The sequence below is a fragment of the Eublepharis macularius genome, chromosome 3, assembly GCF_028583425.1.
Source record: "Eublepharis macularius isolate TG4126 chromosome 3, MPM_Emac_v1.0, whole genome shotgun sequence".
Lineage (NCBI taxonomy): Eukaryota > Metazoa > Chordata > Lepidosauria > Squamata > Eublepharidae > Eublepharis > Eublepharis macularius.
In genome coordinates this window covers 128278223-128400710 of record NC_072792.1, presented here as the reverse complement: position 1 = coordinate 128400710, position 122488 = coordinate 128278223, and the positions used below count along the sequence as shown (strand labels likewise).

General features: G+C 43.3%; 1 protein-coding gene across 2 annotated transcripts; it reads left to right on the top strand.

Moving 5' to 3' along the window:
* The first annotated feature begins 1179 nt into the window (after window positions 1-1179).
* Window positions 1180-83800, top strand: ILDR2 (immunoglobulin like domain containing receptor 2). Of its 2 annotated transcripts, XM_054975059.1 has the most exons (10): window positions 1180-1488; window positions 19585-19917; window positions 21777-21896; window positions 50655-50711; window positions 67945-68091; window positions 69899-70075; window positions 73644-73757; window positions 76946-77159; window positions 80691-81366; window positions 82701-83800. In XM_054975059.1, exons 1-10 carry the CDS (start codon window positions 1443-1445, stop codon window positions 82734-82736), a joined length of 1920 nt encoding a protein of 639 aa, XP_054831034.1. In that variant the 5' UTR covers window positions 1180-1442; the 3' UTR covers window positions 82737-83800. The 2 variants fall into 2 exon arrangements, with proteins under 2 accessions (XP_054831034.1, XP_054831035.1); XM_054975060.1 differs by lacking the exons at window positions 50655-50711; window positions 67945-68091.
* The last annotated feature ends 38688 nt before the right edge of the window (window positions 83801-122488 follow it).

Below are 122488 nucleotides of genomic sequence, written 5' to 3'. Positions count from 1 at the left end.
TAGTTTATACTATGGGTGTAGCTTGAGCCTTGTTTTAATAGTCCAATTTAAAATTATATATGCAGCAAATGAAAAGTGCAAACAATCATATCCACATGTGCACTTGTTTTTCTACAATTATGTAAACCTCTGATAGTTATGGAGGCTGGTATCCTACCACTCAGAAAAGTCTGAAGGATTCCTCCAGCCTAAGGGCCTTCCTCCAATTTTAATGATGCTTCTGCTGGAGTAAGAGCCGCTTGATTTGAAAGAATGCCAGTTGTTGAGAGGAGTGGTTATTTCACCGCTCTTGCTGAGTTTTACACCAAGTCAATGGAATTATGTCATTCAGCCTGGGCTATAAAGCAACACTAATGTTAGTTTTAACAACTGATATCTGGTTAGCTTATCAGCATGCGTGCCTGTTGATAGTCAGTGTGGTCCAGTGGTTAGAGTGTTCTAGGACTAGGAGAACCACATTCAAATCCCCACTTGTCAAGAAACTGTGCTGTTGGGCCAGTCATTCCCTCCCAGTGTAGTCTACCTCACAGGGTTGTTGTGAGGATCAAAAAAGGAAAGGAGAACTATGTATGCTGTCTTGACCTTGGAGGATGGGCGGGATACAAATGTACTAAATATAATTGTATTTAGCATGTGTAAGTATTGGGAATATGGTTTCTAAAACTTTCAACTAAAAAAGAGATCTGTGGATTAGCCCCTCTTTACCATTTTGATGCAAATGCAGAATTCTGGAGTTTGGGACAAAATGTTATCAGTCCTGCCTGTAGTAGAGTGGTACACTGTTATTTACATGTATCATTCCATGATTCTTTTAACAGATCTATAACAAACCCTTTTAAGATATATCTACCACCATTCCCTTTACTGTCACCATTCCTCTCTCCTTTTAATTTCTATATACATTCCCCAGCTAAGAATTCGGCTTTCATAATCAAGGCTCCTCGCCCCACTAGCCCTTTGATCTCTCAATGTGGCCCCTGATATTAACCGGTCCTGCGATGAACTCTCTCGAGCTCCTGGACAGCTTCAATGGACAACCATGTGATTTAGAAACTCCCGAAGCCGGGACTGCTAGTGTCAGGGGGAGGAGAGCATTTGAAACGTCGACGCGTTGATCTTGCTTGCCGTTCGGTCTCAGTCTAACGGGCAGAGCTGCCTAAAGACGATCTGTTCTCTTGACCGAAGTCGAAAAGTAAGTCAGAGGGGAAAGAATGTCTTGAAGAGATGCCGGTTTTCTCGTCTCCCCCTCCTCGAAGAATGGTAGCGCCCATTCAGAACTCTCCTGCCTTTCCCCCCGCTGCGTGGTGGAGACCCGGAGATAACGGGGAAGAGGAGGCTATAGGTGCCCGCCGGATCGTAGCAGGGCGCTTTTCTTAAAAGTACTTTTCTGGGTCCGGTCCCCGCTCTCCTTCCCTCCGCCCTTCTGAACAGTCCTTGAGAAGATGGACGGGGTCTTACTGGGATGGACCGCTGTCCTGTGGCTAACAGGTAAGGGCTTCTTTCCTACGTTCCCGACGCCAAATAACTTTCTAGATTCCCAAGGAGGGGCTGCCTGCCTCCCCTTCCGGCCGGTGTGTGTCCCTGTGTGAGTTGCCTCAGTGCTGGGGCTGAAGCTGCGAGTGGGAGAGACGGGAGTACGGCGCGAACGCTCCCCCGCCATGAAGGTGCCTAGGAGAGCTTGGGCCAGTCGCGCAAGCTACCTCACGGGGTCGTCGTGAGAATAAAATGGAAGAGGGGCGAAGGATGGCGAGCGGCACCCGCACAGGACGAAGGGCGGGATGGAAGAGGGCTCCAGGCTTCGGGCCAGGCGCCCGCCCACCGGGAACTTCGTCGTAAACCTCTTCCTTTTGGGATTTCGATGCACAAGCGGACCGCGAGGTGTTAAAATGGAAGGGGGGGGGAGGCGCCGTGGATGGGTGTTTTCTCCCCGGCTTTGGAACTTCGTCGGGGTTGATTGCATGTGGGGGAAAATAATTTGGAACGGGGTGGGAGGTGGGGGAGAGAAGCAAGGCCAGCAAAGGGCTGTTGCTGTAACTTCTTCACGAACATGGTGTTCGCCAACACCTCCCTCACGATGCCGATGAACGCTCCGTCTTCACTCACATACATTTAGTGGGGGTGGGGGAACCCGCCCTTTCCTATGTGGATTGTGAGTGTTTAAAAACATGGTGGAAGGTTAACGATAGAGTTCATCCGCACCATGTGCCTCACAATCTCAGGCCAAGTTATACTACAAGCATACAGTCACACCTGTGCGGTGGTAAATCAGTGTCTTGGGATGCAGGGTGGAGGGGGAGAAGCACCCGACTGCTCTCAGCGGGCTCATCACATTTTGCTGCACACCTTTCTTGTCTTTTTCTTGGGCCCTGTAAAATCAGGAGGTTACCATCAGGATTGGTTGTGGGCACACTATTGGTTTATTTTACTTCATTTCCACTCCACCTTTCTCCCCAATAGAGACTCAAAACGGCTTACAATTCCTCCTTTTTATCCTCACAACATCCCTCTGACCCAGTAGTTTTGGGCTAGGGAGACACTTGTTTGGGCTCTCCCAAGAGCTCGCCGTCCATTCCAGTCTTAAGATCTAGTGGGGCAAGATTTATGTATGTATGTATTCCCCACCTTTCTCCTCATTGTGACCTAAAGTGGTTCACATCATTCCTCCTTTTTGTTCTCACAACAACCCTATGAGATAGATTAGGCTGAAAGTATGTGACTGGCCCAGGTTCATCCAGTGAACTGCTATGGCAAGAGTGGGAATGTGAATCTGGGACTCTCAAATCCTAGTCTGACACTCTAACCACTACACCATGGTGGCTCTCCTTGCTTCCAGGCAGCCATCATGTCCTGCTTTTCTTGGTTTCCACATAGGAGAATTTGCAGTTTCTCCTTTGCCAGCATAGTTGCCTGCTACAGTGAAGACCTTGTCTAGCCCAATCCTCCCCCCTCTAATACTTCAAGTCACCATTTATCCACAGGCTGTTGTTTATGCTGCTGAAAAAGTTGCCCACCAGCCTGTCTGACTCACTGGGCTGACTCACTCACCTTGCCTGCCTACAGCCTCTGCGGCCCAGTGTCCATTCCCCTTATTTCCAGGTTAACAGCTACAGCATATCACCTAGGGACAGGCAGTGCTGCTATTGCTTCTATAGTCTACTTTTTTCAGAGCATAAGGACAGTTTGCCCCCTGGAAGATCAAGGAGAAGGCTGTTAAAATGGGCAGGGAGTAACTGTCCTAGGGATAAAATGCATGTTTTTAATGGCATTCCTCAGCATAGTATACACAGGAGCTGGGCTGGCAAGAACCAATGTGCTGATGTTACTTGTAAAAGGCAGGCAGAGAGCAGGGATGATCATGTTGCTGCCTGGTCTGATGGATTTCCCTCACTTCTGTGATGGTAGCACCCTTGCAGGCCCTTCACTTTTGCTTAGGACAAAATGGAGCTCCCTTTCCTGCAGGCTGCTGATGCCTACCACTTATTTATTTGTTTACCGCATTTTTTCTCCAAGGAGCTCAGGTTCCCTTCTCCTTTATTTTACTCTCACAACAACCCTGTGAAGTAGGTTAGGCTGAGAATGTGTGACAGGCCTAACCTAGCTTCATGGCCGAGTGGAGGTTCCAACCCAGCTCCTAATCCAACACTTTTAAACACTACACCATGCTGGTTCTTTCTGGTAATATACTGGAGAAAGAGAAATCTCTAAAGGGAGCCATAGCATAACCCAAAAGGCTAATCATTGTCCTGGCACTGTCAGGTAATGGCTGGATTGTCGGTTTTGTTGTGGAGAGAACAGCATACACTTCTTGCTATTTCTTCATGGCCAAAGATCCAGAGAAGTTAGCCGTGTTAGTCTGTAGTATCTGACGAAGAGAACTGTGATTCTCGAAAGTTTATGCTGCAGTAAAGTTGGTTAGTCTTAAAGGTGCTACTGGACTCTTTGGACTCTTTTCTTCATGGCCAAGTAATTGCTCCGTGGTTAAGAGTACTTTTTCAAAGAGCAAATGCTAGTTCATGTCACTATTTCTGCATGCTTATTCTTGTCTTACTTCATTTTTAGCTTCATTTCTTACAAATTTCTGCCTCCAGTATTTTATTATGAAAAACAGTGAGTGAATATGCTGTAAAACAGATTCTTGCATGACTTTTACATGTGACATTATATGGAAGTATATAGAACTGTTTTCCTATATCCCTCTACAATCATGTAGTAACAATGCCATATGTACAAATGTTTTTATCAGTGTATGAATGTGGGGAGGGAATTGCAAGGAGTTCCTCTCAGTGGTTGTTGTGGGTTTTCCGGGCTGTATTGCCGTTGTCTTGGCATTGTAGTTCCTGACGTTTCGCCAGCAGCTGTGGCTGGCATCTTCAGAGGTGTAGCACCAAAAGACAGAGATCTCTCAGTGTCACAATGTGGAAAAGATGTTGGCAGGTCATTTATATCTACTCAGGAGGGGTGGGGTTGAGCTGAGTCATCCTGTAAGAGTTTCCCAGGGTGTGGAATGCTAATGGCGGGAGGCTTCACTGTATCCTGAGGAGGTTCTTTTGCATATGGGGTTTTAGAATCATCTCAACAGCATCCACCTGAACATACAATTCACAATGGAGAAAGAAATCGAGGGAAAGCTCCCATTCCTGGATACCTTGGTCATCTGCAAAGCAAACTTTCAGTTAGGTCACAAGGTCTACAGGAAACCAACTCACACTGATCGGTACTTACACAAAAACTCCAATCACCACCCCCGACAGAAAAGAGGCATAATGAAAACATTAGTGGATCGTGCAAGACGGATATGTGAGCCGCACTTTCTCAGTGAGGAAATTAATCATCTAAACCACGCACTTCAGGCAAATGGCTACTCCAGAAATGAAATCTGAAGAGCAATCAAACCCAGGATGAATCAAACAACCAAGGAAAAACAGTCTCCTACAGGAAAAGTGTTTTTGCCATATATCAAAGGAATTACTGATCAGATGGGAAAGCTTATGAAAAAGCATAACCTTCAAGCAGTATTCAGACCCACCCGAAAAATACAACAGATGCTATGATCAGCAAAAGACAGTAGAGACCCCCTCACCTCTGCAGGAGTATACCGTATACCCTGCAGCTGTGGACAAGTGTACATCGGGACCACAAAGCGTAGCATCCAGACAAGAATAAAAGAACATGAAAGACACTGCAGACTTGGACAACCTGAAAAATCAGCAGTGGCTGAACATAGCCTAACTCAAACAGGGCACAGTATCTTATTCCAGGACACCAAAATACTGGACAACACTTCTAACTACTTTGTCAGACTGCACAGGGAAGCCATTGAAATTCACAAGCATAAGCGAAACTTCAACAGGAAAGAAGAAACCTTAAGAATGAACAGAGCATGGTTTCCAGTTCTGAAAAACACCAGGCTAACAAAACACTCTACACCCAACAATAGCCCTGCAGAGAAGATGAGCACATCAAGCACCAATCCATATGCAAAAGAACCTCCTCAGGATACAGTGAAGCCTCCCGCCATTAGCATTCCACACCCTGGGAAACTCTTACAGGATGACTCAGCTCAACCCCACCCCTCCTGAGTAGATATAAATGACCTGCCAACATCTTTTCCACACTGTGACACTGAGAGATCTCTGTCTTTTGGTGCTACACCTCTGAAGATGCCAGCCACAGCTGCTGGCGAAACGTCAGGAACTACAATGCCAAGACCACGGCAATACAGCCCGGAAAACCCACAACAACCATTGTTCTCCGGCCGTGAAAGCCTTCGACAATACAGTTCCTCTCAGATTAGAAGTTCTACAAACAGATTGTCAGTGGCTCAGTCACTTTGACAAAGGTCTGAGGAGGGCTGCCTTTGTATCTGAGCTAGATAATAAAATCTTGGGAATTGTAGCCATTGCAGTGTTTGAAGCTGCATGCATATACTTGTGTAAGGAAATGAGCATGTGTGCATGTATGCCTGTGTGTGTATAAAGTGCTGTCAAGTTCCAGCTGAATTATGGTGACCCTGCAGGGGTATAGGCTGATGGAATCTGCTGGATACTACATTAACGCTAGAGGATCATCCCCCTCCCCTCAGTGTTACTTTGCATATGCAAAGTAGAAGTCTCTGCTTGCTTGCACCCACACACAAATTAGGAATCATTGTAAAACTCATTCTCTGGCTGCATTCTGCCATTACACACTGTTTTCAGGGCAAAGTGGGCTTTCCTCTGGACAAGTGGACAAAACCAGACGTGCTATGTGACATTGTCTGCCTTGCTTTTGTGATTCCTGAACAGAAAAGATCAAGGGGGGCATAATAATAGGAAGCTGGACAGTGTGCTAGGGGGACATGACTAGGAATCAGAGAAAGTAAAGTTGTGCTGGGTGGTAGGTTTTAGAAAGAAGGGAAAAGCTGAAGTGAGCCATAAATTCAAAGACACAACAGATTAGGAGCTGGCCTCCATTAGTTTAAAATCAGAAATGAGTTTTTTAAAGGCTTAAATAATAGTCTTTGGCATGACGTTCATGGGCTAGGAAGCACTTCAACAGATGCATGAAACAGTAACCTAAATGTGTAGCTATATAGACTGTGATCAACACCCTACACTTTAAGAATGAGCTTCCAAACAAAATAACCATTTTTACACATAAGTTTGAATGTGGCAAGATTTTTCGAAAACAAGATGCACCAGCTATAGCCAGCATAAAGTGCTTCTTTACAGAGAAAAAATGGCAAAGAGCTATAAAACCTGCATGTAGAAGCTATACACAACATAATTCCACCATGCAAAAATGGATTGTGACTCCTCATGAATGTTATCCCTGATGATGCCATAGCATAGGGTGCTGCTGAGCTTTGCCCGTATGTCCTTACCCACCATTCTTCCAGATATATGGAAACCTTAGATCAACTTTCCTATTATAGAAACTCATAGTATGCCAGTTTTCTGGTTGATTAGATAACTGCTTCTTTAGCTCCTATCCCTTACTCTATCTATTGAAGTTTTCAGTGTCTAGACCTAAAGAAAGGAAGCATTTGAGAAATTCCACCATTCCATTGAAAAATTTGCAGCCACTGTCAGCTTGAACCAGGAGACACACCATGCAGCAGAGCTGTTTCCATACAGATATTTTGCTCCACCTTGGCCTCCTTAGAATGACACTGTTTTCTGGAGTATCCATATGACATTGCCACAATAGGGTAAAACCATAGAGTTTCTGGCAATTCCTAGAGTGATGTGACATTAACTTCCTGGTTTCCTTTAGAAGTGATGTCATGTGGTGCGTGATGCCAGCATTAAAAACAATCTGTTGCCACTCAGAGCAGTGATGGGCTACAAAGATGGACAGTGGGAGGTCTTCCACTATAGTGGGAGGCCGGGCAACCCTACTGCATGACAGCTCGTTGTGCTGTGGGGTGCTGCACACTCAAAGCTGCCAGTCCGCTGAACATTGGGTATGGCTCTCTCCCTGATGCAAGCGCAATAGACTAGCAGAAGCAGGCCCTGATGCTGTTGTAGTCAATTTTGCCCTCATGGGAACCACCATCAGACCTGGCTCTAGTCCATTTTGGATGACATTTTCAGCCCTCTTCCCCCTCCCGGGCCCAGATAAGTGGGGGCCAAGTGGTATTGGGCTGGGTCTCAGATCTTGTTTCCATATTTTCCTCTTCTTTGCTGCAATCTTTCCCAAACCTGCCTTGATACAGTCTTTATGTAAAGATTACAGTCAAGGCACCTTTGGCTGTTCTGTGAACAGGAAGGTGCTGGGCCTGCCTACATTGGTGTCATTTACCTTACCCATGCTGCAGCCATTCCTCCCCCTCTGGACTTTTTCAGGCTTTACATTTTTAAAAATACTATAACTCTATAGTGTTAAAGCAATTGGAACAAAGTACTAGTTCCTTGCTTTTTTTTAAAGTAAGTGTCTAGCCCTTTTGGTTGTGAAGGTATAAGGAGAAAGGTAAATACAGACTTGCTTTTTAAAAAAAATCAAGCTAGGACCTAGTACATCGCTACAATAGATTACTGTACTGTTATGATACTACAGTGACATTTCCATTACTGCCTTTGTAGAAAAGCCTGAAAAAAGTAGTCTGTGGCAGGTGGTGGGAACAGCAGCCCCCTTTTCTTTGAGTCAAAGAAAATGCTGTGAAAATGTCTGTGGATGCTCTGCAGTCACAGCAGCAACAAACACTACATGGACAATTGTCTCCAAGTAGAAGCCGCTCAGGTCTAAATATGCATGGGGTAAAAAACTCCATTTTTATCCTGGAAACTAATTGATGATTTCATATACCTACATACTTCACTGCCATTCATGTCAGTTTTCTGGAAAAATATGAACTGGAAAACTTTCTATAAAATGATCCATGCATGAGATCTGAATTAGCATATTTATGTTGAGGTACATTTAGTAAACCAAATTTTAAAAGAACCCCATGTTGATTTTATGTTCCGATAGCAACCATATTTGAAGTGAAATATTTGATTAGGAAAAAAGTATGGCTTAAATGTTATATTCAAAGCTTTATGTGAAAAATAATTTTATTGAAATAATGTAAAAATTTAGAGGCAATATAATATGCACATCGATTGCCTTTTTTTAAATGTAAGGAGGAAAATACCAAAGCAGTGAAAACACCTTTGTTTCACATCTAAACTACATTATTCACCTGAGGAAGTGAAGAAGCAGATCAGCTAGGCTAGCTTGGTATCCAGGAATCACCTACAGGACTCACTCAGCAGAAACAGAAACAAAATAACACTTGTCCTCAAAAGTTCTTACCAAAAACTTCTCAAGCACATTATCAGTGATCTGTAGCCCATTTTGGAAGATGAGTTGCCAAGTCCACCTTGGGATCTTTTACAATTTCCTTACTCACTGTAGCCAACATCCTGTGTGGTCCACATGGATCCCACCACAATCCCCAGAATAGTGTTTTTGGTAGTCAAAAGGGGCCTCCTTCTCTTTCTTTCATCAAAAACTGGTAGGCTGCAGTCCAATACCACTCAAACTTTAGCTCTAGTAGCTTGGCCACCTAACTCTCCTGGACTTGGAGACAGTGGTCACTCTCCTCACAGAGAGCCCACCATGAGATCATTGAGTGCTGCAGGAGCGTAAGGCTCCAAGTAAAATAGAGGTTCTTTTAAGAAGACAATCCAAGAAAGGGAGGTTCTGGTATGGGCTTCAAAAGCTGCCCAAGTACATAGGAGCTTTGTCTGGCTCTGACCATTGTTGGAGGAAGTTTACAGCCTTGGATTACACTGAGCTCCTGCTGCCCATGTCCATCTAACTTTCTGACCTGTTTCTGCCAGCTAGCTGTGGACTTTTGGTCCCACAGGAATCAGTGGGCTGCAGTAGGTGTGGGCAGGCAGGAAGTTCTGTTTTGCTGATGGAAATTTTAGTTTGGATCCAACCCTATAACCCCAGGGCAAAATCGGTCACACTGCATTGCTTCCATGATGTATATTTTGTACCGAACAAACCACGTTTGTACTACTATGGCTGGAATAAGAATAAGATGTAAGGTGGCTGGGTGAAAAAGGGTTGACGGATCCTGTATCTTTAATAATTGTATAGAACAATGGAAGTATAGACTGTCATAAGTGGTGGGGATGGTGGAAGGGTGAAGCCCTCTGTCCTGAAATTCTTTCATTTGGAGCTTTCCTTCCTTTGTTGCTGACCTCTTAAAAAAACTGGGAAAAAGCAGACTGTGTAGTGGGCATGAAAAACTGAATTAGCAAATTATCACACTCTGAAGCAATAGGAAAAGTGAGCAAGTACCTGTAGCTGGCCTATTCAACACTTGAGATGGACTTACGGTAAAATCCTAAGCGCAGTTACTCCAGTCTAAGCCCATTTCAGTTGGAGTAGGAGTAACTCTGGAGTTACTGAAGTAACTCTTCTTAGGATTTCACTATTAATTTTTTAAAGATTTCACTGTTAATCTTTTCACTGAATTGCTCATTGGGCTGACATTTATTTTAAAAAGAAAATGGGAAAAATGAGATGAGGAGTCCAAAGATGTCATAGTTTTGTACTATGAAATATGTCTAGGCTACTGTTTCCTCCCCAAAAACTAAAAATTGTTCCCTCTTTCTAATTAAATCCCAAATTCCGAACTCCGCCTTTATTCTGTTTTCATTATTCTGAAACAGACATTGTTGATGTCTGTTTCCCATTCACTGTTGGGCTTTGCAACATCCATCTGCCGCGGAAATGTCTTTTGCTCCAGTTTCTGTAATCTGATGCTCCATATATTAAAAAGTGAGTTTAGAGTAGGCTTGTGATTTGATAATCTCCACCAGTGGCAAGTAGCAGTTGTCCCTAGGTTGCCACTAACATGCCAGCATTATGCAGCACAACTTAGGCTGCATGAGTGGCACATTAACTCCATTCTGACTTCAGAGAACTGGTGGCCCTTCATGGGTGTAAGAGACAGTAACTGAGCTGCACATATGACAGAAGAGAGCAAGAGATGTGACCATCATCTGGTGTGACTGCATGTGTGAATCTGCCTCAAGGGTTTCTGACCTTTGAAGCCAACCTGAAGGTAGTCATGATGATCGCCCTTGCTGCCTCACACTTTAACATACAACAAACCTACTTTTTAAAAGACTTTTGCAACACGACATACGTTTACTCTAAAGTATCCTTTAATTTCATCATCACAGTGACCTGTGTCCTACCACTCCATTAAGTAAAGTTTTAAGTCTTCCTCCAGTTTTAAATGCTGTTCCTCCAATGCAAGAGCCATACCACATAAAATGGTGGAAGGTTCCTTAGGATGGAGAAACTTCCTCCACCTTGACTAGGTAGGAACATTTCTAGCTGTGGACTCAGCTTTCTCAGTTAACTTTTAGTATACTGTTAACAAAGTTTAATAAAAGTCCTCTCTTTTCTGTATTTTGCCAAATTCTTGCTGGGTGAGATTTATGGTGAAAGGTGTCATTGCTGCTGTGAAGCCCTTCTGATCTTGTCCAATGGTGTATTTGATTCCTCTCTAGTAACTGATAATATCAAGTAAAGCACTTAAAAACATTACTTTCAGTAGGATAACAATGACTGAACATGCATATGAACACCAAACTATTATTACTCAGTGGTTGTTATTAAATGACCTTAACATGGGTTCGCGCTCCCCTCCCTTCAGTGAAACAAATTCACAATTTTGGTTCTGTTTCCGTGATGCTTTGATAGCTGAGATGAAGCAAAGGAGAGTGTATCTGTTTGTCCAGACTAATAATAACTGAGACTTTTATTTTCCCAGTGGTCAAAAAAGGAATGAAAAGGATCAAGAGACACCAGTCCAAAATCAACTAACTCTTCTGCAATGGATATGTTATATGCTGTTCTTTCTATTAGTTTCTGTGTTTGTCTTGACCAGTCATATTTTTGTAATATGCTTGCTCAAGATGAAGGTTACTCTTTCAGTTTGAAGCTCTGGGCTGTCTTATTTTCTTTCACTATGAGCAGTGTCTAGATTCCACACCAATTCTGTTGTTGAACATAAGCAGACATTCCTGCTAGACAGTTCCTGCTAAGTGCAAAGCATTGTCTACTAGGCCTTTCTTCTCTCGTCATGATTACTCATTCTCTTGTTCAGTCTGAAATATAACCAAAATATTTCTGATTGGCTCAGACTACTTGACTCATAAGGTAATTGACTAATCCTAGAATCGAGCACTTATAACCATCTTAGTTACTTTTCTCTCATTCTTTTTCCAGTTCAATACTGTTTTTGGTGGGAAAACGAACTGTGGACAGGATCACAAATGTGGTCATAATGCTGGGTGTCATTTTAATGTTACTGTAAGAGATTTTTTATTCAGTTTAAATGCCCTTGTTTATGCAACATATTAAGAGAACAGAGAACTTTTTGGATATACTCAGTGTGGCAAGTTAGGCTGCCGCTGCCAGCATTTTTTAAACTGGCTCTATTGTTGAATATTTGAGCATATTGATCTGCAGACATTAACAGATGGCAATGCCAATCTCATGCTATGAAAAGTATCACCTGCTAATCTCTGCAATCAAGAATTGGCCCAGGGCATTTTTGCTGGTCAGCTGGTAACCCAAATAGCAATATTTTCTCACTTCCCAATTTTCTACAAACATTTGGTTTTCACAGGACTTGATTTCCATAATTCTAACATCTAACAGCACATTTGGAGTGCATAGGATAACTATTGTACAGTAACTATTATATAAAATAGTAGTCATTTTGGCCTTTAAGAGTGACATTCCTTTTATTAGTACCAAAAATATTCAAGGAGCAGGAACCTTTTTGACTTAATGGGCTTCTGTCACTTGAAGACTAGAAATCCATGCTAAAACAGCTGTTGAGTGGCTGGCCATGTGCTTAATCTGTTTGGTGATACCACGGTTGTCTGATTATATCTTTAAGATTTGAAGATTTCTAGTATAAATCTGTTGGGTCACATTAACAAAAGGGCAATGAGTTTGTAAGCAAAATAGAAATGGTTCAAAGACCACATGCAACCTGCAGGCTGGATTTATATTATTAGCTGATTCCAGTTACTTACAGAGCACTGAAACTGATTTCACGAAAATGTGATTCCTCTTCATCTGTTTAGGGTGAATTTGTGCAAGCAGAGTTTTCATGGGATTATTACAATTATCATGTAATAGTCTGATGTTTTGAAGCTTCCATTATATGTTTGTTCATTCCAGGAATTCAAAAACTGCAGGTGGTAACCATCAATAGGTATAAAAGTAGCCTGTGATGAAAATATCATTACATGAATGGACTTCATACGGTCTGTTGAATGGCCACTTAAATTTCCTATTCCCTGTAATCATACCAGTTCTGCAACACTTTATATTAACTTTGACCTTGTATTTCCCCATAATCCTGATAGACTCTGAAAATTTATCTTCTAAATGGTTTGGTTTCCTTATTTAAAATCTGTCCCTACAGTTTCCTCATCCCTTCTCACCATGAGGATTCTCACCTTCTTCTGAACTGTTAACTTGTTCTCTCAGTTACCTTATTTGGACTTGTAAATGTTTCAGGAAGAGAGGGCTCATTTATGTAAGTGATGTCTATGTCAATGGTGCTGGAAATGCTTTTAAAGCGATAGATCCTATGGGTTAGGCTTTGCTTAAGATGCATGTTTGTACAAGAGCTTCTTGCCTTGGTCAGCCTTCTAACCAGCATCTTGTGTGTTATGAAAATTTGCCCTATAAGAAAAGGAGGTACTGCTGATGCTCTTGTTTATGTAATCCAGGGAGGAGTGTAGCCTCCCTGGATTATATAATACACTCCCTGGAGTGTATTCCATCAACTGAACTAATAGTCAGTGATCAGAAGCAGGGCTTTTTTTCAGCAGGAATGCAGTGGAACGGAGTTCCGGAACCTTTTGAAAATGGTCACATGGCTGGTGGCCCCGCCCCCTGATCGCCAGACAGAGGGGAGTTGAGATTGCCCTCTGCGTCGCCAAGCGGCTTGGCGGCATGGAGGGCAATCTCAACTCCCCTCTGTCTGGAGATCAGGGGGTGGGGCCACCAGCCATGTGACCATTTTCTCCAAGGGAAACCCACTGAGTTCCACCACCTCTTTTCCCAGAAAAAAGCCCTGATCAGAAGTGTTTATTTCTTCCCCGTTTCTCAACTGGAGAAATTTTGTCATGTGCACAGCTATTAGCACGATATATGAAATTTAGATCTATAGCACGTATGATGCAATACTCAGCTTCCAATTACATGTGGGTTAAATATGAAATAGCTTAAATTGTTCCACATTTCCTAAGTTAATATCAGACCTATTCACTCAGAATCTGATCCCATAAGTCATTTAAATTGAAGTCCTTGGATAATAGCATTTGATTCTGCTGTGTCAGTGAAAATAGAATTCCTCCAAGCTAACTAGTACTGCTTAAAATGGCTTTCTTTCCTTAAAGAGTCTTGCAGTGGAATCCTAAGAAGAGTTACTCCAGTCTAAGCTGATTAGGATTGCAATGTTTGTCCATAAGAAATTTTAATTATTTCACCTTATTATAGGCTTCTTCCTGACAGCAGCCTTGATTTGTTTTTTCCTTGCTGCCTGTGGGGCACCTTTGATCACAGCACGTTTGAGTGTGATTGTTCCACACTGCAGGTTATGTGGAATTTCCCCATGTGTGTGTCCTGTCTTTTCAAAGTGTTCAGTTTGTAGCATTTTTTGGAAGGGTAGAGGGATAGGGTTAGCAGTCATTCAGTGGACTACGCGGGATCCTTTGCTCCCAGCCTCAGCCCCCTCACCATCTCTTACCTGGCTGGAAATGGGAAAAGGTGTGGGAATGGGCTGAGCACTTCCATAGCGGGCCAGGTATGATGTCATTCTTGGAGCGATGTGGAAGCAATGGGTTGCATGCAAGGCTTGTTTGATAAAAATTGTCCCTCAGTCCTCATTACTGCTATGAAATGCTTTTGTAGCTACATTCTGATTCATGAATCGTTAATCATGAACATTTGAATAGACCTGGTGCTTTTAAAAAGATACCAGTGCTAGTACTCATATATATGGTTGCACTGATTTCCACCAATTCCCCCATCAGGACTTGGGAGTAAGGCTTCCAAGCCCCCAGTAAGGGGCAGGTAGTGAGGGTGGAGTAGGGTTGCCAGTCCCTATACCCTTTCAGCAAGGGAAAGGGACCTGGCACTTAACTCGTGCCTCCCAGGAGTCTTTTCCTCAAGCGTACTCCCAGCTCTTGCGTGATGACATCATTTCCCAGAAGTGACATCACCACACTATCCACTAGTGTGCTTCTGCACTTTGTGCAGGGAAAATTCAGCTCATTCGGGACCAACATTGGCCTCAGCAAAGCGCAAGAAGTCGCTTGTGGCCAGTGTGATGACATCACTTCTGGAAGTGATATCATTGCTCCTCACTGGGAATGCACCACGTGTGAGCTTTTCTGGGTTGCCTGCTGGTGGCAGCCAATCGCCAAGGAGTTTGCAACCTCCCTCCAGTTCCCAGCAACTGGCAAAACCCTGAGAGATTGCAGCCCACTAGCAGGCAACTGGGAAGCCTAAGGTGTCCACTAGATAGGGTTGCTAGCTCCAAGTTGGGAAATTCCTGGAGATCTAGGGGGTGAAACCTGGAGAAAGTGGGTTTTGGGGAGGTAAGGGACCTTGGCATGGCATAATTCCATAGAGTCCACCCCCTGAAGTAGCCATTTTCTCCAGGTGAATTGTTCTCTGTGGCCTGGAAACCAGTTGTAATTCCGGGAGATCTCCAGCCACTACCTGGAGGCTGGCAACCCTACCACTAGAGTTGCCAACCTCCAGGTAGTAGCTGGAGATCTCCCAGATGTATAACTGATCTCCGGGACACAGAGATCAGTTACCGTGGAATGAATAGCCGCTTTAGCATGTGAACTCTATGGCATTGTCCGGGGCAGGCCTCTCCCGCCCCGGACTGGGCCCGCCCAGCCACCCCACCCAGCCCCCTGGGGCCCCGCCACCACCAGCAGCACCCCCCCCAGCAGCCTCCACTCACGGATGGGCCTGCGACGATGCCAGGCCTGGCTGAGGAGCGAGCCGTGAGCAGAGGGCCGGCCGGCGTGCAGCTGAGGAGACGAATAGGCCCGCCGCCGTGGCTGCGGCCGCCGGAACAGAAGCCGAAGGGCCCTCCAGCGGCGGCAAAACGGCCGGGGCCGGAACGAACGCCCGGCGTGCCGGCAGTGGCGGGGCCGTGGGCCGGGAGCAACGCGGTGGGGTCGACGCCGACGCTGCCGTTAGGGCCGCCCCAGGCAGCGGCCCAAGGACGGGCGCGGTCAGACGCTGGCGGGGGAAGGCCCTGGGCGGAGAGGCCGGGAGGTGGGGCAGCGAACAAGCCATCCCAGCCCTGGATTGGCTGGACAGCTCCTGGGAGGGCTCCCCTGTCTGAGACTCAGGTGGAGGCTGGCCTGCCGCAGCCAGGGATTGGCTGGGGACGGGGGAGGGAGGAACAGGGCTCAGGGGGAATGGGAGGCACGGGGGGGTGAGAAGGATGGGCGGCGGGCCCAATGGGGGCAGGGAAGCCAGGTGCACAGGCCGGGGGTGGCGGAATCACAGGTGGGGATTGGTGCAGGGTCCAGGGGTGGAGCAAGGAGGGGCTATAAAGGGGAAGCTCCCAGTGATGCCGAGGGGGAAGTGGCTGACTGGAACGTGGAACAGAGAGACAGCGAGTGGCTTCCAGGACAGCGGGTAGGAGGCAGACCCGGGTGCCTGAACCCTTGCCCCTACCCAGTCTGAGGCAGAGGGAGCTCCCCATCTCCCCCTGGTGTCGACCCGGAGGATGGCAGGATGAGGGGAAGGTGCGGTCGGTGGGGTGGGGCCTCACAGGCATTATACCGTGATGAGGTGCTTCCCCTCCAGAAACCCCACCCTCTCCAGGCTCCACCCTGAAATGCACAGGAATTTTCTAACCTCAATTTGGCAATCCTATTGTCTGCCACTGCTGGAAGCAGCAATGGGAGAAAAATAAAAAATAAAAATACCATAGAGTTCTGGCAATTCATAGTACAACCTAGAAGTAACAGAGGATAGCTCTAGGAAATTCTCTATGGTAAAGCCAGAAGTTCCTACCATATTTTGTGGATAGCTCTAGGTAGGGGTCATTTTGTAGAAAAAGAGCTGGAGGAACTCATTAGCATAACTCATTAGCATATGCCATGCCTCTTGCCATCACTGGAAGTGTGTCATTAGTATAACTGATTTGCATATGTCACATTCCCTGACATCACCTATTCTGGCTGTTTTGGACCCAATCCTGGCCATACAGGGCCAAAATTGGGCCCAAAATGGCAAAAGGGGGCTGAAAGTGGCTGAAAAGGGGCCCAAAATGGTCAGGATCGGGCCGCTGATGAGCGGGAGAGAGATCCACCACCCGTCAGAGGCCCAATCTGGGCCGTTTCGGCCCCAATCCAGGCCAAAACGGGCCCAAAATGGCCGAGAGTCAGGTGGGTGGGGCCACCTGACATGTGACCTCTTTGGGGAACTGCTGGAACTGCGTTCCTGTGTGTTACCCCTCAAAATGAGCCCTGGCTCTAGGAATCAGCAGAAATCTATGATAAAAACTTCCTGTAAGCAGACGAGGCCTTGTTTTTCTTTTTAATTCTCAAACGGAGAATGCCCCTCCCTACAACCCTCCTGCTGGTTGCAGCTCCAAATGGTGCTGGTACTCAGCACTGGTGAGTAATGCCTCCCCCATACACAAATAGAGCCTTGACTAGACCAGGTAGTGTGCTGAGCTGTTGCAGGTGGATGTTTCTATCATTGTTTTTTGTAGTTTCTGCAGAGGGCAAGATGGGCAGAATATAGGGTTGCCAAGTGTCCAGTTTTCAACTGGACAGTCCAGTATTGGGGGGGGGACATTCTCTGAATACCAGACACCTGGCCCCTCCCCCCTGCTCTGTCACCCTTGTCTAGCCCGGCCACCCAGCCTCCTGCAGCTGAGCGATGGCACTGCTGGCCTGGGAAAGTGGCCAGCCGGTCTAGGTGCCCAGCCAACCTGCTGTGGCTGTGCTGCGATGACCGGGACTGGCCAGTCATTCTGGATGCCTGCCCAATCTCCTGCGGCTGTGAAGCACCAGCCAGAATTGGTCAGCCATTCTGGGCACCCAGAAGTGGGTCAGCATGATGATGTCACATGCATTAGTGACATCATCACGCTGAACAGGAACGGTATTATTCTGGACGCCATCTGGCAACCCTAGTAAAATGGGGCGGGGGGTTGCCAGGGATTCCAAAGGGCTAAGTAGGGGGCTGGGGGCAGGGGACAGCAGGGTACTTACCGCTCATGCATGAGCATAACACTTGTGCACATAACACGTTACTTCCCACACTCCACCTTTGCAGAGGAATCCTGGTGCTCGCTTAGTGAAAACCACCCCTTTGGAGGCAGTATTCACTTTTAGTGCATGCACTGCAGCTTCTTCCTTCATTCTGATGGAAAGTGAGTGCGATGGTTGCACATGTTTTCCAGTGAGACGAAAGAAGGAGCAATGGTGCATGCACGATGGAAGTGAAAACTGCCTCCAAAGGGGCAGTTTCACTCAGCGCACACTGGGATTCCTATGCAAAGGGGGGACCGCATGCACATGCTTCTCCCAACCCCCCCCCCCCCCGGCCACCAGCCAGGTGAGTGTGGTCAGGGTGGCCAGAGGGGCAAAGAGATGGTGAGCTTAAGGGTGTGGGTGATGAGAATTACCTTGAAGCTTCTTCTCATCCCAGATCAATAGCAAGACATGGTTTCCCTTTCTTTCAAGTTGATCCCACATACTTGCCTTTCTCTTTAGATTGCATGTTGAAAAGGAACCTACAATGCAGTGCCCACAGGGCTGGAAAATAGTGCACAGGCACAGTGCACAGGTGTGCTCTTAATCCCTTTTCACACAGCCTTTTAAACCATTTTGGCTGCTGGTTGCTAGTTCATTTTTGTGCCGTTTCAGACACAAGTGGTTTGGCTGTCAGTTGCTAACGGATTTTTTTACCCTTTTCAGACACAGCCATTTATGTCCCATTTGTAATGCTGGGTTGAGCCATTTTGTTTTAAAAACTGTTTTTCCCATTCTCAAGTTTTCAATGTGCTTCCCATTCACTGTGGAGTACTGTTTAAAATAGGACAAGCATTACAGACAGGTGAAAAACTGAAACCAATCCCATTTCAGAAAAAAAAATCAGGGGAAAACAAGTTTCAGAAAGATTGGAGAAAAAAAGGGAGAAAATCTGGGACAGCAAGTTATATGAAATGAAGAAAGTAAAATAGTAATGAAGGGAACTGAAACCAGAACATTAAGACATTCTGGAAGATGCCTTAGAAACTTAAGGGAGGAGAGAAAACCTGCCATCTTCTATTGGCCTCCTTGGATCCATTTGTGTTTTACTTTGTGTTAGCCATTAAAAAAGAAAGGATGGATGTAAATAAAATCTTCTTACATCTCAAAACAAGCACTCAAAATTCTGTTTTCTTTGCTCAGTGTAAATCCTGCATCGAGAGGTTAAATTTGCTTATGTTTTACCTGTAGCTTATTTCCTGCTGCTTCATCATTCATCATTCACAATGGAGAAAACGGGAATCAAAGTGGTGTACAAGCACCACTTTATCAAGTGTTCTGTACTGGTCTGTTATTGTTCTGTTGCATTAAAAGAACAACCTTTTTGCTTCTTCGCTGCCAATTTTCCTTCAATGCTATTTTTTCTTAGCATTAAAGATTCTATGATTAGGGGAATAGTTATCGCTTAGTACTCCATCTCAGGGCCAAACTACATGAGGCAGTTTTTAACAAGGGTCCAGGTTCCATTTAGTATATACAGTTGCTAAAAGGGGGAAATAATTCCCCATTGGGGCCTTTTTGGATTGGGAAAATGACACAGGGGGGCTGCAGGAGCCTGTTCTCCCACCACAGGGCAGTTCTGAGCCAACTCAAAACCCCATAGACTTTTAAAGGAAAAGAGGATGTTATTTCCTCTTTTGCAGTTGCATGTGCTGAATTGGGTTTCCCCATTTTAAAATAGAACCTGGACCTGACTTTTTAAAAGAAGCTCTTAGTCATTCAGATGGTCTTTCTTCTGCAACTCTGTAATGTTAATGCTTTTGTTTTGTAGTTGTGATTGAAGGACTGCTGGTCAGGGTGCCTGAAAAGAAAAGGGTAGCGATGCTTTTTCAGCCTGTTGTGCTTCGATGCCATTTTTCAACCTCCTCCACTCAACCAGCTGTAGTGCAATGGAAATTCAAGTCCTATTGCCAAGACCGCATGGGAGAAGCTTTAGGCGTGGTCTCTGCAGGGATACAGGCAGTGAGCAAGAGGAACTTGGAATGGGACCCCTACGTGGACTGCGTTGACAGCAGGAGAACAGTTCGCATTGTGGCTTCCAAGCAGGGTTCTGCAGTCACAATTGGAGAATTCTACAAGGGGCGAGATGTCACCATTGTCCATGGTAACTATACAGCAGTTTAATAATGAACAGAACCTCTCTTTTTATTGATTGACAGTTAGGGAGAATGAGGGGAATATATTAGAATTTTCTTATGGAATAGTTTTAGAACTGCTGACTCATTATTTGGCTCAACTTTATCACTGAATCATTGAGTTAAAAGGTTATCACGTGGTCAGTCTACACTAACCCATACCACAAAGAAGGACCTTTGTTCTGCCACAGTGCACACCACTAATATTGGCTGATTCCACCCATCATCTTATTTCACATTTTTTGTCCCACCTGGCAGATCAGGTTGAGAGGGATGAATTTCCCAAATCAAACTAAAAACTACATCATATGTATTAGTTTAGTATTTTTATGTTTGTATGCTCATTTTCAAAAACATTCCCAAACCTCAAACCATTTGCCATTAGTTGTAGCCAAGACTTCAGGTGTGGACACCCAAAGGAACTACACAACTCATTGTTTTACTGTCGAGCCACAATGCAGCAGAAAGCTTTCTAATGCATCATCAGTTTAAGCAGTTATCCTATGCTCAGTCTGGGTCATTTAGAGTTTACTCCCTCAAGGAGAAAAAGGGACAAGCTCAGTTTTTAAAGCAAATTTAACCTACAGTTTCTCTGTGCATTCCTTCCTTGCTCTGTTATGCATCTCTCCTCTTCTGATTTTTTGGAAGAATTAAAGAGAGATGGAGAATGTAAAAGGCAGACTTCCCTGGGTCTGTCATTGCAGTGTGAGACACTTCTCTGTCTTAATCAGCCAGTTAATTTAGTAAAATACACTGCTGGAGAAGACAGGCTAAAGACAAATGCAATATTAAAAGAAAAATCACAGAGGGTTCTTTGCTCACAACATAATCCTGGCTTCTTCCTAGTTTCACAGTTTACATGACAAGTGTACATATTAGTGAATCAAATGCTTGTTTCCCAGGCTTCTTTTTTTAAAAAAAGTATATTATGTACATTTGTCTATTCATTCTCCTTTTCTTTTAACCCCCCCCCCCCGCAAGTATTTTAAAAATAGATGCAAAACTAGCGATGGCAGGTGGGGGTGGGGGGCGGGCATTGTAGCATCAAAATCACAGCCAATAAGCATACTCCACTGGAGGATTTTTCTCATTCCAACTCAAACCCACAGAACTATTGTTTTAAGAACTTGCATTGAAGCTGACTGAGAAGTGTATGTGTTTACACAAAGCAATAAAACTCCTCTGGCACTTTTGAAATGAGACCTTTTGTATCCCCCAAAGTTACTTAAACGAATCCTTAGGCAAGAAAAGGAACATTTCACCCTTTTCCCTGTTGATCTTCTGTAGGTTTGTTGAGGCACTCTGTGGAATGTTCGTCATTCTAACTTACCATCTCTGCTATGTTATCTATTAGTGCTACAGAGTGATGTTACTATGACTGAATTATTTGTAATGCTATGCACAGGCATAATGATTGTTATCCCTCATATGAAGTATTTAGTTAGATTATGTAGCAGGCTCTTCAATTCAGCTTCCTCTCAAAATACAGGCTTTGGGTGAGGATGGGTATTGCTGAAGGTAACACTTATTCCTGATGTCTGCTTCGCGGCCTCAGCTGTAAAATTGAACTGATCTGCTACTTAATATTCCAGGTAATCAATTTTGTGGTTCATTTTTGCTCATCCTGGAATTTAAACATTGGTCTCCCAATCCAGGGGCTCTCCATGCTAATTTTTTTTTTGAAAAAACTGCTTTATTGAATATGCATTTCATTCAGCCAATCTCAAGAATCTGTCCCTTCCAGAACATGGTGACATAGGTTTGGTTTTTAGCCTCCACCTTTTTGGTGTGCCTCTGCTTATACTTTCAGTCTTATACTGTCTTTCAGATGCAGACCTCCACATAGGAAAATTGATGTGGGGAGACAGCGGTCTGTACTACTGCATCATTATCACACCGGACGATGTGGAGGGTAAGAATGAGGAGTCAGTGGAGCTGCTTGTTCTGGGTGAGTTCAACTTTCTTTTCCAATGTTATCTTGTTTTACATTTCATGGAACTCGAATTTTTATCACACTACAGATGCTAATTTTCTGCACTTCGCACCCATTCTGTATCAAGCTAATTACAACATGTATTATAGTTAGCTTCCTGACATTCTAATTTGCAATACCCCTTCCACCTCTGCCTGGATTTTAAAGACACCTACCTTTTTCCACTTCATGTATCTGACAAAGGGAGCTCTGACTTTCGAAAGCTCATATCCTGGCGAGATCTTGCAATAAAACTCTAATCGTTAACGCATAATTAAAACTACGTCAACATTAGAAGCCATAGATTGCAATATCGGCCCTAATTACCATATCAGCTATAAATTAAAAGCGTATTTACAAAAAAGAATTTTGCATTGGCCTTAAAATTACAGGGAAAATCTCAAGGCAGCTAGCAGAGAAATCTGCAGAACAATTTTAAAAAGCAGTTTAGAAAAATTAGAACTCTGATGTTAGTAGAAAATTGGTTTGCCTAGACTTTTATTATCATTTTTTGCCACCTTAGAACTCCAGACTGCGTAATGGGATTCCCATCCAGGCACTGACCAGATGCACAACAACAGTTTGATCCCATGCTATCAGACTCACTGCCCCTGCATCAGTAATCTGCACTCATATCTTGGGCCTTAATCTGATTTGCCAGAAAGAATGGGCAGTGGCAACTGTGGAAACAGCAGAGGGGGTACAGGAACAAGAGGACTTTCTAACATATGACTCCTAAAATGTGGTACATTCAGGCATCCATTGCCATACATTTTATTTTGTTAAATTTTACTGGCAACATTCAGAGGAGTTAGCCGTGTTAGTCTGCAGTAGCAAAATAGAAAAGAGTCCAGTAGCACCTTTAAGACTAACCAACTTTACTGTAGCATAAGCTTTCGAGAAACACAGTTCATGCATCTGACAAAGAGAACTATGGTTCTCGAAAGCTTATGCTACAGTAATGTTGGTTAGTCTTAAAGGTGCTACTGGACTCTTTTCTAGTTTGCTACTGGCAATATTGGTTCTTCTTCTAAGTGGTGCAACACTGTCATGCTGATCTAACTTCACTGGAAGCTGATCAGTTCCCAAATATTTCCAACTGATACTGGAAGTCAGCTGCAAGAACTATCAGCACCCATAGTGCTGATGTCCAGATCACTAGCTAGAGAATGCTGAAAGTTGAGGAAGTGGTATGTGGTGGCTCAGTGTCCACCCACCCCACCTTATCATGTATTTGCTTAAACCTCCTATACTAAATGGAAATTACAATGTGGGTAGCTAGTGTGTTGAATTTATCACTTTATGTATGTAGGATCAAAGTGTATGTGTATGAAGGGTTTTGAGCCTCAATTTTTCAAAAGAGTGCTCCCTAAGAACCTAAAGAGGTAATATTTAGCAGAAGAATTCTTACATGCAGTTGTCAAGGAGCTCTTTATGAAAATTATGTCAACTTTCCCAAGCATAATTTGTTGTGTTCATTCTTTTCATCCTGGGGGTGGGGGTGGGGGGTTGGGAACAGATAAATCAAAGCAAAGGTAGAAAATGGAGGGCAGGGTAGTTCTCAACTAGGGGAGCTGATAGTCCACACAGCTGCTCAAGTTATTTAAGTAGGGTAGAGTGTGTACAAAAATCTGGAACTGCCCCCTGTGCCTTTGCCAATCTATGGAGGTCTCTCTTCTGTCTCTGTCTCAGTCGTAAATTTTTGTATTCAAACTCATGAAATTTTGTATCTTAAATCATTTTACAATGAACATACATGTATTTCAGAAAATTTCATTTCATTTACCTATAACCATATGGTTTATATGGTTGTGGCATTTACAAATTGAAAAGTATATTACACTGGGACCTCCTGATTAGAGCAGTTTTCTTATACTTCTTTATGCAGTTAGTGATCTTGAGGAAGTAGTATCTTAACATACTTCAATCTTGGATTAGTACATTTTATCAAGGGATAAAGTCAAACAAGTTAAAAACAGGAAAGAGAGTTCTGCATAATCATACGATTTTCTCCTGGCTTCTGGTATGTTCTCAGCTGAATCCCAGATAACACTTGGAAGTAGCTTGAGTTTTTGATTTCCCACTCAAAGTCAGCTACAACAAGATCAGCTACAAATCCAGGATCAGCTCACATCTGAGATTAAAACATTGAATGTTTGGCTGCTGAATGTTGGCTGAGAAATTGGCAGCACCCCTACAAAGCATTGACATTGATTTTGGTGCAGTGAGCTCTGGCTAATGGCTACAAGATCATGGGAATCAATATGATATGCTGTATTCTGGTTCATGCAACATCATCTTATACATATTTATGCTCTCCATTCAGCGGGGTTTACTCCCAAGTAAGTGGGTGTAGGCTTTGCATTTGACTTCTCTCTCAAGTTGTGTTTGTGTTTGTTTAATTACGCCATTACAATGGACTCCTTTCCTGCACACACCCTATATTTTGTTGTTTTTGCCAATTCCTGACTTTTCTCTCTCAGGACACATTATTTGAAACTGAAGACAACACTGTGTCTCAGGACACATTATTTGAAACTGAAAAAACAATCATTTGTTGATGTTCTGGCACTTCCTGGAGCATTTAGACTCTTCCCATTATTGATGAATTGTAGGCAAAAGTTGAATATAAATAGAATATCTGAAGTTTGTTTGCTGATGTTCAGAGAAGAGTCTGATTCCATTTGAGGGAGAAGCAAAACTAGAACAGCAAAGAGATTAGGGACTGCCTATAAATTATGCAACGTTTTGGGGGCTGGGCTGCTCCTTGGATTTATGCTATATATTAGAGTAGCTTTTTTATTGTGAATATAAAGCTCATTAAAACATTAAATGAGTTATTTTCAGTGAAATCCTCTACAATCTGACCCTTCCGAGCCCATTGAAGCATGTGTGCTTAAAAGGTGTAGCCCTGTTTAGGACTGCACTGCTAATAAATAGTGGATATTGGTTGTTGTGGATTTTCCGGGCTGTCCAAGACCATGGCTATACAGCCCGGAAAATCCACAACAACCATCATTCTCCGGCCGTGAAAGCCTTCGACAATACAATAGTGGATATTAATATAACAGAACAAACTCCGTTCCCTCTTACCTTACTAGCATTTGTTGATAACTGCATTTCAGAAATATTCTTTGCTAATTTTAAGCTTGTCATTGTAGATAAAAAGACTTACCTGGATTATATAGAAGAAGAAAATAAATATATGATATTGGGGGAGAGGAGAAAGATTCGGCATATTGGCCTTAAGCAGGAGTGTAAGCAGTTCAAAGAAAATGTCGTTTCACAAGAGGCCTGTGGGAGATATGGCATTTATCACCCTAAAAGTTGCCTATTTGAATTGCTGACAAGGAGATCTACAGCTATATTTAGTTTGATGCTTCAGAGATAAGAGCTCTTTTAAGCTATTACATTTCACCACATGTATGAGAAAACTCTACATGCGATGTTCCCAGTATGTGTGGTCACCATTTTGTCTGAATGGAAAAAATAGTATATTACACAAACAAATGACATACACTGTATGTATAAATTTTAAAAACGAAAGGGACAACATGCAAATTTTCTGTCTCAATTTCCCCTTTCAGACAAAATGGCAATTGTGCATATTAAAGAGCACATGTAGCACATTCTTCTCATATGCATAGTGAAATGCAGTGACTGAAAAGAGCATAAGGGTTGGTGCTTCTGTGTTAGTCTAGTGTAGCAAGGTAAAATAGAAGCCCAGTGGTACCTTTTATGAGTCAGAGATCACTTCTTCAGATGCTATGAAAATCATATTGTATATTTTTATGGGGAAAATTACAGAAGGGAGGGGAGAGAGGAGGAACTGAGGGCAGGGAGAATCTTGGTGTGAATCCCATCACAAATCTTTCAGGTGATTCATCTTCAAAGGGGAGGAGCCTTACGCAGGCACCAGGGAGTGAATGGGTTGGAGCAGCTGAGTTTGAATGGAAGAGGGCTAGCCTACAGTAGCCAGCATCCTTACTGGCCTCTCTCTCTCCCAATAGGTGGGTCATCTCTTAACTTCAAAGGGGAAGAGCCTTGTGTAGTGGCACAAGCCAAAGGGCAAGAGCACAAGGGCTCTTGGCCCATGGCTCCTGGGTTGGGGCACTTAGCTGGGGCCCAGCCTCTGAACTGAATGACTACAACCCCCCCCCCCCAACAACGGATGGAGAACTACACCAGAAAACTGTACCTGGAGATGAGCAGCAGGTGTGGAGCAACACCTTTTGAATAATGTTAACTCAGTGCATCATGCCTGCAGCTCTGGAGTGTTGCATAGTTATCTGTGGATATTAGCTTGTTGATTGTAGGTACCTGAGGCTTACTTTTCTGTTATATGGCTTAATTCAACCTGGAGCAAAATGTGTGAGATAAGCTTTATCCTAGTACAGATGGGAGCTGGTAGATATTGGCACAAGTTTTTGTTAAAGGTGGCCAATGTTGGGAAAGGTTGCTCACTGCCTGCCCAACCTCAGTATCATCTTTCGAGCTGATGATGCAAGGCCCTCCCTCTCCTTCTCTCTAATGCAATCATCCCTGCTCTGAGCCATATGTTATTATCTCCACAACAAAACACCCTGTGAGGTGGGTGGGGCTGAGAGAGCTCCTAGAAGCTGTGACTGACCCAAGGTCACCCAGCTGGCTTCAAGGGGTGGAGTGGGGAATCAAACCCGGCTCTCCAGATTAGAGTCCTGCACTCTTAACCACTACACCAAACTGGCTAAGTGCCCACTCTGCTTCTCCCACCACTGAAATGCAATGCTGCGCACTATAAGTGTACCCAGCAGAGACCTCTGAGACAAAATCCTGTACCACACACCCAGACTACTTGACCAGGGTTTGGTGGTGGGACCACATCGGGGGGGGGGAGCACTTGGCCTATCCCATTGTATGGGTGCCTGTGGGCCACACTGTGTTTTTTGATGGTGTAACTTTCCACCAGTTTGGGGAGGGGTGCTTTCCCAAGCTGGAACAGGAACAGGCTAATGCCTGCCAAGTCCCTAGTTCCACCCTTTCCCCCACAAGTGCAGCAGCTTGCACCAGTGTTGCTCCATGATGTTGCTGTGCTGGTGCTCCACTGGAGCAACTTGGAGTTACACCAGTGAAGTGCCTTGTTGGCTCCTTGTGCATTCTCCCCCCCCTCAATTGTACTGATAATGGATAATGAGAGAAATCAGAGGTTCAGGCCTCTTGCTCATGGGATGCAGATGAACAAAATTGTAATTAAGTAGAATAAGCAACAACTAATTGAGAAAAAAGCAGTCTGAAGCATAAGAAAATCAACTGACATCAGTAAATACATGATACAACAAGTTAAGAAGAGCCAATTCAAGTTTGTAAAAAGTGGGCCTTGTAGAGGTATTAGATATTATAGTGAATAAGGGAATACAAGTCTCTGTTTAAGTCAGGATGAGAGATACTGTTTAGTTTCTTGATCAGTTCTAACTCAGAACTTTCACATTGTATATTTCCTTTGTTGTTGTTGTTTTTTGTAGAACACTGACATTCAGATTTGCAACAGTATGTCCAGATGTCCAGGAAGTTGAACATGGTCCTGTCATTGGGTTCTGAATGGTTTGCTATGTTAGATTTTTGTTCATTCATTCTCCCACATAGGGAGAGCTAGTGTGTTGTAGTGGTTAGAGTGTTGAACTAGGATCTGGGAGACCCAGGTTCAAATCCCAACTCTGCCATGGAAGCTTCCTGGGTGACCAAGCCAGTCACATACTCTCTGCCTAACCTACGTCACAGGATTGGTATGAGGATAAAATGGAGGAGAAGAGAATGATGTAAGCTGCTTTGGGTACCCATTGGGAGAAGGGCAGGATACAAATACAGTAAATAAATAAGTAGATAAATAAAAACAAAGACTAACATGTTTGTCCACTACAGATAGTAAAAAGGCATTGTTGGCCCATGATGGCATATATTAAATTGGACAATGTGTCAGTCCCTGGCAGTTGGGTCCCCAAGTTCTCCACAGTTAACACACAGGTGTTCCAGTTGAAGTAACTTTATTAGAGATCCATTCAGTACAAGGTGCATTGACAGTTGAAATTGGCAGAAGTGACGTATGTGGGGCTAGCAATGTTAGTTATAGGGAATCTTCCCGCCTTAGGACAGAGGACCGTTAAAAGGGGGGGTGGTTGTAGTGAGAGGCAGAACCCATATACATTCATGACAGATATGCAGGGGCCATATATGACATACTGCCCTCCCCAAGAGAGCCCTCCCCTTTTCATAAAGGACCTGGCTTATTTAGGTAAGCCTTATGGAATTTACGTATCAGTTTAGGAGCATTTACATCTGAGGCTTTTACCCACTCCCTTTGTCCTTCATCAAAGTGCTCCCAGCGAATCAAGTAAAACAATCCATCCCATTTTAACTTAGAGTTAAGGATGTCTTTCACTTCATAGTGCAGTTGTCCATTCACTATGAGGGGCGGGGGAGGAGTTCCTCGATCCGGATGCCATCTGTTAGGAGGGGGTGCTCTCTTCAGGAGGCTGAAATGGAATACGGGGTGGACATTTTTTAAGTTCTTGGGTAGATTTACCTCTACAGCGACTTCATTTATTATCCTTTTTACTGGAAAGGGTCCCAGAAATTTCCACCCCAGTTTTTTGCTGGGTTGTTCCCCCCTTAAATTTTTCATAGAAACATACACATAGACCCCTGGTTGTAGTTTCCATGGAGCTGATCATTTTTTTATCAGTCTGTCTTTTGTAATCCTCTTTGGCTTTTTCCAAAGTTTTTAAAATTACTTCCCATTGAGTCGTTAAGGTAGACCACCACTCTCTGAGGTCCCCTGGTGCGTTGTTGCTTGGGTCTTTACAAAGGGCATTGCTTTGCCCTCATAACCATGTACTACCACGAAGGGGGAGGCTCCTGTGGAGCTGTGGATTGTCTTGTTATAACAGTATTAGGCAAAACTCAGGAAATCACTCCAATTGTCTTGTTGGTAATTAATGTAGCACTGTAGAAATTGTTCTAAGACTTGATTAACTCTTTTGGTTTGCCCATCGGTCTCAGGATGATGGGCGGAGCTAAGCCCTTGTTCAATTCCAGCCAGTTTCAATAGCTCCCACCAAAAGTTGGCAACAAACTGGACTCTGCGGTCTGATATCACCTTGTCCGGAAACGAATACAGCCTAACTACCTGCTGCATGAAAAGATTGGCTAATTTCTTGGCAGTTGGGATTTTAGAGCACGGAATGAAATGGGCTTGTTTAGAAAACAAATCAACCACCACCAGAATCACAGTCTTCCCTTTGGAGAGGGGAAGGTCCATTATAAAGTCCATCGAGATCACTGACCATGGCCAGCGGGGGGAGGTTCCAGGGTCCAGAGGAATCCTGGTGGTTTCCTCCCTCTGATTTTCCCCATCAGGTACACTTGGCAAGTAGATACATATTATGATATGTCTTTTCTCATGTTTGGCCACCAAAATTGTCTTTGTACCAAATGCAATGTTTTTAAATAGATGAAGTGGCCAGGTAGCTGGAAATTATGACAGTATTTCAGCATCTCCCTCCTCAAACTAGCTGGCACATATAGTTTGCCGTGATGGCACCATCTGCCCCCCTCTCCCTTTTGCAGATCGTTCTTGGGCAAGGCATCCCCCTCCTTTTCTGCCTCTTGTTTTGCTTTCTCCTCCCAGTCCATGAATGATGGCTTAGGTTTCGCTGGTTTTGCCTGCCCCCCCCCCCAATTGAGCCAGAGAGAACATTGTGTCTACTTCTTCTCTCTGGATTTCATGTTGGGGCATGCGCGAAAGGGCGTCTGCCAGGAAGTTAGATTTGCCAGGGAGGTGCTTCAGCGTTAAATTAAATTTGGAGAAGAACTCCGCCCACCAGAGGTGCTTGGCGCCTAATTTTCGCGGAGTGCACAACACTTCTAAATTTTTATGATCGGTCCAGATTTCAGATGGCACCTTTGCCCCCTCCAGCCAATGTCTCCAAGTACATAACTCCAGCTTAACTGCCGAAACTTCTTTGTCCCACACGGACCAGTGTTGCTCGGCCTCTGAGATTTTTTTTGATACATAGGCACGGGTGCAGCTTTCCTTTCTCATCTGCTTGCAGGATAACTCCCCCCATGGCAACGTTGCTAGCATCTACCTGTACCACGAACTTTTGATTCTCATCAGGATGGCGCAGGACAGGTTCTGAGGTGAATAAAGTCTTTAAATGCTCAAAAGCTTTTTGGCACTCTGCAGTCCAATTTAATTTAGCACTGGGTTTCACCCCTTGTGGTCCCTTACCCTTGGTTTTCAATAAATCAGTTAAGGGTAAGGAGATTTGAGCAAAGTTTTTTTTGAAGGGTCTATAAAAGTTGGTGAACCCCAGGAACAATTGTAACTGGGGTGGGGGGGGGTCCCACCTTCCCACCCTACCACCACTTGGATTTTTGCCGGGTCCATTTTTAACCCTTGCTTTAATATTCTGTATCCCAGGAAATCCTACTCTTCTTTATGGAATTCACATTTATACAGTTTCACTGGCAAGTGGTTGTCCCAGAGAGTTTTTAATACCTGACGTACTAGTTTTACATGGGACTCATAATATTCCGAATAAATCAACATGTCATCTAAATAAACAACCATGCCCTTATACAAATGTTGGTGTAGGACTTCATTAATTAGATTCATAAACACCCCCGGAGTCCCTTGTAATCCAAAAGACGTTACTTTGTATTCATATTGCCCCAAATGGGTATTAAAAGCAGTCTTCTATTCATCCCCCTCTTTTATTCTCACTCGGAAATATGCATCTCATAAATTGAGTTTTGAGAAGATTTTCCCTTGAGACACCACTCCCAGCAAGTCTCTAATCAGGGGAATGGGGTAGGCGTTGGACATCGACATCGCATTGATCCCCCAATAATCCGTACACAGTTTCAACCCTCCCGTCCTCCTTTTTGTGGAACAGCATTGGTGCAGTACAAGGGGAGCTAGCCAGGTGGATGAATCCTCTGGCTAGATTCTTGTCAATGAATTTACGCAATTCCTTCCACTCCCCTGGGCTCATTGAGTAAAGTTTCCCCTTTGGCAGTTTTTTCCCCGCGATTAGCTCTATGGCACAATCAGTAGCCCTATGGTGGGGAAGTTCGTCGGCTTCCTCCTTGTCATACACATGGCTCAAGTCCTGGTATTCTGGGGAGGATTGGCTTAACTTCCTCCTGAGTTAAGAGAGCAGTCTCTAGAGGGGAGGGGGCGTTAAGACCCCACGCTGCGTTCCATGCATGACTTCAACGATCTCCCCCCACCCCCGCAAAGCATAGTTCTCTGGTTTTCCACATACGGGTCATGGTCCCATAGCCATCTTATTCCCAATACAAACGGGAATTTCTTGGTGTTAGTTACTATAAAAGTTCTGGCTTCCTAACGGCTCCCTATTCCCACTGGGACCATTTCAGTTTCTATATTGGCAAGGGCTCCTTTCATTCGAGACCCATCCATCTGTTCAAATATAATGGGGTGGTTCAATTAACACACGTTCAACCCCAATCCTGTGACTAGGTTTGGGACAATCAAATCCTGTGTGCATCCAGAGTCAATTAAGGCCCGCACTTGAATGTTGGTCACTTGCTGGGGGTTAACTATAGCCATTGGCATGTAAAGTAAGGCCCCTTTTGGTCTCACCTCAGGCGGTGGTGGCTCCGGCGGGACCTGTCGTCGGGGCCTCCTCATGACAAGTCACTGGCATTTCCTGCCGGCTGGTCAGGAGTTTCTTCTCATTCCGAAGGTTCTTCACTCGATCCCTCCATAGCGTTGAGGCTGGTTGCCCCTTCGTTTCTCTTTTTTGGAGCTTTTTTCGGCGGCTTGGTGACCTGTGGGGCGGTCGGTTTCACAGCACAGCTCTTCTCCATCTGCCCCTTCATCCTCCCCGGGCATTCGGCGGCGAAATGGCCAACTCCTCCGCACTGTAGACGTAATCCCTTTCTCATGTGGTTAGCCTGCTCCAAATCCAGGGAGCTTGAGTCAAAGGTCTTCTCTTTTCTCCCCGATCCCATGGGAATTTTCTTGCCAGTTGTCCAGTGCTGCATCTTTATGAGCTTCACCACCTGGTCTTAGTTCTCAACCTCACAGGCCAGTTGGATCCATCCCAACAGGGTGGCAGTGTCGTCTTGCACCAAAGCTTTGGCCACCAGGGCTGGGTTCAGGCTGGCCCGGAAAAACTCAATTTTGACTCCTTCAGACCAGTCCCTTGCCTTCGCAGCATACTGCCTGAATTCTGCAGCACATTTGCAGACTGGACAGTTTCCTTGCCTCATCCATTTCAGTTGTGTCCGGGATCGTTCTCCCTCCAGTGGATCCTCAAACTGGGCCCTCAACACTCACATGAAAGCTTTGAGGTTATGAAGCTCCGGGGCCCCGGCTTCGTACAAGGTGACATACCACTTCGCTGCCGAACCATCCAGCTGGGATCCCAAGTGACTAACCCGGCTGGGGTCATTCGGGAAGGTGGGGCCCCACTCTTGGAAAAATTCCATGGCTTGCACGATAAAATATCCCAGCTCTTCTCTAATTTCCGCAGTCTGTGCTGGGGTATTATCGCGGGGGGGGGCCTCCTGGGGTGGGTGGCACCCCCATTGGCAGCAAGAGTGGGAAAGGTTGAGCCAGCGGCACGGGTTGTAGCAGTACTCCCCCAAGGTGGCAGAATTAAGCCCTCAGGTGCCACTGGTATCCCTCGTGGTAGGGGGGGGGCAGAGGTGAGACTGGCAGCCTGGCTTGTAGTGGTGCTCCAATCAGTACACCTCCAAGCAGTGGGATAACTGGGCCTCCGGCTGGCAGTGGGTGCTGCCTGGCCAGTCCTATTGGCAGCGCTGGGGCTGTGGGCTGCAGCGGGGCCAACGGTCCCCCTCTCGGTTGGGGGACAACCATTGTTCTCCCCAGGGGTTCCCCCAGGCCTCTCGGTGATGGCAGGGGGTGAGGAGGGTGCAGAGAACTTAGCGGTTCACCCGCTCTGTCCCCCTTGATTGCAGCTTCATCAGGCACTTTGCCCTGAGGCATTTCCTTCATGGACATCCAGTGCATCATGTCTTGTAGACCTTTCACCGCTTGTGCCAAATCCCTTTTCAGTTTGTTCATCTCCCCCCATACTGCTTGCCACTGTTCAGAGTCAGTCTCTGGGGGATCTGTTATCATTGTGGTAGTTTCGTCCTCGTTGAGGGGTTCTACCAGGGCATCGTAAGGACTCGGCCGCACTTCCTCCTGGGTTACCCCCATCTCTCAGTAGTAGGCATCTGTCTCCAATGTCCCGAGACTGGCGGAACGAAGCCGCTGCCCGAACTCCTCTCTCCGGGTTCATTGAGCCTCTTCCACCCCCACCTTCCCTTGGGGTTCCCCGAGATTACCTAATATCCCTTTATTTCCAGCCGCTATCCACTTAATGTGTTCGCTCAATATGTCCAGGATCTCTTTCTGGGTCTGCTGGCTGGTTGGCGTCTGGGGCACCCTTTCCCTTCGGGTGGTTATTGGCTGGGTTCCATAATCCATTCTCTCTTTCGGGAGCACCCCGAACTCCCAGCTGGTGATGCTCAGGGTGGGTGCTACTCCAATTGGGGTTCCTCTGGTTGCCCCGTTTCCATTGGTGTGTTCCAACTCCAAGTTGATTAACTGTTCCTCTGGGGATTCTGCGGTCTCCTGGTCAGTCTCCTGCCAAAATGTCAGTCCTTGGCAGTTGGGTCCCCAAGTTCTCCACAGTTAACACACAGGTGTTCCAGTTGAAGTAACTTTCAGTACAAGGTGCATTGACAGTTAAAATTGGCAGAAGTGACGTATGTGGGGCTAGCAATGTTAGTTAAAGGGAATCTTCCCGCCTTAGGACAGAGGACCGTTAAAAGGGGGGGAGGTTGTAGTGAGACATTGTTTTAGAACAGACAGTGAGAAAGATGAATTTATCTTAGGTTCTCAGGGGAAGCCATGAGCCAGCTTTGGCTGGCTATCAAGGACACTGGCTGAGCGGAGTGAGAAAGTGAAAGTAACCATTTGTAAGATAACCCTTTGGCATGGAGCAATATAGAACTTTCTACACTCTCAGAAGCCAGAGGCAGAACCCATATACATTCATGGCAGATATGCAGGGGCCATATATGACACAATGTATAAGTAGATGAGCCCAAGAAGGTGTACCTGATGTTATGATGTCCTATTTAGTATTACCTGAATATATGTAGGGACAAAGTTGGCATCTAGATCTGTTGCAGGGTTTCGTCTCTTAGTCTATGTCTATTTTGGCTGTTCCACTCTTGTTGATGAGAAGCTATTTCAAGTTTGGGGGTTGTCTGTTGGTGATGAAAGGCCTACCCCTTAAGGCTTGATCATGATTGTATAACTGCCATTAAATAGCATTTGGTTGAAATATATGCACTTATTGTTTTATGTGAAAAAGAAATCACGATTTCTTAGTTTCTTATAATTGCAGTTTTGAATGCTGGAAATGTAATTTCCCCAGAACAGATGTGCCAGTATGGCGAATGTCTGACATAACAATTCAACAGCCAATATGCTTATATTTTGTTGCTTGGAAAGGTTGAGTTATATTTGCTGCATTCATTCCTGTCTGATCAGCAGAGCTGCTTAAATTATGCAATATCCACAGGATTTCTGTAAGGTGCCATGTGAAATGGAAGGGAGTTGCAAAACTATATAGTGTACAGTTTTGCTCTGCTTCCAATCTATAGTGTACCAAAATATCTAAAAACGCTAATAGAACTTAAACATATTCTATATTGTTGATTGAATGTATGTGTGAGTTGGTGAACTGAAGTGAAGGGTAGGGGTTCTTTTTCCTTTGCAAGAAGGTGGGAGTGGAGATGGTGCAAACTTCACAAAGGGTTTGCTCACAATTCAAAATGAGCTTTTGGAGACTTGACCGTTGCTTTTCATGGCTGCCAAGCTGGGCTGTTTTCGTCAAGCAGGCCCAGGAGGTAATAAATGCCTCTGTGTGGGATGGTGTAGTTCTAACCACTTTGAAAGAGGGAGTCATGAGACCCTGCCCCCCAAAAAGGCATCCTTGAACCCCAATGACCTAAATAGCTACTGACCAGTGACCAATATTCCTTTTGGGGGGTAAGATGCTTAAACAGGTGATGGCTACCCAGCTTCAAGTGATCTTGGAGGAGACAGTATCTAGTCCCATTCCATTCTGTATTCAGAGCTGGGATTGGAACAGAAACAGCCTTGGTCTCCTTGACTGTCACTCGGAGAGTGACAGGAGTCTCTGTTGACTCTCCTGGATCTCTCTGTACTTTTCGGTACCCTCAGCAATGGAATCTTTCTAAAGAGGCTGATTGGGTTGGGAGCTTTCACAGTTCTTTCTTCTCTGGATGATTCCAGAAGGTGGTGTTGGAGGATGTAAGATGCTACAATCACTTAAAAATATCTGAGAGTCTTCTTGGGTAAATAAATGTATCTTTACTTTGAATAAACAAAGATAGGAAAACAAGGCTTAAAGAAGACCTACATAGCAGCTTGTCTAGCCAGCTTGCCAAGAGCCATAAGTAAAACCTGGGCTAGAAATATTCCAGATGCTATAATAAAACATGAAAAGGACTTCTGAATATTACAAGGGACTATTAGTTGGATCCATGGCAGGGCTCAATCTTATCTCCTTGTACTGTAACATCTACATGACACCTCTTGGAGAGATCATCAAAGGATTTGGAGTGAGGTGCCACCAATATCTGGATGACACCCAGCTCCATCTCTTGTTAACAGCTGTCAGGCTTGTCTATAGAAGTCCTGAAAAGTTGCTTGGAGAAGGCAGTGGGAGGGATAAGGGTCAGTCAACGTTAGATAGATTCAGACAAGTCAGAAATGTTGCTGGTCACTGAAGATGTGACTTGAAAAATGAGGAGTCAGCCTATCCTGGAGGGGGTTGGATTTCCCCTGAATCAGGAGATTCGTAGCTTTGAGGTGCTGCTGAATCCTGGATTAATGTCCCCTGCAGTCATATAGTGTCTTGGGGAACATGGTTTTAAAAGTCTGTGGGGGCCTGATTTGTCTTGGGACCATGGCATGGGAAGGGAAGGAGGGGGTTATTTGCTCATTTGAGAGCTTCATATACAGTATTCTGATCTTTATCATGTCATTAGATCTTGATTTTAAATGATTGGGCAGAAATCCCTCTCATGGCTGCCCCATGTCCTGTCAATTAGATGTACACTGGGTATTCTTTGCTGGGAGCTTAATTCTCAGGCACACAGGGGCCTAATCTGGATCAGAAACATGGTACACAGCAAGGGGTGGGGTGTCATCCACCCTGTGCCATTTTCAAGACTTGAAATGGCCCCAGGGAGCCAATGTTTTCCTTATGAGGAAACTTACATTTATTGATGGGCTGCATGTAAGTTTTCATAAGAGGACAATAGTTTCTTTGGGCTGCTTCAGGTCAGGAAAATGATTTAGGATTTCACATTTCATATTGTTTCACTGAAAAACTGTTATTAATATCCTAGCAGCTTCTTGTCATTGTGGTTGAAACTGGTGTTGCTGTATTTGACAGGTATGCAATACTAAAATCTTAGAATTCAGTCCTTTGAAATGCTAAACTACAAATTAACGCTAGTGGCCCGTGAACCAAATGTGAAATGTGACTTTCTAGAGTTGAGTGAAGGAGAGCTTTACAAAGGGACAGTGGCAGACCTTGAACTCTCACCCTTCTCAGAACCAACCTCTAAGGGCTCAAGTAGACCATACACGAGAGATATGTAAATAGATCTTCCAGTGTCTATAATTTAGCATCCCTTTTTTTTGCTGGGGCACAGTTCGAATCAGCTACATGGTGTTACGGAAGAGGAGATGAAGTCTTTCAACTTGCACTGTTTCCTGGATAAAAATACAATAATAATAAATAATCGCTGTTATTAATCCTAGAAGAAATAAAAAGACATTTTTAACCAAACCCCTATGTGCTGAAATGGCATATGTGTTAGATACTTAACTTTCCAGCATGACAGCTCCAGCTAATAGTTGCCTCCTGAAACAGTTTTTAAATAAAATTAAAGATGTTGAGCAATCTGGTCACAGATGTCTTGTATCTCCTCAAATTAAACCACAAGGAAAATTTTTCCTGACCAAGACTTTAAAATTAAAGGCCTGCTGTTCTAGCATGTACTAAACCAGTGGTTGTTGAGGGTGTTGAGATATAGGGAGTGGAGTTGGATGAAGGAAGCCAAGTCTGGTGGCAAAAGAAGCAGTGAGCTCATGCATCTGATATCAGCTCTTTTAACATGAATATTATTAGGGCTAAACTAGAGCCACTTTCTGCATGGTTCCAACAGCTTTGTTTTACTAAAAATAAACGTTGTGGTGGCTGTAGCTCTGATGGGAAGAGTGGCAGTGATTTTGTGGATATAAAAGTAGGAATCCTTTTTAGATTGGAAGGCAAAGGGTGAAGTCAATGTTCCAAGTCTGGCATGGCTGTGATGAACCAGCTTTTTAAAAAAAGTTAAAAAGACTTTTCATCTAGTTTCATCAGTATTTTCATCTAGTTTCTCCTTTGGTAGGCCAGAGCAAATCAAGAAGCTTTGGCTAGTCATTATTTGGCAAGAGGTATAGTATGACCCATAAGGCAGAACCTATCATCAATATTCCATTGCCCTCAGGTTCCCATGTTTGTGTCCAGACACTCACACAGAAGTTGGTAAAGAAACATTATCATGTTGAAAAGGTGGAACAAAATAAAAACAGCACATGTAATTTTCCCTTGGCATCAGACTGTGAGTGCCTGTTTTTGAAGAATGAGTTCTTGTCTGTCCTTTGCAGCTTTTCCATCAATCTCTCTGCTGCCAATCCATATGGCACTGTTGGCAGCCTCTTGAATTTCTGTTCAATTCTACCCCTGACTTCTGTAATACTGTTTATAAATGCTACTTGTTGCCAAAAGATTTCCCCATCATTTCTTCTTACTTTCCAGCTTCAGCCCCACGCTGCTTACAAAGGATACTGGCACCATTCAAAGACTTCAGTGACTAAAGTTTCCATGGCAACAGCCTCCTTGGCGGTCCTTGTTGCCTGTTAAAACTTTGATCTCTGGGAATGGCTGCTGCTGTTTCTCCCCTTTGATTGACAAACTAAAAAAAGAGAGGGATGGGAAAAGTTTATTTCTACAGAGGGAGCAAGAAGAAATTCATTATATGGACATACTCTCTCAATAAATATCCCTGCAGATTCTTGGGTGCCCCTGTGATTTATAGCAGTCACATTTCTTCACCCGCACATTTTCATAGTGTTCCTGGATCAGTTCTGACTGCCAGTTAGTGGCACAGCTTGGCCAAAGAGATATGTACTCCTACTGCTGGAAATGAAATAGTTCCTTTTTACCTTTATGGCCTCTGTTTCTGTTACAGAGTTACAAGATCAGATTACCATAATTCCAAATCTCAAAATGCAATGTTATCATAAATTTTTCTTTCTACTTGCTTTATAGTATTTAAGTGTATACAGCTATTAATTTTTCACTTCTTCCATCCATATTAATTTTATAATATAGTCTATGCTCCTATTTCATACTCTTCTTCCCTGCTTCTATAACTAACCCCTTATATCGTTTACCCATCTTTCTGTGTAGTAATTTTACTCTCTTTCTTACTCCCCCCCCATTTTAGCTCCTTTTTGTCAATGTGTTTTACTTCCCCATTTTTTTAGTCAGCTCTTCTTTCTCTTCATGAAATTCTATATAAATAATTACCCAGTGTCCTTTCACTCGGTTCTGTATGCACCTTTATTCAAAGCCAAATCAATTCCATCTCCTTTTTTGTAGGCCTTGCTTCACTCTGGTTACCACTTGATTATCTGCATTGCTATAACTTCTTCTTTCAACTGAGAGGCAGCAGGTGCATTTTAGGAAAATGGCTGAGAAGCAGCTGCTGGATGTACTCGAATAAAAGGTATAATCAGCAGTGCAGCGGGAATAGAGACAATGACAGTATGTCCTAGTTTTTATTGAAAAAAGGACAAACTTGCCACTTGGATGTAACCATTGGGGACAATCCTAATAAAGTGGGCCATCTAGTTAGCCAAGGAGGAGGATTGCTGTTCCAAGCTATCACCATACAAGTACAGGAAGGATCTTCAATGATAGAGGTGTTTATATGATGCTAAAAACTGCTGCTGTTTCAATCCTTTTATCAAAATACCAACAGTTACTTTTACAGGGAGACAGAGCACTAATAAACAGAAAGTAAAGATGGATGATCTCTTCTCTGGGTATTTTACTTTGCCAGCTTATCCAGACTCTGTGCTCTCTTGCTCTGAATTGAGTTTGACACTTCTGCTAAGTGCAAGACAGAGATCTATTCCCAGTATACAATTACAGGAATAGGTGGGAAGACAGAATAAATGTCCTCACTTACCCTCTGTGCAGGAAAGAAGGATAGTTCAGATTATCATTTAACTTGAGGCAGTTAGCCCTTAACAGAGATAGAAGCAGATTGGGAGAGGGCTTTATCCTTTTTTTGGAGTGAAATACTACATTTCAGTGTTTCCTAAAGAAAAATCTTACTTTATATGAATGTGCCCTCTTAGGACAATAGACCACACTTAGTAGAAGCAAGGGATCTCTGTTAAAATATTGGTACATATTAACCGGGGTGGGGGTGGGGTAGTTGTAATAATGTAACTAAACAGCAATGGAATGCAAATTTTACTCCTGAATGATCCTTATGTGCTTTAACAAAACTAAGAAGACGATGGCTGCCATATCTTTTGCCATCCCTCCCTTGAGCAGCCTTCAAACAGGAGAAGCAGTATGCCTGACATCTCAGCGCCTGTGCCTCTTCTAGGGGAGGAGTTGTGCATTCTAAACACCCCAAATCAATTCATGTAGTTACCATATTTCCACACTTCTCCCCTCCAGGTTGCAGCTGCTTTGTCCTCTCTTTGGCCATCATACCAATGGTAATCCTTTTGTTCGCTCTGTCCCCCCAGCATTAGTAGCAAGTGGGTTGAATGCCCAGCCTCTGATTCTGCATCACAATGGGTGCAAAACAAATTAAATAGTGGGAATGAAATTAGCTGCCTTGATAAGGTTGCTCAAGTCATTTTGCGATTCTTTCACTTCAGTTTCTAATTCCTCCTCCTCCCTCGGGTTTGGATTTAGGTAACCCACTTCTGTCCATGAAAACCATCTTCCCTTCCCAACTAAAGCTCTCCAAGAGGTATTCAGACCTTTTCCTTCCTTCCCCACCCGAGTGTATTCTTTTGTCCTCTCTCATTATATATTTTTGGTTCACTTGTTGCTCATCCCTGTGGGAGGAAAGTTGGCCTTCAATTAGCAAGCGTTCATGACAATCCTATGCGTTGCCTCCCCCTTCCGTTGCTGTGGTAACCACTGGTATGAACAAGAGCGGCTGGGTCAGCTGTAGTGTTTTTCGGCAGCCTACTTAACAGCCGGTATTAAAAACTAGGATCAGGGGGAGGTTCTGTGAAGGGAAAGAATTACGTAGCAATAGGAAGACGGGTTATCATTGAATTAATTCAGCTAGTGGAAAAGAATCAAAATGCTAAAAGCTGTTTGTGGAGCATGGTTATTTTGTAATACTTATTTTCAAGACTAGGTGAAATGAGGAGCTAGCTGGGATACTTGTGTCAAAAGAATCTGATTTAGTCATGGCCTCTGCTCTGCCTTTTTCTAGACTGACCACTAAGAAGAGAGCTTAGTGAATTCCTTTATAGATTGAATTCCTCACAATAGACAGGGAGGTGGAGGGGGTGAACAGAAATCTTTGAAAGTTGAAAAAAATACACAATCTTTGGAAGGGTGTATGGTTTGTTTGCAGTTTTGCTGTGTTCTGAAATCCTATTATTAGCCTCTCTGTGAGATTAGAATGTAACATTCTTTGTAATGATCCAGGCTGATTTGATTTTTAGAACATATGAGAAGAATGGGCAACTAGAACGGCTATCAGATCTATGTTGTTTTGGAAGTCAGCCTACTGGTTTCAATCAGTTAGGGATCCCAGGTTCCCCAGCGGGGATGGGGGATCCCCCGCTCCCACTCTTCGCCCCTCATCACTACTCATCTGGCTGGTGGAGAGGGAGAAAGGGGAGGACCGGCCTCCTGGACACGCTCCCAGGGCAGCACGACATCACTCTCAGGAGTGATGTCATGCCACCCTGAAAGCATTGCTGCGCTTCTCACTGGGCCAATTTGGGACCCAAACAGGCTGAATCAGGCCTGTTAGGGGCCCAAATAGGCTCAGTGTGGAGTCCATGCACACTCACAGGCCTGCATGATGATATCACTTCCCAGAAGTGACATCATCACGCAGACCCAGTAGTGTGTGCACTAAGAGCAAAAAAAGTATGTGCTGGGAGGGTAAGGGGACTTGGCAACCCTATAGTTAGTATTCAAAACTTTCCTTGACAAAAGCTATGCTAGTTTCTCTTTATTAGACTTTGTACTTTGATATGCTTAATATTTTTCTCTTTAATAACAGATTCTACTAATTTACCTCAAACAGATGTTAAGCTAACTGGACTGTAATTTCCTGGATTCCCCTCTGGACCTCATTTAAAAATTGTTTTGCTGTTTTCCAGTCATCCAGTGTGAAGGCCGATTGCTAAAATCAGCCAGTTAGCCTAACATCTGTTCTGGGTAAATCAGCACTTTACTGGTTCAAATCCCACTACTGCCATGAGCTCAGTAGGTGGCCTTGGGTAAGTCATTCCTCTCAGCTCCAGCTCCCTAGCTGTATTGTGGAGATAATAACACTAACTTGTTCACTGCTCTGAATGGAGCACTAATCTGTCTAGAAGAGCGGTATATAAGCATGGCTGTTGTTGTTAAATTAGTAAAAACTGTTATTAAACAGAAAATTATTATGCACATCAAGTAACAAAGTCTGCTGAGAGAAAATCAGCATGACTTTTGCAAAGACAAGTCCTGCTTCACCACCCTCTTGGAGTTACTTGAGCAGGTTAACAAATGTAAATAAAGAGCTTTGACAAGGTTCCTCACCAAAGACTCCAGAATAAGCTTAACAGTTATGAGATAAGAGGATGTGTCCTTTTTATGGATTAATAGTTGGTTAAATGGCAGGAAGCAAAGAGAACGGGTCTGATTACAGGTATGCTAAATACCAGGTGGGTTGAGGGAAACCCAAACTCAACTGGCATTTTACACGTGACTGCACCCACCTTCAAAATGGTGATGTTGGGGGGGAGGAAAAATGGGTTTGCAAGTGCATGGAGTCAGGAGTGGCTTTGTTGGTCCTTGCTTTCCATGCAGCACACTGTTGCAGATAGAAGAGGTCCGTGAGGTGTGGAGTGGGCTGTTTGTCTTACTGTCAGAGACATGTGCCTTCCCACTGTGTGAAAGAGGATGCTGGAATAGGTGGACCACCGCTCTGATCCAGTAGGCTTTTCTTATGTGCTCATGATGTTTGCCTTCATGGTCCATGAGGCAAGTTTTCAATTTGTCTGCTGCTGTCTGGGCATTTACAGTGTGCCTCACTAGAAAACAGAAGAGGGATTGGGGAAACCCTGGTGACCTGATAGTCTCCTCTGTAAACCTGCTGCTGTTGCTGCCATTAAAACTAATGCAGAGTTCTGCCACAGTTCTGTAGGTAATTAAAGACAAGGCTCCAGTACCTTGAAGAGTCCTTGCTGTATATAGAACAGAATTCTGAAGTGCAGCTCCTAATTTTAAAAAAAATCATTCTTTCTGAAATTCTATTTTACTCAACTGTTAAAGACACAAGAACCTTATTTTCCTTTGCAAGAGACATCTCCTCACACTGGTCACCCTGTGAACCTGCACAAGGATATGTAGTCAGGGTTTTTTTGTAGTGGTACTCACTGGCACTGAGTACCAGAATCTTTCAGGGGAATCTCCCAAGTCCTGAGAAGGGAATTGGTAGAAATTAGTGCAGCCAATTATATGACTACCACCTTTTTAAAAAACAAAAAACCACTTGTGGTGGTGGTGGCAGCAGCAGAGGAGCTGATATCTGATTATCAAATACTGGTAAATAGTACATTGAGCATGAGAAAAGGTGGCAATGTGGCAAGGTGTGCATGAACAAGGTCATTTTACCTCCAAACCCATCTCTTACTTGTTCATAGTACCAGCCATCATTTTACACTGGTTGACTGTTGTCATTAAAGTAGATGGTTGTCAGTTGGGTTAGAGTCTACAACTGGGTTGCAGCCTGATATAAGGAGGATGGTACTAATGGCACTGCTATTATACACATGTGCTGTAAAAAAAGTCAGAAAGTGGGTCTCGTATTGCATGTCTGAGCAAAAGATGAGCCCTAAGCCTGAAAAGGTTAAAATCACTGATCTAATTGCTGCACACAAGGTATGTAACACTCAAATGGAACATTTGTACAAAAAAAAATCAGAAATATATTGAGAAAATGGTAGGTCTTTCAAGCGCCATATCTGTTATGTAAATGTATGGGTTGACAAATGCATGTGCATGTGGTCATATGCTCTGTGATTCTATCAAACAGGATTGGTAGTAGAGGCAATTTATTATAGTATTTATTTATTTACTTCATTTCTACCTGCTTTTCTCCCCATTGGGGACTCAAAGTGACTTCTTGCTTCTCTATTTTATTCTCACTATAACACCGTGAGAGTGTATGACTGGCCCAGGGTCACCTGTTGAGGTTCCATAGCAGAATAAAGATTCATACCTGGATCTCCCAGATCCTTCTCTGAGATGCTAGCTGCTACACAATTTATGAGTCGCATGCATATTGTGTAGGGACATAACAAGAGCCCAGTGGCTGTTTCTCTTAGGTAAAAAAGGCTGCTTTTTGTTGGTGCTTCCATCACTTTGTTTGACCCTTTCCCTTCACCGTTTCATATCATCCCCAGCCCACCCACTGAGTTCTAAATACATATTTATTTCTCAAGACGCATATTAGGGGAGTCTTGTGGGCAAATTACTGGTAATGGGGAATGGAATAGAGAAATGGTGGGCATTGGAAGGATTAATAGTGTAGTCCTAAATAGAGGTGGGCACGAACAGCAATATGAACAAAAAAAAGCCACGAACAGCCCAATTAGCTGTTCGCAAGCAAGCTGTTTGTGAGGCCCTGTTCCCGACAAACATGTGTTCGTTCCAAGCCCTGCTCATGGTGTTTATCAGGCGTTCATCAAGCCAGACAGTCTGGCGCCTTTCAATCAATTCCCTTGGCAACAGTAGGTACGGACTTTTTGACCTCTGAACTCCTGTTGCCCTGGAAACCCCAATCTAAGCCCAGGGGCACTTCATTCCCGACTCAGCCGCTTGTCAGGGAAAACCCTGACAAGGGCTGATTGCAACCTGCTGGGGTTTAAATTTCCCTTTCCCTGCTGCTGCGCAGTGCAGGAAGAGGGACATTTAAATCCCCCACTCAGCGGCTGAGTGCAGCCTGCCGGGGTGAAATGCCCTTCTCCCTGCTGCTGCACAGCAGCAGGGAGAGGGGCACTTCACCCCTGACTCAGCTGTTTGTCAGGGGTTTCCTGACAAAGTCTCCCCCTCTCCCTCCAGCCGGCTGGAAGGAGGGAGACTTTGAAGAGAAGGCGGTTCCCCACACCGTTTGCAAATAAGGAACTTTCTTCCCTTCAGAGTCCCCCCTCCCTCAAGCCAGCTGGAAGGAGGGAGACTTCGAAGGGAAGGAGGTTTCCCACGTCGTTTGCAAATGGCATGGAGAACCTTTTTCCCTTCAGGGTCTCCCCCTCTCCCTCTAGCCAGCTGGAAGGAGGGAGACTTTGAAGGGAAGGAGGTTCCCCACGCCGTTTGCAAACGGCATGGGGAACCTTCTTCTCTTCAGAGTCTCCCCTCCCTCCAGCTGGCTGGAAGGAGGGAAACTTCGAAGGGAAGGAGGTTCCCCATATCGTTTGCAAATGGCATGGAGAACCTTCTTCCCTTCAGGGTCTCCCCCTCTCCCTCTAGCCAGCTGGAAGGAGGGAGACTTCGAAGGGAAGGAGGTTCCCCACGTCGTTTGCAAATGGCATGGAGAACCTTCTTCCCTTCAGGGTCTCCCCCTCTCCCTCTAGCCAGCTTGAAGGAGGGAGACTTTGAAGGGAAGGAGGTTCCCCACGCCGTTTGCAAACGGCATGGGGAACCTTCTTCTCTTCAGAGTCTCCCCTCCCTCCAGCTGGCTAGAGGGAGAGGGGGAGACCCTGAAGGGAAGAAGTCCCTCCCTCTTCCGTTCCAAGTCTCCCCCTTCCTCCCACGAACAGCCAACCATGAACATGTTCGTGAACAGGGTCATGTTCGTGGTTGTTCGTGATTCGCTGTTCGTGGATGACAACGAACAACGAACATTCTGTTCGTTTTTTTCCTGCTCGTGCCCACTTCTAGTCCTAAACAGAATTACACCTTCCTAAATCCATTTAAGTCAATGCACTTAGGTGGAATACTGCTTAGGATAGCACTGAAGACACCTTCCCCTCTCTTCACTGCCTGTCCATTTCAAATCTTTCTCCCAAAGGTGTTTTTCTTAGGAATAGCAGCCACTGGTCTTTAAAAAAAGATATATGCTTGTAATGCATAGCTTGGCACTGAGGCATCACTGCTTACATGCTATTGAAAACAATTCTCATTTTAAGCAAACACAAAGACAGTATCGGAAGAATCAGCATTATGCCTTCCAGAACCACGTGGAGCAGTACTCATGAGTGATGGCATTGCAGTGATGATAACAGGGGAGCATTGATGAATTGCAACAAGGTGCAAAGTGCTATTAGAATTTAGAGTGTTATTGTTGCTTCAGTCGCAGAGTCATGTTAAGAGGCAAAGATAGGCTCTTCTTGAAGCAATTATGTTGAGAGGCTGTTTAACTATAGCCCCTTTTTATCAGAAGGAGAAAATGTTATTCCTGTTGATGCTCCTTAGTCAATTTTATTTAACACAAAAGTTGGCAGTTGGCAGGAGGGGAGTTTTCTTCTGTGGCTAGAAGTCTGAATCCATTGTTTGCAACTTCTTGAAGTCATCTAGGTCAAAATGTTGCCCTTTCCAGTGAAGGAAGTATAATTTAAATTGAATTCAGATAAATGAACTTATTTTAAGCATCACCTTTATTCATTTATTAAAAAATATGTACTGTCTTTTCAGCATTCAATGTGATTTGACAAAGTATTATCAGAATACATATCACAGTAAAGCAATAAATTCATAGTTAGGAACACTGGTGGACTTCGTGGAGTAGGACTTTCATGCTTCTCCCTCTTGCTGCATCCCAGTGAGCCCCTGAAATGTTCCAAACCATCAGGAATAACATAGCGTAAATTGCTTCTCCTATCCCTCTCTGGAGACCTAAAGGCAGGTGAGTGGAATTGCATCCAAATGTATGGGAATATCCTATTATATAAAAGGCAAGCCATATTGGCAGTGACTCACTTTTTATCCTTGTGCAGGCGCATTGCCGATTACTCTGGCCTTGAGGCCACTGCGAAGTGCCTGCTTGCCACCGGGAGGGGCCCACTAAATTGATGGCCTAAGCACTTCTCCCCATGCCTCTCCTCAGCATCCTCCCGCTTTGGCCTCCAGGTTGCTGCAACGTGCTTGCTTGCTGCCGACAGGCGGCCCGCTGAATCAGTTTTCTAGAGCCCGTTGTATTTTTTCACACAACGGGCGTTGTTTCTAGTAAACATATAACAAAGATCCTAGCAGACTCATTAGCCAAATGACAAGCTAAATACAGAATTCTTCTGTCCCTCTGGAAAAAAAATAGTGCTTCTCCACACTACTTCAGAAGATGGTTTTGCGGCATAGGAGCTATCACAAAGAAAGTCTGTTACACCTTCATCGTTACTATTCTCATTTGGCATGTCAGTTTGTTCTTACATGAGCCAGTTCCAGCCTAAGATTGTATTCATTCCTTTCCTGTCCTTGTCAGGTTTTAAGGTCCAAACTAGACTAGTCCAAACTAGGTCCCCGGCCCTAAGGAAGCCCGCCTCGCTTCAACCAGGGCCCTTTCAGTCCTGGCCCCAGCCTGGTGGAACGCTCTGTCAATGGAGACCCGGGCCCAGTGGGACATATTATTGCTCCACTGGGCCTGTAAGACAGAGCTGTTCTGCCAGGCATTCAGTAGTTGAAGGGGGTGGTGCCATGTCAGCCTCCCACCTTTGGGGTGGGGAGGGGGTTTCTCCCCACCATTGCACTTTAATGTACTTGGTTAATTTCTTTTATTATTGCTTAGTGTATGTTGATTTTAGAATTATTGTTTTCTTGTTTTTATTTATTTTAACTGTTGTTCACCACCCAGAGCCCCTGAGGATGGGTGGTTTATAAATCGAAATAATAAATAAAATTTTTAAAAGATAGCATAGGGTATGGTAGATGCAAATTTGAAAATTAGCATAAAGCCAAACACGTACATGAAACCTTTCTGAATTAAAGCATATGTAATCAATATAACATCTTTAGCAACTTCCAACTGCCCAATAGGAGTGTATCTACATCAGCAGACAGTACCCAAGAGTACACTCCCTGTCCCTTGCTAAAGTATCTCTTTGAACTATTTCTTATGACACATAAGAAATAGTCTTGCATAGTTTGCAGAATGCCAGGAGAGTGGGAGCTTTCCTGACCTCCTCAGGCAGGCGATTCCGCAAGATGAGGGCTACCACAGAGAAAGCGTGGGTACGGGCAGTTGCTGATTTAGCCCAACTGCAGGGTTTTATCTGCAGAAGGCTCGTTTCAGATAAGTGCAGCTGTCATGTTGGAACATAGGGGGAGAGGTGGTTTTTGCACATATGAGGGGCCTAGGCCTTGAAGGGCTTTGAATGTGATAGTCATGTTCTTGAATTGATCCCTGTACCTAATGGGTAGCCCATGGAGTATCTACAGAATAGGAGTGATAAATCTAAGCTCCTGAAAGTAAACAAGCTGCAGAGTTTTGCACCAGTTGCAGTCTCCAAGTTGACTTTGAGCGGAAGACTTGTGTAGAGTGAATTACAGTAGTCTAATCTCGGTGTTACCATGGTATGGAGCTAGGTGGACAGATCAGCTGTGTTGACGTTGGGGGCCCTCTTCTAGGCTGGTCTAAGATGGGAGAAGGCTAGGGTTGCCAGGCCCGCTCAACCTCCCGGTGGGGGATAGGGGCCTGGCACTTACCTTGGGGGAGAGGGGGGTGCGTGCACCCCCACAAGTGCGATGACGTCACTTCGGGAGTGATGTCATCGCATGGCCCCTGGGAGGGAGCCCAGGCTCCACAGGGGCTCAAAAGGGGCCTGATCCGTGCTGAAACGGGCCCATTTTGAGGTGCTGCAGAGTGCAGGAGTGCTCCTGTGCTTCGCAGCGCCTGAAAATGGGCCTGTTTTGCCACAGATTGGGCCTGTTTCGAGGCGCTGCAGAGCGCAAGAGTGCTCCTGCGGTCCGCGGTGTCTGAAAATGGGCCCGATCCGCTTGAAACAAGCCTGATTTTGGCCAAAACGGGTCAGTTTTGAGGCGCAGTGGAGCGCTCCTGCACTTCGCAGTGGCCCCAATCCGGGCCAAAACAAGACCAATCCCGCCGGTGGCTGCACATGGGAGTGCGCCGCGCTGCGGGGGAGAACTCATGGAAGGTGCGCGCCCCCCACTGGTTAGATAAGTGGGGCCGTGGTCTGGGGAGTGGGGGCAGGGATTCCCTGCCCCCACCGGGGGGGTTGTCATCTCTAGAGAACGCCTTTTTTGCTCTTGTATTTGCTTGCTTCTCTAGCAGCGCTACTGGATCCAATATAACCCTTATGCTTTTCAATGAGTCAGCTAGGGTCAACTAGACTCATCAGAGGTTGAATGCGCAATGTCCTTTAAGATCTCTGCTTTTTCAACCAGCATCACTTTGGTCTTGTCTGGGTTCAGTTTCAATTTGTTTGCTTTCAGCCACTGCTAAGCACTGACTCAGTACTTCTGCAGCATCACCAGGGGATTTGGATAGCAAAATATAGAGCTGGATATCATCTGCATATTGATGACATCCATTTCCATAGCAACAAATGATTTCTTCTAAAGGCTGTATGTAGAGGCTGAATAACATGGGGGATGAGGAGGAAAAGGTGAAATAGTATTCTATTCTATTCTATTCTATTCTATTCTATTCTATTCTATTCTATTCTATTCTATTCTACTTAATATGAGCTCATTCTAAGAAAGCATAGAACTATCTGGCTATCATCAGTCTTTATTATTTTGCTAGTCTCTTCTTTTACTACAGTCAGTATAGAAATGGATACAGTTCCCTTTCTGTGCATCTTTCAGTTACCTATATCATCCTTGTCACTGATGTAAAATAGGCAAAGGGGAGTCATGCTGCCTAGACCTTATTTTGATTTATGTAGCTGATTCTGAGAAGTTAGGTACAGTAACAGCTATAGATACTGTACAGAGCTTACATGGATTGCTTCCAGTTGACATGGGCCGTCATCACACGGGCTTTTATTTAGCGCTAAAATGGCGCTATTTCCTGGCAAACACCCACCTTATTCCAACACTGTAGCGATTTTCTCTCTTCTGCTTTGTGCTTGATAGTCACGCTATTTTGTGCCTCAGTGTGAATGCCTCACATCGATGTATTTCGCCTCGCAACGTCCTATGCCCTCCCTTCAATCCCAGAATCCATTTCTTCCTGCGACTCCCCTTTTTTAAAATTTTATTATGTCCTTATAACGCCATAATGACATAACACAATGCAAAAGTGCTGCTGAAGTAAAAAAGTGCTGCTGAAGTAAAAATGACTCAATCGCCATGGCAGAGTCTTCAGCGATGGGGATCACGTCAGACAGGGAGTTTTCTGCGGGCAAAGGGCTATTTATATAATTTCAAAGTTGGAAAAACAAAAGGGTCGTAATGTTTTGCTCTAACGGAATGTTTATATGCTGTTATTCCGTTATAGCGGAATTAAACGCCAGAATAATAAAAAAAGGGGGGAGGAGCTGCTTCTGCGCGGTTAGAGAGAACAGAACAGAGTGCTTCTGTGTGGACAGCTGGTGGCGCGAAGAGCCATTAGGTGACCCAAAGAAACGTTACTGTGCCGATAACAGGTAGGACGCTATATGCTGTAAATTTAATGGAAGAGATGCCCGTGTGACGACGGCCATGGAAACAGCCTAGATCAGGAGCACTTGACAGAAAATAAGTGACCTGGGTTGTTTCCACACAGATGTTTTGCTCTGTCTTGGCTTCTGCAGCACGGTTATGGTGAGGCAATATCTCTGTATTCCCCTATTAATATGTTGGTGGCAACTTAAGTCAGCCCAAGGAAAGTTACCTCTGGTGTTTCCACAGAGGTAGCAAACAGGATTGGGGGGAAATGGCTGTTCTAGACCTTTTCCTTACTTTTCAAGCACTGATTTTCAATTTAATTAGAAAATGCGGAGACCTGCTACCAGCCGCCGCCTCTTACACAGGGTGGTTTGAATCGTTTGGTCAAATTAGCCTTGTGTTTCATCAAAGCCTTTGGTCATTGAGAGGCATCATAGGACAGCAACATGTAAAATGATTTGGTGCTTGAGTGTGTATAGATAGATCTGTATAACATTTGGAAAACAGTCAGTAAAAACTAGCACAAGTAGATTTCTATATGGAATATATTTTACTGATTTTGCCTTGCAGTTATATAGAAAGACCAGATACATTTTACTAGAGCATAGTTAAGGCCAAGCTAATGAACGTTCTGAAATATATAGGTCCTATCACAGAGCCATCACCCTGTGATAAGAAAACAAAAACAGCTAGATGCTAAGCTGGAGATCTGAAGTGCGCTAACTTCTCTGCTTCTTTCCTTTCTTCTGTCTTTTTCTAGGCAGGACAGGGCTGTTTGCTGATCTCTTGCCCAGTTTTGCTGTGGATATTATGCCAGGTACTATTCCGTCATGTAACACTTTATCCATTCTTCTGTTACCTTCTCTGTCTGTCAGTCCACTACGAGTGGTGCATGTTTGTATTCTTTGTTTGCGCTTGTGCCTTCAATTCCGGACACCTTCATAACTGCCTGCATTGCCAATGTACATTGAACTGGCACGGGGGAGCTGGCTGGTATTTTATCATATGAAAAAGCAAAGAAAGCAGATACTGAAGATAGCATGGCCATACTAAGAGTCATCCTAAGCAGAGTTACAGCCTCTAGGCTCATGGAAGTCATTGTGCTTAGTCATTAGTACTGTTTGGCATATGCCTGCACACCTGTCAAATAAATCATAGTTTGCCACACGGATAGCTAAAACTGTCCTGTGACATGTAGATGTGTATGGGTAAGCAGATGTGAGCTTGGATCCAGCCAAATGTTTCTGTGGGCAGAAGGATTTCCTCTCATGAAACATGACTTTCTCACTTCCCCCTCCCTGCTGTAGCTCAAAACGCCCCTTGAAATTCTGTTCAGTGAACATTTTGAGCTGCAGTGGACAGGCAGAAGTGGGAAAGTCATCATCCGTGGCAGAAATCTTTTGCCTTGCAGAGACATTTGGCTGGTTTCAAATGAAGGATTCCACCCCTCCTTGGAATAATAGATAAAAAAGCTAGTTCATGATTGTGTCTAACCTAATGTTGGAATGGATTTTTATTAACATATTTATATCCCACTTTTCCAAAATAATTTTTTGTCCAAAGCTGAAAAGGATAATATAATATTAATCTTTCCATAAAACATTAGTCTATCTAATTTGAACAAAATTTGTGTTGTAGACCCTTGCCATTCCTGACTTTGTGACTTGCAGTTTCACTTATTTGCAGTACACTATTTGAATATGTGATATGGTCTCCAGCTCATTTTTAGTGGAGAATCGGGTTCGATTCCCCACTCCTCCGCTTGAAGCCAGCTGGGTGACCTTGGGTCAGTCACAGCATCTTGGAGCTCTTTCAGCCCCACCCCCCTCACAGGGTGATTATTGTTGTGAGGATAATAGTAACATACTTTGTAAACCACTTTGAGAGGGCGTTAAGTTGTCCTGAAGGGTGGTATGTAAATCGAATGTTATTTATTGTTATAATGTTATTATTATAAAAAAACCATATCTTTCATCAATTTTTCCATTCACAGTGATCCCAGGAACAGATCCCCTGCATATGGTGACAGTCTACTGTATAGCAACAAAACAACAACAACAAAAAAGCAGACATAATTTAATACTCATCTGTAATTAGAGAAGGGAAAACCCTAGACAATGAAGGTATCAAATGGACCTCTCTGAGGAGAGCATTCCAGATCACAAGAAAGGGCCCTCTTTCTAGTCCAAATATTCATCTCACCTCTGATGGGTAGGGCATAAACAGCCAGACTAGACATTACTTCTTTTACGAGTTCGCCACAGAGCCAACCCATGCTCCATGCAATCATAGAACAGTTCCAGGGATTGGCTTCCGTACAAAAAGGAGATCACAAATGGGCTTGGAAAACTGCTGCTGAGAGAGGGAGGTCTCCTGCCTTCCCCCCAGCTTTAATCCCCGTGCAAAAACACTGTGAGTGGGAGAGAATTTTCCTGTTTCTGCTGCTGCACATACACATAGTACCTCCACATGGAGCATCAGAAATGGGGAAATGTCTCCCCTCCGCACTCCTTTTGCACGGGGAAAAAAGATTGGGGGAAAGGCAGGAATCCTCCCTCCCCTAGCAGCAGTTTTCCAAAACCATTTGTGTTCTCCTTTTTAGAAGCCATTCCTTGGAGCTACTGTGTGACTGCACAGAGCACAGTTTGGCTCTGTGACAAACTTGTAAAAGAAGTAACATGTAGATTGGCTGTCAGGGAAGGGTAGCTTCCTAGTATCACTAGGAAGCTACCAACTAGGTCTGCTGCACCTGGCAACTAGAGGGAGAGTGGGAGGGACGGTCATCTGCAATTGTGTGACATCACTTCCAGGAAAGCCTGAAAATGACATCTCATCTCTAGGAATAGTTGGAAACTCTAAGGTAAAACCACAGATTTCCCAGTAGTTCCTAGAGAGGATTAACATCACTTCTGATGTAAATCTTTGTCTTCACCAGTTTCTGGATGTACACAGTTGCCATATAGTAGTGCTGTACTATAGCACACTATGGTGATATAAATTTCTCAATTTGTGGTCTGTTTATGAATTTCAGAACACTAGCAAAAATTGACGCAGCTGAACTAAAACTACAAAAGCTTTATTAACACCAAGTTCAATGTTATGAAATAATACTTCAAGGAACAGAACAAAATAGCAGTTACTAATATTTAACCTAAACAGCACAGACTCAGGGGTGCTTGTGAGAAGCATTCAGTAGAAGGAAATAAAAACATATTTGCTGATAGGTCAATGAGTTAACAATGTAAGATTTTAATTGACTTTTAATAGTCAACTTTAAAACAATGCTATGCCCCAATATGAAGTAACCAGAGTTTGTACCTTAGTAATTATCCAAAGTGCAAAAATGATTTCTATGTTCTATGAGTGTGCTCTATTGTTTATTTGTTGGGGGAGTGTCAGGGAGGAGATCAGCAAAAATTGCAGAGGAAGCTCGTTCTGGTTCATTTCAGTTTGAAACATGCTTCCAGTTACCAGATGTTATTACAACTAACATGAATAAAGTAAAAAAAAACCAGAATAAAGTAAAATCTTTAGAGACATAATTAGAGACATAATTAGAGATTCAATGTGGTGTAGTGGTTAGAATGTCAGACTGAGATCTGAAAGAATCAGGTTCAGATCCTCACTGTGCCATGGAAACTCACTAGGTGACCTTAGTCCAGTCACACACACTCAGCCTAACCTACCTCACAGGGTTATTGTTAGGATAAGATGGAGGAGAGGAGAATGAGATAAGCCACCTTGGGTCCCCACTGGGGAGAAAGGTGGGATATAAATGAAGTAAATAAATAAACATTATGCATTAAACAACTGTATGGTGGGAACCGTATTTCCTATTTTCTCAAATTCATTTTTCTCCCTGTGACTTGGTTGCTACCATGGACGATGGGTTCCGGAACTTACATTCAGTTTTATCCTTGTAGTACTATTGGTTTACTGTTAGATTTTAGAGGAAAATAAATAATATCAATAAATGTTAGGAGTCAGTCCTTATTTGTTATGAGCAATATGGGAATAATATTACTCTTCTATCTCCCCGGAATGTTCAGGAGTTAATAATATAAGATTGCAGGGTGTGGCTGCCCACCTCCAAATGGGGGCTGGAAATCTCCCAGAATTGTAACTCATTTGCAGATTACAGTTCCTCAGGAGAAAATGGCAGCTTTGGAGGGTGGACTCTGGCATTATACCCCACTGAAGTACATCCCCTCCCTGAACCCTACTATCCATAGTCTCTACCCCCAAATCTCTTAGGAATTTCCCAACCCAGAGTTGGCAATCCTAATGGAGCATTGAAATTATCAACCCCAATCTAGTGCCACCTCCTTACCTTTAACTTCCATTCATCTTCTCTGATCCATGTGAAAAGAAGGAACTTTATTTTTGTTTGCTCCTTTTTATACCCCCTTCAGTCACCACTACCCAATTTCTTTTGCATTCTTTCTTGATAGCCCCTGCTGGGGTAAGACAGTTCTCATTATATTAGGTGATGTTGTGATCTGTTTTATCAAGACCACAAATTTTAAGCAGTGAATTTTGGGGGATTTCCAGTGGAATCCTAGGCAGTTAATTTTGAAGCTCATCCCTTTCAGTGGATTTAGGAGTATGTGAATCTGCTTGGGCTGGCACTCCTAACCAGTATGGGCAGTTCTGTTAAACTACAAATTTCCATGTACGATAAATTACCCCAAATTCAACCATTAACATCTTAAGTTTTTAACTTAAACTTTCTCATAAATGGGCTGTCCACTTTAAATGTTGTTTTTTATTGTAATAAATACATCTGTGTTCATAAGTCCGTTAAAGGAAGATTATTATTTAGGGATGCTTTAAGAAGAGTTATAGGATCTGTCAGATATAGAATACAAATATTTTTGTAGCCAATTATCTTTTTTTTAAATAAATAAGAGTTTCTAAATTTGTTTTGTGTTTTTAAACTTCAGTTGTTTTCATGAGTGTACTTTGGCATTGATTCAGAGCAGCCCCTTGATATTGGTGTGTGTGTGGATAGATGATATAGATAAAGTATTTTATTGTAAGGTGATTCTTGGCTTTACAATAAAAATTCACAGCTTATCTGTATAATTAAAAATGGTTGAGTATAAAAACTGAAATATAAAAGTTGATCGCCATCTTTATATTTCAGATAGAAAATTACACCTTACATCTTTGCATGCATTTCAGATCTATTTATTTATTTAGAAAATATTTATACTGCTTCTCCGGGAACCTGCCCAAGAAGTTGGGTTGCCAACTCTGGCTTGGGTTATTCCAGGACATTTGGGGTTGAAGCCTAGGGAGGGTGGGATTTGAGGAGGGAAGGGATAGAGTTCAGCCTCCAAAGCAGCCATTTTCTCCAGGGGAACTGATCTCTGTTTTCTAGAGATCAGTTGTAATTCCAGGGGATCTCCAGGCCCTTTCTGGAGGTTGACAACCCTACTGAGGAGTGTTATGGATATAGCTAAAACTATAGGGGGAAAACAAGAGTTACACAGTTGTATTAGATTAGAAGAACAATCTAACTCGGACTATGTGCCCCAGAGGATGCTCTGATTGGGAAAGAAACAACTATTGGTGGTCCCTGGCCCCAGGGAGGCCTGCCTGGCCTCAACCAGAGCCAGGGATTTTTTGGTCCTGGCTCCAGCCCGGTGGAACTCTCTGTCCATTGAGACCAGGGCCCGGCAGGATTTGTTATCATTTCACCAGGCCTGCGAGACAGAGATGTTCTGTCAGGCATATGGTTAAGGATGGGCTTGACCTCCACTGGCTGATAAAATGGAGGAAGAATGTAAGATCTGAACCCTCCCTACTAGGGTTTTCCACCATCTTGCTTTTTAAGTAGCATTTACTGACTGCTGCCATCTGGTTATTATACTGTTGTGTGCTTGTGTAAATTATTTTTAATATGTTTTAAATTGTTGTAATCTGCCCTGAGCCCCTTGTGGGGAGGGTGGAATAAAAATCCAAAGTAAATAAAAAATAAAAAAAATACTAATGCATTCAATGTGCCAAGGCCCAGGTGGCCCAGGAGGCCTGTTCCCCCGCCTTTGTCCCTCATTAGCCAGGTGAGTGCTTGGGAGGGGTCAGAAGGTGGAAGCAGGGAATCCCGCCCCCCACCAGGGGAATGGCAACCTTAGTTTCAAATATGGATAATCTTGTTTGGTGTATGAAATCATAAGAGAATAGTTAGCAAGAATCTGAGTCTCTGAAGCAGCTATTGTTAAGAAAAGGTTCTGAAACCCTACAAATATGACAAGCTAAACTAATCACGTTTCCTCTTTGGAGAGGCTCCTTGCTTATGTACATTGTATCTTTAGATAAGCTATTTTTTGAACTCATTTAGTTGCTCTCCTTTAATGATCTATGTAGTTATAATGGATGGTATGTTTTTCTGTTGATTGAATTGATATTCAATCAAGAATACTGAATTATTATTTTGTAATAATAAAATAATAAAAAGGAAGCAGAGATTCCATAATTGTATTACTTGTGTACAATACCAAGTAACAAACCTAAAACGTTAACTGTGGTGTATCTCTTGCCAGGAGTTAAATAATTCGATACAGGGAAGTTAACTAGATGCTCAGGGCTTCTTAAGTGCATGTCTATATCTTAATCAGGTCTGACCAAAGTCATCCAGAACAGAAGACTTACAAAATAAAAACAATTAAAAACCCAAACATTAGAAGATATTAAAACCCAGCCTTAAAAACCCAGCCCTGCATAAAAACATAAACCGTAAAACCAACCACTGACAACTTAAAATAACAGTTTCCAGACTAAAATAGTGTTAAAAGATTAAAAGCTTGAGTAAACAAACATTTTGGCCTGGTGCCTAAAAGAAAGTTGTCACAGCTGCTGGAGCCCAGGGAAGCTGTCTATAGGCTGCCACCACTCTGGTACAGGTTTCCTAAAGGGCCCAGAGCACCCAACTAACACCTTTTGTTGACTCTTTCCCAGTAGGTTTGATTTATTACATGACCAAATGAGGCATGAGGACCCAGGCAGAATAATAAAGAACTTTATTTAAAAGGTTTATTAATAACTGGTTCTTAAACTTGGTATATTAAAGAGAATAGTAAAGGTTGGTGAACAAACAAAACTAAAATACCCTAACATGTCTAACTAGACTGCTCTTAACTGTCTCCTGGTGACTGTCTTCCAACTGTCTCACCCCTTCTGGATGAGGGATTACTCCGTCTGCAGCAGCCTCTCCTCAGCTCTGCTCCCTAGAAGTGAACACCCTCCCACTGTGATGGGGCCTTTTATCTCTTCTCTCGGGCACCATCCCCCTATTTTCCTAATGGTGCAAATTTTCCCTCCAAATCCCCTCTTACCCAATCACAGGGGCCAAAGGGAACCTGGGAAATGTAGGCCTTGCAGTAACTTTAGTGCAGTCTTCCCCAGAGCCACTAGGCCTCACTAGGCCCAGGCTCATAACAAAAGTAACAAAAACAAAACCCGGCAAATATCATGGGGAAGGGCATTCCATAAGCAAGATGCCACTGCTGAAAAAGCCCTGTCTCTAGTTGCCACCACCCTCACCTCTGAGAGTTTGTACTGATGGACTTTTGTCTGAATGGCTAGGAATTTTGCTCAGCATTATCTATTGGAATTATTTATTGTACTATTTATTCACTATTTATTACACTATATGCACTGTTGCACTTTATTATATTTGAGACTTATCAGATTTGTGTGTTTATTGCTTGCATTGGTGAATTGTGATCCGTGGGAAGGTGAAACCCTCATTGTTGGCAGGCTGGTTCCTGAGGAAGCCTCTTTTTGGTTAGACTATTCTTGTGCCACCAAAATGTTAGTAGAGATGAACAAATTATAATAAATGGCTGATACTGTCTTGCTTCTTACTATATTTCTGTTGCTCTTCTGATTATTAACCATTTTAACTAATGTTTTATGGTTTAATGTTCTGTTTGAACTATCTGTATTATTTTATTAGTAGAGATGGGCATGAATCAAGAAAATGCGACGAACCACAATCCGTGGTTCGTCAATTTTCACGAACCAATAATGATGAAGTTCAACGAACTTGCCCCAGTTTGCAAACTGGTTCATGGTTCGTGGGGTAAATATCCCTTTCTGTGCCGCTGCAAAGCTTGCATTGCAAAGTGGCACGGAAAGAGGCATTTCAGCCCTGCGGCTTGGATCAGCTGCTTGGTGGGGATCTCTCCGCCAAGCAGCTAATCTGAGGGTTTAAATGCCCTTTTCTCTGTCGCTTCACAGCGGGCAAAGGGAATGGTGGGGCTGCTGGCTTAAGCCCACAGCCTCACCACCGCTGGGGGCTCCATTCGCCCACTGTGAGAGCAGCCAGAGGATCTCCTGGCCGCTCTCACAATTGGCGAAAGGAATGGTGGGGCTGCAGGCGCAGCCCTGCCACCGCTGGGTGCTCCCTTCGCCAGCTGCAAGAGTGGCTAGGGGATCACCTGGCCGTTCTCACAGCTCCCGAAGGGAACTGCAGGGCGCTCCCTTCACCGGCTGCAAGAGTGGCCAGGGGATCCCCTTGTCATTCTCGCAGCCGGCGGAATGGTGGGGCTGCCAGCTTAAGCCCACAGCTCCATTGCTGCCGGGCGCTCCATTCACCCGCTGTGAGAGCGGCCAGAGGATCCCCTGCTGTTTCCACAGCGGGCAAAGGGAACAGCAGGGCTGCTGGCTTTAAACCCCGCCAGCTTTGATCAGCTGCCTGGAGGGTAAGTCCCCACCAAGCAGCTGATCCAGGAATTTAAATGCCCCTTTCTGTGCTGCTGTGAAGCAGCAGGGAAAGGGGCATTTCACCCCCGCCAGCTTTGTTTAACACAAACCAAATGAACTGGCAGAGCAGTTCGTGGAAGTTCGTGAAAATGGGGCTTCCACAAACTGCAGGTTCATGAACCATGAACCAGCCCGGTTCATTACGAATGTTAGTTCTTTTTGCAGTTCGTGCCCATCTCTATTTATTAGCCACCCTGCTGGCTGTTTAAGTTTGCAGACCGCATAGATTTTTTAAAGATATATATATATTTTAAAAAATAGTTCTTTCTGTGCTTTATTACACAACCATTCTAACAGTGCAACCCTAAGTAGAGTTATACCTTTCTAAACCCATTGCTCCCGTTGTTCTGGCTTTCCCCAAACTCTGCAAAACTGAATTATTTAGGAGGGTTTTTTTACACAGGTCAGAGGGCTATACTGTATGGAAATGGTTCAGAGAGATGTTTTGGTAAAATGACAGGGGCCATGGACTACACTACTGTATACTGTATGTTGCTGTAAGTATGCCACTACTGGATAGCTTCTGCATTGTTTAATCGCATTTCTGCTTGTTTTCAAATGTATGAAATCCATACCCTGTTGCATTGTTATTAATTGTCCCAGCTGTTAATCACATTGACTGAGACCGTGTAATCTGCCTTGAGTCTCTCATGAGAAAGACAGACTATAAATAAATAGAAGGGTATAACTCTATTTAGGATTGTATTATGTATCTTACCTACTTTCAGTGATACCATTGCATCTCTTATATTATTGATAATTTCAATAGTCCATTTCTAATAGGTCTTAATTAATGAAAGGCAATATGGTATTGTGGGTGGAGTTTTGGGTTTGGTTTCAAATCCCTATTCAGCCATGAATCTCATTGGGTGACCATGAGTGAGTCATTCTCTCAAGTTTACTTACAAAGTCATTGTGAGGATAAAATAGAGGAAGAAAATGTCATAATTAGATCTTTGTGGGGGGCGTGGCATCACCGTGGAGGAGAAAGGATGCTTAATGCAGGAGCTCCGTCCCCCCCACCCCAATTTCTCTTTTAAAATCATCACAACAAAGAGAAACGCACTAATTATGGGAAAGCAGATGTCAGAGAAAAAGAGGCACCAGGTAAAAGCAATAAAAAACTTACAGGAGTTTTTTCCGAGCTGGGAAATGGCATTGGAGTCAGGGAGACCGCAGGGAGAGGAAAACAAAATGGCGGGCGCAACTAAATCTGCTGAAATAAGCCCACTCTCTCAACAAGACAGTATTACTGAGTTGATAAAGCAAATGGAACAAAACTTGCTTGACAATATGAAAATGCTATCACAGCAATTTACAGCACAGTTTGCTGAAATGAAAATCGAAATAAATAAGGCAATTCAGAATGCTAATAAAGCGGTGTAACACAGCTCGGATAGAAGTCAAAGAGCTTCAACGTAAAAACACTCATTATCAGGAAAGATTATTAAGATTGGAAATGGCTGTAAGACAGAGGAATGTTAAATTTAGAGGATTTAAAGAAAATATTAATTCAAATGAAGAGTTGCCAACCTTTCTGGCTTCATAGCTAACAAAGCAGCTGCAGCGGAATGAAAATGCCTATAGAGCGGGTCCGTGGAATGGTGGAAAGAATAAGTTCCCCAGAGACATCATAGCTACATTTCAGGACGGGAACATTAAGAAAAAGATTCTTGTGACAGCCAGAGCAAGGGGAGCACGAGATTACAATGGAACCCCAATATTAGCCCTCACTGATCTACCACCAGAAGTACTGAGCAAAAGGAGAAAACTGAAAGGAACAACTGAAGCATTAAGGAAAGCACAAATAAACTATAAATGGATCAATCTTGTTAATCTAGAGGTCACACATCAAGATCAAATCTACAGAGCAACAGATCAAGATTCTAGAGAAGCACTTCTTAGAGCTGTTGGAACTGAGTCCACAATAGGAGTAGAGAGAAACCCACAGAAAAGAAGAATGCTTCCGGTTTGGGGGACTTCCGGTTTGGGATTCATGGAGGTCTAACGCAGCTCCATTTGTGGAGCTGACCGGATTGCCGTTTTAACCGGCCGGAGGGGTGAAAATAACCCGCGGCCGACTGCTCTCAGGCGGGGAGCAGGCAAAGAACGCTCAAGACCCTAGGGTGAGTTAGATCTCGGACGAGGGGGGGCTCTACACAAGGAGTCTCCCCCCCGATCCTTGAGGTCCCACCTTGCGACGGGTCGGCTATAATCTCTGCGGCAATTTTGGGGCCAATTCGGCTGGCATAAGACCTACATACCCAAGCTTCGATCGGGGAGGGAAGTCGAGAGGAGAATTTAAGATCGAAACAGCGATTACAACCCGAGAAAGCTGGAGAGAAGGTAAAGATCGCTATCTCTTGAAACGGGACAGATTGACAAAAACAGAGAGGAAAGAAAGTAGACTTTTAAACTGCAACAGACTAGCGAAAAGGAGGTGAAGACTCGGCAGGAGTTGTATTTTAAAAGAGACTAAGTTTAAAGAAGTTATTACAAAAATCGGACTATTGTTTTGAATACCTGTGGTTTTGGAGCTGTGGGAAAAAGACACCATCGCGAGACCTGCTGTGGGAAGACGGGAGACAGGAAGTGCGTAACAACAATAGAGTGGCTGGAGGGAAGCGGCCCTTGCCAAAGGACAGGAAGTGGGGAATCGCCATCTTTGAAAGTGGAAGGGTCGTGGCTTCAGCGGAAGAGGAAGTAGGCCATCTTGGATTATAATAACATAGAGAAACCATAGAGAAAAGACGCCCGACATTTTGGATATAAAAAATTAATTTTGGCAAAGATTGGGACATTTAAAAAAAAGGAAAACGTTTAATTATACGCCACGGAGCTGAGGAAGAGAGCAGATTCGTGGGAGCGAGCTAAAGCAAGCCCCACGATGTCGAAAAAAGAGTGGCAATCGGCAATAGAAAACTTGGACAAAAAACTTATAGACATGATGAAAGAACTTAAGGACACGAAATTGGAGCTTATTAAAGAGGTCAAGGAAGTTACACAGACAGTAAAGTCGGAGCTGTCAGAAGTGAAAAAAGGTGTGGAAACGATTAGCAGTGAATTACAAGGAACGCAGCAGAGAGTTAAAACAGTAGAAGACGCGATGGAGAATTTAATAGACACGCAACAAACAGAGATGAGGCTGGTGAAGGGGAGGATGTCAGTTGCAGAAACTAAACACATGGAGAAGCAGCTTCGTTTTCGTGGTCTGCCAGAAGTGGAAGGGAAGTCAGCGCAAGAACAGATGACTGAGGTGTTGGCTGATTACCTGGGGAAGGAGGAGGAGGAAATTGTGGCTATCCTAGATGTGGCGTATCGTGTGAACTCGAGAATTGCAACCCAGAGGAAACTACCAAGGGATGTGATTGTGCAGTTTACAACTAGAAATATGAAAGAGAGGATTGTGACCAAACAATTTCAAGATCCATTGGAGATTGATGGCAAGACGATTATTATAATGAAGGAACTGCCCAGATCAGTGTTATTGGACAGGAAAAAATATAGAGTGCTAATTCAGACTTTGAAGGACATGAATATCAGATACAGATGGGAGTTACCGGAAGGAGTGTCCTTTGAGTTTGGAGGGGCAAAAAAACGTATCAGATCTGAGCGGGAGATGGAGAGATTTATCAAGGACAATGAAAAAGACTTACCAACAAAACCATGAATATGGAGTGTAAAGTATTATCTTGGAATATAAATGGACTAAACTCACCGAATAAGAGAAAAAATATTTTTCATTGGCTACTAAAACAAAAATGTGATATTGTTTGTTTGCAGGAGACCCACATTAGAAAACAGGATGTAAAATATTTAAAATCTGGAAAATTGGGCAAAGAATTTGTAGCGGCTTCCAACAAGAAAAAAAGAGGAGTGGTGTTGTATATAAAAGAGGAGCTGCAGCCAAAATTTGTTATGAGAGATGTGGAAGCTAGATTTGTAGCAGTGGAATGTAATTGGAACTTAAAGAGAGTGTTGGTAGTCGGACTTTATGCACCTAACGGTGCAAAGGAAAGCTTCTTTGAGGACTTAAGGAAGCACCTAGACGATCTTGTATATGACCAGATAATTCTTGCTGGAGATTTCAATGGAGTGACAGATTTGGAATTAGACAAAAAGACTACAAAAGCACAAAAGAAAAGAGGACTATTGCCAAAGCTTTTTTTTGAGTTGATTCAACAAGAGACTCTCGAAGACGTATGGAGGAGAGAATATCCTAAAACCAAACAGTTTACTTTTTATTCTGCAAGGCATTTTACATTATCAAGAATTGATATGATCTGGGCCTCAAAGGACTTAGCGCTATGGACTAAGGAGGTAGAAATAATGCCGATGGTAGGCTCAGATCACAACCCAATTATGTGGAAATTTGGAAAAAGGAGAAAAAGGAAAGCCTGGAGAATAAATGAGGACCTGTTACAGGAAAGTGAGAATATGGAAACATTGAGAAGAGAGACTAAGTTTTTTATACAATACAACGTGAATAAAGAAGTACCAACCAGTAAAGTTTGGGACGCGTACAAGGCGGTTGTAAGGGGCATACTAATGGACTTAAATGGTAGAGCAAGGAAAAAGAAAGAGGAGAAAAGACAAGAGATTGAGGAGAAAATAAAGGCCAAAGAAGTACAGTTAAAAAAGAGACCAGGGAAAAAGAAAATACATCAGGAAATCAAAATTCTTCAAGAACAGTTAACAGCAATGAGTAACAAAGAATTGGAGTGGAACCTTAAAAGACTGAATCAAAAAGCTTTTGAGGGTGCTAATAAACCTGGGAAATATTTGGCATGGCAATTAAAGAAGAAAAGGGAAAAGAAAATAATAAATAAAATTTGTGAAGAAAACAAAACGTATTTGGAGCAGACTACCATTAGCAGAGCCTTTTATAAATTTTACGCTAAGCTGTATAATAAAAAAGAAGTAAACAAAGAATCAATAGCATCATATTTGGAGAAAACCAAACTTCCAGAGATCTCGGAAGCTTGGAGAAATAAGTTGAACAGTGAAGTAACTGATGAGGAAATAAATATGGCAATACAATCCGCAAATCTAGGAAAGGCGCCAGGGCCAGATGGACTTACGGCTAAATTTTATAAGACAATGGCCAATGAACTGGCACCATTCCTAAAAGAGGTGATGAACGGAGTTTTTAGGGATCAAAGAATTCCAGACACTTGGAGCGAAGCGAATATATCATTGATCCCAAAAGAGGGCCAAGATCTGACTAGCGTGAAAAATTATAGGCCTATATCACTACTCAATAATGACTATAAAATTTTTGCGAAGATATTGGCGGAGAGATTGAAGGGGTGGCTCTCGGAAGTCATAGAGGAGGAACAAGCAGGCTTTTTGCCAGACAGACAAATAAGAGACAACTTAAGGACAGTGATCAATGCTATTGAATACTACGACAAGCGTTGTGACAAAGAGGTTGGTTTCTTCTTTGTAGACGCTGAAAAAGCGTTTGACAATTTAAACTGGGATTTTATGTTTGCCACTATGGAAAAGCTACAACTGGGAGAAAGATTCGTCAGAGCAATCAAGGAAATCTATAGAGACCAGACTGCAGCAATTGTAGTGAATGATGAATTGACCAAAAAATTGACGATTAGTAAAGGAACAAGACAAGGTTGCCCGTTATCTCCATTGTTGTTCATTTTAGTATTGGAGATTCTGATGATACAAATTCGACAAGATGAGGAAATACGAGGAATAAAAATAAAGGACTACTCATATAAGGTCAGAGCATTTGCAGACGACATAATGTTAATTGTAGAAGACCCACTGGAGAACATGCCAAAAGTGATAGGCAAGATCAAGGAGTTTGGAGATTTGGCAGGTTTCTTCATTAACAAAAAGAAGTCAAAGATATTATGCAAAAACATGACTAAGCAGAAACAACAATTGTTAATGGAAACAACGGATTGTGAAGTAACTAGTAAGGTGAAATACTTGGGAGTTGAGCTGACTGCAAAAAATATAGATTTGTTCAAGAATAATTATGAAAAATTATGGACTCAGATAGAGAGAGACTTGATCAAATGGAATAGATTGAACCTGTCATGGTTGGGCAGGATTGCAGCAGTTAAGATGAATGTGTTACCAAGAGTAATGTTTTTGTTACAGACAATACCAATCATCAGAGACTCTAAACAATTTGAAAAATGGCAGAGGAAAATATCAGATTTTGTTTGGGCAGGCAAGAAGCCTCGAGTGAAAGTAAAAGTTTTACAAGATGCAAAGGAGAGAGGCGGAATGCAACTGCCCAATCTGAGACTTTACCATGATGCAATCTGCCTAGTTTGGCTAAAAGAGTGGATGACATTAAAGAATAAGAAACTATTAGCCCTAGAGGGATATAAAAAAATTTTTGGATGGCACGCATACCTATGGCATGACAAAGTAAAGGTCAACTCGATGTTCCTGCATCATTTTGTAAGGAGAAGTCTATTTACAATCTGGAAGAAGTATAGAACTTACTTACAAGAAGGAACCCCCTTGTGGGTGGTTCCATATGAGGTGATAGATCCGAGAGCTGTGGATAATGAACAACAATGTTTAACGTATAAAGAAATAACTAAGATTGAAGTATCTAAACTTAGAATAAAGACGCAAGAGGAACTATCACCTAACTATGACTGGTTTCAGTATAGACAGATTAGAGACTTATACAACTCAGACTTTGCAAAAGGGGGCATACGAACAGAGAACTCGGAACTAGAGCAGACCCTTCTTAAAGAAGACAAGAAAAGAATATCCAAGGTATACCAAGTATTGCTGAAATGGTATACTGAGGATGAGATAGTTAAAACACAGATGGTGAAATGGGCTATAAATTTCAATAAAGAAATAACAATGGAGGCATGGGAATACTTGTGGAAAACTACAATGAAGACAACGACATGTATTAATATTAAAGAGAACATTTTCAAAATGATCTATCGTTGGTACATGACACCAAAGAAGATTGCGCTAGGGAATTTGAATACTTCTAATAAATGCTGGAAATGTAAGAAACATGAGGGCTCCCTCTATCATATGTGGTGGTCGTGTGAGGTAGCTAGGCAGTTCTGGGGGGAAATAATAAGAGAAATGAGTGAAATTTTACAGTTTCAAATAAATAAGAACCCAGAACTCCTGCTGCTAAACTTGGGAATGGAGGGAATTCCAGCCCATCATAGGACGTTGATTTTTTATATGACTGCAGCAGCTAGACTTTTGTATGCGCAGAAATGGAAAGTACAAGAAGTACCAACTATTGAAGATTGGATCTACAAATTGCTGTATATGGCTGAAATGGACAAGATGACAAGAAAACTGAGAGATCTGGACTCAGGGCAGTTCAACACAGATTGGGAGAAGCTGAAACAATACCTGGAGAAGAAATGGGAGGTGGGAGGAAAACTGTGGCAGTTTGAGAACTACTGAAATATAATAAAAGTATAAAAGAGAGGGGTGACTTTACCGGGGGAGGAAGAGAAATGTGAATTTATAAGCAGTTAGATTAATTGATTGAGATATATATAGATATGTATAGGTCAACTGATAGAGAATAATTAATGATAAGGTTTAAACATGAGGATTGACTAACTAACAATATTTTCTTTCTTTGACAAGATCTATATGCACCAAACTGAATGTATAGAAGAGTTAAATTGATTGAGTATCTGAGGAGTTATATAGAATTACCATAAAAAGTTGAAATGAGTAATATATAGAGAACAAATCAAATTGTTTGATTTAAATGTGGGAAATTTTTATGGTTTATGATATATAGGTTTATATAGAATTATTCAAAACTGGAAAATGGGATAAATTGTTTATCTAAAGACGTATAGTTTGGGTGTATAATAATTAAAGGAGTTAATGATGCACTGCTTAATATAATGGAGAATGTATATCTGTTTTAGACAGAGGAAGTTAATAGAAGTAAGGGAAAAGGGACAGAGGGTGGGAAAGCTGTTGGAAGTCAACAAAAGGGGGGGAAAGGGAGGGGGTTAGAAACGAAAAATTAGGGGAAAATTGATTGTAATGTAAAAATAAAAATGTTCTAACCCAATAAAAAATTTTTCAAAAAAAAAAAAGAAAAGAAGAATGCTATCTGCTTTATCTCCTATTAAGAACAGTAAAATACCAGTTTGTTTGAATTAGCTGATTGTTTTCAATGCTCAGGACAAAATTTTCATGTTGTGAAACAAAAAAGAAGCATTTAATTAAGATGTCATAGGGGATGGGGATGGTGGGGGGATAGGGGGTATTGCATTTAGCCCTCACTGTCTTTTCCTGTTTTTGGAATTGGTTTTTTTTATACCAATAACCTGTTGGGTAACTACCTGCAGGTCACCAAATTCAGGAGTGTCTGTATGTTGGGGAGGGGAAAGGGGGGGCGGAGAGGGAGGGGATTGGAAAGACAGTAGAACTTATGGTTGTTATCTTTAGGGGAAAAAGAGGGAGGGAAGGAGGGTTTGTTCTAGTAAAGTTGTTGAGTGTTCTAATGATAGTTATATATAATTGCCTTTTCTCTCATTATTTTTAAGCTTAAGTTTATGGCCAAAGTTTGATTACTATTTTATGAAACATTTCTTAGATTACTCACTAGAAAGAAATCTTGTGCATTATACTAAGAATATCTTACTATGAACATTTATCTATTAATATCTTGGAACTGATTTCTTTAAAAATAATAATAATTAGATCTTTATACAGTATGGCCTTATTTAACTCATTTTTGGCCTAACAGTTCTATTCTTAGTATATTATTCTATCCAGTTAATGATCTGAGGATAGTGGAGAAAAAGTATTGTCCCACTGATTTTTCAGTTACACTCATCTATAACTGTAACACCATCCTCCATTTAACATATTACATGTTTCTCCACATTGATCCTATGAAATATTCTTAAAAGATTCCAGTGGTGAGATTCCTGAGTTTGATTTAGATTTTGACCATTTTTGATCCCTGGGAGCAAATTTTAAATAGTTGAGGCTGTGAGGTGAAGGCACAATTGTTGATTTTTAGCACTTTTTTGTTCTCATAATTATTCTAATAAAGTGTGGAAAAGAAAATATTAATGGTGACCCTTTCTTTCTGCACAACTGGTAGTTTAGATAAATTGTAAATTGACACTGCTTTCAGTATCTCCAAAAGGAATATTGAGGTTTTAGTAGTGTGTATATTTATTAATATTTAACTGATGAAAAATTAAAAGACAGATAATCAATCAACTCAACCTTCTTTCTTCCGTTGATGACTCCATGTTTTATACATTTCTCTATTCCAGAATGGGTGTTTGTGGGCTTGGTGATCCTGGGTGCTTTTCTCTTTTTTCTCCTGGTTGGGATTTGCTGGTGCCAGTGTTGCCCTCATAGTTGCTGTTGCTATGTCCGCTGCCCCTGCTGTCCGGATACCTGCTGCTGTCCACGCGCATGTGAGTGATTGCCTTTCAAAATGGACCAAATCATGAAGCAGCCTTTCATTTATCTTCTCTCTGAAAAAAACGCTCTTTCTTAGCCACTTGAAGAAGTTGCTAATCACCAGTGAAGTAGTGGGTTGGATCCAAACCAAGCTGGCAGTTTCCACCAATGCTCCTTTCCTGCTGAAGTCTCCCATTATGTTGTTGTTGTTGTTGTTGTTGTTGTTGTTGTTGTTGTTGTTGTTGTTAGGATCTGCTATCACTTAGAAACAGAATTTTGTGGGGATCAGTGGGCTGCACTGGCAGGGGGGGGCAGGAAAGACCTGTTTTGCTGATGGCAAATTTAGTCTGAATCTAACCCACTGTATCTATATTCTAGCAAGCCAAACACATATTAGTTGACTTTTCTCAGGACTGAGTTTCTCATAGAAACCTTTTTATTGATTGATTGATTGATTTTATTGATTCGATTTCTAGCCCACCCTCCCCACAAGCATTCTCAGGGCGAGTTACAATAGTATAATAATACAATAAAATATTTTAAATACATTTAAAATCAGAACAGAAGTATATGTACAGACAGTCTCAGATGGCGGCCTCCTCCATTCTTCCCGTACCATACTATAAACAAAACAAACAAAATTGGATGACCACAAAATATATTGGTCTCAGTATAGCTCTACTGACATGCATTTAGTTGAACATAACAATGAGTGGGTTCTTGATAGGTTTGGGCTACTAGCTGTTTTGAGGTTAAGGAACAGCTTGCTTGATGAGGTATGTCAGTATTGCTCCTGGTAAGAAATGTAAGGCGCATCTGTGGGCTTCAGACCTCTATTGCCTAGGATGAGTGTTAGGACCAAACAAGTTAGGACAATGAGAGATCCATGAACAGATCTCCCTTAGGTTTTTCAAGTTATTAACAATACAAATGCTCCCCCCCCCATGTGGATTAGGGCCTTGGCAGAGTAGAGAGAGGATGCTTTAACCCTTTCCTCATGCCAGTCTTCTAATGCGACCCCAGTGCTCTTTACTCACTAGAGTGGGACATAAAGTACAGTAGGGATGCCCTGTGTATTTCCTCTTTTAATACTTTCTAGTTGATAGGGCTCCCTAGCATTGCTTCTTCATGGCAGTGTTTCCTGCTCCCAACCCTCTTGCTCTTGTCTGCCCATTTGCCTGCCTGCCTGGTCTTCTTTCCTCTAGCTGTCCACTCACTCTCTCTTCTCCTATTTGACTATCCTTTACCATCTCTCTTGTGGCCCCAGCAGTGTTTTTTTCCCCTTCCCCATCCTTTTACCACTTTTATTTCTATTTCACCCACCTGCTGTTCCCCTCGCACAAAGCCTCCATGGCCTTCCCTTTCCTTGAGGAGACTGTGCAACTTTTGGTGCCATATCTGTTTGTACAGTAATCCCAAATACCACATAATTTCCGCCCCTCAAGATATCTACCCGTGCAGACATCAGTTTTTGGGGTGGTGGTGGTTACCTCCTTTAAGTTTTCAGAACTACCCTGATCCCAGCTGGCCCCATTGTGCAATTTTTTTTACCTACATGATGGGGCTGCACATTGCAATTAGATATATGCCTGGTGTAGTCCTATTTTCATTATGGCTTTCAGCTGATTTGCAGGAATGCCGTGTTTGCACATAAAAAATAAAAACTTGGTGTGGACAAGCCTTTGGAAGAGGTGACAGCTTCTGTTATTCATGTTCAGGCTCTAAGGGCAAAAACAGCTATGAAGTGATAATTGTGGAATACTGCAAAGTTCAAGGTCTAGTGCTTTGATAATTATTGACTCTTCCTCTTTTCTTCCCTAGTATATGAGGCAGGAAAAGCTGCAAAGGCTGGATATCCTCCAGCAGTTACATCAATCCCTGGGCCTTACTATATTCCCACAGTTCCAGTGGCTGGCGCCCCATCACATCCTGCCATGATGGAGAAATCGCACCTTCCTCCGTTGGCACCCAGCGAATCCGGCACAGGAGGCCAAAGTGGTAACCAGGAACTTTTCTGTGCCTTTTATTGTGTATTTTTCAGAACAGCCTGGAGCAATAGAGCCTCGAGTAGAAGCAAGACTGGGGAAATATATGTTTTCACATGTGATGAAATTGGCAAAGTAACAAAATGAATTTATGCCTGCAGAAAATGCATAGTTTCCCCATTCTAACGAAGGATGATTGAAGTTTAGGAAGGGATGTTTGCTCTAGGTTCTGCATTTGATTGTACTCTTGGTGGCAAGGCAACACATCTGAAGAGACTTTTGTATTCTTTTCATTCTGGCTCCCATGTTTTTAATAGGTATTTGCTTTCATGTTAGTTCTCCAGCCGAGACTACTTTAGGCTCTGTCCAGATGGCAGACTCCTGTACTGGTGGTGCAATTAGTGCTAAACCAGAAGTGAAGGAGGCGATGCTGTGAGGAGGAACTAGCGAGGCATGGATTTAGGCCACAAGCCCTTTAGAGTCCGTGCACTGGATTATGCAACGCATGCTCACCTCTCCTTTCTGCAGTTTGCTCTTACAAGGAGTAAGTGTTAGATATGTTGGATATCTATGCTTGAACCTGAAAATCCCTTAGTTTGGAAGCATATTTAGGGCTGATTCATACAGCGCAATTGACCATAGCTTCTCTTACTTGTTTTCTTTCCTCTCACACGAGTGATGGAATGCACTAAACAAACCACTTTGGGTCCCGATTAGGGAAGAAAGGCCGGGTAATAATGGCATAACTAAATAATAAATAAATAACTGTTGCAGCTGTTTCTGCAGTGCAAAAGTACATTGTGCCACCCCTCAGAGCCCAGGAATAGCCACTGTGGCATTCTGAGCCTATGTGGCTCACATATCACACTGCTCTTTATGCATAGGTGATTGGGATACGCTCTGATATTCTAACAGCCCTTAAGGACTGGTGAGGGTTTGTTTGTTTCTTAGAAATCCCACTTACCTTTTAAAACAATGGCACTTTAATTTTTCCTACTCTGCATTTTTAGCCTTTTCTATCATGAGCCTAGTTAGGCTCAACTGACGAATCTGTGGGTTTGCACAACTGTCTGAAGCAAGAAGATACCTGTTCTTCCTGTGTCTCAACTCTGCCACTCACAGGCAATATTCATAGTATTTGGTACAGGGACTGTCCATCCATGCATCGGTCAGAGCAGAGAGAAAAATTTGCTCTAATTTCTGTGCAGGCTAGGTAATGCGCTACATATCTTGAAGTGCTACATGTCTTGAAGTGACCCTGATCTGTGGTGATTTGTTTTGTTTTTTAAAAAATAAGTTTTGTACCTATACGCCTGCAATCCACTGCATACTTGCTTGGTGGTGACCAGGCGTAGTATGATCCATCTCTTTAGAAGTAACTCCCATTAAACTCAGTGAGACTTGCTTCCAAGTAAGTACGATTAGGATGGGGCCACATGCCATTTTCCCATTCTTGGTAGACAGCCACAGAAGCCATTTAGCAGCGCTACCACACAGTTCTCGAGGATCAAAACCTTACTTTATAATCTCTTGAAACTGCAGGTGGCATTTTGGAAGGAAAAATCTAATTGGTAATAGTCACAAACTTGACTTTTACCACAACACCACATTGAGATGACATTAGTGAAAAAGCAATTAGTGATCATATGCCAGCAATAAAGCTTCTGTACCCTTGTGCTAGTGTACTGACCTTCAGGAGGATTGTTAGAAAAGTCAGGCTTCTAATACTCTGGGCATATGTGCTCTCCTGCACACAACATAAGAATAGAAGAACTAATGAGAGCGGAGCATTTCTGAGTGGGAAATAAGCCAGCAGTTGGCTCAAAGCAGAAATAATATCCAATGAAGGAATCATCTTCCTCAACAGAGTATTTTGAACTGCACATCAATACTTCAACTTTGTGCACTTTAAAAAAAAAATTAAATGTCACTGCATAAACTGTAATCCTGGGAAAATCAGAGCTTGCCTAACACGAAGATGTATTCTAAAATAAAGTTGCACATTTCAGTGTAATCAGATCTGTCATGGGCCTAATTCTCTGCCTTCAGTTATGCACTGGCTGCATACTTTGTAAAAGACCAATGGACCCTCCTCCCCACCCACAGCTTCTTATATCTCTGGATCCAACACATGCAATGATTATTCTGTTATGTCGCTTACAATGATTTCTTCTGATTTTATATGTACGAGCCCATGGAATGACAGGCCAAATGACTGAATTACAAGAATTTTACTAGTGATGGTAGAATGGTGTACCTTTTTAAAAAGATGTTGAAGTGCACCTAATTGTAATAGAAGCAGGAGAAAAGGGGAGGTACAAGGAAGAAACATTGAATGTTTCTGTATAAATTTTGGTTTTTTGTACATCAGTAGTAATTCAGTAAAGGATATTACGTTATGCAGTTTCATCTTCCACAGCTCAGTCTTTGCATGATTACTCAGAATAAGTCACATTGATTTCAATTTGATTTATTTCCAATTAATGATATGTAGAATTGCAGCTTTGGAACTGGAATGAAGGGAGCATGCCCTTACCATTGACAGCAGAAGCAACGGGTGTTGACCAGGGGTTTAAAATTAATATAGAAAATAGAGCCTGCAATCCTATTCTGATTAGATTTATTTAAGATTGCTCCTAGAGGATCTGTCCTTATGATCAAACCACTTAAGGTATGTCTGCACTAGCTCATTTTCAAGTGATCTTTCATTTGACACATTGTGAACAGCAGATCATATTTCACAACTCAGCCTATATTCTGTCCTGTTCATTGGCACTTCCTCCTGGTTTCTTTGTGTGAAAGTTCAGCAGTGGGTTGGATTCCACAAATATATTCCAGTAGCAGAGATGCTTTCCTCTGGTAGAAGGAAACTTTACCACGGGAAAGCCTCTTCTTTAGTTGTGCAGATCTGGAAGATCCAACTCTGTATCTTTACTTAAGATTGTTTAATAATTAGGACTGGTATCAGAAGACAGAGTCCTCAGAAGAAGCCATGTCCACAGCATCCAGATGTCCATCTCTGGCCAGATCCCCCACCTGTTGCTCTTTGCTACCATTCTCACTTGCCTCCCTACTTGGGCAGATGAATAAGTCACAATAGTGGTGAGGAGCAAGCTATGGCTTCCAGTTTGTTTACCTATCTGTTGTCTGAGTGAATGGGTGGTGATAGCAAGGAACTACCATGGCAAAAGAGAGGCCTAATGGAAGAACATGGATCTGACACTGGCCTTACTGATAAAAGTTGTATTGCAGAAAGTCTTCAGGCACAACCATCTGTCTTGGTTAAGTTATGCTCTGCTTTTTAGTTAACCATAACTTCACAAAGCAAAAATGTATTATGAAGAATAAATCTTTTAAATAATTGAAAACTGTTTGAATTCTTTGATGTCAAGCTGATAAAAGCATCTGGTGTCGGAGATGCCTTCAAAGGTTAGCCATAGTCTAGACTGGTTCTTACAAGCATAAATATGTCAAGGACTGTGAGACAAGTAATAAAGACGTAGGCAAGGAGGACCTAAAACAATGCTTATATCTTGGAGTCAACTCATTGACCGTTAATTTACTTCTCCTTTTCCCAACAGTACGCAAAGGCTACCGAATCCAGGCGGACAAAGACAGAGATTCAATGAAGGTGCTGTACTATGTTGAGAAGGAACTGGCTCAGTTTGACCCAGCAAGGAGGATGCGAGAAAGATGTGAGAAACAGACCTTCTCCAGATATTTTTAGCAAAGCCCAACACTGAATCCTTTGAAACAAACTGGAATGCTAATATAGACTCTATCACGTCTCATACTTTTCTTTTTATGAATTATTGTTTTTCATAATAGGATCCAGTAGCCTCTGGGGGTTTGCAAGTCATCTGTAATGCAGAGGTCCAGCCTTTTTTTCCTATTAACTCCTGGCACTAGCACAATGACATCACTTCTGGGACATGGCGTCATTGTGCCAGCAGCAGGCTTGCTCCCTCACTTTGTGCAGGGCCAGTTCAGCCCATAGGGATCCCAAATTGACTCCTGTGAAGTGCGGGAGCATGCCTATCACTGGACATGATAACATCACTTGAGGAAGTGACATCATTGCACCTGCCTGCAACTTACCCACTGCATGCTTGCCCCGGAGATTCCTTGCCCCCCAAGCCAATTCCCTGTACCTCTCCCCCCCCTCGCCAGCCAGATAAGAGGTGGCAGGGGCCAGAGGCTGGGAGCAGGAGATCTCCTACCCCTACCGGAGGAATGGGATCCCTAGTCTCTATGCCTTTAAGGAGGGGGAAGAATAACATTTTCCTTTCATACATTAGCTGCCATCCACAGTTACAAAGCCTTTATATCACATCAGTGCACTGGCCAGGAAACATGTTGATTTGTTGTTGGGGTGGGGAAAGGAGATGCCTCTCTGCATAGACAATAATAGTCACTGATAGTTTTCAGCTGGATACTGGAAATTCAATTTTTGTGTGACAATGGTCTTTTTTGATTGTATGAATGATTCTGGAAGTTTTTCCAGTCTCCTTCTAGGCCTTTATCTGAATTTATTAGCCAGCAAGGACATTTCTTGCTGTTTCTGATGCAAATTCCTTTCCTATAAGTGGTTAATTAGAACGATCAGAACTTGAATCAGGGCCTTTTGAGTTATGGCTCTGTAAAATCAGCTACCCTTGTTGGCAGAGTGCCTTTGCAGCAGTCAGGATGCTGAACTGATTCAAAATTAACAAACGCTTTATAATTAGAACTGACAAAACTGGATAGGAAAGTGGAGAGATAACTATGGCTGCCTAGCTAGTTTGAGGGAGAATGGTGAAGAGTTCTAGAAGAAAGCCTAGGAAAAGCATTCTGCAGATAAACAAAGAAAAGCCCCCTTTAAAAGAAAGTACTCCCCCTACAGTCCTGTCTGTCTAGAGCATGCACCCCCTTGTAGGTTCTTCTTGTATTCTACTTTGTACACATAGACATTGCTTACTCCGACAATCCTCCCAGATCTGACCTTGTGGGCTGTGCACAGACAGTATAAACATTTTCCATAAGTGTAGCTGATAAGGGTCTCAAGGTATTGTTTTGAGGACATGAGAGAACTGAAGTCACTTTGACAAGAGGCAGCCTGGCATGTGTGAATGCTCATGAGAGACGAAGGGAGGACTTGAGGGTCTGCATTGTTTAAAAAAATTAATAAGAGGATTTCTCAGGTTGCTGAAGTTTGAGACACTCAGTTAAGATAGTTGTTGCAGCAATAAAAACTATTGGGTCCTGCATAAGTACCATAATATGTACCTCATTGGGAACTGCTGGACACTGAGCACCTTCATCAATAACGTAGGCCTAATTCTCATTGAGGAGGTAAGCTGTGTATGGGCTGTATACAGTGTAACTGGGGGGACTCACTTGACAGTATTCCTCCATACAAAACACACATGTCCCAAAGAAAGATGTTAGGGAGAAGAGTTCTGCCTTGCACACTCCTTTTCTATGTTCATAGATCTTTTGGGGGGAGTTGGGGAGCATTCCATTATGGACGGCTCCAACAGAAGTGGTACACAGGGTTACCAGTTCATTGTAGCCTGTGTGGGATTTGTCAAAAATACCAAGGATCCAGAAGTTCTCGCTGATTTCTTTTGATAATCCCGGCCAACATTCTGTCAGGAGTATGAAGACAAGAAAAATAGCTCTGCAGACTAAGGATGTCCAAGTTGCTGATTCATCCAGTCCATTCAGACGCAATGGATAGATAAAAGTAAATAAATAAATGGCTGCTCTCTATTTTTAGCTTACGCATTCAGTAGATCCAACCCATAAGAGCTCGTAGGTCACAACAGTCACAGATGCACAAGCTGCCTCAATCAACTGATAGACAGACTCAAGGAATGACTTTAATCACAGCTTTTAGAGAAAGTAACAAATTACACCGTGTTCTAAAACAGTCATCACTGAACATGCTGCCATTTTCCTCCCACAAGCAATACTATAAAAAGTCTTCTTCCAAATTGGAATGCCGAGGATCCAGATGTCATGGCAGCTTGTAGGGCAGGCAGTGGGGGTGATGGGAAGGAAAGATCCAATCATATGAGGAAAAAAAACAACCTGTTTTCTTGATCATGCTGAACCAGGCTGTTCCCAGTCTAGAAAGAGAGTGAAAGGACAGAATTTTAACACACCGAAGGCTTCATCTCCCATACTTCCTCCACAGAGGGATGTTTATGAAAATTAGAGAGAGATACAGTAATTTTATACATAACAGCTGGAAGGAAGAGATTTTTCCCATTGAGAAGATGTAGTTGCTTAGTGCTTTTACTTGAAATTAGAGACACTGAAAGATCTCGGATCCTGGATCAGCCTATCTCTCTCATATATATCTATGTGAAAAAGAAGCTCATCTGAATTTTCCTCATCATATACTGTTTTCTATTTTGTCAGATTTGATGTGTATTTTGTTTTGCTGGTGGAAGAGGAGTGGATAGAGCCTTGCCTCTATCTCCACCCCCAGCCCCCAGTCTCCTCCTGCAGCTCTGCCTGCCTGGAGTGCAAGGAGTGGTAGGCCTTGTCTGTTGTCATCTGCAGGGGCTGCTTAATGCCACAGGGCAGGGGAACAAAGCTTCTGCTGCCTCCATCTCTCCTTACTCCCATCCCTTTGTGCCTTCCAGAATATGGAAGCAAATTTTTGCCTCTGGCTGGTGCAGCAACAGATAACAAAACAGTGTGCAAAAGGGTAAGAGGGAGATAAGGAGAAAAATCATGACAACCGCGGCCTTTGATAAGTGATCACACACTTCTGATAGAATCCATTGCTAAGAACTAATCAAAGTTTCACTCAGAAGGAGTGAGCCACTTTTTAAATGGATGGGGGGCACCGTTATGTTTATTGCTTCTGTCATTTCTCTTTCATCTGTTCCAGACAATAATACCATCTCAGAGCTTAGCTCCTTGCATGAGCAAGATGCCAACTTTCGCCAGTCTTACCGTCAGGTGCGCAGAAAGCCACTCCCTCCTCCAGGAGGTCTCCCGGATGGTGATGCAGAGTACTGGGCCGGGGTTGTCAGTGGAGGGAGTATGTCCAGACCACAAACCAGCTCTGATTACAAGGAGGAGAGGGGCAGCTTCAGACTTAGGTGAGTGCAATGCCTGGGAGGGGGCAACAGGAAGGAAGGAAGGAAGGAAGGAAGGAAGGAAGGAAGGAAGGAAGGAAGGAAGGATCGTTTTATTTCCTGGGTTTCTGTGCCTGTGTCTGAATGGTAGTAATAGAATGGGGAGATACTCATCTTCTGTATATATAAAGACAAGTGTCCTGACTGACTCATCAATGCCCAGCCCAAACCTCTGGACCTAGAAACATGAAATTTGGGGAGAACATTCCTTTCACGATGTGAACACCCACTAAAAAGAGATTTTAAGAAATGTGTCCCCTATGGGGGTAAAAAGGGGTAAAATTTGTTTTCCCAAAGGGATACAGTTTCCCTGTGTGGTTGGCAGGCTGCTGCCTGCTTGCTCCTCTGCCCACTGCCAACTCAGCCACTCTTCCCTGATTGGACCAGCCTTTCAAGGTCATTTGCATATGTGGGCTAATTGGGGCCCTAAACACTGAAAAGATTATGGTGCCACCCATTATGTAATTCAATACTGAAATGTAAAAAAAATTTTTTCAAAATGACACAAAACTTATATGTATGCTGAGATTAAAATATATTCTTTCTTGACTTTTTGATTGTAAAGCACACACCAACCCCACAGTCCCTCACCCCATACACACAATCTCATGAACCATGAAAAAAGTTTGTTGTAGTTATAAAATTACTGTTACATATTCTACATGTCTGAAAAATTCCTGCTTTTGCAACTGTTGTTTACTAGTAACACCCAGCCTAAGAGTCCTGCAAGTTTGCTAACTAATTTATAACTTTTTGGTCACTAAGAAGGGATTATCCTGTCAATGTCTTTTAAAAATATTTTAATGACCCAACCTGGCTGCAAAAATTAGGCCAATTAACTTAAAGCTTTATTCTTCTGGCCTTTTTTCTTTGCAAACTCATGAACTAGTCCCCCCCTCAAGTCAATTTCTCTTGCAAGTTCACACTTGATAGACAAGATGGCTAGGTTACTTAGCCATTCTTGCTCCACTGTAGAACACCTGTAGTTTTTGATGAGTGCTAGCTCACTGAAACTTCTTTCAGCTTCTTCCACAGTCACTGGCAGTGTGCAAAGAATTGGTACAGCATACTTAACTGAAAATTAGTTACCACAGACTAAGTCACTGTAGTGAAATCATTTTCATGTTGTTTTTGTTCATCTGCTTCCCTAGTTACTGTATTGTTGCCAGACTGCACAAAAGCGGGAGCATAGATTGGTTTCCTTTAGCTTCTTTTTGTCCCCTTTCTGTTACATCCTTACATTTCTGGTTGCCTGATTTGTATTTATAACCACCACCAAATATGGCAGCATGGAGCATGTGTTTTTGTGACTATGAGTGAATTAGTAGGCTTGCCAGGTGGGAATTGCCCACCTGGGGGCTTGCCCACCCAGGCGTGGAATTGCCCAGAATGGTGGAATTGCCCACCCGGGTGGGCAATTCCAGTTATTTGCCTTTCTGCCTGCCAATTGCTGGTGATCAGTGGGAAGAAGCAGACCACCCAGAAACTGCCCTCCATTGGTAGGTAGCGTAGGCAAATCCCTTAATTCCTCAAGGATCAGCCCCAAATAGTGTTTTCACTGTGTTTAGGGCTGATTCCTTGCTGTGTTTTGAGCCGATTTCTTGCACGATACCATTGCTTCTGGTATAACCAGAAGTGACATCATTGTGTGGGACGTGGGAGCAGACACACAGAAAGAGAAAGGGTAAGTACTCGTGCAACCCTATGAAACCTGTGCAACAGACCTGGCAACCCTATGAATGAGACTAGGGTGGCCAGTCCCCTGGTGGGGGTGGGAGATCCCCCACTCCCATCCTCCATCCCCCACCACCATTCACCTGGCCAGCAGGGGGGAAAGGCAGGGGAACCGACTTCCTGCAGCACGCTCCTGGCATGACACAACAGTGTCATTTCCACAAGTGACTTAATCGTGCAGGCTGCGGAAGCGCCCCTGTGCTTTGCACCAGGCCAATTTGGGCCCCAAATGGGCCAATTCTTGAAGAATCAGCCCAACATGAAGTGCAGGAACACTCCTGCGGCCTGTGCGATGACAACTCCTGGAAGTGATGTCATCATGCTGTGCCGGGAGCATGAACGCACGGAGCTCCAAAGGGTGAGTGCCAGGTTCCCCACGTCTCCTGCTGGAATGCTGGAAGGATAAGAGGACCTGGGAACCCTAAATTAGACACATATATTTTGGGACTGCAAATCCTACCAGAAGCAGCAGCACTTGCTCCCACTGTTCTATGGTGCATTGCTTCGCCCTTCCCACCAGGTGTCTCTCAGCCTACCTATGCAAAATGAACTTTGGAATTGGTAGTTCTTGATATGATAGACCCAGGAGGCCCAGCTGTTTAAACTGTTGATTGAAATTGCTGCTCTAATATTGCTTCGGATTGGTTACAGCAAATCTCACAAGATCTGGATAATAGATATGTAGATACAAGGGGAAAAGTTTCTATAAATATCCTCAGGCATGAGCCTCAGTTTGTCCTCAGTTTTTTCCTTATGATAATAGGGATTACATCCTGGACCAGGCCCCTCTGGATCTCTGAGCCCCAGTAAAATGTACCTTCACCCCATGGGGAGACCCTGGTGTAGTGCAATGTAAGGAAGTCTATGACAGGCCTTTTCTTTCCACATAGGGGACCCACTTGGTCTCCTCTAATTTGGGGGAACTAGGTTTTGAAATGTAAACCTTCCCCTCAGTTGCTAGATGTTCTTATGGTAGCGAGTGTAAAAGTTTGGGGTTCTCTGCTGTGTTGAAGTTTTGGAGTAAGAAGAACTCAGATATCACCGAAGCAGGAGGTTTATAAATGATGGTTGAGGAGGGGCTGTGGATGATTGGGAAGAGGCTGTGGCCCAGTGGAAGAGCCTCTGCTTTGCATGGAGAAAGTCCCAGGTTCAATCCTCGACATCTCTAATGAAAAGTACCAAGTGATAGGTGATGTGAAAGACATCTGCCTGGATAACTGCTGACAGTCTAAGTAGACAATAGTGATCATTGTGGACTGATGGTCTGATTTAGTTTAGCTTCATGAGTATGTTTCCTGTGAGCCTCTAAACCCCGAACTCTTATCTACTGCGTCATGCTGACAATCTGGCCATAGGCCCTCAGAACAATGTTGATGATACTGTATTTCTCCTTCATCACATTAGCATCCATGTCATGATATACATATTATATACATTCTCCCAGAAGATTATTAATGATCTGGTGAGTCAGGATTTGAGTTTCGGTCACAGTGCATCACTAATGTCTGGATGGCAAATACTGTCACCTGTGGAGCACACGGCCTGTTCTGTATCTGGGTTTCTTAGAGCTAAGAATCCCTTTTCTACCCTCCTTCACTTAGAGTCTTCATCCTTTGCTCAGGGTGGGAGAGGGAGCACATGGAGCTGCTGGCATATGCCACTCATAGTGTATGCCAGTATGTGCTTGGGGATGGTAACTACTCCACATTGTCTCGTCATTTTAAACGGAACCGAAAACCATTACTTTCCTGTTTCCTTTAGTCAGCAGAGATCAAAGTCGGAGAGGCTCTCACGAAAGAGTTTCTCCATGGGAGTGCCAGCTGTCTCCATGGATGAACTTGCAGCTTTTGCAGAGTCTTACAGTCAGCGTGTCCGTCGGACAGAGGGCAGTCAGGAACCCCGGCGCTTTGAGAGATCAGGATCCCGTAGTGCACGTGGAGGGGCAGTGCAGCACCAGGACAACTCATCGGATGAATATTATGGCTCACGAAGGGGAAACCATGAGCCACTGACAGATTCAGATCAGGGCTGGTCATACAGTCCCCCCCGAAGACGTACCTATGAAGAGAAACACCTGCCTAGGCTAGTGTGCCGTACACCTGGAGGGAGTCAAAAGTATGACCATTCTTACCTAACCAGTGCCCTTGAAAGGAAATCACGAAGCTATGATGAGAGTGGCGAGCATAGTGAGACACCTTCAAAGCTTAGCTCCCATTCCAGCCAGAGAGGTGGGACATACTATGCCTGGTCACCACCATCAACTTACAAAGCAGGGCAGCAGCAGCAGCAGCAGCAACCTCCACAGCAGGAAGAAGGAGAAGATGCTCTGCCACCATACAGTGAGAGGGAGTTGAGCCGGGGTTCTTCGTACAGAAGCAGAGAACAATCTAACCTCAATTCTTCAGAGAAAAAAAGGAAAAAAGAACCAAAGAAAACAGTAAGGCCACACCTAGCACACCTGATCCAAATGGGTTGAACGGGGATCATCTGGTGTGGGAGGCTCTCAGGGTCTGGGGTGACTCGGCTGCTTCTAAGGAATCATTTTATACTCAGGTTCCAATATCTAAGTTGTATTTGGAGAGGAGGGGGGATTTCACTGCTGCTTGTGAGAGTTTTGCAGGCAAAAGCTGAAAATCATACAACCTACATTCTTCATAGTGACATGAAGTGCATGTATTATACATCTTCAACAGAAGGTTTCTTAGGCTAGGAGAAGTTCTTCAGGAAAGTAGGAAAACATCTAAACTTAGTAAATCATGCATGAATTTTAGTTAACTCACAAAGAGGAGGTGCCTGTCTGCAATTCAAGGAGGATGAATAGAGAACCATTATTCTTAAACTTATAAAGTCTCCATGGTTTTAGAATTTTCTCCTTACCCACAGTGTTATGCTAGACAACACTATAAAGGAGTATCTATTTTGGGGAGCTGGATGTTGAACAATTGTTGTAAGGGCAACTCAAGAAAGGGGTGAATTATTCTACCAGCCCATTGACTGGAGCTGAACAATTTCATTCTGGGTTGATGGGTGGGCAGATATGTGTTTTCTTCTTAATTTAATTTTCTTCACCTAATCTTGAGTAGCTAAGGGTGTTTCTTCACATGTTCCAGTGATATGCCGCAGTACTTTGCAAGACTGACTGGTAGTTTGTGAGTAGTTAGAAATTTACCTGTGACGACTAAGCAAGAGGAAGTGCATTTGTGAATAAGGAATGGAATCGAACACTTAAATAATTGAAAAGCTTGATGCGAACACACCCCTAAGCCTGTTGGCTTGTTTCATTGCAAATGTGACAGAGGAAGGAAGCACTATGTGGCATCTTGTGGCAAAAGGAGAGTTCACGTGATCCATGTAATCCTTGGTTGTTTTCTGTGCAGAGTCTGCCACCTAAGCAATATATTTGGTGCAGATCATGATTCTGCATATCACAGAAAACCATTCTGAAGGGCATCAAGTAGTGGCTGTTCATGACAAAAGGACTCAGATGAGAAATTGCCCTGTTTTGAACCTTGAGTGAAAGCAAGGGCTCTCTGAGCAGGCTTTCAGAAGAGTCATAGCTTAATACATGTTACCATCAATCTAGTTAGCATATGGGGAAGACTGGCTGACTAGCCATAAGAAGCTAGTTAATGCCCTCATAACTTGAAAGCCCATGCCAAATGTCCATCTTTGTTTCTGTTTCCTGATGAGGCTGCATATTCTCTTTGTGTTAAGATTGACGTAACTTCTTACTAATTTTTGCTTCTCTTTTTTTTACTCTATTTGCTGCAGAATGAGTTTCCAACAAGGATGTCTCTTGTGGTGTGATACTGTCTTAGAAGGACAGTATTAATGGACTGATAAACCAGAAGCTCTCAGAGCTACTTGGACTGCGAGGAATGTGCGGTGTCACCAGATGTTGAAGACTCTTGTCTGTTTTGTTGTGGACCTGGAGGACGTGGATGAAAGCCAGTTCCAACCAACTGCTCTCCCCCAGCGTACCTCTTATAAAATAACAGCTCACTTCACCCGGAAATAAAGGGGTGGGGGTGTTTGGGGTTTGCTACACGTGTCCTTGAATTTCATTCCATGAGGAATGTCTGTACTTTAATCCTCCTCTAAACCTGCAGTACTGAAGGAGCTGCCATCTTGTACAGTATATATTCCCACTCCCTTATTACATACTTCTCACATGTGTTGCTTTGCATCCTACGTTTGGAAGGGAAAGTTGCCACAGGTTTCAGGTCTTCTCATCACTTGCCCTTTCTCTCCTATTTTGAGAGAAATAAGGAACTCATTTAACATTTGGAGGAGCCCCAGTCATTAAAGTGGTGTTTTCGAGACAAATTGCAAAAAAGGAAACCTTCATCCTTTGGAAATGACCCCCAAACTGCAACCTGGGACAGTGCATTATGAAGGACAGGGTAATAAAAGACATTTTGGAGCTGTTTTTTTTTTTTTTAAAGGCCTGCTCATTCAGTAATTGGAGCCACCAAGTAAGATTAATGTTTTGTTTTGGAAGTGAAACTCCGTAGATTTTGCTGTAGTGAGAGTGTGCCATGTTATTTCACTGTTGTCTGATATGATGTATCAGCGTTGCCTTACAGTTGAACTATAGCCATAAAAGGCTTCAGCTGGGAGTGCTGATTGGTCCTACTGTAAGCAGAATTCATGCTCAGATTCTGCTGACAGTACTCTCTGGACAATTACTGTTTTTTAAAGCCAACTGATAAACATGAACAGAGCTAGAAAGAAAAAATCAGGATGCAAAAGAAAGGAATAGCCATTGCTTTTATACTTCTACAGGGACCAGCCTTACTACTTTCAGGTAATTGGCTGAGGCCATTCAATAAGGCAACACAAGCTATGAACAATAAATATGTTGGATGAAACATCAGCTTTCATAGTGACTTCATTCTAGCTGTTCACGTTTGGTTCCTTCCTTAATATATGAGTTGCCCAAGAACCCTCCATAGAGGGTGCAGAACAGCCCCAATAATGTAGAAAATACCAGCTGTGAAGCTCCATTTAGTTTGGTTTCATGTTGTTGGAGGGGGTGGGCAGAGAAGACTTTGGCTCCATCCACACATCTTTGAATTATTATGCTATCATTGCACTATAGCAAGAATTTGCAAATGAATTGTCCTGTCTACACAGGATAATTCAGTTGAGAATAATTGGTATAATAATAACAACAACAACATTTGATTTATATACCACCCTTCAGGACAACTTAACGTTCACTCAGAGCAGTTTACAAAGTATGTTGTTGTTATCCTCACAACAGTAATCACCCTGTGAGGTGGGTGGGGCTGAGAGAGCTGCAAGAAGCTGTGACTGACCCAAGGTCACCCGGCTGGCTTCAAGTGGAGGAGCGGGGAATCAAACCCGGCTCTCCAGATTAGAGTTCTGTGCTCTTAACCACTACGCCAAACAGTATCAATACTTGGAGCTGAAGTTCAGTCAGTTTGGACTAATAGAAAACATTATTTTTATTTACGCAACCAGAATTCTTTAAAGCAAAATTTACAGGTAAACTGCCAGTTTAAGTGGAAAATGATCAAATGCATTTCAAGACTACAGTTGTACTTCTGAAAACCAGTTCTAAAGTGATATGCTCCAGTAAGCAGCAACTGTAGCCCTGACTGGATGAAGCACAAGCCAGTGTGAGTTTTAATCAGAAATCCATCTTTGAGTCACTTCTTTAGTCTCCTTTACTAATATGAAGAGTGGAAGTCATAAGCCATGGTGCCCCTATGGCTCAATGAGGGCGGAACAGAAAAAGAGAAGATCTGTAGCAAGCTCAGGTCACCAACTGTATGGGACCTTTTCCAGAGATTGGATGCAGTGGTCCAGCAATTTTGTTCTTATGGACCATATGAATCTCGAGCTGAACTTGTGCTGATCCTTCAGTGGAGACAACGGCAGAACACAGGACCCACTAGACAGCCTGATGTGTCGTGTAGGTGCAGGTTTTCTCTCCCAGTACCATATTTTTAGAATAGTGATCAAGCTTCCAGTTTGGTACTAAAGCATTGTGACAGGAGTTAGGTTTTGGGCAATGCCCAGAGGGTCTCAGCACAGATCCTCAGGGCGCTGACCTTTATGTGATATAATAATAGCCTTAACGCATGAGCTATGGAAAGTAATGCCCCTTGTCCTGCTACACAGCAGTATGATCATGAGTCCTGGATGTTTCAGCACAATCACCCATGCCCTCATTATATCTTTGTTCCTATTGGTAATGGCTTGCAGCAGCAGGACTTGGATAACTGGAATCTATTACATTTTTATCCTGCCCTTGCTCTAAAGAGTTCATGATGGCATATATGGTTTTTCTCTTTAACTGTATCATTTGCGACACCCTAATGAAGTAAGTTACTCTGAGAGAGAGAGTGGCTGAACCAAGGGCACCCAAGGAGCTTCATAGTCAAGTGGGTGTTTGAATTCAGATCTCCCCAGTCCAACAATATAAGCCCCACACGATGCTAGCTTTCAGGAGAGAGGTGCAAGGATCGTGCGATACTGTTTTGAGGAGGTGACAGAAGGTAGAGATTGATGCAGCAGACCATCTCTGCTGCTGTAACTGCTTCAACTTCCTCCAGGTCAAAATATACTGCTAGCCACACACCAGATAGCTGAATTACAGGTAGTTTTCTAAAGGTTTTCAAGTCACCAGCCCTGCCATTGATTCCTGAGGATCTCAGGGGGATCTTTGTTTTAGGGAACTCTTGACAGCTTCCATTCTGCAGTCCTAAAACATCTAGAGCCAACTTCTTCAGCCCAGTGGCTGGATCTTCTCCAGCCATGCTGCTTAGGAGTTAGACAGTCTTGTCCACGACACCACACATAGCATCATAAGTGTAAACTATGGGGGGGCTGAGGGGCTCAAGCCCCCTTGAATTTGGCCAGGGGGGCAAGCAATGACAAACTCATATGAGGGACTCAGTTACAATGGCAGATGAAGCACAGGACTGCCCCTCCTATTTATATTACAATTTCCATGATTCTTTGGGGCTTTGTTCCTGTTTTTCACTCTTATGTATTTCTGTGTTTATTAAGAATTTATAATTTTAAAAAGGAGTTGCAGTTCATATAAACAATTTACAAATAAGTGCTACAGGAGAATTAAGAGACTCTGATGGAAGATATATGATTTTGAAAGTCAGGCTCCTGGAAGGCAAGATTTACACACTAGCAACAATATATGCACCAAACAATGCAACAGAAAATTTTTATGAAAATGTTTTCCAATCCTTTTTCAATTTTCAAGCAGGTAGTGATCTTTGAAGATATGAATGAGGTAATGGATCTAAAAAAAATGAGAGGTAAAAAAACCAAAGAAGGCAAACTTCCCAAAAATGTGTTTAATTATATGGAAATGTTACAATTGGAAGATGCTTGGAGGATCAAAAATCTGAATACTGAAGACTATACTTTCCTTTCTGACAGACGCCAAACACATTCAAGGATTGATATATACTGGATATAAAAAACCCTGAGTTGCTTATATTGTTTATTATATGTTTACTCTTTCATTTCTTTTTCTTTTGATGTAATTATAATTGTGCTATCATTTTTATTTTATTTTCTCTGTTCTGCTTACATTTATAAAAATAAATTTTATATAAAAAAGAATTTATACACTGCCTTAAAATGCCTATGGCTATGGCCATCACTAAGTAGCTTAGGCCTTAACCCTGGCTGGTTCCACCCACTTTCAATGTAGCAACAGTCAGAATGCAAGGCCTCTGTTGGACATAATTGCAACATAATTGCTTGGCTCCAATTTACATTTAAAAAAAATGGCCCACAGACTGGAAACGCTCAGTCTACATTATAATTCCCCAAAAAGGGGATGCCAAAGAGTGCAGCAACTATCAAACTATCGTGTTAATTTCCCATGCAAGGAAAGTGATGCTCAAAATTCTAAACCAAAGACTCTTACCATATATGGAACAAGAAATGCCAGATTTCAAGCTGGATGCAGAAAAGGAAGAGGCACCAGAGATCACATTGCAAATTTACGATGGCTAATGGAACATATCAGGGAATTTCAGAAGAACATCAGCTTGTGTTTTATAGATTACAGCAAAGCTTTTGTCTGTGTGGATCATGAAAAGCTATGGAGACTGTTAAAAGAAATCGGGGTGCCATAACATCTGATTGTTTTGATGTGCAACCTGTACTCTGGACTACTCTGGCTACTGTCAGGACAGAACATAGGGAAACAATGGTTTCCAGTTGGCAAAGGTGTCAGACAAGGATTCATATTATCTCCCTACCTGTTCAACCTCTATGCAGAGCATATCATAAAGAAAGCTGGATTAGATCTAGAAGAAGGTGGAGTGAAAACTGGTGGAAGGAACATTAACAGTTTCAGATATGCAGAAGTCACCACATTGCTGGCAGAAAATAGTGAAGACTTGAAACAACTACTGATGAAGGTTAACGGAGAAAGTGTTAAAGCGTGATTACAACTGAATATCAAGAAGACAAAAGTAATGACTAAGGAGGAATTACACAATTTTAAAGTTGAGAATGAGGAAATTGAAATTGTCCAAGATTTTCTATTCCTTGGCTCAATCATCAACCAAAAGGGAGACTACAATGAAGAAATCAGAGGAAGATTGAGACTTGGAAGAGCAGCTGTGAGGGAGCTAGAGAAGATCCCTAAAAATAAAGATGTCTCTCTGGGAACCAACAAAAAGGTAATCCAAAACTGTGATATTCCCCATTACTATATATGGATGTGAAAGCTGGAGAGTGAAGAAAACTGACAGGAAGAAAATGGATTAATTTGAAATGTGGAGCAGGAGGAGAGTTTTGCAGATACCATGGACAGCCAGAAAGACAAAAAGGTGGATACTAGATCAAATCAAGCCTGAATTCTCCCTAGAAGCTAAAATGACAAAACTGAGGCTATTGTACTTTGGTCACATCATGGGAAGATAAGACTCTCTGGAAAAGTCAATAATGCTAGGAAAACTAGAAGGCAGTAGGAAAAGAGGAAAACCTAAAACGAGATGGCTTGACTCAATCAAAGAAGCCACATCCTCCAGTTTGCAGGATCTGAGCAAGTCTGTTAATGATAGGATGTTTTGGAGGTCTTTCATTCGTAGGGTCACCATAGGTCGGAGGCAATTTGATGGCACATAACAAGAACAAGACTTCACTTCTAACGCTGTCCCTTTCTTCAAGTTTCAGAAGATGAGAAACCAGAGAGTTAGAAAGACGGGGCATCTGTTTACTCCTTTACTGCCCTGAACTATCCTTTGATGTGTAGATTGTTAATCTCAGAACTTCCTGCTCAGGAATAGATCGGTAGATAGGAATTTTCTCTCCACTTTCCTATCAAAGTACAGAAATCCTATAATAAAGAACTTTTCTAAAACTAAAGCAAGTATAAGTTTGTTATTTTCTCTTTCTCTTTTACACTGACACCAGCCAGCATGCTCCAACCACCCATCATCACGTTTTCTCTGCAATCAATGCTACTCTGTTAAGGAACAGTTTCTGTTCCTTTTACTTTTTTACTTTTCAGTTACTTTATCATTACATTATATTTTGGAAATGGAACACTGAGAAGGGGTAGACATTCTGTTTCCTTGCTGAAATAGCTTTGTTGGTTTGCTTGCTGTTTTTGGGGGGTGGGTGGGGGTGGGAGAACAGTTTTTTCATGGTAGTGTGTGGGGGTGCTTCAGCCACTCCTAAGCTCCTCTTTCAATTTCCATTCCATTTTTAAATGGAGAGGTGGTATCTATTGCCGAAAAGGACAATTCCTAAAATGGCAGCCTGAGTGCTGTCTCTCTGAAACAATGAAAAAGCCCATCTGCATGAACAAGATTTGGGGGGGGGGGTGCAGATCAGAGGCCTTTTAAAAATTTCCTTTTGCCCTGTGTGCAGCCCGGAGAGAACATTGGCAAGGAATGTGCACTTAATGATGTGATTTTGTTAATAATGTGTTCTGAATGTCTGTGTTTTTAAGGTGGAATTTTAAAGCAGTGTTCTAAGAAAGCAAGGTATATACAATCCTAGGTAGTATAACTGAGTTTTCTTTGGAGTCATGACTAGCACTGTTCTGAATTGCCTCAAAATGTGCTTGTACTCACTTAGCGGATATGAGTTTGAAATGAGAAGGAGATTGCTACTACTCTGAACTCTGTACATTGCTCAGAAATTGAGTGCACAGCAACTGTTTTGTATTCTGCCCTGGTTCAAACTTCAACCACACATTTACCAAGTGAAGGCATCTGCAATGCCACAATTTAGTAAATTTCAGTACTAAGTCACCCTTGTGAATAAGGCTTTTCTGTGTTGACTTTCTTAATGTCAAATTTGTGACCATTCGTTTGTCCTATACACATGGCATGTATATTTGTAGATCTTAAAGTGACTATCTTAAAAGTGAATTTCAAAAACAGGACACAGCAGGAGCACTATAACCACTGGCCAACTCCCACCTTTTCCTAGGTTTGGCCCAGCCCAGGGGAGTTGTTAGGAGGGTCCTGGCGGGGGCCTGGGTCCCCTAAATTTGTGGGGAACCCCTCCCTAAATCCTCCATGGCCTCGCCTCCATAGATGGTGGCAATGGAAGCCCTTCCCTGTGATGTCATTGGCTCTTCCCTATGATGTCACTGGACCCCGGTTCTTTTAAGGACTGGATATAGCAGTGCCTCTGGCCCAGCCCCAGCCCCCCTCCCCCCGGGAAATTGGAAAGTCTATGCCCCTGCATAGCATCACCAATTTCCTAATGAGAGGAAAGAGTTCCAGATCTGAGGCCTCTGCAGAGGCTCTGGGCTACCCTATATTCTGTACAGGAAAGGTTGAGGGCTGGCTCAGCTTGGAAGAGGCACATGATTCTCAAGTGTTGCTTCCCAAGCAAGAATTCAGAAAGCAGCACAGGCCAAGTTAAAGCTGTTTCCCAGATGCAATGTAATCAGTTTAGTGGTACCCCTTCCCAAAGACCTCTCCAAACTCAACTTTTGAGAGTCACAAGTGGTTTCTGAGCTGGCTAATCCCTAGCCTTCCCAGCACTGAAAGAAGGAATGCCCAAGTGGACAAGAATGCAGAGGCCTCTGCGGCATCTCTCAGTATGGCAGAAAGTATGAGATGGTTGGTTGGCTTACAAGTAATGCCTTTTGCACAGGTGGGAGCACATGCAGGTCACCACCTCGGATTCAGCAGGTGCGTGGTGGGGTGTGGGTGGATATGGTCTGCAGATTACTGGTTGGGCAACCTTGTGTTAAAGATGTATACTGGAACATTTAGGCTGGACTTTTTACAGCCAAAAACGCAATGAAGACTTTTTTTGTCGTCTTCAGCCTCTCGGAAGACTGTGAGAGAAAGCAGGTGATTATGGGAAAGCTTTTCAATAGTTTACTTCTGTGGCTCAGAGAATAAACAGTCTCCCTGAGGATACATTTTGTATAGCTGTAATATTCCATTCTCATATCTGTCTCTTTAGCTTTTCAGTCCTAACTCACCTGTTCATCCCTGACACTACAAAAATAGTTGAGTCATTGGGCCAGTTCTTGAAAAGTCTGCCCCCAAAATAGGCATCTAGAGCTGGCCCCATCCCTGACAGCTGCTTTCAGCCTCTAGTTGTACCACAGATGGACGTGGTTTGTGGATAAGGGCAGATATGTATCACAGTATGGTAGAGACTATAACTGCAGATTACGTTTGATTACTTGTGGTACCACAAGTATGGTAGAAGCTGTAACTGCAGATTATGTTTGATGTTCAGTACAGCATTGGAAAAATATATAAGTAATTTTAAAGGATGCTTATCCAAGCTACATCAAATTTTTTGTGTACATTTTGAACATGAAAAACCTATGTATCCTTGAATGTCACGTTTTGCGTTATTGAGAGAACAGCACCATCTTGTGGGAAGCAGACACCTGTTCATATTACTTCTTCGACTATGGAAGGATATTTAGGTTGCAATTCTAAAACTACTTACTTGGCAGTAAATCCCATTGAGATGAACAGTCCTTAATTCTGATTACATTTGAAACTTGGATTGGGTGTAAGTAAGCATCCTTCCATTGATTTCTAGAGGTGGATACTTTTTTTAAAAAAAGGACTCTCTTCCATTGTCTCTTTCCTAGCATTTGTTTCCAAAAATACTATACATGTTGCTTTCTAACTGTGGCAGTGAACCTAAAAAGACCCCTCTTGGATTGCATCAATGTTCCATCTAGTCCAGCATCCTGTTTCAGACCCTGGAAGATCAATAAGCAGGCTTAGAAGCCAGGGTTTCCCCCTACTATTGGTATTCAGAGATTTACTGCCTCTAGAATCATCATGGCTAGTAGCCCGTCTTCCATGAATCTATCCAAGTCACTTTCAAAGCCTTTTACGCCCTTGGCCATCAATACAGCCTATGGCAGTGAATTCCACAATTGCCCATAAGGAATAATAAACACTACACTCGCCCATGGGAAATAATGGAAAGCACAGCTGCCCCCAGGGAATAATAGGAACAGTGATTGCCCATAGGCAATAATAGAGACCATACCTGCCCATAGGTAATGCCACACCTGAATAATAGGGACAGGAATTGCCCACCGGGAATAATGGAGAGCACACTTGCCAACAGGGAATAATAGGGACAGTGATTGCCCTCAGAATAATGGGGACAGCAATTGCCCATAGGCAATAATAGAGACCACAATTTCCCAGAGGGAATAATGGAAAGAAAGCTTGCCCATAGGGGATAATGGATGCTTGCCCATAGGAAATGATGGAATCCACACTTGCTCATAGGAAATAATGGAAAGCACTCTTGCCCACAGGCAGTAAGGGGGACAGCAATTACCCATAGGGAATAATGGAGACCACAGTTGCCCATAGGATATAATGGAAAGCACATTTGACCAAAGGGAGGAAGGGTTCAAGTTTGTTGGGCACTGGGATGCATTTGGGAATAAGCTGGACCTATACCAAAGAGAGGGGCTCCACTTTTACCTACATGGTACCAGGCTGCTTGTGTTTAAAATAAAAAAATAATAATTTGTAAACTAAAGAATTTGTAAACTAATTCTGGGGAGGAAGCTGACAGGAGCCAAAAAGGCTCTAGTTTTTTTTGGGGGGGGGAGCGTGGTCTCCATTATTCCCTATGGGCAAGCATGTATTGTCTAAGGACAATCATGTATTATCTATGAGCAATTTATTCTCTATAGGTAAGTGTGGCTTCCATTATTCCCTATTGGCAATCATGCATTCTCTATTGGCAATCATGTATTGTCTATGGGGAATCGGTATCCTTAGTTTTAGTATGTCCCATTTTCTGTCTTTCCTCCCATGATCTAATCAAGTTAATTACATTTGACATTATATCTTTACCTACTATCTTATTGCTTTGCAACACACCTCCCACCTTCTGAGTGAAATTTAAAGACTCAAGGATCTCCCATTTCTGCTCATATCTGATAAATGAAGCTTTAACTCTTGAAAGCTTTATATGGGAAATCTTGTTGGCCTTTAAAGCACTACTGGACTCAACCCTTGTTTTTCTACTGCAGACCAACATGGCTACTCAATTGAAACTACGGTCAATGATATCCTACTTTCTTTCCCTCCTATTTTGTTTTTAGTATCCAGCCTGATGAAAAGTTCAGAGAACTTAAAAGTTTTCATGACAGCTTGGATGGTCCTAATAAAGGATATTTCAGGAGTTACAAAGGTGGGCTATTTTGAAATCATAGAACTGGAGTGATGTTAAAAGACATGACAGAGAATGACAATTGGATTTCATGGGCTTCTTCCAAATGATTATAAGAAAGCATTGGTTTTCTGAGAACTATGTTCCTTGCACTGACAATAAAACCTCCATAATCAACACCCTGATAGGTTTTACCTATTTCTTTTCTTCCTAGGTTCCTGCCTCTTTAAGATTACATGGTTGGTGTTAGAAATACACTAACTGTGCAGCAGGGGATCCTTTACATGTACAATTTCAGCTTGTGTGCAATCGTTATGACCAAGCAGAAAAGAGGGACATGGATGGGCCTTACAGAGACCCAGGGCAGGGGGAGGCAATCTGAAATTTAACCCCATTACCATGACTATGGTCTGTTTATGTTATGTTAGAAATACTGCCCTCCTGGCCAGCAGCCTCCACTGATAAGGCCAGGGGCCACTCTTTGCTTCCCTGAAAGGAGGAGGAGACAGAGCATTTCCATGGTATCTGGGTCTCAGGCCAGGGGGCGGAGACAGGAGCCTTATGAGGCAACTCCGCCGAGCTGGCTGGCAGTTGCTCTGCATGCTCAGCCCACCCCTGTAGTAGTGCAGGATTAGCCAGCTGCTGTGGACAGAGCTAGATAGGAATTCCCCCCACCCTTTCCCTAATTGGCATGGGGAAGAGGTGGTTTTTTGCCTAACTTGTACTGCTTGCAGAGGTTTGAGGTAATTGACAAGGTGGAGCCATCTTAAGATGGTCATTGGCAGGATAGAGTTTGGGGATAGGGAGTGGGCCGGTGAGCACCCTTGATGTTTCCCCATTGGTGGGGAAATGGGGGTCTGCCAGGAGTGGCTGCTACTGCTTGTGATGGCTGTCAGCTGCATAGGTGGACTGCCTGGAGGAACCCTGCGTGCAAGTCCTTCCCTCACTGCTGTACGGCTGAGGCATTAGGAGCTTGAAAGGGGGGACCCAGATTTGCCTGGCCGGCCGAGTCCCAGCCATACACATGGATGGTTCACACCCAGGGCTTCGGGGCTCACCCAGACAGGTCAAGGCAGAGGTCCAGGGGTGATCCCGTGGCTTGACCTGTACCGCTAGTTGGCCCTTGCCGTATTAATGGTTGATGTTATGTTTAATAAAGCAGCCCTTTAGTTCCAAGCCTTGTGTCCGTCTCATTATTCCGACTAGGGTGGCAATGAAATACACCTTTTGCAACTCATGAGGATGGAATTGTGTTTGGGTTGCCAGCCTCCAGGTGGGGCTTGGAATTCTCCTGGAATTAAAACTGCTCTGTAGTCTACAGAAATCAGTTGCCCTGGAAAAAATGGCAACTTCAGAGGGCAGACTGGCATAGATTCTATGTGAAAATGCTCTCCAAATTTCTTCCTCCATAGGCACTGCCCCCAAATCTCCAGGAATTCCCCATGCCAGAGTTAGTAGCCCTAAATTTTGGGTATCTATCTTACAAGTGTTTACTGAGTCTAGGAAGATATCCTCCTTGGCCAGTATCTGAATGTTCATCCACTTCATTTATTGAGTCGCCTTATATGCAGTTGTACTGTGAAGGATCTACCCCAGCTTCTCCCTCCAGTGCCTTTCATGCTTAATTCCTTGCAATCAGCAACCAAGTGTGGAGAATGATGCATTTGTAACAGACACACAACATTAGTGCTTGTTCCCAAGAGATGCCTGGAATTACACTTTGGCTAAATTGGATTTCATACCAAGTACCATTAGTGAAGTGCAAATATTATACCTGTAATTATAGCATGTAAGTAAAGTGTTCTATGAGCTGTTTGCAGGAGCTGTGATTTGCCCTCAGCCTGCTGCAGGGAGGGCAGAATAAGTCTAAAGTAAATAAATAAATAATAAATGCAGGCACTGCTGCTGCTAGGAGGTCAAAACCTATGTGAACACACCCTAGATGGCAGTTTATCAAAGGCAAGAACATGTATGAAGGGTAAGGAATCAATTGTAAACAATGGACATATTTTCATATTTTTGAAGCTGCTTCCTTGGACCATTCTGTGTTTCTTCCCCTTTTTACTTTTGAATGGTACCGCAGCATTCTCGAATCTCAAGCAGCGATTCTACCAACATCTTCTACCTGAGATCCCTTAACCTGAGGCTTTGCAAGTAAATCATATGCTCTGCTACTGAGGGCCAAACTACAAGTGACTCCTGACACTAGTTGGACACTTGTCAGCTTCCCTCAAGTTTTGATGGGAAATGTAGGCGTCCTGGTCTTGCAGCTTGGCTCTCCAACTGCTGTCCAATGGACTTTTCAACTGTCACTTGTCCAACATTCCGCCAAGCTGCCTACATTTCCTAGAAATGTAGAAATATTGGTTACATCTACTGAGTCACTTTCACGAACAGCGCACAGAGCCAGAATACATGTTACATGTAGTTATTTGATTTCTCCACCTGAGTTTAAACAAAGCAACTAATACACAAAAAACAGCATCCAAAGCTACCATTAGGAGCAGAAGAACAGCAGGGGAATGCACTGCATCATTTACATTACCAGCGCAAAACTGCCCCTCTGTAGGGGTGTGTGTGTTGGGGAGGGGGGGAATGCATGGTATCTGCTAAATGATGTTTAGTTTGGCACTCTTATAGAAATAGAAGCTCTGTCCCATTTGGTTGTCCAATATTTGGGGTAAGTTATAATGAAGTTGCAGGTTGGAACTATTGTAGCCAGATTTGTCACCTAGAAAAGCCCTAGAAACAGAGGTGCAGAGCCAGGCTAAAGGAACACCTGGTAACCTGAACTGTGATACAGGACTCTTCCCTAATACAGATATCATTTATACCATGGAAACATGCTTTATGACTAGTTTTTGTCCTCTCTGGATATTAGATCCAAGGCTTGTACAAGCAAAATAATATTCTGGGAAAATAATAATAATAACAACAATAATTGTGTTTATTTACCACTCTTCTAGACAGATTAGTGCCCCACTCAGAGTAGTAAACAAGGTCAGTGTTATTATTATCTCCACAATACAGCTGGGGAGCTGGGGTTGAGAGGAGTGGCTTACCCAAGGGCATCTACTGAGCGCATGGCAGTAGCAGGAGTTGAACCAGCAGAGTGCTGATTAGCACTATGCTCCAGCAGCTCTAGTAGAGTTCCTTGGTGCAGTACTAAGTGTGTGTTATGTGCCATCAAGTCACCTCCAACCTATGGCAATCCTATGAATGAAAGACCTCCAAAATATCCTATCACTAACAGACCTGCTCAGATCCCGCAAACTGGAGGATGTGGCTTCTTTTATTGAGTCAAGCCATCTCATTTTGGGTCTTCCTCTTTTCCTACTGCCTCCCACTTTTCCTAGCATTATTGACTTTTCCAGAGACTTTTGTCTTCTCATGAATTAACCAAAGTACGATAGTCTGTTTTGTCATTTTAGCTTCTAGGGAGAATTCCGGATTGATTTGATCTAGTACCCGCTTATTTGTCTTTTTGGCCGTGCAAGGTATCCACAAAACTCTCTTCCAGCACCAAATTTCAAATGGATCAATTTTCTTCCTGTCAGCTTTCTTCACTATTGAACTTTCACACCCATACATAGTAATGGGGAATACCATAGTTTGGATTATCTTGATCTTGGTTCCCAGAGAGACATCTTTATCTTCAAGGATCTTATCTAGCTCCCTCACAGCTGCTCTTCCAAGTCTCAGTCTTCTTCTGATTTCTTCATTGCAGTTTCCCTTTTGGTTGATAATTGAGCCAAGGAATAGAAAATCTTGAACAATTTCAATTTTCTCATTGTCAATTTTACAATTGTGTAATTCCTCAGTAGTCATTACTTTTGTCTTCTTGATGTTTAGCTGTAATCCCAACTAAAAATGTTTTAGCTAGTCCAGCTTGTTCTTGAGTACCATATCTTCTTTCGTTCTTTTATGTACTATCTTTGGCAGTAATTTTGTACATTGGATATCGTTGAGAGTACGAATAAATGCCAGACACATCAGTGGTTAATAGTAGCTAAAGTTGCATTTTGAGAAACTGGAAAATTAGAAACTTGCCCAATATTTGGATTACTGTGTGACCTTTACCACCCCCACCCCCCACCCTTACCCCCACCAAAAAGCCTGTGTTCTGTTACTGTAATAAATCAAAATTGGAAGGGAGGCAGCCTCTATAGAAAGATTTTAAATAATTTGTTGAAGTATGTTTTAATAAGAACCTATAGAAGCCTAAATGGATCAGACCACTTGTCCATCAAATCCAGCATCCTGTCTCACACAGTGGCCAACTACTGTGAGGGCCAACGCTGAGGCCTTCCCCTGATGTTGTCTCCTGGCAACTCCATCGATGAATCTAATCCCCTTTTAAAACTGTCTATGCTATAGTGGCCATCACTACATCCTCTGGCAGTGTATTACACTTCTTAATTATTTGTTGTGTAAAGAAGTGTTTCCTTTTGTCTGTCCTGAATCTACTGACCAACAGATTCATTGGATGCCCTCAAGTTCTAATATTTTGAGAGAGGGAGGAAAAAATATCTCCATTCTATCTACCCTCCATAATTTTGCAGACCTCTATCATGTCTCCCCCTTAGTTGTCTCTTTTTTAAACTGAAAAGTCCCAGTCTCTTCAGCCTTTCCTCATAAGAAAGGTGCTTCAACCTCCTAATAATCTTGGTTGCCCTCTTCTGTACTTTACCAGTTCTGCAATGTTCTTTTTGAGATACAGTTACCAAAATTTCACACAGTATTCCCAGTGAAGACTTACCATAGATCTATACAGGATACTATATTATTGGCCATTTTATTTTCATTCTATTTCCTAAGAATTTCAAGCACAGAATTTGTCTTTTTCACTGCTACAGCACATTGGGTTAGCACGTTCATTGAGCTATCCAGAGCGTCTGCAAGGTCTTTTTAAATCTCAGTCTCAGCAAGTTCAGACTCCATTAGCATATACCTGAAACTGGGATTTTTTGTTCTAATGTGCATCATCTTATACTTACCTAAACTTAACTTCATTTGTCACATTGTTGCCCATTCACCCAATTTATGGAGATCCTCTTCACAGTTGACCTTGACTTTCACCATCTTAAAAAATGTTGGGTAATCTGCTAACTTGGCCACTACACTGTTCACCCCCTATTCCAGATTGTTTATGAACAAATTGAAAAGGACTGGACCCAATATCAATCTTTGTGGGATCCCACTGCTTATTTTCCTCCATTGTGAGAACTATCCATTTATCCCTACTCTTCGCTTCATGTTGTTTAACCAATTTTTAATTTATAAAACGCCTTTTGAAAGTCCGAGTATATAGTGTTTACCAATCAGTGGCGAATCTACATTTTTGGGACCATGAAGCTTCTCAGTCAACAATAGGGTAACATACAACAAGGTGCCCTTGCAAGGACTTCAAGGCCCAAATGGCGGAGAATGGGGTGGAGGGGTGGAGCTCTTGAAAATGGGCCATACATTGAGCCCCTTCCCACCAGCAAAGAGGTCTGGGTAACCGTAGTTATCTTCTTCAGTGGGGTTGTTCCATGGCAGATCACCACAATTAAAAAAAAAATTAACCACTACATCTCAGATTTTGATTAAAATTGCTGTACTGGGCTATGTCACACGTCAAAGTAACTTGCATGAATAAAAATTTCCTATGCTATGCCTTATAGTTTTCGAGTTATGGGGGATGAAAATTAGGGTAATGTTATACATGCATGATGCGTCATAGAATGATGAAATAAAACATAGCAAAGAACACAGTTAATATAATCTTTTTATTTTAGACACCTATGAGAATACATACTACATGAAGCACATTTTACAAAATACTCTTTTTTCTGTTTTTTCTAGCAACATATCCACATACAGTTTTGTCATATGAGAGCTTCCTTGCAATGTCATTTTCTAGAGACAATATGCATAAAGAATTTAAGCACTCTTCACTCATGGTAGACCAAATATTCAAAAGACCTTGCAACAGCAGGAATTCTGTTTATGAAAATGCTATATGAATCTTTGAGCTTGCTTGTTGCCCTAGGAGCATTTCCCCTTTCCTCATGGCAAGATGGAGTGGGGCAGCTCTGCACTAGGGTGTCAGTCTCAGGCACTCAATTAAGAGTTCAGCTGTCAGAGAGCAGTTGGTGCTCTCTGTTCTTCCCTGCTTCTTCAGCTCTTCCTAGCTACTGCTGCTATTCCAGAGATAAGTGTTCAGTTCTTCCCAGCTAACCGTTTCAGCTCTGTGTCCTTCTTAGAGCCAAAGTTCGGAAACAAGCTTTGCCTTTCAAAGAACACTAGCTTCAGCACTCCTCTCTCTGTCTCCCAGTCTTTTCAGCTAGCCCTGTCCTGCATCATACCACCTCTCCTAGACATGGTGGCCTTTTCCAACAAATAACTCATGAGCCTTTGCGAAACATGCAAATTAATACAAACCTATGTACACCTCAGTTATCTCCTAGTCTGGTCTGGCCTAAGTCTATCTAAAAATCTGCAGTCTACTAATCAGACCTAGGCCCTTGGCCCCAAACCCTTTTTTCAGTACGGGCTTACACACACCTCTACCTATACATCTTTAACACTAAACTCTAGCAAAGACATAATCGAAAATTTACCAAAACAAAGAAAAAGAAAATTTGGAGGAGTGAAAATCACACCACCAAATATCAATGTGCAGAAAAAAGTATTGGTTCACTCTCTACTAAAGAGGTAGAAGGTAATCAGAGGGTAGGGTTGCAAGGTCCCTCTATCCTCCCACTTCTGTAAGTGATGTCACCATGCTGGTCATGCAGCGATGCCACTTCCATAAGTAATGTCATTGGGCTGGCCATAGAAACGTTCCCATGCTTGGCACAGAGCTGACTCGGCCCATTTGGGGCCCAATCCGGCCCCAAACAAGTGCAGGGATGCTCCCACAGCCGGTGCGACGACGTCACTTATGGAAGTGATGTTGCCATGTTCCTTAGGTGCTTGCTGGTGGTGGGCAAGCTCCAGGAGCTTGCCCCCTCCCGCTGATCACCCAGCAATTGGCAGACAAGGGGGCAAGTCCCTGGGAGTTTGCCTGCCACTGGCAGGCACCTGAGAACCCTATCAGAGGGGGTGGGGCTTGTTAGGATGAAGAGGTGAAAATCTAATTTTTGCTGTTAAAATGCACAAGCAAGACTAGTGCAGCCTGAATTGAGAATTCAGATGTCTTTTTATGGTTCTGATTGGCTGAGCTGTAGAATTATTAAGCCATGCACCAACAAAGGATTTGAGGATCCAGCTGCCAAAATGTAGGCTATGAATAGATTCTGGTGAGCTCAACGAGCCCATACAGATGGGAGTTTGGGTGCTGCAAGCCCCCAAGAAAATTTTGAAATTTGACCAATTACAGGGACATTTTGAGGCCACATGAAACAAGTATTAGCACATATTCTAAGGTCAATATTAAGTACTTCAACCAATTGGCTTATGATTCTGTCACTAAAATAGCCTTATTTTAATAACAAACACTTTAAAAAACACCATCAATTTTGTTGAAAAATTCACTTTTTAAAAAAAGTTGCCTCAGGGCCCCTCCAGGATTAGGGGCCCTGAAGCTTAAGCTTCATTAGTTTCATAGTAGACCCACCCTTGCTACCAGGTCACCGTTATCTACATGCTTGCTCACTTTCTCAAAGAACTCCAAAAGATTGGTGAAACAGGACTTGTCTTTGCAGAAGCTATGCTGATTTTCTCCCAGCAGGCTTCGTTCCTCCATGTACCTATTCTTTCTATCTTTGATTACAGTTTCTACTAATTTGCCTGGGACAGTTAAGACTATCTGGCCTTTAATTTCCTGGTTCCTCTCTGGACCTTTTTTTAAAATCAGTGTAACACTTGCTAAGCCTTCTGGTACATTGGTTGATTTTAATGACAAGCTATGCATAGAGGTCAGTAGATTTGCAATCTCACATCTGAGTTTCTGAAGAACTCAGGTTCATGCCATCAGGAACTGGAGACTTACTGGTTTTTAATTTCTCCAGTAGGTCTAGAACTTTATTGCTTGTCACCTCGGTTTGACTCAGCTCTTCAGACGCCCTTCCTGAAAATAATGGCTGTGGCCTGGGTACATGCCTCACACTTTCACAGTGAACATAGATTCAAAGAAGACATTGAGCTTCTCTGCCATTTCCCCACCTTCTTTTAGCTTTCCTCTTATTCTTTGGTCATCCAAAGGCTCAGCTGCTTCTTTGCTTGGTTTCCTGCTCTGGATATACTTAAAGAAATACTTAATGTTTGTCTTGATGCTTTATTGTTTGTCTTCATTAGTAGAATGCTTTACATATTAGATATTAGAATTTTATACACACACACACTATACCTATACCTATACCTATACCTATACATCTGCATCTGCATCTGCATCTGCATACACATACACATATATATGCTGGAATAAAATTTTGTCAGTCTTTAAGATGCCATTCCCATTTATTTTGTATGGAGAATATAGATTGTACCATCTGTGATGAACTATTGTCAAACATGTATGGGAATGATCCAATCCAAAAATAAGAACATGCTTAACACTGAAATCCTAAATAGAATCTAAACAGAGACTTCTAAACAGAGACTTCAACAGTCTTTGTTTAGACTTTGTTCAGGAATGTACTATTAAGCATGTTCTTATCTTATGTTGATTTCAGCAGATTTAGAAGAGTCGAACTGTCCTTACGATTGGATGGTAAAAATAGAAGTGCTTCACTTTGGCTTGATGGTGTGTGGTATTATTTTTGAAACTGTATGGTCCTTCAGGCTGCCTTATGAATAAGTGCTCTCTATTTTTTTCCCATCTCTTAGCCATGGACTCTATTTTTGCTCTAGAATATGCTTGCTTTCCTGTGGCTTTCTTTTTATATCTCATGCAAGCTCTGTAACTGCAGAATTATGAGGGTGGGGGGACCCTTTAAATTGCTCCCACGGTGCATCACAGTGGTCAAAGTAATCATTTTTCTGTCAGGAAGAATTTTTCTTCCTATCTGTGCTGTCTTTATTTGATGCCTTAATTCTGAGCCAGAAAGGAAAGGATAGAACAGACTATCCATTTCTAGCTAACTATGTTACAGAAGTTCTGTTACTGTACAGAAATCCTGGAAAGTGTTGTAAGCTAGAACATCTGTACCATCATAGCAAAAATGAGTTCTATTTTTTTTCCTACTTTTATTATCCAATCAGTGATGTATATACTTACTCTTCAAGGTAAGTTTCTTTTTGGTTAGGAAAGGTTATATATAGGTAAATAGCTCATGGAGATCAATGGATGGTTGAAGTATTTGAATGACAATGGTTATAGTTTACAAAATCCAGACAGCTGGAATCTAAGCCATTATTGGCCTATCAAAGTTCATGTCAATTCAAGTAATGATTTGTGTAGATCCAAGTAATGATTTGTACACTGTGAAATGTTTTGGGTGAGTTGAGTTGTTGTTAGATGATTGAATGGACAACTATAATGCACTATACTATTTGCTGGTAATTGTGGGATGGGATTACAAAGTAAAAAATTGAAGCCAACATTTGTATGATATATTTTTTAAAAAGGCACATGCACTTTCCCCCCCCAACTCACAAATGTTAGTAAAACTAAAGTTGTATTATTTTTAAAGTCTTAATAGTTAAGATTCAGAAGTCTTTGGATCTTGAAGAGTATTTGTACCAGAGATGGATGGAAATTTAGGAATAGTTGTAAAATCTCAAAATAACTAGACAGAGAACCAAAATACATTTCAACGGTGTTGGTTCAATTTGTCAGGACAGTGTGACAAGGCCAAAGTAGGGATGTTTAGTCTGGACAGGAGAATACTGAGAGGTGATATGATAGCCCTCTTCAAGTATTTGAAGGCCTGTTATATAGAAGATGGAGTGGAGTGATTTTATGTTGCCCCAGAGGCTTGGAATCAACAGATTACAATTAAACCAAAAGAATTTTTGTTAAAAGTTATGAAGAACCTTCTGACAATTAGAGCAGTTCCTCAGTGGAACAGGCTTCCCTGGGAGGTGGTGGGCTCACCTTCTTTGGAGATTTAAAGAAGAGGCTAGATCGTCATCTGACAGCAACACTGATTCTGTGTGTGAGAGAGAGAGCAGGAAGGGATGAGACAATGCCAAGCTCTCATATCCCTTTCTTATATGCCCAGGGTAATGCTGGTCACCACTTTGGGGTCATGAAGGAATTTTCCTCCAGGCCAGATTGGTCAGGGATCCTGGAGATTTTTTACCTTCCTCTGAGCATAGAGGAGTTGTTAATGGAAGAGCTGGGGCGGGGGGGGGGGGGGATGCAGAGAGTAGCTGCACTGAATTTCCTGAATTGTACGGGGGGTGGACTAGATGACCATTGCAGCCCCTTCCAACTCTTTGCTTCTATGTTTTGATGCAACTATAAAACATGAACATTGATTTTTTTATGAAAAACTAGCTTCCCACTTGGTTTCATGTTTACCATGGTAAGCAGTTACAGGGCAAATAGTTGTCTTTAGTCACACAGAAGAGAATGTAACTCTGTAATCTGAATAGGCACATAATGTATTTTCAGTTTCAGTATAGGTTTTGTGTAGCATGGACAGAAGCAGAAAATACTTATGGTGCCAAAATCAGACAAAATGGTGACTGAATGTATCAGGAGGATTGTGGCGTAGTGCTCACTCCTAGTGTGAACATTTGCATACTCCCCAGGGCAATCCTTAACAGGGTTATACTTTCTAAACTAATTGACTTCAATTGTAAAATTTTTGGTTGTGATAAGTCACCTTGTGCCATGAGGAAAGGTAAATATAAAATTTTAATAGATAAATAAATAAAAGACTTAGAAGGGTGCAGCTCTGCTTAGACTTGCACTCCCAAATGTAACAAATAATCATATCATATGGGAGCGTGATGGAAAACATTAAGAATCCAAGAACAGGCTATGTAAACTGTGGCTTATAATTACCATGAAGTAAGCAATGAGGGCCTAGTTGCTGTAAGGCATTATGCAGTTTTCTGTAAAACTCCTCTCAGTTTCTTCACAGCACCTTGGGCATAACTTGATGCTGCAACTACCTGCGGGAAAGGGATTAACCACATTATATGTTGAATGTATGAATACGTTAGAGCTTGCTAATTTGAGATACATCCTTGAAATCCTATTCTATATTTTATGAAATATCAGTTTTATGCATTTTAATACTTTAAATTTTTATATCAGCTTAACGTGTACGTTTTACATGTTTACATTAAACCTCTGTACAATGCATTATTCCTGTTTTTCTAGAAGCCAAAGTCCAGGTTATTACCATGAAAGGAGCATTTGGTGACTGTCACCTATTAAATTTGGAGAACAGGAAACCTGCAGCCAACATTCATGAAGTGGTTTGGAAGAAAGGCACAGTCTTAATGGGAAAGATGAAAAGTCAGAGTGCAGCAATATGTAAAATATACAGTGAAAGATGTCATGTTTTTAACAATGGCAGCTTGAGTTTGTGTCCCACAATAATGGAAGATGAGGGTCAGTACACAGCAGATGTATTTACTGAGGATGGAAAGCATCTCTACAGCCAAACAGTTCAATTGGAACTGATTGGTAAGTATTAGATGGGCCTTCTGTATTTCTCAAAGAGCATGTGTTATTTCCATTATACAAGTTTCAAGAGGTTACAGTATACGCTTCTGTTAACAGCCTCAGCATTGGCACTAGAGATTTTATAATGTGGTTTCTTTCTTTCTTTCTTTCTTTCTTTCTTTCTTTCTTTCTTTCTTTCTTTCTTTCTTTCTTTCTTTCTTTCTTTCTTTCTTTCTTTCTTTCTTTCTTTCTTTCTTTCTTTCTTTCTTTTCTGCCTGCCTGCCTGCCTGCCTGCCTGCCTGCATTGGCATGCTTCATATCAACTTAATGCATATGTTTTAAATTCTTGAATTAAATCTCTGTACAATGCGTTGTTCCTGTATTTCAAGAGGACAAAGTCGAAGATATTACCATCAAAGGAACTCTTGGTGACTGTCAGCTACTAAATTTGGAGAACAACAGGAAACTTGCAGCCAGCATTCATGAAGTGGTTTGGAAGAAGGGTATAGACTCAATGGGAACGATGAAAGGTCAGACTGCAACAACATGTGAAAGATACAGTGAGAGATGTCATGTTTTTAACAATGGCAGTTTGAGATTGTGCCCCACACTGAAAGGAGATGATGGCCAGTACACAGCCGATGTACTTGCTGAGGATGGAAAGCTTCTCTACAGTCGAACATTTCAACTAGAGCTTACCAGTAAGTATTACATGGACCAGTAAGTATTACATGGGAGTGTGTATTATTCCTATTAGATAAGTTGCAAATATTTATAGCATACACTTTTCTTAACAGCCTCAGCATTGGCACTGAAGAGTTTATAATGTGGTTATATTGTGTACAAAGACATACACCCTTTGAACTGATAATTAATGTTTTAGTGAGATAAAATGTTTAGAAACAACTAAATCAAAAGCAATTTTTAAACTGGTAATAAACGATGGCTCCTAGACTCAGCTGGGGGCCAAAGTATCCGGTGCAGGCCCCTGGTCTGGGAAGCTGGTCCCTGCCCCTCAGCACTTGGCCCGTGGAAGCATCTTGCCCAGCCCTCCCTTTTTGTCACAACTTTGGAGTGAGTAGGCTGCGGATTGGGGCATTCGGCACTGACCTGTTTGGGGGCCCTCAGGCTCAGTTTCCCTATTATGGGGATCCCCATAAGGGGTCTGGGGAGTGAGGAATGGCTGGTGCATGCCCAGTTGGGGGCTGTCAGCCCGCTTCACTCCTAGGTGGCAGGGGATGATTCACACAGGGGTGTATACCCATATGGCATCCCACTGACTGTCATCCCATGGTTCCCCCCTCAGCAGGGGTCTGAGGGGGAGTGTGGGTCATCGGCTTGGCAGGCGGGTCAGCTGATGCTTGGATTCGTGCCGTATGCATACCTTTGCTCCCTACGCTGTAATCTCAATAAAGTTGTGGCCTCTTTACCTCCAGTACTGTGTCTGTGTGTTTTTGTCGCCATGCCCCCTCCCTGCTCTCCTCCCCCACTTAGCACTCATCTGCAACAAAGCTTTTACAAACACTGTATTTGTGGAAGTTTCAATTAGTCAAAAATTATTCTTACACCCAGAGGGAACAGCTTATTGAAATGGAAAATAGTAAACAATAACCAGCTTGTGTTAGAAAGAAGGTAAAGGTAGGAGGTGCTATAATTAAAACTATATACATTTGGATCTTACATCCACCTAACTTTCTGTTTATATTGTAACTACAGTGTAGACACAAGAGTGCACAACAGAAATGAGGTTTATTCTCACTTGAGAAACTATTAAGAATGCTGATTCTCAACTTGCATAGGAAGTGTAGTTGAAGTTTTAATACTGGTTTCTGATTATTTTATGAAACCCAAGGAAACAGATGGCATGGGCAACAGAGGTAAACAGATGGCATACACTCTCCCAGGCAGCACAATGTCGTCACTTTCAGAAGTGACATCATCACACTGGTCACAGGAGTGCTTCTGTGCTTCATGCCGGCCAATTTTGGCTCCAAACAGGCTGATATTTAAAGAATCCAGAATCCAGAAGTGATGTCATTGTGCCAGCTGGGAGTGTGCACATGTGGAGACTGAAGCCCCTGTAAGTACTGCCCCCACCTGTTGCCAGGGAGATCTGGCAACCCTGGCTCTGCTCCAAATTTTGGGAGGAAATAACCTGAATGGCTGCTGTGTGAGTGGAGAAACTCGAATTTTCAGCTTACGTGGCAGTCATTTTCCTTGACCCATTTAAAAACTAAAAAGCCATCAGGGGCTCTTATTTTTAAAAAAATCTGCACTAGAATATTATATTGATGGACCACTCTAACAGTAGATATAGCAGTTTCTCTGAATTCTCAGAATTCCTTTTTTTTAAAAGTGTGTCTCTAGCCCTTCCCTCTTGGAGAGATAAACGGGAAAGGCATATCTTCACAAGGGCAGGTGCTAGAGATTTGTTTTCATTAAAAAATGAAATCTGGGAATTTAGAGTATCTGCTACACCTATAGTTACAACAGTAGTGTTGGTAAAACCATATTCCAGTGCAATTTCTTTTAAAAATTGCAAAAGCCCTGGTGGCCTAGGGGAGGGTGTGTGGCCACTACTGGGGGATTGGGCTAGGGATACTCTGGGGAAATTTCCCATGTGGGAGCCTTGTTGCCGCAGCACTTTATCTGCAATTGCAGCAGCAACAGGGGAAGCACAAAATCTCATCCCAATGTGGCAGCCACCATGGTTTTCTCACAGAAAGTTCATAGATAGTGCAGCTTTGGATGCCGTGCGGATAGGAAGGTGCACTCTTTCTAAAATCCTCCTTGCATCAGTGCCATTTTCCTAGCTTTAGAGATGGGCATGAACTGGAATACAAACCAAAAAAACCTACAAACCAGCTCAGTTCGTGGTTTGTGAACCAGTGGTTCGTGGAAGCTCATTTCCACAAACTAGTCTACTGGTTCATTTGGTTCGTTTTAAAGAGCAATGCCCCTTTCCCTGCTGTTGCAAAGCGGCAGGGAAAGGGGCATTTAAAGCCGCGGATCAGCTGCTTGTTGGGGAGATCCCCGACAAGCAGCTGATCATTTAAACAGCGGGGCTTGGCTGCCCAGCCAGGACTTCCCAGCCGGCTAGCCAAGTTCCACCCGCAGTTTAAATGGCCATTTCCTCACCGCTCCAAAATGGCCATTTAAACTCCCGGCTGGCCAGCCAAGCCTCACCCGCTCTTTAAATGGCCTTTTCCCCATTTAAAGAGTGGGTGAGGCTTGGCTCTTTAAACGGGCATTTCCCCACTGCTGGGAGCAGCCATTTTAACAGCCCTGCTGTTTAAATGATCAGCTGCTTGTTGGGGATCTCCCCGACAAGCAGCAGATCAGGGGGTTTAAATGCCCTTTTCCCTGCTGCTGCTAAGTGGCCGGAAAGGGGCATTTAAAACCCATGAACCACGAACTGGCTTGTGAACTTGCATAGAAAGTGTAGAGTCCGTGGGAGTTTGTGGTTCCTGGTTCATGAAAATGCCACAAACCACAAACTGCATGGTTTGGTTTTTTCGTGGTTTGTGCCCACGTCTAACCCTCAGATGCCTTTTTCCCACTTGCTGTTGGAAGACATTGTTTTTTAATTGGCAATTTCTGGATCACTATACTGCAATATTGTTATAATGATCAATTTTTATAATCTACTAGCACCACACAGTATTTTTTTAAAAGTCCATCTAGCCCTTTAGTGGTTTACTTTTTTTAAAAAAAAATGCAAGCTGAGAATTCTGTGGCACTGGTAGAGCATAACAATACATTATTATAATTTTATTGCACTACAGTGGTTTAGCAGTTGCCAATTTAAAAGAAAGAGCCTGAAAAAATCCCCTGGTTGAGAATGGGTGGGGAATGGTGGCCATAGGACAATGAGGCAAGGAAAGTGTGGGAAAACTTCCATGGGGATGATCCAGTGCTACTGCTAATGCCTCTGAATTCCCAGCAGCAACAACTACAGGAAGAAGCATTGCCAGGCAGAATCAGCATTAGTTCCGGGGCCCAAGGGTGGAGAGGCAGGATTCAGCTTCCCAGGGTCCAGTGTTCCATGTGAACCAGGATACAAGCCCATTGCTATGATATGCACTGTGTCTGACATTTTAGAAATAAAGCATATGAATTCATCATATCTATGGGATTGGGTTCTTCTTCTTCTTCTTCTGTTTATAGTCTGCTCTCCCTGCAAGTGGGCTCAGAGCAGACAACATCACATATAAAAACAACCACAGGAAAATCACATTAAAAAGCATAAAATTCAGCAAGCCAATAAATCCCATGAGATGGAACTGGTAGACAAAATTAAGTGTGTCAGTGGAAAACTGGGGTGAGAGGATGTTTCAATCCCCCCCCCCAGCAGCAAGGGAGCTCAGCTTACCTATGCCCCAACCTCAGCCATATACCTGGCGGAACATCTCTGTCTCTGGAAGCTCACTGGGCCCTTGTTTCAACAGCCAGAGAAAGGCATAGGCCTGGAGGGAACTATATTTGGTCCCTGCTTAGCTTGAAAATGTTCTTATGAATTACTTTTAAGTATGACACAAAATTTTTAATGAGAATTTAAAAGAGGGTTTTAACTAGAACTGCTCTCTAAGAAATGGAATTTCACATTAGTGGAACTGTTGCTAACAACCTAAGCACATCTCCCTGAATTCAGGCTGCCATTTAAGTTGATTCTCTAAATGGCACTCAATTTTTCTGAGTTTCTTGTTTCCAGCTTACTGCCTTTGTTGCTAATATAACACTTCTTTTATTTGGTTAATTGATGAAAACATTAAGAGGAAGGTGGTTAATTGACTGAAATCATTTAGTCTGTTAACAGTCTTGTATTAATATTTTATGCAATGTGGTGTACAATTCAGAACACAAATAAACCTCTTTGTAAATCTGTTAGAAATAATTTAAGATAGCTGATTATTTTCAACATTGCATTCTAATTTTAGAATCAGAACGAACAACAAGTTATCACCGTTTATTCTTTTTCATCTTAATGGGACTTCATGTTGCAATATTTCTTGTTGTATTGGTCTCATCTACATACCATTTTCGAAAATGGAAAAATAAGCCAGGTAAATTTTCTTTTGTCAGTAATCATAATTGGGAAAGCTTACTAAACGTATAATTAATTGATTAACATGGCTTTTTTAAAAAAAATCTTTTCATTGTGATTTTTTTGGTATTTATCTCATAGAAGAAAGCCTCACATAGCTTAGTCTTGTGAATAGTTTAACACATGTTTAGATTACAAGTCAATATAACACATGTTGGACTGGTTTGGTTTTTGGAGAATGCCAAACACATATTAGCTCTTGATCCTAACTTGTATAGAATCTTTCATAAGACCAGAGTGCATGTAGAGGTACCACAAGGTTACTTTGAAAGAATGGAGGCACAGTGGGAGAAAGGGAGCTTATAGCCAGAGAGTCTCATATTTCTAGCTATCACCACAACTGCCAGAATGCCATTCATTCCCAAGCAGAGACATGGATAGAGGCTGTACATGTTGCTTCAGCTGCTGGGAAGTCCTGATTGTCAGTTTGCTATCAGGAGTTCCAAGTCCACTCAGAACAACATCAGAAAGGTCATGAAGGTTTTCTTCTGACTTGAAGAGTCAGAAGATGCTGGAAGGAGATGAGAGAATACCTGGGGTAATGGATCTGTCTCCATAACATAACGTTACTGTCACATGAGGAAGGAGGCATCTTAATCATGTTATGCCACTTCTAGGCTTCCCCCAGAAGCTGATGTGGTGGCATAGCTAGGCTTGCCAGATGCCTGCTTATGGTGGGCAATCTCCTGGCCTTTGCCTGCTAATCCTCAGCTGATCAGCAGGTAGAAGGATGGCCAAAGGGGGCATGCAATCATCATCCTCATGCAATGATGTCACTTCCTGCATTAATGAGAAGTGATGGTGTTGTGCTGGAACCGATTTGGGCCAAGTGCTAAAGATTTGGCCCAGATGTGACACTATCATTTCCTGGTCATGCAGGAAGTAACGTCATCATGCAGAGAAGACAATCATGCTTGGTAAACTCTTGTCACCCCCTCCCTCCAATTTCCTGCTGATTGGCAGGGGGGACCTGGCAATCCTAGGCATAGCTGATGTCACCCCCCCCCATTTCTCCTTCCTGTTAGTAGATGCGTATATTTAGGGTCTGATGGCCTGACATCTTACATGCCTCTCTTCAATATTTTCTGATGGTACCAATTATTTGTGCCCTGCCATGGACATTTTGCCTTGTACTATTTTTCTTTTTCCTCCATGGAGTCATCTCCTTTCTCTCTTTTCACATTAAAAATGTCTTGGAAGGATCCATATTACTGCTTCTCCTTTGTTCTTCATTCCCAGTCCTGCCCTCCAGGTTGTGTGGCAATTATAATTAGCACTCACATGGCCATTTCTCCAGTTCTGACAGGTTTCACCCCACGGTCAGCAGAAACTATCAAACAAAAAGGCAGCTGCCAAGAGCACTTGAAACAAAAGAGAAACACTGGATATTTTTAATACTAGTCCCATCAGTAAGGATGTGGCTTCTGCTTCAGACACAGCAACATTCTAGCAGCTGCAAAATGAACAAATACACGCGTGCGCATAACCCCCCCCCCAAATATTTTAACTTTCCTATTCCACACCCTCATTTGCACAAGTTTTGCACTACTGTGTCTTTGCTACTGGATGGTGGAAAAAAAGAATAGTATGGCCAGTGCTTCGAGGTCTGAATGGATTCCATTTTACTGCAACTAGCCAGATCCTTTCCAGAGTTCATATGGCTTTATATTCCAGATAAAAACAAATATAAAACCAAAATGAGCAAACTGTCTTGATTTAAGGCAGTGTCCATGTATTTTTGCCAAGTTTGTTTTTCTTTATGGGATGATTCATATGTTACCTTCTGTTGCTGCTAAGTGGATTTAACAGTTCAGTGAGTAGCCTATTCATGTGAAGAGCATAACGCAGGAAGTGGGAAATTGTGTAATTTTGCAGATCATTTTCTTGGAGCAAGGGCTGCCCATTTTGGAGGGACAGTAGCCCAGGAAGTTATGGATCAGCATTTGTTTCTTCTTAACGAATTAAAGCTGGACAAGTCTTAGGCTGCAAACTTAAGAATACTGTTCTCAGAATAAGCCACTCTGTGAATTTTTTTTAAGTAAATCTGTTTAGGATTGCTTCTTTCTTGCCAGTTGTTTATATCAAGACCACAAATTAATGTAAGAACCAACTGTGAAGATCAAACTACCTGCAACTCTGGTATCTTGTATCTGAAACACAAGATGTTCAATTTTGTCTCAAAAAACAGCCACAGGGTTGGCCCAGTATGGACTGGAGCCAGGGTGCTGGAGAAGGGGGTTAAATGATTTCCTTCAGACTGTTTTCCAGGTTGAAAACGCCTACTCATGACATTTAAAACTCTGGTATGGAAAGAAGACGGGTGCAAATACCTGTCTTTCCCCCATAATGAGGCTTACAGCACCCCACAGAAAGCATTTTTGAGAAGAGAAATGATGTGAGGAAGAGATTTCTTCCCTAGCCCCTTGTGGATGCTTTTAAAAGTGATATTACATATTTGGAGTTGCCATCACAGAACTCTTCTGTTACTTAGACTTAGGAATGTTCAAATATGTTCCCTCATATATTTTCATTTTGTGTCTGGTCAAGAGGACCATTTTTTCGCACATTTTGTCTTTGGCAGATTTTTCATTTTCATTTCTTTCTTTCGTGCCATTTTAATGCAACTGACACACAAACCAGTTTCAATTTTAATAACAGTATTTCTCTTGAATCTTTTCAAAAATATGGCCCAGAAAAAAAGAATGGTCACACAAGTGTGCAGTGTGGAGATACCACAAAAGAAATATGATTTCTTTGAATGAAACAAGAGTTGTCACAAAATTCAAGATTATTTGTTTTAGTTTTAATTATTTATACCCTGCTTTTCTCCCAAATGGGATCCCAAAGACTGATCCCAGTCCCAAAGAGAACATCACTGTTCTCTTCTCCTCTACCTTAGCTCCACAACAAGAAGCCAGTGAAGTAGATCAGCTGATACAGAGTGACAGGTCCAAGGTTATCTGGCAAGCTACCATGGCAGAGTGGCGACTCAAACCTAGGTCCCCCACATCCTAGTTCAGGGTTGCCAGCTCTAGGTGGAGAAATTCCTAGAGATTTGGGGGGTGGAATCTAGAGATGGTGGGGTTTGGGGGGATCTCAGCAGGGCATAATGCCATAGAGCCCATCCTCCAGAACAGCAATATTCTCTGGGGGAACTGATCACTGTAGTCTGGAGATCAGCTGTAATTCCAGGAGACCTCCAGACCTCACCTTGAGGCTGGGCAACTCTATCCTAGTCTGAAACTGTAACCCCTACACCATGCTGGCTCTCCACAGACATCCTTACTTGACATTTGGCTTTAAAAACCAAGCTAATTCAGACAGTGAACAGGGTGTTTGTAGTATAACTCTTAAGGGATGGCTCTGCCATCTTTTTTGTTTTTTAATGATGATGCCAACAATGCTGCACTGGAATTTATCCAAAAAATATGAGCTACCATCCATGAAATATTAATGAGATCATAAGCCCGAGAAAGTTAAGATCTTGTGGGATTTCAAAATCCAAATAGATAAGAAGTTAGAACATAATGTTGCAGGTGCTACTGTGGTTGAAAGAAAGAAGGTCACACTGCTCAGTGTAGCAAATCCAGGTGACAGTCAAATTGAAGAAAAAGAGATTGAAAAGATAACAAAATATCAAGATCAAAGATTTGAAGTTCATCGTTTCTGGGAGAAATATACAACAGTTATTCCAGTAGTGACAGGAGAACTTGGTACAATTGCAAAAGGACTAACTAAACATCTAAGTAATATCGGCATAGACAGGATAACAACTGGACAAAAAGCTTCAGTACTTAGAAGTTATGCCACATACTAAGGTCAAACCTCATTGACACCGAGATCCTTGGATAAAATCCAAATCAATGAAGGACCAAACAATTCCAGCCCAAACATCTGGTGGACTGTAAAAACATCACATGATGATGATGTTTTTACTCCGTCTTTCATCCAAGTTGTTTAGAACAGCATACATGGGAATCACCCAGTTTTTATTCTCACAACTCTGTGTGGCAAGTTAGGTTGACAGACAGTGACTGACTGAAGGCCGGTTAGTAAACTTCATGGATGAATACGAATTTTGGACAGGTCTTCCTTTTCTAAATAGGCCCCCAGCTGAAGCACCCACTCACCTGGCTGGTGGGGGGGAAGGCACCAGGGGGAGGGAGGGGGAGAAATGTGTCATTTTCCATTGCAACAGGGAAGCTACAGGTCATGCTGAGGTCCAATTAATTTAAAAATGTCAGTTTGAAGGTGATTTTTAATTAATTGGGCTTTGGTGTGACCCATAGCTTTCCCATTGTGCTGAAAAATGTCTTCAATTTCTGCTGCAACGAGAGAGTGCGGGAGTGTGCCCACCCTGCTGCCTCCTACCCTTTGCACCATTTTAGCCCCTGGGAGACCTGGCAACTGTAGTTCTAAATTCAACACAACAACACAGGGCTTTCCACATTTTTTGAAGTTCAGGTTCTCCCTGAGGCATCTTGCATAAAAAAGTTTGTGCTGTGTTTTGTATTTCCTGCCAGGAATCATACGAGAAAACTGTAAAATAAAAGTTCTAATAAAGGGGTCTGATGGGAAAAAATGGTCCAGAATTTTTAATAATTAAAATAATAGTACAGAACATTTTTGATGAATTGTAGACAGACTGTCAAAGATATTCATTGACTGGGAATGGTATAAAGCACAGATATGTTCAGTGATGCTTAACATTACTGGCATGAGTTGGGGGGAGGACCATGTACACACAAAAGGATATTAAAAAACATGCCCTTTTCTCTAGAGGGCTGTATAGAGTTGTGGCATTTCCTTAGACTACTGTACAGTACATACTGAGCCAAGATATTCTTGATAGTTATTCTAGATTGACTGAGAATTGGCTTCTGGCTCTGTAATCAGAACAAATATGTTGTCTATAGAGTATCTTTGTTTGCTTTAGCAACTTATATGATTTGATTTAACTTTTACAGTCTAGAATTGTTCCCTGTTATAGAGAAAAATCATTTGTATAGTTATAATGGGGTTCCAGATGCCATCATCAATCCATTTTTCTTCCATTATTTTCTTATTACAGTTCCATTTTTTTCTAGGAGCTGTTCTAATTAGGGCTGTCAGGCTATTCCTAGCAAACATTGAGAACTTCAGGGCTGAGGACATGGTGTGGGATAGTATATCATCAAAGGACTTTGGCCTTTGGGGAGGGTCCATCAGTAAAAATCATAGAGATTTGGAAAATGTCATAATCTGCACCATGATGTCATTTCTGGGAAAACTTGAAAGTGCTGCTGGGTAGCTCTAGGAATTGCTGGTAAAACTTTTGGTAAAACAAAGAATTTCTGCCAATTCCTAGAGCTATCTTATGTTAAATCTGGGTTTTGCTTGGAAGTGACACCACTGTGCAGAGGACACCAACCTGTTCCAAAATTTTTTTTCCTGCCACTGCTCAAAGCTGCTGGCAGGAGGGCTGGCAGCCCTAGTTTAGCTTTGTTTTTGTGTGGAACAGAAGCATAATCTCTGAGGTGTCTGAATCTTTCTTGAGCAATTTCACCATATTCTCAGGATGATGTGTATTTTCGTGCATGCTCACTGCAGTTGCCATTTTTAAAAATAGGTTTTTATTTTTGCTGCCATTATACAATTCTGCATTGCTGCCATTTTTACTATTAGACTAAATCTATAGTTCATGATGGGGGATTAGGCAAGGTGTGTCATTCTGGCACAAGGAGGCTTTGTATTGCCGTGATTTTTTGTGGGAGGAGAAAATTGTTCAAGTAAATGAACAGCATTCTTCATTTTTTTCTGTACTGATCCATACTAGACTTGTAGTGCTTGATAATATTGCTGAGCTGACTGAATCCAAAACAGCCACCAGTAACTGAAAGCATATTGTAAAAAGTTATGTAAGCTCTGTGGAATCCATGACCATTGAGTCTCTATGGAAAAGAGGCAATTAGGGACAGCGGGATAGTGAAAAGCCTTTTAATTGTGCTAATTGCCCCCCCAGTTGAAATAAAGAGGCTGACACAAGGCTTGGGTAAAAGGGCCACTTTTATTAATGGCAACAACATGAACTTCAACCCATGAAACCTGGCAAGGGTCCTAAAGCGGTACAGGTCAAGCCCTGGGGTCACTGCCCTGGACCCCGCCTTGACCTGTCTGGGCGAGACCCGCTGCCCCGGGTGCGAGCCATCCAACTGCATGGCTTGGATCCGGCCGGCCTGGCGGATGGTTTCCCCCTTAAAGCTCCATGCACCCCCGCCGCAGAGCATGAAGGCAGGACTTTTCCAGGGGCTCCCACCAGGCAGCCTGCCCTCTCAACTGGCCACCGCAAAGCATGCCAGCCGATCCTGACAGGCCCCCAATATCTCCACCAATGGGGATATGCCAAGGGTGCTCACCATCCCGCTAGCATCCCCCCAGCTAAATCCTGCCAACGCTAAGGCTGAGCCTCTGCTCAGGCCTTCGCGCCCCACAGGTGACTTACAGAGAGTCGCAGCCCTTGCCTCAGGTCATCTAAAAATATGTTGTTGCCAGCCACCGATAGGTGGACCCCATCACCTCTGTAGAGGTCAGCCAAATGGGCCTTAATCCTGGGGTGGGGAAGATAAATACCCAGTCCCTTCCCCAGCACCACCTGAAGGGCCCTATTAGCCCTACGCCTAGCCCCCTCTATCCCTTTGGGGTTCATAGCTTCCCGCCACATCCGGCGCTGCAGTATCTCAGACCAAATACTCAAGACACCAGGCCACCGCTTGCTAATCCATTGCAAGTCGGCCTGTGCCTGCAGAATAAGGCCTTGTCCCTTGACAAGCCCAAGGTCATTACCACCCAGGTAAATGACCAATATATCAGGCAGAGGACCGCTCCTCCCCTCGAACAGCAAAGGTAGCAGCCCTGGCCACCTTAGGCCGTGCCGGCCCTGCCACTCAATGGTGGCCCACTCACTTAACCCAAGTTGGGACCCGATGGCTGTCCTCTTGGCTTGGTGGGCTGCCCAAAAAACCATGCTGTGTCCACACACAAGGATCTGCAGCCTTCCGCGGTGAAACACAGCACCTAAAGAGAGAACAATTCAGTTGAGTTTCCCAGTGGGCAGAGGACGAATGTAAGACTGGTAAGCCTTGGACTTCCACCTGCCAACCTGCTGTATAATCTGACTGGGATAGCCCATGGCTGCAGCTGTCGAAGCCGCCCCAATCCGAAAGGAATGGGTGCCAAATTTAACGTCCTGCAGCCCCAACTGCGTTAGAGCCCGACCAGTAACCGTCCAGAACTGGTACTTAGTCAAGGGGGCTCCGTCCTCATGATGGAATAATAACCCCCTGTCATCGCCCCGAAGTGCAATGTATTGCTTCAGAGCAGAGACCGGGCATAAACCAGTGTCTGCACAAGGCCCTAGCTGAATCACAGACCCCCGCTGTAACTGATCAGTCTTGGAGCGCCTAATTCTTAAGGTGACCTTGTCCTCAACAAACTTTACATCAGAAGCCATTAAGGCCTTCCCAGAGCCATCCCTAATGGAGGTGGCTACCAATTCACTTATCCTCAGGGCCCCAAAAAAGGCTGTGAGTGCAGCTGCATGAAAGAGAGCCGCCTCATACCCTGAGCAGCACACTGAACCCCAGACTACACTAAGACCACTTAAGATGTCTGGGGACATAGGCTCCCTAATGTCCCGTGATCTGACTGCCTCCCTAGACCAACCCTCTAACATTTTCTTGAGGCAGAAATCCCCTGTGGCCTCTGAAAAGCCACGGGCTTTGCTAGCAAATGCTAATGCGGCTAGCTGTCCCCTAATGGACTTTACAGCCAAGCCCCTCACCTGACTATGCACACAAAATTGCATAAGGTGTGTCACAGGGATCGGCCATACCTGTCGCAGTCCCTGCTCTGTCCTAAACCCCACAAACTGCCTCACTGCACGATCATAGGACCTCTGTGTGCTGGGGGCAATGGCTAGCTGGATGGCCCTGGAGGCTTCAACCTTCCAAGCTGCCAGAGCTCCTGTGGCATCGGGGCGGGCATCAGGTCGGCCTCTGGGGCAAGCTGATGAAATCGCTCCATCTGCAGGCGAGACAGAGCGTCTGCCACCCCATTCTCCAACCCTGGGACATGTTTGGCCAGGAACAGAATATTCAACTTCAAGCATCGAAGGGTAAAAGCTTGGACAAGCCTCATAACCCTCCGCGACTTGGAAGTGTGTGAGTTCACCACATGAACCACTGCCAGATTGTCACACCAGAAGTGCACGGTGTGATTGGCAAGGGCCCATCCCCACAGGAATACCGCAACTAAGATGGGGAAAAATTCAAGGAAGGTAAGGTCCCGACTGAGACCCTGTTCTACCCTATCAGCAGGCCACTGCTCGGCACACCAGTGCCCGTGGAAAAACACCCCAAATCCAAGGGACCCCGAGGCATCAGAGTGTACCTGCAACTCTGCCTCCAGCATGAGGTTATCTCTCCAGAAAGAGACTCCATTAAATGCACGCAAAAATTCCTCCCAAACGAAAAGGTCCTCCCTAATCCCAGCATCTATCCTGAGCCTATGATGGGGAAGCCTTAACTTACCCATGGCGTCACAGAGCCGCCGCAGGAAAGCCCGGCCAGGAGCCACCACTCTACAAGCAAAGTTTAAGTGGCCTACAAGCTGCTGTAACTCATGCAGCGATACCCTATGCCGCTCTTTAAATGAGGCTAGCCGCAACCTGAGGTCGGCTAGCTTTTCTAGCGGCAGTCTGAAGGTTTGATGGACGGTGTCCATTTCAATGGCTGGAAAGGTGAGGGCCGTGGCAGGGCCCTCAGTTTTCTCATGAGCCAAGGGGACCCCCAGACGTGCAGCCAGATTGATAAAGCCCTCCAAGAGCCTAGCACATTGGCCAGTTCCGGGGGGCCCAACGAAAAGGTAATCATCTAAATAGTGGACGGTGTCCCAACAGCGAAGCCGTTGACGCAGCGCCCACTCCAGGAAAGAGCTGAAGCGTTCAAAGACTGCACAAGAAATCGAGCACCCCATGGGTAATGCTCTGTCCATGTAGAAACGGCCTTCAAAGGAAAAACCCAACAGCTCAAAATCCTCAGGATGAACCGGGAGAAGGCGAAAAGCAGACTTAATGTCGCATTTTGCCAACTCAGCTCCCGGCCCACAACGCCTGACCACCTTGACTGCCTGATCAAAGGATGTGTACCTCACAGAACAAAGGTGGTCAGGAATAGCATCGTTGATGGATCCTCCCCTGGGGTAAGAAAGGTGGTGAATCAGGCGGAACTCACCTGCCGCCTTTTTTGGCACCACACCCAAGGGGAAGACCCGCAAACGTGGGACAGGGGGGGCCACAAATGGGCCCAGCACCCGGCCCTCAGCGCATTCTTTGGCAATTTTTCCCCTCACGATCCCTTCCATGCCGGCCACTGACCTAAGATTGGCTGCCATGAAAGGGGTCCTGGGATCCTGAAACGGAATCCTGAAACCAAACTTAAACCCATCAAACAAGAATGCTGCGTCTTCCCGCATGGGATAAATATCCAAGAGGAACTTAATTTCATTCAGTTTTATTGGGCTGGGGCCCTTTTCCAGCCTGATGCTGGGCATTACCCCCGGCCCCACCGCCACGCTTATTCTAACCTCCCTTATATCGCCTAGGGCAGTAGTTAAAGGAGTGGGAACCACCATAGGTTGGGCATTCATGCCGGTATTTGTACGGTTTCCGCGTGCATGATCCCTGATTTGCGAACTCCCAGCACAACAGCCGTGCTTGAACCGGCTGACCCGCGGGCCCACAGGAACTGGGAGCATTGGATAACCGCTATCCGAGCGATCAGTGAGATTAGCCTTAGCCAGGGCCATCACCTGCAGCCACAGCTGCTGCAGAATCTTGTCCCACGGCAAGTCAGGGTTCATGGCCGCTCGCATCCTAAACTCTTCGTCGTACTGCATCCAAGCAGCACCAACGAAGCCAGTGTACCCCTTGTATATAATATCAAGGTACTGGAAAAGAGCGGCCGCCCTCCATGGCTGAGCCCGCACAATGACACCTGCGTAGATAAGGAATCCAGGTAGCCAATTGGTCCAGGTCCGATCTACCCTGCGCCATTTCATCCGCTCCTTATCCCTATCACCTAAATCCTCTTTGTCTTTCTTCTCTAACTCCCTGTAGAGAAGGGAGAAGACGTCCAGAACCTCACCCCGCAAAATCTTATCCCTAGTACCCTGAGTGAGATGGTCCCCCAAGGGGAGGGCAGTGTCTCCAAACGGAAGTGCTCGGTAAGGCACCAGGCCATATGGGGTCATAGTAAAAGTAGCGCCCACTGGGGGGGCATAGCTGGGCCAAGCAGTGGATGTACTAGGCAGGGACTGGCCCTCAAAACCCTGCCAGCCCGGCATGAACTGCCTGTCAAAACCCTGCCTGTCAAAACCCTGCCTACCCGTCTGCGTTACCGCTCCTGGGATACCCATTGCACCTGGGACAGGCTGCGCATATTGACCCCCAAACACCTGGTTACCCCACACCGGTCCCGCCCCAAAATCCACCTGACTAAGTGCAGGGCCTTGCCGCATGCCCTGAGAGGCCATCGGACTCAAGGACATTTGGGCAGGGTCCAGTATCCGGGGACCCCAGGGACATCCATCACCCTGTTGTGTAAGTGCAGACTTACCATCCCACACTGGATCAACAGCAACCGCTATGGGTTCAGAGTCAGCCCTCCAGCCAGGATCAAGATCAATGCTTGAGGGTTCAATGCCCAATGCTCCGTCCTTGTTTTGGGTCTCTACAGCGTCTGCAGAAACAGAAGGCCCCTCAAGGGCAGAAAGTCGTCTGAGTACCTCAGATTGAAAAGCAGCCGCTGACAACCACCGAACTGGCTGCCGACTAGGCGTTGTCGTGCCTCCCGCCCCCACACCCTGTGATTGCTCCAGTGCTGCAGTCATGGCACTAGCCCCCGCAGCCCGTGATTGCTTTAGGGCTATAATCCGGCTCAGAATGGCCCGGCGACTAGCACTCTCCTCCTCATCAGAAGATGACACAGTGGGGGGAGGCCTTTTGGGTGGGGGCTTTTTAGCTGGATGCTTCCCTTTTGAAGGCCCAGACCCCTTTTTTGGCAGCATAGTTATATATGTAATCTGCAAAATTAATAATATCAAGCATTAAAGTCAGTATACAGCTGGGGCTAAGAGGCCACCTACTGAGCTTATGGCAGCAGTGAGATTTGAACCAGAGAAGTGCTGGTTTGCAGCCCAACCACTTAACCACTAGGCTACAGCAGTTACAAGAGCTTGAGCTGCAGTACTGTCAAGCGTTGCCGAGAGCTTGGGCTGCAGTACTGTCAATGCTGCCAATCTCTGCCCAGCAACAGAGCAACTGAAAGTAAAATGGCTGACAATCTCTGCTTGGCAAGAGAGCCACAGAAATTAAAATGACTGGCAATCTCTGCCCGGTGACAGAGCCAATGAACTGAACCACCCGCCCCCTATGGGCAAACCAACAGTGCAAGAAGCCACTGACAAACCTGATTGGCTCCTATAGGGCAAAACTTCCCCTACAACAGGGGGGAAATGGCACCACAGCCAAATAGATGAAAGAAAAGGGGGGCGGTGAAGGGGGTGTGTGTGTGGTGATAAAACCCCACTAGGCAAAGAGAGGCACCCACCAACCTGACACCAGGCTAGACAAGAAGCACCCACCAGTGCTATGAAAGCCCCTCCGCCCTTGAGATGGCCGCTCAACCGCCTAAACGGCGAACCACCCCCACTCCGAAATTGTATCCGTTAACACACAGCAAGGAGCCTGGTGCTCCCTGCTCCGTTTCCCCACTGCTACTGCCACCCGCAACCCAACCGCAGGCAGCCTGTTGGGCCGAAGGTTGCCTGACTCGGCACTGCTTGATGCAGCCTGGTGCGGCCGCGCGCTGCTCAGCGCAGCTTGGCCGCCCTTCACAGCCCGATGCGGCCGTGTGCTGCTCAGTGCGACTCGGCCGCCCTCCGCCGCCCAGAGCCGTCCACCGAGCCGCGGCTGCACCGCTCGACTACCGGCCCATTTGGGGAGCCGCGGCTGGCCTCGGCGCCGCTATGCTCCGCTCCGCTCGTCCCCTTTCCGCTCCGCTCGTACACGGCCCATCGGAGGAGGGAAAAAACCCTCCACTGCAGCCAAGCCCCGCCCCCTCCCAGGAGGCCCTGTGAGGCCGGGGAAGCTGCCGCTTATTCTGCCGCTGCGGCAAATGCAGCCCCCGGCCTCAAGCCCTTGGCTGCCGGCTGGGAGGGGCCGAATTGTCTCAAACAGGAAAAAAATTGAAGATGATATATCTCGGCCAAAATTGGTCAACCAAAAAAGGAAGTGGATGGGAAAATATAAGAAGTTTATTATTTCATTGGTGCAATGTCCACTGACTTCTGGATCCATCACCCTAATTTTTGATGCAATAAATGACAGAACAGTTGTGATATGGTTATGAAGAATAGTCCTGGTGTGGAACCAAACCCACCTCTCATTGGGCCCCTTCTAAATTTCTGCATTGTTGGATAGGTCACACCAAATTACTTATGTTTTATTTCAGCTATGTTTCATCTCTGTATTCCTGTATTTGAATTTTATGTTTCTTTTCAAATTTCTGCTATTGTACTCTTTATTGAATGTCCCAGCTGTTTATTGTATGGAATTATTCTGTTTAATCCTTCTTGGGTCTCCATGAGAAAGGAGAACTATAAATAACATAAGTAAGTAAGTAAAATAGTTTCTCTTTGCCAACAGTCCCCCAAGAAGTTTATATAGAGGCTTTGAATTCACCAATCAAAACCAAAGAGTATTATTATTAATGTAAATTCCAGTATGCCTTTCTCTAATAATGGCTCAGGGCAAGCCACTGATACTATGATAGCGTGATCTGTAGCAGAGAACTCTGATGCATCTGATTCAAGTCTTGGATTTTAGTTTATTTAGAAATAGTTACTGACCGTTACAGTGGAGTTTTTACTTTATCAAAACAACTTTGTGAGATCTTTTTAGAACACATTTGGAGAAGAGATATTAAGAAATCTCAAGCCACCAAAACCCTGGCAGGGCCAGATTCAAGGATGCAAAACATGATATATAATTTGTTGGGTAACTGAACATTATTTTATTTTCTATTATAATAAAATATTTTACATATGTGTGTGTGCACATGTATAAAATTCAGGATTTTAATATAACATCCACATGAAATTTTAAATTCAATTGTAAGTCCAGTTTTTACCATTTGTTGCATATTTTGTTTGTTGCAA

Bases quoted from the DNA above. Each gene is read 5' to 3' on its own strand.
- ILDR2 (XM_054975059.1), top strand. From the start codon at position 1,443: ATGGACGGGGTCTTACTGGGATGGACCGCTGTCCTGTGGCTAACAG. The intron at 50,712-67,944 runs GTACTATTCCGT...TCTCTATTCCAG, and splicing joins TGCTGTGGATATTATGCCAG to AATGGGTGTTTGTGGGCTTG. The intron at 70,076-73,643 runs GTAACCAGGAAC...TTTTCCCAACAG, and splicing joins CGGCACAGGAGGCCAAAGTG to TACGCAAAGGCTACCGAATC.